Raw genomic sequence first — 135,887 nt, forward strand, 5'->3', positions numbered from 1 at the left:
AGGCATGTTCAGAACCTTCAACTGAAGCCTTTTTATCTACCTTCAATAAATTGTCGGTCGAAGACGTTTTCCCAGCTAATTTTTTTTCAGATAATGGCACCAACTTAATAGGGTCCAGTAAATCACTAGCTCAAGAATACCAAAGATTTTTCCAAATTGTAGAGATATCTGTTTGTGAGAAGTATAGCTTGCAGTGATTTTCCCGGCCTTTAGACCTCATCATGATCCACATATGGGCGGACTGTGCGAGCCAGCAGTAAAGAGCATGAAGACTACTCTACGCAAAGTTGCTTTCAAACAAAATTTTCAGTTGGGGAGTTTTCGACAACTCTTGAGTGCACCTTTCTTTTAAGACGTCTTGCCGACGCGGCTTGTTGGATAAGGTCGCTAAGGGTTTTCAGGGGGAAGATTCAAATGTGCGCGTAGCTGGGATACATGTTGATGTCGCTGCAGAGAAACAAACCCATCCTAGATCCGAACGTTCCCGAGCATTCAACAAGAAAAGAGATTCCATTCAAAAGCTTCCACCCCGCCAGCCCTCTAAAAACCTATGTAAATGACAAACTGAGGCGCCGCTCAACAGCCCACATTTTTCTCTAACTCTAGCGCGTGCCCTCATGCTCAAGTTTCCTGAGAAGACAAGGATTCCTCTAAATTCATGTTTTGCCCAAATCGTCATCATGAAAGACCTTGTAGATTGCTTATTTCTTCGGACCGCAATGATTGAAGGCAAGGAGCATTACACGATTAATCTTCAGCCCTACCCTTCAGCGAAGATTCAGATCAAATGTTGTAAGAAGCAAATTGGGATAGTTAGTGGTCAGAATCGTATCACCATCGGCTCTCGTATTCAGTAATCCCTCAATTGTCCGCATATTATACGATCTATGTGGCTTCTGGTGAAAGGGAAATGGAGGATTTGAGAAGGAGAAACAGTGCTACTTCATCTTAAAAATGTCCCCATATCCTTTTACGGGTCTTGTGTTTGAAATTTCATAAAAAAGTTGGTCAAAGCTTGATCTTTATAAACAATTTTATCAAAATATAATTTTCATAGGAAATTTTTTTCAATTTTGACTTTTAAATTTAATTCTAATTTAATTTTCATATAATAAGATATCGCAATTGGAACTTCAAAGAAAAATTTTTCGATACATATTTTTCTTCATATTACCTGTTGCTGGCGGCGTCAAAATTGTTTCATTGGCTTTGAAATGTATTTGCCTAAAAATTCATTTGGTGATGGTATTTTCTTCCGTGGTCTATATTTTTAATTGGATGATTTGCATTAGTGCCATGTCATCTAGGAATTTAATAATGTAGTAAATTTAGAGCTTATATGTACATCAGCAGAAAAACGTTAAAATACACTTAATTTTCATGTAAAAGTATTGAAAATTGTTTTATGGGTGCCAACCGTAAACATTGTTGTTGTTGCATTTTGAACTTGCACTTGAAATGCTATGCTATTGTTTGCTTTGGCCAGATGCAAGGGCATTTACCAAATCACAACAACAAGAACATCTGGCGTTTGTTTTTGTGGAGACAACAACAAAAAAAAACAGTAGCAGCAGCAGAGGTGTGAGAACGATAAATGCTTAAGAGCATAACAATGGGGGCATGAAAGAGTCTGCAAAACCAAACACAACAAAGACCACCGACACTAAAGTGCCTCAAAATCAATACTTTTTGAGGTCTAAGCAACCTCAGAGGCAAAAAAGCAAGAAACCAAACGTGTTTGTTCTAGTTTTTGGGATGTTTATGGATTGTTCATAATTTATGCAACAATGCAAGGCTGCTTGTTGCACACTTTGTGGCAGGGCTGAATTAGTTGTTAAGCTGAATTAGTTGTGTACCACAAAACCAGTTACCGAACACCAACACAACACCAATACATGCATGTCTCTCACTCACTCTCTGCATGTGCTGAGAAGGTTTAGCTTTTAAGCTTTTTTTGCAAAAGTGATTTTGGCGCGAACTTGTTGATTGTTGGGATTTTTTTAGGTTAAAAAGGATTTGAGAGTAAAAAAAACTAACATTGAGGTTAATTGTTTTTATGTTTGAAGGTTGAATTTCAAATCATGGCTCTCCAATGACATTGGAAATATGGTAACCAAGGTAATATGACATGAATGGGGCTAGGGTAACAGAAAATGTTTGTGGATTTAAAAATCCTATTCAGCGAGGCTGAATAAAAGATTTTCTATAGAAAATCCTATTAAGCGAGGCAAAATAAAAGATTTTCTATAGAAAATCCTATTCAGCGAGGCTAAATAAAAGATTTTCTATAGAAAATCCTATTCGGCGAGGCTGAATAAAAGATTTTCTATAGAAAATCCTATTTAGCGAGGCTGAATAAAAGATTTTCTATAGCAAATCCTATTCGGCGAGGCTGAATAAAAGATTTTCTATAGCAAATCCTATTCGGCGAGGCTGAATAAAAGATTTTCTATAGAAAATCCTATTCAGCGAGGCTGAATAAAAGATTTTCTATAGAAAATCCTATTCAACGAGGCTGAATAAAAGATTTTCTATAGAAAATCCTATTCAGCGAGGCTGAATAAAAGATTTTCTATAGAAAATCCTATTCAGCGAGGCTGAATAAAAGATTTTCTATAGAAAATCCTATTCAGCGAGGCTGAATAAAAGATTTTCTATAGAAAATCCTATTCAGCGAGGCTGAATAAAAGATTTTCTATAGAAAATCCTATTCAGCGAGGCTGAATAAAAGATTTTCTATAGAAAATCCTATTCAGCGAGGCTGAATAAAAGATTTTCTATAGAAAATCCTATTCAGCGAGGCTGAATAAAAGATTTTCTATAGAAAATCCTATTCAGCGAGGCTGAATAAAAGATTTTCTATAGAAAATCCTATTCAGCGAGGCTGAATAAAAGATTTTCTATAGAAAATCCTATTCAGCGAGGCTGAATAAAAGATTTTCTATAGAAAATCCTATTCAGCGAGGCTGAATAAAAGATTTTCTATAGAAAATCCTATTCAGCGAGGCTGAATAAAAGATTTTCTATAGAAAATCCTATTCAGCGAGGCTGAATAAAAGATTTTCTATAGAAAATCCTATTCAGCGAGGCTGAATAAAAGATTTTCTATAGAAAATCCTATTCAGCGAGGCTGAATAAAAGATTTTCTATAGAAAATCCTATTCAGCGAGGCTGAATAAAAGATTTTCTATAGAAAATCCTATTCAGCGAGGCTGAATAAAAGATTTTCTATAGAAAATCCTATTAAGCGAGGCTGAATAAAAGATTTTCTATAGAAAATCCTATTCAGCGAGGCTGAATAAAAGATTTTCTATAGAAAATCCTATTCAGCGAGGCTGAATAAAAGATTTTCTATAGAAAATCCGATTCAGCGAGGCTGAATAAAAGATTTTCTATAGAAAATCCTATTCAGCGAAGCTGAATAAAAGATTTTCTATAGAAAATCCTATTCAGCGAGGCTGAATAAAAGATTTTCTATAGAAAATCCTATTCAGCGAGGCTGAATAAAAGATTTTCTATAGAAAATCCTATTCAGCGAGGCTGAATAAAAGATTTTCTATAGAAAATCCTATTCAGCGAGGCTGAATAAAAGATTTTCTATAGAAAATCCTATTCAGCGAGGCTGAATAAAAGATTTTCTATAGAAAATCCTATTCAGCGAGGCTGAATAAAAGATTTTCTATAGAAAATCCTATTCAGCGAGGCTGAATAAAAGATTTTCTATAGAAAATCCTATTCAGCGAGGCTGAATAAAAGATTTTCTATAGAAAATCCTATTCAGCGAGGCTGAATAAAAGATTTTCTATAGAAAATCCTATTCAGCGAGGCTGAATAAAAGATTTTCTATAGAAAATCCTATTCAGCGAGGCTGAATAAAAGATTTTCTATAGAAAATCCTATTCAGCGAGGCTGAATAAAAGATTTTCTATAGAAAATCCTATTCAGCGAGGCTGAATAAAAGATTCTTATTCAGCGAGGCTGAATAAAAGATTTTCTATAGAAAATCCTATTCAGCGAGGCTGAATAAAAGATTTTCTATAGAAAATCCTATTCAGCGAGGCTGAATAAAAGATTTTCTATAGAAAATCCTATTCAGCGAGGCTGAATAAAAGATTTTCTATAGAAAATCCTATTCAGCGAGGCTGAATAAAAGATTTTCTATAGAAAATCCTATTCAGCGAGGCTGAATAAAAGATTTTCTATAGAAAATCCTATTCAGCGAGGCTGAATAAAAGATTTTCTATAGAAAATCCTATTCAGCGAGGCTGAATAAAAGATTTTCTATAGAAAATCCTATTCAGCTAGGCTGAATAAAAGATTTTCTATAGAAAATCCTATTCAGCGAGGCTGAATAAAAGATTCTTATTCAGCGAGGCTGAATAAAAGATTTTCTATAGAAAATCCTATTCAGCGAGGCTGAATAAAAGATTTTCTATAGAAAATCCTATTCAGCGAGGCTGAATAAAAGATTTTCTATAGAAAATCCTATTCAGCGAGGCTGAATAAAAGATTTTCTATAGAAAATCCTATTCAGCGAGGCTGAATAAAAGATTTTCTATAGAAAATCCTATTCAGCGAGGCTGAATAAAAGATTTTCTATAGAAAATCCTATTCAGCGAGGCTGAATAAAAGATTTTCTATAGAAAATCCTATTCAGCGAGTCTGAATAAAAGATTTTCTATAGAAAATCCTATTCAGCGAGGCTGAATAAAAGATTTTCTATAGAAAATCCTATCCATCGAGGCTGAATAAAAGATTTTCTATAGAAAATCCTATTCGGCAAGGCTGAATAAAAGATTTTTTATAGAAAGTCCTATTTAGCGAGGCTGAATCAAAGATTTTCTATAGAAAATCCTATTGAATAAAACTTTTTTTAAAGAAGTTCTCATTTAGTGGGAAGACATTTTTTCTGTTTTTATTCGGTTGCTCATGGAAATTTGTGAAGTGTTTTGCTACTCATGCAGGGATCCATATTGGCCAAGTTGCTCCCCTCTTATGCTTCATGAAATAGCCCTAATACCCGCTTCACAATTATTTGTACAAGATATTTACCCTAAGGACGATTTTTTTCTGTTCCATATCGTTTTAAGACTATTCAGACTAGTTGTTAACATCCTTTCCCCTTTCTTCATTTGTACCCATGTGTCCATGTAAGCTATTGCTCTGAAGTAAAAATCACATCCCCATTTTTATGTGTACAGTCCCCCTTTAAATGAAATGCCTTTGGCTTGATTAGAATAACCCATCGTTTTATTAATTCTTGATTTTTATGAATTGCTGTTGCCATGCAAGGATTTTTTCTTCCAAGGAATTCTATTGCCATCTTTGATGAAATATTGTGAAGGGGACCCTTTTTACTTTATTCTACAAGGACTCTTTGCTAGTCCTTGTATGGAATATTTATATTTTAGCACGTGTTCCGCAGCATTACCAGCAACAGTACTGCCACCACCATCAATTACTCTGCAAACAGGATCTTCTTCGAAGGACTTTGAATGGCGGTGAGTATACGACTGGCACCACTAAGACATTGAGTTTGACATCAATTCGAGCACCATGCTAAACAGCGGGCTTCACGCAAAAAGAATTGGAAATGGTGTGCATGTAAAAAGGCAACAGTGAATCATTTCTTTTTGTTGCTGTTTCCCTTTGTAAGAACAACAAACAGGGGACTATGATAGAAAGGAAAATCCCCTGTTATGCGCTTAGCATCGCCAAACATCATCACCATTATTGTGTTTTCGTTCAGTGTCACCCAGAAGTAATGGAACTCCATGACAGAATTGAAAAAGAAAACTAACAAGAACCCCTTTCAAGTGATGGAAGGCAGAGATGTAAATGGATGGATTCATTAACCAAGGGAAATCTTTAAGTCAACCTAGCTGAATAGCAATGTTTTGCGAAAATCATCAATTCTGCTTAGCTGAATAACATTGCTTAGCTGAATAACATTGAAAATCTTCAATCCAGCCCAGCTGAATAGCATTTTACTTGGAAAATCTTCAACTCATCCTAGCTGAATTGCAATCTTCAACTTATCCTAGCTGAATTGCAATCTTCAACTCAGCTTAGCTGAAAAGCATTTTCTTTAGAATATCTTAAACTCATCATAGCTGAATAGCTTTTTGCTTAAAAAAACCTTCACTTCAGCCTGGCTGAACAGCATTTTGATTGAAACTTCTTCAATTTTGCTTAGCTGAATAGCATTTTCCTTGACAAATCTTCAAATCATCCTGGCTGAGCAGCATTTTCCTTGAAAAATCTTCAATTCTGTTCAGCGGAATAGCATTTGCATTGACAAATCTTTAACTCTCTTTACCTTAATAGAATTTTCCTTGAAAAATCTTCAATTCAGCCTAGCTGAATAGCAATTTTTTGGGAAAATCTTCAATTCTGCTTAGCTGAATAGCATTTTCCTTTGAAAATTTTCAATTTACCCTAGCTGAATAGCATTTTCTTTAGAAAATCTTAAACTCAGCATATCTGAATAGCTTTTTGCTTAATAAAACCTTCACTTCAGCCTGGCTGAATAGCATTTTGATTGAAAATTCTTTAATTCTGCATAGTTGAATAGCATTTTCCTCCACAAATCCACTTCAGCCTGGCTGAATAGCATTTTCCTTGAAAAATCTTCAATTAAGCCTAGCTGAATAGCAATTTTTTGGAAAAATCATCAATTCAGCTTAGCGGAATAACATTTTCCTTGGAAAATCTTCAACTCATCCGAGCTGAATGTCTGAATATCTTCAACTCAGCTAAGCTGAATAGCATTTTCCTTAAAGAACCTTCACTTCAGCCTTGCTGAATAGCTGGAAAACTTCATCTCAGCTTAGTTGAATAGCATTTTTGTTAGGAAATCTTCAACTCAGCCTAGCTTATTCGTTGGAAAATCTTAAATTCAGCAGAGCTGAGTAGCTTTTTGCTTAAAAAAACCTTCACTTCATCCAGGCTGAATAGAATTTTTCTTCAAAAATCTTCGATTATGCATAGCTGAATTGCATTTTCCTTGAAAAATCTTCAAATCTGACTTGCTGAATAGCATTTTTCTTAAAAAATCTTCAATTCAGCCTTGCTGAATAGTATATTCCTTGGAAAATATTAAACTCTGTACTTCAGCCTGGCTGAATAGCATTTTTCTTGAAAAATCTTCGATTGTGCATGGCTGAATTGCATTTTCCTTGAAAAATCTTCAACTCTGTCTTGCTGAATCGCATTTTTCTTGAAAAATCTTCAAGTCAGCTTAGCTGAATGGCATTTTCCTTGGAATAACTGGAAATCTTCAACTCCGCTTAGCTGAATAGCATTTTCCTTGGAAACTCTTGAACTTAGCCTAGCTGAATAGCATTTTCTTAGAAAATCTTAAACAACCTTCAATTTAGCCTGGCTGAATAACATTTTCCTTGAATAATCTTCAATTCTGTTTAGCTAAATAGCATTTTCTTAAAAAAATCTTCAATTCAGCCCAGCTGAATAGCATTTTTCTTGAAAAAAAACTCCAATTCAGCCTAGCTGAATATCATTTTTCTTGGAAAATCTTCAATTTAGCCTAGCTGAATAGCTTTTTGGTTCGAAAATCTTCAACTCAATCTAGCTGAATATCTTCTTTTCTGGAAATTGTTTTATTCAGCTTGGCTCATTGGAATTTTCAATAAAAAATGTTTGGAAATGAATTCATTCTTTGTCATATCTTCGTACTTTATAACAAAAATACCCTACACCTCTAATATTCTTCTTATTCTATTAAAAGACAATCCTTGGAACCAACCCATCAAAAAAAAGCCATGTCAATGTAAGAGGAGCATTTCCACTAACATTCAAGCCAGCTCGTCAAGGGAGCAAATTTTTCCTCTCAACTCCAACACAAGTTGTGCTTCTCTTGTTCTTGAGAATATGATTCCCTTGTTGTCGTAGTTGGTTGCTTTATTTTCTTACAAGGGTGAAAAAATGTCAGTGCTTTATGTAGTTGTGTTAAACTCCTAGAGGGTTGATATTCTGGCCTTTGTGCAAGCGTTCTTCTTTAATTCCCTTCAATGACATAACTTGGAAATTTTTGCTCTGCCTTTGTTTCAACTATTGAAAGAAAAAAAGGAAAAACCCACATTCTGGGCACATCCCATGTATGAAAATTCCTTTGCTATACTTCATCCTGGTTGCTGTTGCTATTGTTCTCCAGGCAGAGCTACTATGCAGAATGAGTTGCTTTGGTTGGCTTTCAATTGTGAAACTCCTGTGAAATAACTTTACAACGAGTTCCCCTGGCCTAGATGAGTCATGTGTGAGAGAGTGAGTGTGTGAGTGTGTTTTCATGTAAATAAATCCCTCTATTGTTCTGATCTTCAGTACAGCATTGATATTTAAATAATTCTCTTTGTAGTAGTAGCGGTTGTTGTTGTTGTTGTTTGTTCTTAGGCTTCATCTGTGTTGTGTTTACAAATGCTAGGCTTTTTTTCTCTTTGTTTGCTTTCTTGCTTCTAGGTGATTATGTTCAAGCTGAAAAAATATCTAACAAAAGTATCTTTGAGCATTTAAGTTACTTCAGAGGAAAAACAGCTTTTTTCTAAAGTTGATTTGAAGGGTATTTTTTTGAGACATTTTAGGTGAATTGGGATGGAATTTGTTCATTACCTCCGACTAGAGAAAGTTTAGACATTTTTTCCTTGGTAAAAATTTCATAGAAACTTTTTCTTTGAAAAAAATCTGATAAAAATTTTGTATTTGAAGAACATTTCAAAAAGTTGTTGTCTTTGGAGAAAATTTTAGAATATTTTTTCTTTAGAAAAATTTTAGGTAAATTTGACTTTAAAGAAAATTCCACGGAAAAGGCAACTCACAAAAAAGACAACCAGATAAAACTCAGGGATTTTTTCCCCATTTTTGTCTATGAAAATGTTGAGGGAAATTTTGTCTTGAGAGAAAATTTGAGGGAAATTTTTTTTTTTTTGGGGAAAAAATTTCCAAAAAATTTCGTCTTTGGAGAAAATTTAAAAAAAATTGTCTAGAGAAAATTTTAGGGAATTTTTGTTTTTAAAGAATATTTCAGGCAAATTTTATCGTTAGAGAATATTTCAAGGAAATTTTGTACTTGGGATATTTTGACTTTGGAGAAAATTTCAGGGAAATTTGGTCATTGGAGAATATTTGGGGGAAATTTTGTCTTGAGAGAAAATTTGAGGAAAATTTGTCTTATGAGAAAATTTGAGGAAAATTTTATCTTTAGAGGAAATTTTGTCGTTTGAGAAAATTTCAGGGAAATTTTGTCTTGAGAGAAAATTTTAGGGAAATTTGTCTTTAAGCTAAATTTTATCTTTAGAGGAAGTTTAAGTAGATTTTTTCTTAAGAGAATAATTCAGGATAATTCTGTTTTTAGAGGAAATTTTTAAGAAAATTTTGTCAAAGGAGAAAATTTTAGGGATATTTTGTCTTTGGAGAAAATTTCAGGAACATTTTGTCTTTTGAGAAATTTAAGGAGAATTTGATCTTTGAAGGAAATCTGAGGGAAACTTTGTATTAAGAGAAAATTTGAGTGAGATTTTATACGGAGAGGAAATTTTGTCGTTGGAGAAATTTCAGGAAAATTTTGGGGAAATTTGTCTTTAAGGAAAATTTTCTCGAATTTTTATCTTTAAAGGAAGTTTAGGTAGATTTTGTCTTAAGAGAGAGAAAATTCAGTGAAATTCTGCCTTTAGAGAAAAGTTTTAAGAAAATTTTGTCAAAGGAGAAAATTGTAGGGATATTTTGTCTTTGGAGAAAAGTTCATGGAAATTTTGTCTTATGAGAAAATTTTAAGGAAATTTTATCTTATGAGAAAATTTAAGGGAAATTTAATATTTGGGGGAAATATGAGGGAAACTTTGTATTAAGGGAACATATGAGGGAGATTTTATCTTTAAAGAAAATTTTAAGAAAATTTCGTCTTTGGAGAAAATAAAAAAAATGTTTAGAGCAAATTTTGTCTTTGGAGAAAATTTGAGGAAATATTTGCCTTAAGAAAAAATTTTAGGAAAACTTTGTCTTTAGAGAAAATTTGAGAAAAATTTTGTCTTTAGAGAAAATTTTAGGGAAATTTTATCTTAGAGGAAAATTAGGGGAAATTTCGTCTTTGGAGAAAATTAAAAAAGAAGTCTTTACAGAAAATTTTAGAGAAATTTTGTCTTTAGAGAATAATTCACGGGAATTCTGTTTTTAGAGGAAATTTTTTCATTGGAGAAAATTTTAGGGATATTTTGTCTTTGGAGGGATATTTTGTTTTTAGAAAAAAAAAATTCATTTTAATTTTATGTATTAAGAATATTTCTGTGTAATTTCGTTTTTGGAGAAAATTTCATAGAAATTTTGCTTTAGAGACATTTTCAAGTAAATTTGGTCTTTGGAGAGAATTTCTGGGCAATTTTGTTTTAAAGGAGAACATTTCTGGGAAATTTTATTTTAAAGGAGAAAAAATGAAAGATATTTTGTATTTGGAAATTTTAGGGAATTTAGCGAATTTTTCTTAAGAGAAAGTTTTAGGGAAATTTTGTTTTTTCAGAGAATATTTTAGGGATATTTTGTTTTTAGAGGAAATTTCAGGGAAATTTGGAGAATAGAGAGCATTTCAAGAAAATTTTACGTATAGCAAAACTGTTTTGTTATAGTTTATTGCAGAGAAGGTATCAGGAGGCCACGGTAGCGCAGAGGTTAGCATGTCCGCTTATGACGCTGAACGCCTGGGTTCGAATCCTGGCGAGACCATTAGAAAAAATTTTCAGCGGTGGTTATCCTCTCCTAATGATGGCAATATTTGTGAGGTACTGTGCCATGTAAAAGTTCTCTCCAAAGAGGTGTCGCACTGCAACACGCCGTTTGGACTCGTCTATAAAAAGGAGGCCCCTTATCATTGAGCTTAAACTTGAATCGGACTGCACTCATCGATATGTGAGAAGTTTGCCCCTGTTCCTTAATGGATTGTTCATGGGCAAATTTTGCATTCGCATATTTCAGGGAAATTTTATCTTTAGTGAAAATTTCAGGTAAATTTTGTCTTTAGAGAAAATTCCTAGGAAATGTAGTTTTACGAGAAAATTTAAGCGAAATTTTTTTTTTAAGGAAAATTGGGCAATTTTCCATTTCTCTGTATGGAAAATTTCGGGGGAAATTTTCAGGGGAATTTCGTCTTTAGAAAAATTTTTATCTTAAGAGAAAACTTCAGAGAAATTTTGTCTTAAGAAAAAATTTCAAGGAAATTTTGTCTCTAGAAAATTTTTCAAGGAAATTTTGCATTTAGAAACATTTTAAGGAAATTTTTGTCTTTAGTGAAAATTTTTTCGTTAGAAAATATTTGTTAGAAAATATTTCAGGGAAATTTTTTCTTTTAAGAAAATTGAAAGGAAATTTAGTTTTTTTGAGAAATTTTTCCTCCAGAAAAATTTGGGAAATTTTCAGGAAAATTTTATCTTGAAGAAAATTTATAAAAACTTTTGTTTTGTTGCAAAATTGCAGGGAATTTTTTTCTTTGAAGAGCATAAGGGGAAATACATTTTTAATTAAATTAAACTATAAATTGAGTAACATTCGCTGTGGATGAAGATACTGGATTTTTATCATATGCAGTAAAATTTCGTTCATTATTTATCGAGCCCCATGTTGGGCGCCACTTTTTAAACTGCTATCAACTGGACAAGTTATGATATCAAAAATCAAAGGGAAAAAAATTTAGCAGATATGTTTTGTATATGATGACGGGCCTTTATTAGGTGAAGGTTTTAGCTGCGGTACTCAAACGAAATTCTGATAATTTTTGGTGAGCCACTCGTTGGGCGCCATATTTTATAAATAAGTCTTTACAGAAAATTTTAAAGATAATTTCACAAAAGTTTTGCCTTAAGGGAAAATTTCAGTGAATTTTTTTCGTTATAGCGAATTTCCTGGTAATTTTTCATTACGCCCATGGCGAACGTCTGCAATTTCAAACCCAACCCTAAGGTCATTAATGAATTTCAAAATTTTTTCTGCAGAAAAAACTCCTTAAAATTTCTATGGAAAGTAGATGAAAAGAAAATGCTTCTTCCCCCAAAAGCCAAGTTCTTTTGCTTTGTTATGCAATTGGAAAATGTAACCCTTGTTAGATTGCAATGCAATGCTAAGAAGGGAAACTAGTTTTGTAGCCCAGAAAGAAAACTTGTTTGAACTTTTATATCCTTACACGTGTGCGTTTACTGAACACAAAATGCAGGGGAATTTCTTAAGGCATTACTACCTCAGATTACGATAGAGGACTCTATGATGACCAGTGTATTGTGTTATTGAAGTGAGTGAGTGGCAAGACATGTTTGGCGTACAGCTTACAGTTTCGCCTGCAGAAGGAAGAAGAAGATTCTTTGTTTATGCCAAAGGACGAAACGAGTTTTTTTTTTACTTAGGATGAGGATAGGAATGAGGATGTTGTTGATGGTAGTGGTGGTGTTGATTATTTTTTTTTGCTTTTTCCTTCCCGTGTTTAGCTCTACATGATGCTCCTGCCCTACTGCCAATTACCACTAATTTAAGAATCGTTTTTCATTTTAATAATGTCAATTTTTTTTCTTCTTTGTACTTTGGCAAAGATTCTTTCCTTGGCTTGTCGTTTATGACATTTCATCATAAAGATGTGTAATGTCTTATGCCACATATTTTCCCATTAATCACTGGCAATTGGCCTTTGTTGTGATTTTTGCCCCAGGGGGTGGGGCAACATATTCGATTCGAGTCTTTTGTTTTGCTACTCCAGCAAATGCCTTGGCTATTGGATTTTCTATGAGTTCAAGTTCTGGTTTTTAAAGATGCTTGAGATGTTTTGCCTTGCCTTTTCATTGTAACAAGGTTATGATCTATGAGATCTGTACTTTGCAAATGTCAAATGTTGGAAAATATTTCAATTATACGGTTTTCTGGGTTCCAAATATTAGCCATTTTTTGCTTTGTCATTGAAGTTTTCCACAACAACTATTAAAGGCGATTTAAGTGGGAAATACAGGGAGGTAATTTTATAGAAAAATTTCTTTAAATTTAGAACTTTGATTAAAAAAAAATTTTTAAATTGTGTTTTCTGCTATCCGCACCTGACATTGTGGGATATGCTGAGGATATTTTAATTTCAAGATAGGACAGGAATCGGGAGAAAAGGGGGAGATGGACATATATTTCACAGAAAGAAGAAAAAATGGAAAGATGTGAGTGTGAGGGAATCAAGATGTTCAGGAGCCAGCATGAAGTCTGGAATTTATACCAAAATTTGAAACCGATGGCTTTGATACAGGCACAACCTCCAGCAAGACAACGAAGGGAATCTGGCAATATTGGGTTGCCCAAAAAGTAATTGCGGATTTTTCATATAGTCGGCGTTGACAAATTTTTTCACAGCTTGTGACTCTGTAATTGCATTCTTTCTTCTGTCAGTTATCAGCTGCTACTTTTAGCTTGCTTTAGAAAAAAAGTGTAAAAAAAGTATATTTGATTAAAGTTCATTCTAAGCTCTATTAAAAATGCATTTACTTTCTTTTAAAAAATCCGCAATTACTTTTTGGGCAACCCAATAGATACAGATAGTGTGCTTAGGATATGGAAAGGACATTTTCCCCAGCTGTTCGTATCCGAGGGGGCGACGCGGCGATCGCCTAGTCAGAGGTCTAGGAGGTCTACGTAGAAATATCCCGTATGAAGAACAACAAGGCAGCAGGAACCGATGGATGAACCAGCTGAACCATTTAAGAGCGTAGGCGATCATGCTGATGTGCCATCAGCTTACTATACAAGAAAGTAGACAAGACAGTATGTGCCCACTACAGAGACATAAGTTTTCTTCCCATGGCATACCATATACAAATAATTTTGCAAGGAAATTTTGACTTTAGAAAATTTTTCAAAGAAAATTTTGTCTTTAGAAAAATATTTGTCCCTGGAGAATATTAAGCGGAAATTTTGCTTTAGAGCAAATTTCAGGGAAACTTTGTCTTTAGAAAACAAAAAATTCCGGGAAAATTTTTTCTTTAGAGAATATAAAGGTAAATTTTTTTTCTACGGAGAAAATTTCAGGGAAATTTTGTCTTTTAAGAAAATTGAAAGGAAATTTTGTTTTTTTTTTTTGAGAAAATCTCAGGGAAATGGGTATTTGGGAAAACTACCATAATATGAAACCCATGAAAGTTTTTTGGCAACACAATACAACTCCTGCAACCAAATTTGACTTGGATTAGTCTCTCAAACACTCCAAGTACTACCTCATCTACAAAACTATTGTAAATTTTCTAGTTTTCAGAGAAAATTTCTGAAAAATTTTGTCTTTGGAGTGTTTGAGAGACTAATCCAAGTCAAATTTGGTTGCATGAGTTGTATTCTATTTCCAAAAAACTTTCATTGGTGTCATATTATGGCCTGCTCGGTGTCCTATTAGAAGGTTTTTTATGGTAGGTCGGTTTCTCAATATGTGTGTTCGTAATCTACTCTTAAAGATCCTTTATTTGAGTCTCATATTGGCCCGAACGACTACAAGTCCCTTTGCGGGGGTTTTTGGGGGTAGAATGCTCTCCAGATATTTAGGGTTTTTTTTTCCAAAATTTATTTTTATGGAAAACTATCCAAACGGGGCCCGCTGCGCCACGCCGTCTTAAACACTCTTATATCTTTTCAGACGCTTCGCCCTGAATATGGATATTGAATTCGTGCCACTATAGCCCAGGTCCGACTATGACACAGAACGGCTGCGTTCGAATCATGGCCAGAACATCTGACAAAATTTAAAGCGGTGGTTATCCCTTTTTAATACTGGCTACATTTGTCCATTTATCCCAAAAATCAATCAATTTCCGACCCCAATAATGGGTCAAATAACCTATTTGACGCAAATTTTAATGCCATATTCGTAATCTACTTCCAAGTAGCTTTCGTTTGGGTCCCATATAGCCCATAGTCAGCTAATATGCCCATTTTGGGGGTATTTGGGGACGGGGCGACCTCCCATTACTTGGACCTAATTTAGAGGAGTTTGGTTTCGGCCCGCTGGGTACTTGGACCCAAAGGGGAGGGTCCGCCCCCATCCGATATCTAAAAATGGTATAGCCTATGTTTTCTTCCAGACAAACCAACGCAACCTGCGAACATTTTAAGAAAATCAGTTCTGTCGTTTTTGATTCTACGGAACAAACAAAAAAAAAAAAACGAGTCCCATATAGTCATGATGCCCATTATGGGCCCATTTGGGGCTTTTTTTGAGGGATGGTGTGACTCCCTATACGATTTGCAATCTACTCTTGAATACCTTTCATTTAAGCCCCCTATTGACATTAACGACCAATATGTCTGTTTGGGGGAGTTTTGGGGTTGGGGCGGCCTGATGGGTACTTAGACTCAAATTTTAATACCATATTCGTATTCAACTTTTTTAATACCTTTCATTTGATACCCATATTGTCCGGTTCATTCCACTTCTGATTTTGGGTGGTGTTTTTGACATAAGGGGGAGTGTTTGATACCGGAGGGTGGGGGGGGGGGGGGGGGGGAGGAGCGGACACTCCACCCTGTATCATTTAATCGTGCTACAGTCTTCCAAAATTCTGATATTGAGCTAAAGTTAGGCACAGATTCGTATTTTGTTTATACGCAGAGAGTTGCACTAGGCCTTTCATTGTCCGAACTGAACATGGTCGAGATCGAACCAAATTTGGATATAGCTGCCATATAGACCGATCTCTCGATTTAAAGTCTTGACCCCATTAAAATGCACATTTATAATCCGATATCCCTGAAATTTAACAGTGACTTATGTTAGACTCTTCGATATCCGTGTCATATATGATTCAGATCGGTATATATTTCGATATGGCTATCAAAGCGACCAAAATTTTCTTCTACAAAATTGAAGGATGACTTGTATTTATTATACCTCTCAATATCCGTGTCGAATATGGTCGAAATCGGACCATATTTCGTTGAAGCTGCTATGGGGGCATAAATTATGCATTTTTTACCGGTTTATGACATAAGGTGGTTTACATATACACCCGAGGTGATGGGTATCCAAAGTTCGGCCCGGCCGAACTTAACGCCTTTGGTTGCCCAAAAAGTAATTGCGGATTTTTCATATAGTCGGCGTTGACAAATTTTTTCACAGCTTGTGACTCTGTAATTGCATTCTTTCTTCTGTCAGTTATCAGCTGCTACTTTTAGCTTGCTTTAGAAAAAAAGTGTAAAAAAAGTATATTTGATTAAAGTTCATTCTAAGCTCTATTAAAAATGCATTTACTTTCTTTTAAAAAATCCGCAATTACTTTTTGGGCAACCCAATAGATACAGCTTAGGATATGGAAAGGACATTTTCCCCAGCTGTTCGTATCCGAGGGGGCGACGCGGCGATCGCCTAGTCAGAGGTCTAGGAGGTCTACGTAGAAATATCCCGTATGAAGAACAACAAGGCAGCAGGAACCGATGGATGAACCAGCTGAACCATTTAAGAGCGTAGGCGATCATGCTGATGTGCCATCAGCTTACTATACAAGAAAGTAGACAAGACAGTATGTGCCCACTACAGAGACATAAGTTTTCTTCCCATGGCATACCATATACAAATAATTTTGCAAGGAAATTTTGACTTTAGAAAATTTTTCAAAGAAAATTTTGTCTTTAGAAAAATATTTGTCCCTGGAGAATATTAAGCGGAAATTTTGCTTTGAGCGAATTTCAGGGAAACTCTGTCTTTAGAAAAAAATTCCAGAAAATTTTTTCTTTAGGGAATATAAAGGTGAATTTTTTTTTTCTACGGAGAAAATTTCAGGGAAATTTTTGTCTTTTAAGAAAATTGAAAGGAAATTTTGTTGTTTTGACAATATCTCAGGGAAATTTTGTCTTGAGACAAATATGGGTATTTGGGAAAACTACCATAATGTGAAACCCATGAAAGTTTTTTGGCAATACAATACAACTCCTGCAACCAAATGTGACTTGGATTAGTCTCTCAAACACTCCAAGTACTGCCTCATCTACAAAACTATTGTAAATTTTCTAATTTTGAGAGACTAATCCACTAATCCTAGTCAAATTTGGTTGCATGAGTTGTATTCTATTTCCAAAAAACTTTCATTGGTGCCATATTATGGCCTGCTCGGTGTCCTATTAGAAGGTTTTTTATGGTAGGTCGGTTTCTCAATATGTGTGTTCGTAATCTACTCTTAAAGATCCTTTATTTGAGTCTCATATAGGCCCGAACGACTACAAGTCCCTTTGCGGGGGTTTTTGGGGGTAGAATGCTCTCCAGATATTTAGGGTTTTTTTTTCCAAAATTTATTTTTATGGAAAACTATCCAAACGGGGCCCGCTGCGCCACGCCGTCTTAAACACTCTTATATCTTTCCAGACGCTTCGCCCTGAATATGGATATTGAATTCGTGCCACTATAGCCCAGGTCCGCCTATGACACAGAACGGCTGCGTTCGAATCATGGCCAGAACATCTGACAAAATTTAAAGCGGTGGTTATCCCTTTTTAATACTGGCTACATTTGTCCATTTATCCCAAAAATCAATCAATTTCCGACCCCAATAATGGGTCAAATAACCTATTTGACGCAAATTTTAATGCCATATTCGTAATCTACTTCCAAGTAGCTTTCGTTTGAGTCCCATATAGCCATAGTCAGCTAATATGCCCATTTTGGGGGTATTTGGGGACGGGGCGACCTCCCATTACTTGGACCTAATTTAGAGGAGTTTGGTTTCGGCCCGCTGGGTACTTGGACCCAAAGGGGAGGGTCCGCCCCCATCCGATATCTAAAAATGGTATAGCCTATGTTTTCTTCCAGACAAACCTACGCAACCTGCGAACATTTTAAGAAAATCAGTTCTGTCGTTTTTGATTCTACGGAACAAACAAAAAAAAAAAAACGAGTCCCATATAGTCATGATGCCCATTATGGGCCCATTTGGGGCTTTTTTTGAGGGATGGTGTGACTCCCTATACGATTTGCAATCTACTCTTGAATACCTTTCATTTAAGCCCCCTATTGACATTAACGACCAATATGTCTGTTTGGGGGAGTTTTGGGGTTGGGGCGGCCTGATGGGTACTTAGACTCAAATTTTAATACCATATTCGTATTCAACTTTTTTAATACCTTTCATTTGATACCCATATTGTCCGGTTCATTCCACTTCTGATTTTGGGTGGTGTTTTTGACATAAGGGGGAGTGTTTGATACCGGAGGGTGGGGGGGGGGGGAGGAGCGGACACTCCACCCTGTATCATTTAATCGTGCTACAGTCTTCCAAAATTCTGATATTGAGCTAAAGTTAGGCACAGATTCGTATTTTGTTTATACGCAGAGAGTTGCACTAGGCCTTTCATTGTCCGAACTGAACATGGTCGAGATCGAACCAAATTTGGATATAGCTGCCATATAGACCGATCTCTCGATTTAAAGTCTTGGCCCCATTAAAATGCACATTTATAATCCGATATCCCTGAAATTTAACAGTGACTTATGTTAGACTCTTCGATATCCGTGTCATATATGATTCAGATCGGTATATATTTCGATATGGCTATCAAAGCGACCAAAATTTTCTTCTACAAAATTGAACGATGACTTGTACTTATTAGACCTCTCAATATCCGTGTCGAATATGGTCGAAATCGGACCATATTTCGTTGAAGCTGCTATGGGGGCATAAATTATGCATTTTTTACCGGTTTATGACATAAGGTGGTTTACATATACACCCGAGGTGATGGGTATCCAAAGTTCGGCCCGGCCGAACTTAACGCCTTTGGTTGCCCAAAAAGTAATTGCGGATTTTTCATATAGTCGGTGTTGACAAATTTTTTCAAATTTTTTTTTCTTCTGTCAGTTATCAGCTGTTATTTTTAGCTTGCTTTAGAAAAAAAGTGTAAAAAAAAGTATATTTGATTTAAGTTCATTCTAAGTTTTATTAAAAATGCATTTACTTTCTTTTACAAAAATCCGCAATTACTTTTTGGGCAACCCAATACTTGTTCATTGCTCGATATGTAATAAATGAAACCCTCAAAGGTCGATAAACTACTGCTGCTTAGTCCTTGATATATTCAAGCTTTGCGAAGAGACATTCATACAGGCATGTTGCCTACCCCTTACTTAAAGGAACTCTTCTTCAAAGGCAATTCCATTCCTACTAAAACCATAAATCAAAAAAACTATAAAAACACACACATTAATCAACGCGAATTGTTAGTGGAATTTAATTCAATAGCAAAATGAACTCCTCAGCACATTTCTTAGACAAGGGCCTAAAACCAAATGGCTGCCAAGCAAAAACGATTCTCATTGTTCATGCCAAAGAAGAAGCCGATAAATGAATTGTAATAATCATAGGAATAAGAACATAAAAGGCCTATAATCCCAGACATAAAATCCATATCGAATCTATGCCAATGAAACAATAGAGCCATGCTGTTCACAAGATTTGGCAGTGGGGGAACCCCTCCACAACAACATTCTCGTGGTAGTGTAGGCAATACTCGAAACTAGCACAAGGACATTGGCAGAGTAGCATCAAAGGATAACAGGACGGGTATATATGAGTGGATGATGAAGCCGGTGTTGTAAGCATTTTAAAGTTTTATTACACATAGCCTGCAAAAAAAAGGATATCCCCTTTGAAGAAAAGAGTCCTTCATATACGAGGTCACATTAAACTTTAACGCTTTACCTTATACGAGGCATGCAGTCTTTATGGGACTTCTTCTTTAAACGGAGTAACAGCATTGAGGAAAAAATAATTAAAATCTACATTTCATTTGTAAAAAATAATATACGCATATAACAACTTTGGCATTTGGCAGATTGCTTAAGGATTTATGACAACTTTAGACAATAAAGCCTTTCCAGAACCAAGCTACTCCACTGGTTGCACTACAAAAGCATTGAAGATTTGTAAAGGTTAGAGGGGGGGGAAATCAAAAGAAAAAACCATTCAAAACTATTACAAAGAAATTTTTCATGCTTTTACATATTGAAGACAATCACATTCTCCCTTAAGTTACCTCTTGTAAGGGAGAGCGGATCAAGGATGACAAGAACAGGGTTGCCAATGGCATAGAAATTTAGAATTTTTTATTGAATACCAATAGATTTTTCTTTTTACTCTCACCCCAATCTCCTTAAATTTATTAAAATTTCTTAAAATGGCAACTCTGCTGGTGCAACTTAAAGAAAAGGCTTCTTTTATACGAAAGAGTGAAAACTACTCTTCTGCCACCCATAATCATAAAAATTTATGCATTTTTAATTTTTATGAATTGTTTCACACACACACACACACACACACACACGCACACAAAGCCAATGGAAAATCAAACAAAATCATCACCATTCACCCATTGAGGGTAACAAAAATTCTTTGGTTTACATCCCAAGGGGGTTAGCAGCAGCAGCATAAAAGATGACTCTTTCAAAACGGATTTCCCCTTCAAAGGAATTGTTACGCCTAGAAAAACTATCAAGACGCTAGCAGCTAACCTATTGCGAAAGCAATTCATATCAATAGAAATGCAAATCAGTGTGTAAATAACAAATTAAAATTTTAATTTGCACTCCAGCAGCGCCCAACGATTTGCATCTGAAGGCGTGGTTTTCAGTGATTTCTGATAATAATTTACAACCCACTGTGTTTGTGTTTTCCCAGCACACAGTTCGTTTGCAGCAAATCGTTTCGGGTGGAGAACCACAATACCTTCAAAAATATTTGCATCCCATTGATTTGTAACTTCTTATTCAGTTCTGCATGAGAAGTCATGAGGACCTAAGTTAAGTGTTTTCCAATAAATTGCTTTTGGAAACCGGAAAGGGGGTTGCTAAGCAAGAAGGTATGAAATAGTGAGGAATTTCCATAACTAACAGCAGAAGAGAAAAACAAGTAAAAAGCGGGCTAAGTTCGACTGGGCCGAATCTTGGGAACCCACCACCATGGATTCTGCTAGAATATGGGGGCTACATCTGGTTATAGGCCAATTTGAAACGTAATTTCAGCCAAATCGGATGAAAATTGCTGCTTCTAGGGGCTCAACAAGTCAAATCGGGAGGTCGGTTTATATGGGCGCTATATCAGGTTCTTGATTGATTTGGACGGTACTTGGCACAGTTGTTAAAAGTCATAACGGAACAATATGTGCAAAATTACAGCTAAATCGGATGAAAATTATGGCTTCCAGGGGCTCAAGAAGTCAAATCGGGAGATCGGTTTATGTGGGAGCTATGTCAGGTTATTAACCGATTTGGACCATACTAGCCAGAGTTGTTGGAAGTCTTAACAGAACACTAACTGCAAAATTTCAGCCAAATCGGATGAAAATTGTGGCCTCCAGAGGCTCAAGAAGTCAAATCGGGATATCGGTTTATATGAAGAACCTATATCAGGTTCTTCACCGATTTGGACGGTACTTGGCACAGTTATTGGAAGTCATAACAGAACACTATTTGCAAAATTTCAACCAAATCGGATGAAAATTGAGGCTTCCAGCGGCTCAAGAAGTCAAATCGGGAGATCGGTTTATATGGGCGCTATATCAGGTTCTTGACCGATTTGGACGGTACTTGACACAGTTACTGGGAGTCATAGCAGAGCACTATGTGCAAAATTTCAGCCAAATCGGATAAAAGTAAAGGCTTCCAGGGGCTCAAGAAGTCAAATCGGAAGATCGGTTTATATGGGAGCTATATAAGGTTATAGACCGATTTGGACTGTATTTGGCACAGTTGTTGGAAGTCGTAACAGAACACCGCATGCAAAATTTCAGACAAATCGGATAAAAGTAGAGGCTTCCAGGGTCTCAAGAAGTAAAATCGGGAGATCGGTTTATATGGGAGCTATATCAGGTTATAGACCGATTTGGCCCACACTAGCCACAGTGGTTGGAAGTCATAACAGAACACTACATACAAAATTTCCGCCAAATCGGTCAATAATTGCAGCTTGTAAGGGTTCAAAGAGTCAAATCGGGAGATCGGTTTATATGAGGGCTATATCAGGTTATAGACCGATTTGAACTGTACTAGGCTGAGTTGTTGGAAGTCATCACAGAACACCGCATGCAAAATTTCAGCCAAATCGGACAAAAATTGCGACTTGTTAGGGCTCGAGAAGTAAAATCGGGAGATCGGTTTATATGGGAGCTATATCAGGTTATAGACCGATTTGGACCGTACTAGGCAGAGTTGTTGAAAGTCATAACAGAACACCACGTGCAAACTTGCAGTCAAATCGGATAAAAATTTAGGCTTCCAAGGGCTCAAGAAGTCAAATCGGGAGATCGGTTTATATGGGAGCTATATCAGGTTATAAACCGATTTGGACCGTACCTGGCACAGTTGTCAGAAACAGTAAGAGAACACTACATGGTCAATTTCAGCCAAATCGGACTTAAATTACTGCTCGTAAGGGCTCAAGAAGTCTTATTAGGAGATCGGTTTATATGGGAGCTATATCAGGTTCTTGACCGATTTGAACCGTACTTGGTACAGTTGTTGGAAATCATAACAGAATACTACGTGTAAAATTTTAGCCAAATCGGGCAAAAATTGTGGCTTCCAGGGGTTCAAGAACCGATCAAATGGTGAGATCGGTTTAAATGGGAGCCATATCAGGTTATAACCCGATTTGGACCGTACTTGGCACAATTATTGAAAGTCAAAAAAGAACACTACATGCAAAATTTCAGCCAAATCGAGCAAAAATTGCGACTTGTAACGGCTCAAAAAGTCAAATCGGGAGATCGGTTTATATATATATATATATATATATATATATATATATATATATATATATATATATATATATATATATATATATATATATATATATATATACATATATATATATATATATATATATATATATATATATATATATATATATATATATAAACCGATCTCCCGCTATATCACGTTATACACCGATTTGGACCGTACTTGGCTCAGTTGTTGAAAGTCATAAAAGGACGGATGAAAATTTTGGCTTCCATGGGCTCAAAAAGTCAAATCGGGAGATCGGTCTATATGGGAGCTATATCCAAATCTGAACCGCTATGGCCCATTTGCAATCCCCAACGGCCTGCATCAATATTAAGTATCTGTGCAAAATTTGAAGCGGCTAGCTTTACGTGTTCGACCGCTATCGTGATTTAGACTGACGGTCAGACGGACATGGCTAGATCAACTCAGAGCGTCGGGACGATCAAGAATATATATATACTTTAAGGGGTGTTAGACGAATATTTCGAGGTGTTACTAACGGAATGACTAGATTAGAATACCCCCATCCCATGGTGGTGGGTATAAAAAACCAATGGTATGACAACTTTTTATAACCACCACCGAACGATGGGGGTATATTCATTATGTCATTCCGTATGCAACATATCGAAATATCCATAACCGATGCTTATTGTCGTAAAAACCTAAGACGATCTAGCCATGTCTGTCTGTCTGTCTGTTGAAATCACGCTACAGTCTTTAAAAGTAGAGATATCGAGATACCCGAGAGACACCTAGACAGACAGACCCGAGAGACACAAATGTTAATGTCATACTGGCAATCTACTCCCAAATACCTTTAATTTGAATCCCACATAGCCATGATCGACTAATATGACCATTTGGAGGGTAGGGCAACCTCCAATTACTTGGACATCATTTTTTATGTCTTCTTCGTAATCTACTCCCGTAAACCTTTCAATTCAGTCCCATATTGATAAGAACGTTCAATATGTCTGTTTGGGCGAGTTTTGGGGTCGGGTTGGCCTAGTAACTTGGACCCAATTTTTAGTACCATATTCGTATTCTACTCTTCAATACCTTTCATTTGATACCCATATTGCCCCGGTCGCTCAACTTTTGATTTTGGGTGGTGTTTTTGGGGCAACGGCGTAGGGTCCGCCCCCTTCCGATATCATCAAATTATATATCCTATTGCTCCTTCTAGAACATATTCGTTATCTGCTCCCGAAAAGCTTTCATTTGAATCCCATATTGTGATAATCGTCCAATATGCCTATTTGAAGGGGTTTTGGGGCCGGGGCGGCACCCTAGGTACTTGGACCCAACTTTTGATATCTTGATTAGAATTCGTATTCTACTTCCAAATACCTTTCATTTGAGTCCCATATTTTCCCGATAGGTCTACTTTTTTTTGAGTGGTTCTTTTTGAGTAAGGGGAGGGTCCGCACCCTTTAGATATTTACAAATTTAGATATCTAAAAGGGGCGGACCATATTCGTAATCTACTTTCGAATACTTTTCATTTGAGTCCCACTTTGTACCGATTGGTCCACTTTTGATTTTGAGGTCGGACGATTTAAGCGAAATTTTGTTTGCACACTTACAGTAACCTAAAAACAAAAATTTGGTATCAAAATCTGGGGTTGGGTGCTTAAGAGGGCCGCCCGCCCACATAACCCGCTTAACGGATAGACCAATCACTACAATATGGGTATCAAATTAAAGGTAATTGGGAGTAGAAAACGAATCTGATATTTCACTTTTGGGAAATTAGACTTTTTACTGACCATTGCAATGTGGGGTTTAATAAGAGGTAGTTGAGAGTAGAAAAGTCCATAGGATAATTGGAGTAAATTTTTAGCTGAAATTAGCCCGGGGGCCAGGCTCAGCAAGTGGTATATATTTATTTTTATACCCACCACCGAAGGATGGGGGTATATTCATTTTGTCATTCCGTTTGTAACACATCGAAATATCCATTTCCGACCCTATAAAGTATATATATTCTTGATCAGCGTAAAAATCTAAGACGATCTAGACATGTCCGTCCGTCTGTCTGTTGAAATCACGCTACAGCCTTCAAAAATAGAGATATTGAGCTGAAACTTTGCACAGATTCTTTTTTTGTTCATAGGAAGGTTAAGTTCGAAGATGGGCTATATCGGACTATATCTTGATATAGCCCCCATATAGACCGATCCTCCGATTTAGGGTCTTAGGCCCATAAATGCCACATTTATGTTCCGATTCTGCTCAAAAATATAGAACAGTGAGTTGTGTTAGGCCCCTCGACATCCTCCGTTAATTTGGTCCAGATCGGTCCAGATTTAGATATAGCTGCCACATAGACCGATCCTCCGATTTAGGGTCTTAGGCGCATAAAAGGCGCATTTATTGTCCGATGTCGCCGAAATCTGGGACAGTGAGTTGCGTTTGGTCCCTCAACATCCTTCGCCAATTTGGCCCAGATCGGTACAGATTTGGATATAGCTGTCATATAGACCGATCCTCCGATTTAGGGTCTTAAGCGCATAAAAGGCACATTTATTGTCCGCTGTCGCCGAAATCTGGGACAGTGAGTTATGTTAAGCCCCTTGACATACTTCTGCATTATGGCTCAGATCGGTCCAGATTTGGATATAGCTGCCATAAAGACCGATCCCTCGGTTTTAGGTTTTGAGGCCATACAAATCGCATTTATTACCCGATTTTGCTGAAATTTAAGACAGTGAGTTGTGTTAGGCCCTTCGACATCCTTCTTTAATTTCACTCAGATCGGTCCAGATTTAGATATAATTCCCATATAGACCGATCTCTCGATTTAATGTTTTGGTCTAGATCGATCAAGATTTTTGTTTCAATATTTCGCTAATCACCGATTATCGTTATCAGAGAATGAATTTATTTTCGCGAGACAATTTACGTGTTTTCTACGAAGTTATTATTAAAACTCTAGCTCCATAGAGAACACGTCAAACTGTTTCGGGAAAATAATTCACTCCCTGATTGGAAAAAAACAAAAGAAATAATTAAAAAACAAGTTCAACTATACCCCAACAGCAAAATTTTGTTATGATAGAAAATTTGGTTAGTAGTTGGGAACTTATTTAAACTGAAAAACATATTAAATATGAAATATTGTAAGGAGAAAAAACTTGTAATGTCAAAAAGAGTTTGTTTAAGAAGATTTTGTTAGTAGGTGGGGACAGTATCAAGGAATCAAGTCTTGTATGGTCATCACGTTTTATGAAGCCTCAGGTTAGGTTTAAGTGACAGTCTAAGCACACTCCTTTAGATCATTTTCGTCTATTGTGATACCACAGTAGCGATAGGCCAGAATCGATTCCATGATCCCCTCACTGGTAATAAGAGTAAGTTACCCACTTGACTACCAGGACTACCAAGTCAGGGAATAATCCCTGATTTTTTTGTCAAAATTTTATTTCTATAGAAAATTTTGTCAAAATTTTATTTCTAAAATTTTGTCAAAATTTTATTTCCATAAAAAATTTTGTCAAAATTTTATTTCCATAAAAAATTTTGTCAAAATTTTATTTCCATAGAAAATTTCGTAAAAATTTCATTTTCATAGAAAATTTTGTCAAAATTTTTTTTCTATAGAAAATTTTGTCAAAAATTTATTTCTATAGAAAATTTTGTCAAATTTTTTTTCCATAGAAAATTTTGTCAACATTTTTTTTTCCATAGAAAATTTTGTCAAAATTTTATTTCTATAGAAAATTTAGTCATTTTATTTCCATAGAAAATTTTGTCAAAATTTTTTTTCTATAGAAAATTTTGTCGAAATTTTATTTCTATGGAAAATTTAGAAATTTTTTTCCAAAAAAAAAATTTTGTCAAAATTTATTTCTATAGAAAATTTTGCCAAAATTTTATTTCTATAGAAAATTTTGTCAAAATTTTATTTCTATAGAAAATTTTGTCAAAATTTTATTTCTATAGAAAATTTTGTCAAAATTTTATTTCTATAGAAAATTTTGTCAACATTTTTCTATGGAATTTTTTTTTAATTTTATTTCTCTTAAAAATTGTGTCAAAATTTTATTTTTTTTTAAGATTTTATTTCAAAATTATTTAAAAAAAAAAATTAGTAGTTGGGGACAGTAGGAATCCTGTCGTATATATTCTGTAAAGACTTAGAAAATTATATCAGTTTCGCATGTATTTTTAAAATTTCTTTTTTAATTACCCACTTCCCTCCTTCTGTAATTTTGTTTATGTTTTTCATTTTGTCTCCTAATTTCTCTTGTTTTTATGCTATTTTTAATTCTGAGCCTCTTAGGGTTTTTTTTGTTTAATTTCAATGTTTTTAATTTCATGCAAATAAATAGCAGCTCTTTCCCATAGCCTTACTTAGATCTCATGTTCATATATTCCAAACATTCCACCCCCTTTAGCAGGACAACGACATTTTTAATGTATTTCGATTTTAATAAAAATCCCGCAGGATGATGTTAATAGAAATGAAACTCAACGTTTTTGTGTGGGAAGCTGTACGCCATCAGTTTGCATTTTTGTCCAACCTTTTGGGTTTGGAGTCAAGGCTGGCTTGTTAGGTTGGTTGCTTCATAACAACCCACGGGTTTAACTCATTGTTATCCTGTTGCTGCTGTACTTTTGCCTCTCATCATATATTGCGGCAAATGTGTAGGCTTAGTCATTTTGGGGTTTTTTCAGTTTTTTTCTTTTGCATAAGGAGCAACAATCTCAAACATAATAGCCAAGCAAAAAATAAATAACTTTAGCCAAGAAGTTACTCTAACCATGCCAAAATGTTAAGGGATGAAATCTTGACATGTTTGTTCTTCTCCAATTAAGAATCAACGGGGAGAGCAAGGCAGAGAGAGAGAGAGGGTGGGAGAAATCCATAGGAGAGCCATAAACCATAAACCATCTATCCCAAGTAAATTATTTTCCTTATACGGGAATTTGTAATGCCAAAAAAGGGGTTCGTTTTATTAGCACGTTCTCAGAGCGCGTTCGAGTGATACAAGCTCTCCGGGAGTTTTTATGTCCTGCTTTATGAAAAAGGAAAAACAGATAGAAAAGAAACTTCTTGTCATACATTGGGGATCAGTTTAAAGGAAACCTGTGCTCTACCACACTCTAACATTCTGGTGGTTGATTGTGTAGTCAGTGTTGCCGTTGTGCAAAAATCAGTTTTTTCTTTATATGGCACAATCAACATAAAAACTAAAATTTTCTATGAAAACCACATTTTGACAAAATTTTCTATAAAAACCAAATTTTGACGAAATTTTCCATGAAAATCAAATTTTGACAAAATTTTCTATAAAAACAAAATGTTGACAAATTTTTCTATAAAAACCAAATTTTGATAAAATTTGCTATAAAAACAAAATTTTCTATAAAAACTGAATTTTTAACAAAATTTTCTATAAAAACTAAATTTTAACAAAATTTTCTATAAAAATAAAATTTTTATAAAATTTTCTATGAAAACAAAAATTTCACAAAATTTTCTAAAAAAAGCAAAATTTGACAAAATTTTCTAAAAAAAGCAAAATTTTGACAAAATTTTCTAAAAAAAGCAAAATTTTGACAAAATTTTCTAAAAAAAACAAAATTTTCACAAAATTTTCTATAAAAATAAAATTTTGTCAAAATTCTATAGAAACCAAGTTTTGATAAAAATTTTCTATAAAAACAAATTTTGACAAAATTTTCTATAAAAATAAAATTTTCTATAGAAATAAAATTTTGACAAAATTTTGACAAAATTTTCTATAAAAATAAAATTTTAAAAAAAATTTTCTATAAAAATAAAATTTTAAATAAATTTTCTATAAAAATAAAATTTTGACAAAATTTTCTATAAAAACAAAATTTTGACAAAATTTTCTATAAAAACAAAATTTTGACAAAATCTTATATAAAAATTAAATTTTGATAAAATTTTCTATAAAAACAAAGTTTTGACAAAATTTTTTATAAAAACAAATTTTTCAATAAAAACAAAATTTTGAAAAAATTTTGTATGAAAATAAAATTTTGACAAAATTTTCTATAAAAATAAAATTTTGACAAAATTTTCTATAACAATAAAATTTTTAAAGAAAATTTTGTATAAAAATAAAATTTTAACAAAATTTTCTATAAAAACAAAATTTTGACAAAATTTTCCATAAAAATAAAATTTTGATAAAATTTTCTATAAAAATAAAATTGTGACAAAATTTTCTATAAAAATAAAATTTTGACAAAATTTTCTACAGAAATAAAATTTTGACAAAATTTTCTATAAAAATAAAATTTTGATAAAATTTTCTATAAAAATAAAATTTTGATAAGATTTTCTATAGAAATTAAATTTTAACAAAATTTTTTATAAAGACAAAATTTCGACCAAATTTTCTATAAAAATAAAATTTTGACAAAAATTTCTATAACAATAAAATTTTGGCAAAATTTTCTATAAAAATTAAATTTTGACAAAATTTTCTATAAAAATGAAATTTTGACAAAATTTTCTATAAAAATAAAATTTTGACAAAATTTTCTATAAAAACAAAATTTTGACAAAATTTTCTATAAAAACCAAATTCTGATAAAATTTGCTATAAAAAAAAAATTTACAAAAATTTCTATAAAAAAAATTTTTACAATATTCTTTTGTTTCTCTTTCGAGAGGACCAAGTTAATAAGCAGGGTTGTCGAGCTTGGTTAATGTGGCAATTGCATCAAAGATGCGTTTTCGCTATTAATACGATTCAAATACAACATACCAACGCATGGCCCTTGAAGCCATCACACCTAATATGTTTGAAAAGTCTTCTAACCAAAGACGAAAAAAAAAAAAAAAAAAAATTTTATGAAAAAATAAAATTTGGACAAACATTTCTTTAAGAAAATTTGGTCAGAATTTAATTTTTGTCAAAATAATATATAAAAATTTTCTGTACAAATACAATATTGAAAAAATTTTCTATAAAAATAAAATTCTAACAAAGTTTTTTTTTTTTTTTAAACTAAAGTACGATTCAACAATTTTTTAAAAAAAAAAATTTAAAAAATTTTGGGAAAGAATAAAATTTTTAAAAATTTTGAGGAAAATAATTTTTTAAAAAAAATTCGGAAAAAAAAAAATTTTTTAAAATTTCGGGGAAAATAAATTTTTTAAAAAAATTTCGAAAAAAATAAAATTTTTAAAAAAAATTCGATAAAAATGTAATTTTGACAAAATGTGCTTCAAAATTTAAAATTGGCAAAATTTTCCATAAAAATCTCTTTTGAATAATTAATTTTTAATTGTTTTTTTCTTTTACCAAATCTCCTATTCCTTTCGTTCATGTGGCAACCCTATCAATGTTTACTCTCGCCCTCTTGGTGGTGCTGTGTTGTGTGGTGGTTTTTATTTTGCTGCCACTGCTAGCTGTCCTTATCCCCATTATCCTGTGCAACACACAACATTGAGCTTCTTCCTGTTTTCTTTGTATTCCTGTGGCTGTTACTGCTGCTGCAGCTCTGCCACAGTGAATAGCTGTTCCTCGGTATCCCTGTGTATACTTGGCATTCCCGTTTTTTTTCCCCCTTTTGTTCTTGTTCCATTCGCTCACTTTATTATGTACATGAAAGCGACTCTTTGACACAGTTTTACGGTGCAATTCAGGGAAGTCGGTCGTCTTGGTACCTTTTTGTAAAAATCGCGCGCGTAACTCGCCTTTGTTCTGTTCTATTCTCGTTTCTTGTTTTTGTTAAATGGTGTTGTTTGGCCATAGTTGTTTGTCATCTTAGTCGACGGCGTGTTTTGCAACGAAATTTGTTTGGTTCGCATTTCGTTGATTGATTTTCTACACCGGGCAAACCTATTACCAAGGATCTTTGGCCGCTTTTGTACTGTATGGATAGACTCCTTAGCACGTTTTGGATTTTTGTTGTTGTTAATTAATAGCTTCATATTGAATGGGAATGTGTGATTGCTTTTAAAGGCAAACAAATTGTCTAATTTATTTTGTTCTTAAGCAAATGCAGGTAAAGTTAAAAATAATTTTTTAAAACGATTTATTATGTGTGTCGAATTTATGATAGATTTGTCAATTTCGAAAGACAATAATCTCTTTCAGATTTCAAAAAAAAAAGTACAAAATTTATGTTCCCAATATTTTACTTTAGGTAAAATAAAATGTGGACATTGAGTAATGGAACTTGGATAGATGTTAATTTAATGATTTAATATCTACCAAAAAATTATTGCTTAAGCAAAAGTCGAACTAAAAAAAACTCAATTTTGATGGTTAAAATTTTTTCCACAAAAAATAATTATTCAAAGTGATGGCCAATACGCCATTGGGGACTGTTTGTAAGTGGCAAGCGGCTTTTTTATGTCTTATAAACTCACAAAAAAATTTACGTTGTGTTATTTTAAGAAATTTTTTTTCAAAAAAAAAAATATTTTATAAGGTTCCTACTGTCCCTATCTACTACATGTTTTGAAATCATGCATTTGTTATGAAATTGTGGCTAAACCTAGTTTTAATACACTACTTTTCTTTACCTATGCTGCTTTAACATCTATTTTGTCTTTCATGGTTTTTATTTACTAGTAGTTGGGGACAGTAGGAATCCATGCACTAAATTCATCCACTAAAATCCATGAAAACAAAAAAAATCAATGCATGCTGTCCGATTAAATTTTAAGCTCAATGATAGGGGATATCCTTTTTATAGCCAAGTCCGAACGGCGTGCCGCAGAGCGACAGCTCTTTGGGGAGAAGTTTTTATGTGCGCCACACAATTATCGCCAGCATTAGAAGGGGACAACCACCGCTGAAATATTTTTCTGATGTACCTGCCAGGATTCGAACCCAGCCGTTCAGCGTCATAGGCGGACATGCTTACCTCTGCGCTACGCTGGTCACATAATACTAACTACCATTTTTTTAATTTAGATGTTTTTATTGATTTAAATTAATTTTTTTTTTTGATTTTCATGGCCTAGTAGGTGGGGACAGTAGGAATTTAGTTGGAAAATTTCTTAATTCGTTAGAAAAAAAATTATATGCAGTTATACATTTTCGCATTTACTGCCAATTTTGAACATTCCTTAAACTAATTAAAAAAAAATATTTGGTGTACAAATTCCTACTGTTCCTTTCTATGGCCTATTTGGAATACTTTTTTTGGAGAAGCGCCGTTGTATGGCCACTTATAGCTGAATTTAATGACTCTTCTTTACTATTTGTTTCTTATGATTAAAATTTGTCTTTTGTGCTTTTCATGCTCCAGTAGATGGGTACAGTAGGAACTTGAAGAAAAGGAAAATTTATATAAAATATATATAGACCGAGAGACTAGCTCTGAGACTCTCCGCTCTATACATCTGATTTTCGCGACTGCCGATGCAGCTACTCCGTATGGAGCATTCCACTATCCGCAACCTGTGGACGCTTGATGGTGAACCCTACCAAAGAGAAGAATGGTAGTGCAGCAGGTGTAGGGACGTTGGACGGCCCTATGACTACTGATTCGTCGGTGCTTTGTGCTGGACGGGAGTAAGGAGGTGACGGTGGCGGTGGCGTGGTGTCATAGAAGGTGCTGTCCAGTAGCTGTGCTGGAGAAGATGGCAAAAGCTGAAGTAGTGGTCGCCAGTTGGTGCCTTGCCATCTGACAGTAAGGCGGCTTTGGAATTTACAGCTGTTAGGAAGAAGGCAGTTGATGCGAAGTCAGCTGTTGGGAAGATAGCTGGTAGTAGATAAGGCAGTTGATCAGGCGCTGCTCGGGCGCCAGTGATTGCCGCTGGATACAGTGGTCGATGGTGCAGTGGGTGGCGCTGTCGTGTATGAAGCGATCGTTGGTGCGACTGTGTGAAGTAAAGTGATCCAGTTCGCTCATGCGTCTACTGCTGGGGCACATGGGGTTGAGAGGTAGAATTTGAGCGATGGCTGCTCGCGTCGCGCTAATGGGTGTTGGCGTCACAGTCGATGATTGCCTGTCTTGCAGTGGCGGATGGTGCATTGGGTGGCGCTGCTGCTGATGTTGTGGGTAATGGGCCTCCGATTCTCAAAAGGGTTAGAGAAAGGTAGAGTAGAGTAGAGAAATCTTAGAAAAGGGGAATAATAGAAGTGTCATTGTCGTTGAGATGAAGAATGAGGCTAATGGTGGTGCGACTGTGTCAAGTAAAGTGATTCAATTTGTTGGGATGTATGAGGAGCTTCTCATTCGTTTCATGCTGATTGGGATTGAGAGGTACAATAGGCGCTTCTGAGGCAATGGGTGCTCGTGACGCACTGGTGGGTGTTGAAGGTATGGTCGGTTATTGCCTGTCGGGCAGTGATGGATGGTGCATTAGGTGGCGCTGCTGCTGCGGTGTTGGGTGATGGACCTCCGACTCTTCAAAGGAGAAGGGAAAGGGAGAGTAGGGCTCGCAGGCTTGTGTTCGTACACTTAGGAAAGGGGAATGATGAAATGTCATGGTGAGAGAGAGAAGGATATGGCGAACGGCCTTGAGGATGCCATATATGGGGCGAATGTTGGTGCGACTGTGCCATGTAAAGTGATCCAGTTCGCTGGTATATTTGAGGAGCTCCTTATGCGTCTCCTGCTGGAGAACAAGGGGTTGAGAGTAGCGATGGCTGTCCACGGCGTACTGGTGGGTGCTAGAAGCATGGGTGGACGTCCGGCTGTTGCTCAATCAATGCGAAGTCTATGGAGACGTGTACTGTCATTGATTAAGGGGAATGCGGTGTCGACTTCCGTGGAAAAAGGTGGTTGAGGAGGTGGGCCTCACACTTGGTGTGAGGTTTCAAGGGGTCCGTCCGACTCGCATTGGTGTCGTTGCGGTGATTTGCACTCCCTTAGTTGCTGTGAGGCCAAGCAATATTAAAGCAAACGAGAAGCTTGTGGAGATTGGTTTGAAGGTTGAGGACCGCGATAAGTTGGGGGACTAAGATGGCGGGATACACGCTGTCATAGCTCGCGGTGAGTTTATGACAGACTTGTAAGCCCTGAATTTGATGAGAGCGATAAATATGGAGGTATTCCGGTAGTCCGTCCGTTCACGCCTTAGAAGCCTGAGGGCGGTGCAGTAACGACACCCTAAATTGGGCGAGGACCGAGCCTACATCAAGTGGTTCCGATTAACGGCGAGCATGCAGAATGCGGTATTTGCATGCCATTGGTGCATGTGATTCGACCATAGAGTGCGGGATTGCCGCATTAGGGGTGATGTCTATCGTCGGTGCGGATTGAGTGGACACGTGGCTTCGGACTGTCTCAACTCCGTTCGCTGTAGGAATTGCGAATTCAAGGGGTTGCCGTCGGATCATATGATGAATCTGCGAGGCCTGTCCGATTTATGCTGGTTCTGCAGCTAGGGCGAATGCTGGGTATTCAATGAACTGATCATGGATGTTAAATTTTACCAATTTAACTGACATCGGAGAAAAAAAGCACTGTGGATGCCTGGATCAATGTGAAAAAGTGTGTGAGCGAGCCGAATGTCAAATATGTGCTTTACATATTTGTCGATTTCAAATGAGAGTTTGATTACTTTTCATGACATAGTGTACTCACGAGATTGGGCAAAATAGCTTGTCGAGAACTTTCTCTACGACGTAGTAACTTCTGTGATCGGGGATGCCCTGGGGAGTGGGGGTGCACAGGCTTTGGGCATTGTGCGCAAATGAAGCGATCGTGTCGGTGTTGACATTGCGGAGGACAATACTGTGACAATGTTGCTCAAGGGCTCGGAATCGGCACCCCATGATTCGATCTGGCAGAGCTGGCATCAGAAACGTAGCGCTCGTAAAATATCTGGGATTGACTGTTTCACAGAGAATGAGTTTCCTGATCCATTTGGGTCGAGTGAAGGAAAAAATCACTGGAGTAGCCGGGGAGAAGTGATTGGGGTATTCTGAGAAGTGATTGTGGTCTTAGTCGTTGTGCACTATAGGCACCTGTGTAGCATAGAATTACTGTGTCTGTCTTTGGACGGAAGAAGATCCTTCCTTTTCAGTGGGTTGCTATACTGTCCTGCTTGCCTGTGTGTGTGGAACTGTTTCGACAGATGCCCTACAGGTTTTGCTTGGTGACTCCCTGCTTGATTTGCTCGTAACTTACATGGCTGTTCTGTACAGAGTGAGAAAGGGATTTCCATTAGTGCACGGAAATTGGCTCACTGCTTCTAAGCTTGCAGATGGGAATATGGCGGCTCAAGGTGCTTTTGGAGCGTCTTGATGATAGGTGGCAAACACGATGCATGAGCAGTGACTATGGTCGGGTGACTTACGTATTTATTTGTCATGCGACGTTCGCACGGTATCGCCCAGATTTTGTTTTCGGTCTTAGTCTTGGTTTCATGCTGATGGGATGTGGCTCCTTTAATGACTTTCTGCATCACAGGAACTTGTCCTCAACTGATTTGTGCGAGTGTGGGAGACCTAAGGAACGGAGGCATGTACTATGCAGACATTAGACATCTAGGCGCGATGGGGTTTAGCGAGACGATTTCGAATTTTAGTAAGACTCTTGAGGACGAGCGTCGTAATGGAGGCATGAATTCACGCTAGGTAACCACTCAACTGGTGCGACCAAGTGATTTTGGGCTGCACATGACATGGCCTGACACCTGCTTTGCTCATTTTAATGCTGCGTCGTTTGCATCCGTTGTCTTTGGGGTTGTGTGCGGTCATCCATGAGGGTGGCCGCGTTTATTGTTGAGTCCCTGTTGGAGCATATTAGTGTCACGTTTTCCATGAGGGCTGCCGTGTCCATTTTGTGTATATCATCCGGGTGTATGTTGTTTTTGGTCATACCCTGGCTGTTAGAACGTTTTGGGCGATTTTTCTTTTTCCCAGGTGACCAGACTTCTGTTATGACTTCTGCTGTGAAACTGTTTGGGACTCAACTGGTAGTAGTCTTTGAGGGTTACAAGGCCTCACCGGACAATTTAATCTGGCACCACGGTTGTCAGGAGCCCCTAGAATTTCGGATCCAGCCTGACAATGGTGAGGCCACAGTGAGGAGTATCGTGGTTTGCACCCAAGTCACAGGTAGAGCGCAAGTTCGGCGTTGAGTGGCGTTTTCAACCATTTTCCTGATTGTCCATAGATTGCAAGCAGTTTTAAGTAGTGCTCCGCTTTTAATCAAGTGGGGCGAACTCATCATAATACATGGGATCAAATTGGTACTCAGGTGTGTAGGTTACTACATGTGGGGGGACGATGGCAGACGCAATATATTCACCCTAGGGCATCGCAGGTTTGGGCCGTATCTGCGTAAAACACGACATTCGTTTTCATATCTATATCATATTTGCGGCTGCTACGGTCTCAAGTAGTCATAAAGGGGAATCGGTAATTAAGGGGCCTATATCGGTTAGCATGCCCGCCTATGCCGCTGAAAGCCTGAACACAAATCCTGGCGAGAACATCAGATAAAAATTATCAGCGTTGGTTCTCCTCTCCTAATGCTGGCGAAATTTTTGATGCATTTTGCCATTTAGTATGGCTGCCATGTAAAAACTTCTCCCAAAAGAGGTGTCAAATCCGGGAATCGGTTCGTATGAGGACTATATTATTTTATAACCGATTCCGTTTATGCTCGACACTTATATTGGAAGTCAGAACCCAAGTTTTTGTGCCAAATTTCAGCCAAATTGGAGGAAATTTGAGGCCTCTAGGAGCTCAAATTCGAAAATCGGTTTATATGGGGGTTATATCACCATATAGGCCGATTCGGATCATACTTGGCATGGATATTGGAAGTCATAGTAGAAGTCTTTGTGCCAAGTTTTAGCCACATTGGATGAAAATTGAGGCTTCTAGGGTCTCAAGAGGTCAAATCCGGGAATCGGTTTATATGGGCGGTATACCAGATTATAGTTTTGCACAAATACTTCTTATTAGTGTAGGTGGGTTGGTATTATAAAAGGGCCATATCGGTCCATGTTTTGATATAGCTGCCATATAAACCGATCTTGGTCTTGACTTCTTGAGCCTCTAGAGTGCGCAATTCTTATCCGATTGGAATGAAATTTTCCACGACGTGTTTTGATATGACATCCAACAACTGTGCCAAGTATGGTTCAAATCGGTTCATAACCTGATATAGCTGCCATATAAACCGATCTTGGGTCTTGACTTCTTGACCCTCTAGAGTGCGCAATTCTTGTTGGTTTGGAATGAAATTTTGCACGACGTGTTTTATTATGATATCCAACAACTGTGCCAAGTATGGTTCAAATCGGTGCATAACCTGATATAGCTGTCATATAAACCGATCTTGGGTCTTGACTTCTTCAACCTCTAGAGGGCGCAGTTCTTATCCGATTTAACTGAAATTTTGCAAGACGTATTTTATTCTTACTTTCAACAACTGTGTCAAATAAGGTTCAAATCGGTTCATAACCTGATATAGCTGTCATATAAACCGAGCTTGTGTCTTGACTTCTTGAGCCTCTAGAGGGCGCAGTTCTTATCCGATTGAAATGAAATTTTGCAAGACGTATTTTATTCTTACTTTCAACAACTGTGTCAAATAAGGTTCAAATCGGTTCATAACCTGATATAGCTGCCATATAAACCGATCTGCGATCTTGACTTCTTGAGCCTCTAGAGGGCGCAGTTCTTATCCGATTTGTCTGAAATTTTGCATGACGTATTTTATTCTTACTTTCAACAACTGTGTCAAATAAGGTTCAAATCGGTTCATAACCTGATATAGCTGCCATATAAGCCGATCTGCGATCTTGACTTCTTGAGCCTCTAGAGATTGCAATTATTATCCGATTTGCCTGAAATTTTGTACGACGGATACTCTCATGACCATCAACATACGTGTTTATTATGGTCTGAATTGGTCTATAGCGCGATACAGCTCCCATATAAATCGATCTCTCTATTTTACTTCTTGAGCCCCCAAAGGGCGCAATTTTCATTCGATTTGGCTGACATTTTACACAGGTCTCCAATATATAATTTAATTGTGGTCCAAACCGGACCATATCTTAATATCGCTCCAATAGCAGAGCAAATCTTTTCTTATATCCTTTTTTTTTTGCCTAAGAAGAAATGCCGGGAAAAGAACTCGACAAATGCGATCCATGGTGGAGGGTATATAAGATTCGGCCCGGCCGAACTTAGCACGCTTTTACTTGTTAATTTTTCACATTTCATTGATTAGTAGTTGGGGACAGTAGGATTTCATTTTTTTAACAAACAACAAAAATTTCAAAAAACATTTTTTTCTTCAAAAAAAAAAAAAAAACAAAAATGCGCATCTTTAAAATGCTGTCTTCTTGGCGCATTTAATATTCGGTCATAGTTAATAACCCATTAAGGGCCGACTCTTAATTTCCTTGGCCGATTTGGGCCAAATTTCATACTGTCATCCTTTAGAATACTTTTTTTTAGCAAAAACTAATTTTAATTTTATATTTTTTTGCTTAGGCAGCTCTACCTTTAGATATTTTGTTTACCCATACGGCGCTAAAGGGTTAATAGCTACCGGAAAATTGGTAAACAAAAATACAACGCCTTAATTTTTTGTTTTTTTTTTTTAAATATCACGCGATATATTTTATTTTTGTTTTTTAAAATTTTTTGTTGTTGTATTTTAACACTAAAAAAATCTTGCGTTTCAAAAGATTTATTCCACTGGCTATGTTAAATGTAAATGACAAATCGCTTCTAAATTTTTGTTTTGCGTGTTTTGCCTTAGAAAGATTTTTTGCAAAACCACATTCAATTCAATTTAATAATAAACATAAAGCACTTTTTTTGTATATAACTAAAATTTACCTTAGTATCTTATTTACGCTATATTTCCTTATAAACATGTGAAACATAAAAATAATAAACTCCCACCTTCAATCTTTCGCATGTAATAACGCCTTACGGTCATTAAAGGAGAAAGACTGCTAAATATCGCCTGAAAGAAAATCCTAATCATAAAAATAAAAATAATTATTAATTATTTTATATGAGATTGTCTGCCATCAGGTTGTTGAAATTTTCTTTGACTTTCATGAACGCACATTGAACACCTATCACCAACGTGATGGTGTCGAGCAGCAGATCACCAGCATTCCATTCAATGTCGTTACCCAGTCAACCAACACCATCCGCAACGTCAACAGCTAACGTCGTTTGACTTTGGCGCCGTGACACGTGACTGGGTTTGGATTGATGGCTTGCTTTAGCAAATATCGTCTCCTCGTATATGTTTGCAGAGTCACTTGATGGTAGTTTTTTTTTTGTGTTTTTTTCACTTTCTGCCTTTGAGCACGTTTTTTGTCTGGATGAGAATTTTCTTTGTCTTTCAATTCGATTCTGCAAAACAAAAAAGTACGCAAATGATGGCAGACATAGAATGACTATGCCATGATGAGGAAAACAAAAGTGAGGAGGAGGAAGGTGCAGCGTACTGACTCTGGTGTTTTCCATTGCTGGCTGCCATACATGAAAACGTGAAAGTCCATTTGTTTATGTTATCTATTAGTCGAGGGATGATGCAGCAGTTTTTCTTGGGCTGTTCCCAGGGGGGGGGGTGGGACGTTCATTAGGGAAGAAGGACTAAATAAACTGTTTTAAAAATTCAAAGATGAAAAAAATCTTAAAAAAATTTTATTTGGATTTTCACCAAAAATCTCGATTTTTGCAATATTCTTAGTAAATTTGTTTATAGTGAAATTTGAAAAAAAAAATCTTTCATTAAAATTTTAAGGAAATTTTTGATTTTCAGAACATTTTGAATTTCAAAAAAATTTTTGAATTTCGGAAAAATTTTGATTTTCGAAAAATTTTGATTTTCGAAAAATTTTAAATTTTCGGAAAAATTTTGATTTTCGAAAAATTTTTGATTTTCGAAAATTTTTTGATTTTCAGAAAATTTTAGATTTTTCGAAAAATTTTGATTTTCACAAAATTTTTGAATTTCTGAAAATTTTTGATTTTCGGAAAATTTTTGATTTTCGGAAAATTTTTGATTTTCGGAAAATTTTTGATTTTCGGAAAATTTTTGATTTTTAGAAAATTTTTGATTTTCGGAAATTTTTAGAATTTCAGAAATTTTTTCGATATTTTGGAAAATTTTTAATTTTCGAAAAATTTCTGATTTTCAGAAAATTCTAGATTTTTAAAAATTTTAGATTTTTAAAAAATTTTTGATTTTCGGAAAAATTTAGATTTTCGAAAAATTTTGATTTTAAAAAAATTTTAGATTTTAAGAAAATTTTTGATTTTCGGAAAATTTTTGATTTTCGGAAAATTTTTGAATTTCAGAAAGTTTTTAAATTTCAGAAAATTTTTGATTTTCAAAAAATTTTTGATTTTCGGAAAATTTTAGATTTTTCAAACTATTTAGATTTTCATAAAATTTTTGATTTTCAAAACATTTTTGAATTTCAAAAAATTTTTGATTTTCGGAAAATTTTTGAATTTCAAAAAATTTTTGATTTTCGGAAAAATTTTAGATTTTCAGAAAATTTTTTTTTATCGGAAAATTTTTGATTTTCGGAACATTTTGAAATTTCAAAAAATTTTTGATTTTCGGAAAAATTTTGATTTTCGAAAAAATTTTGATTTTCAAAAAATTTTTGATTTTCAGAACATTTTTGAATTTCAAAAAGTTTTTGATTTTCGGAAAATTTTTGATTTTAAGAAAATTTTTGATTTTCGCAAAATTTTAGATTTTCGGAAAATTTTTGGTTTTTGGAAAATTTTTGATTTTTGGAAAATTTTTTGATTTTCATAAAATTTTGATTTATGAATTTCAGAAAATTTTTGACTTTCGAAAAATTTTTGATTTTCAGAAAATTTCAGATGTTTTAAAAATTTTTGATTTTCGGAAAATATTTGATTTTAAGAAAATTTTTGATTTTCGGAAAATTTTTGAATTTCAGAAAATTTTTGAATTTCAGAAAATGTTTGATTTTCGAAAAATTTTTGATTTTCAGAAAATTTTAGATTTTTCAAACTATTTAGATTTTCACAAAATTTTTGATTTTCAGAACATTTTGAAATTTCAAAAAATTTTTGATTTTCGGAAAAATTTTGATTTTTGAAAAAATTTTGATTTTCAAAAAATTTTTGATTTTCAGAACATTTTTGAATTTCAAAAAATTTTTGATTTTCGGAAAAATTTTAGATTTTCAGAAAATTTTCGATTTTCAGAAAATTTTTGATTTTCGAAAAATTTTTGATTTCGGAAAATTTTTGATTTTCAGAAAATTTTTGATTTCGGAAAATTTTTGATTTTCATAAAATTTTTGATTTTTAAAAAATTTTTTAATTTCAGAACATTTTTGAATTTCAGAAAATTTTTGGTTTTCGAAAAATTTTTGATTTTCGAAAAATTTTTGATTTTCGGAAAATTTTTGGTTTTTGGAAAATTTTTGATTTTCGGAAAATTTTTTGATTTTTATAAAATTTTAGATTTTCAAAAAATTTTTGAATTTTATAAAAAAATCTCAAATATTTTTTAAAATTTCTTAAAAATTTAGTTTTTAGTGAATTTTGTAAAAAAAATATTTTTTCATCAAGAGTTTTTTTCCATTTTAATAGGAAATTTTGTAAAAAAATATTTTTTCAAGAGTTTTTTTCCATTTTAATAGGAAATTTTTAAAAAATTTGATTTTTACAATTTTTATACCCTCCACCATAGGAAGGGGGTTTACTAATTTCGTCATTCTGTATGTAACACCTCGAAAAATGCGTCTAAGACTCTATAAAGTATAAATATTCTTGATCGTCGTGACATTTTAAATCGAACTAGCCATGTCCGTCCGTCTGTCTGTCGAAAGCAAGCGAACTTTTGAAGGAGTAGAGCTAGCACACATACTTCATATTGGTGTAGGTCGGTTGGGATTGTAAATGGGCCAAATCGGTCCATGTTTTGATATGGCTGCCACACAAGCCGATCTTGGGTCTTTACTTCTTGAGCCTCTAGAGGGCGCAATTCTCGTCCGATTTGCACATAATGTTTTGATATAACTTTCAACAACTGTGCGAAGTATGGTTCAAATCGGTCCATGTTTTGATATAGCTGCCATATAAACCGATCTTGGGTCTTGACTTCTTAAGCCTCTAGAGGGCGCAATTCTCATCCGATTTGACTGCAATTTTGCACATAATGTTTTGATATCACTTCCAACAACTGTGCCAAGTATGGTTCAAATCGGTCCATAACCTGATATAGCTGCCATATAAACCGATCTTGGGTCTTGACTTCTTGAGCTTTTAGAAGGCGCAATTCCTATACGATTTGGCTATATATTTGCACGTGGTGTTTTGGTATAACATCCAACATACATGCGAAGTATGGTTCAAATCGGTCCATACCCTGATATAGCTGCCGTATAAACCGATCTGGGATCTTGAGTTCTAGAGCCTCTAGAGGGCGCAATTCTCATTCGATTAGGCACAGATTTTTTATAACGGTTTCTCCCATGGCCTTCAACATACGTGTGCAATTTGATCTAAATCGATCTATAGCTTGACACAGCTCCCATATAAACCGATCTCCCGATTTAGCTTCTTGAGCCCCGAATCAGACTATAACTTGATATAGCTCCACCTCCTCCTCCGTCCATATTCATTATTCTTTGTTTGCCTAAACAGAGATACTGCGCAAAGAAATCGACAGATGCGATCCATGGTGAAGGGTATATAAGATTCGGCCGGGCCGAATTTAGCACGCTTTTACTTGTTTTTTTTTTTTTTTTGTTTTACTTGGGCAGTAGATGGGGACTGTAGGAATTTGGTAAGTCAATTTTATTAACTTTTTATTTGGAATTTCTATAAACCATTTTTAAAAACATAGTTTTTAAAATCAACATCTTTTTTGTTTTAAAAAACAAATACATCTTTTCATATTTTCTTAACTTTAATAATTTTTCAAAAAAAAAAAAAAATATAAAAGAATTTTAAAATAAATTTAATTTATTTGGAGTTGTATTGATCTGTTTAAGTTAAGGCGTTAGTTTTTGCTTATGGACGACCATAGCCTCAAGACAAAACTAAAAAAATTAAATTTGATGTTGAAATTCCTACTGTTCCCACCTACCTATGAGCAACTTCGAAAATACAGGATTTTTTTAAAAACGTATGGTCAAAACTAGATAATTCATTCCTATTTCTTATGAAAGCCCTTGTTAATTTGAATTGTGCTGTCTTAGAATGGAAACAATAGATGGGTGCAGTAGGAATTCATACACTTTATGTTTCACATTCGAAATGTTTATTTTGATCATTTTTGTATTTATTATGTGGTTCTGAGTTGTACAAATATATTGGTTTCTTTTCTTTTTTGGATTGTTTAATTTTTGTGCTCATTCACATGTTCTTTGATAGCTTTTTGGCACATGGTCTGGCATTGTCTGCAGGAGAACAAAGAGTTTAGTATTTTTTTCTTTTTTGGTACATTGCAATTTTTTTTACCATATATTATGTGTGGTTCAGAGAAATATTTGTAACTATTTTTTGTTAATTATAATGTCTTCATATAAATGTTACAATTGTGTATTGTTAAGAAATTTTTTATTTATTTGCAGATTTCTTTAATTTGATCAAGGGAAATTTAAGGGGTTATTGCATCGAAACATCAAAAACTAGTAGAGGTAAGTGTTATAATTGTACAAATTATGTGAAAAATACATGTTTTAATTAAAATGTGTTTTTTATTTAAATTCTTGAAAAAATATAACATTAAATATTAAAAAAAAAAACAATTTTTTAAGAATAATCAAAATAATAAAAATATAAAAACTAAACATAAAAGAAATATAAAACTTAAAAAAAAAAAAATAAATTAAAAATAAAAAATTCGAAAAATCTTCATATACTCAGAATTTGAACAAAGTCCCTGTAGTAAACCACAATTTGTATGAACCCAAAGTATGCCCCTGAAGCATGTCCCTAAATAATGTCTCCAAAGTATTTTATATCCTAAACATATGCTCCCAAAGTACAATCTCAAACTATGTCCCCAAAGAATGTATCATTGATATGTCCCCAAAGTATGTTCTCAAACTATGCCTCAGTATATGTCCCCAAAGTATGTCCTCAAAGCATGTCCCCAAAGTATGCTCCTAAAGTATGTTCTCAAAATATTTCTTTATTCGATATGTGGTCTTCCACCGAAAGACACCATTAAAAAGCATATTAAAAAAATCATTTTCAAAGTACGTCCTCAGTATATGTCCCCAAAGTATGTCCTCAAAGCATGTCCCCAAAGTATGCTCCTAAAGTATGTCTTCAAAATATTTCTTTATTCGATATTTGGTCTTCCGCCGGAAGACAACATTAAAAAAATATTAAAAAAAGTCATTTCCAAAAAATAAAAAAATATATAAAAAAAAATAAAAATTATAAAAAAATTAAAAAAAAAAATTTTTTACTTTTTTGCAAAATTGGTAATCTATTAAAAAATAAAAAGCTTTATTTAAATATTTATAAAAAATATTAAAAAAAAATAAAATAAAACAATTTTAAAAAGAAAATAATAAATATAATACTAACAAGTAAGAGTGTGCTAAGTTCGGCAGGGCCGAATCTTATAAACCCTCCGCCATGGATCGCATTTGCCGCGTTTTTTGCGCTCTTATTAGGCAAACAAAGAATATTGTATAAGAACTGTTATGCTATTGGAGCTATATCATGTCATAGTCCGATTCGGACCATAAATGAATTGAATGCTGAACATTGTAGAAGTCATTGTGTAATACTTCAGTTCATTCGAATAATAATTGCGCTTTCTAGGGGCTCATGAAGCAAAATCGGGAGATAGGTTTATATGGGAGTTGTAACAAGCTATTGATCGATTCAAACCATATTAGACACGAATGTTGAAGGTCATGAGAGAAGCCGTTGAACAAAATTTCTGTCAAGTCGGATGAGTATTGCGCCCTCTAGCGGCTCAAGAAGTCAAGATCCCAGATTGGTTATATGGCAGCTATATCAGGTTATGTACCGATGTAGCGCCATACTTGGCACATTTATTGGAAGTCATAACAAAACACCTCATGCAAAATTTCAGCCATATCGGATGAGAATTGCGTGCTCTATTGGCTCAAGCAATCAAGATCTAAGATTGGTTTATATGACGGCTATACCAGATTGTGAACCGATTTGAATCATACTTAACACAGTTATTGGAAGTGATACCAAAACACCACGTGCAAAAATTTTGTTATTAAAACAAATAATTTATAATAAATGTAAAATACTAAAAATTAAAAAAATAAAATTAAAAAAAAAATTTTAAAAATGCAAAAAAAAATAAAAATAATTAATAAAAAAATTTAAAAAAAAATAAAAAAAGTCATAAATAAAAGTCAAAAAAGTCAATAAAAATTAAAAAAATTTTTGTCTTTTATAATATTTTGTTTAATAATAAATAATTTTTTTGAAAAAAAAAAATTATGAGACATATTGGGTTGCCCAAAAAGTAGTTGCGGATTTTTCATATAATCGGCGTTGACAATTTTTTCACAGCTTGTGACTCTGTAATTGCATTCTGTCTTCTGTCAGTTATCAGCTGCTACTTTTAGCTTGCTTTAGAAAAAATTGTAAAAAAAGTATATTTGATTAAAGTTCATTCTAAGTTTTATTAAAAATGCATTTACTTTCTTTTAAAAAATACGCAATTACTTTTTGGGCAACCCAATATATTAAAAGTTATATAGAAACGAAAACAAAATTAAAAAAACGTTTAAATTAAGCATTTTAAAAATGTTTAAATTATAAAACAATATAAAAAGATTAAAAAAAATTAAAATGTTAAAAAATATATGAAAATAAAAATTATTAAAAAATTAAAAGATATTTATTTAATATTATAATAAATAATGTATTCAAAAAAATTAAAAATTAACAAAAACAATAAAAAACAAATGTAAAATACTAAAAAAAACTTAAATTAAAAAAATTTAAATTAAAAATAAAAAATTAGTTAAAAAATAATTTTTAATTAAAAAAAAAACATAAAAAACGAATTCTAAAAAATTAAGCATTTCGAACAAAGATTTGAGTTTTGTTTTTAAAATAAATAAAAAAGATTAACAAAAATTTAAAACTTAAAAAAAATGCAAAAAAAAAATTAAAAGTTAAAAAAAAAAATTAAAAATTTTGTATTAAAAAAATTTGAAACAATAAGAAAATTAAATTGTGCCTTTTGTATTCATCACTCTTACCCAAAATTAGTATTCTTTCAAAAATAAAATAGTTTTTTTTTAAAGAAAAAATATACATTAAAAAAAAAACTGATTTTTTAAGAAACAAATATTAAATAAAAAAAGGAAAAAAAACCAAAAACTAAATAAAAAACTGTAAAAACAAATTAAAAAGATGAAACCAAATGTAAATAAAATTAAAAACATAAAGAAAATTAAAAAAAAAAAAATAGAAAATAAAGTAAAAATATGAGTAAACGTAAGTAAAAAACTAAAATGAAAAAAAAAATTTAAAAAATTCAAAATATTAAAATATTATTCCTTTTTTAATTTTTTACATTTAAAAACAATTAAAAAAATAAAATAAAGAGAAAGTTAAAAAAAAAATAATTTTATTTTTCTTTTATAATGATTTTCCCACTTAAGTATTATGACTTCTTTAACACACGCATATATGTTTCATAGAAATTTTTTTCGGAATTAAGTTTGATCTTAAATTTATTTGAAATTTAATTTTTGTTTATTACAAATTTCATCAAAATTTCATATAATGGAGACTTTTTGTTTTAAAATATTCTAAGAAGCCCAATATCATTTTCTAGCCTTCTGCCTTATGGCCAATACAATTTCTCATTTTTATCCTCAACATTCCAAGCTTTGTGAAATCCTTTTTCGATGTCATTGTCGACGCTCGTGCTATGCCTAAATCAATTGCTCTTCTCGCTTGTGTTGTGTTTTATTAAAAACAAATTTTATTGAAAAATCCTTGAACACGTACTGAGAAGGATTACTCGAATGCAAATACGAGTATGGTATGCTCCTCTTAAAACCCCTTTGAATTTTAATATAATCACAATGTTAGGCGTTTCAAGTTTCTTTTCTGAAATTCTCTTGGGGCTATTTCAAATGTTTGTTGTTGAAAATTTCCGTTTTCATAACAAAATAAAAAAAATTTTGGTAAGTCGAGGGGGAGAGAGAGGTATTTCTGCAATTTCTTGGCAGGATATAAGTAAAAGATTTTTTTTTTGGGAATAATATCATTTTCAAATTAGGTCGGTTTTAAACACAAACAACCAAGTGGCAAACCTGGAAAATTTAAATACTAATTAAGCTGTTGGGGCACCAAAACAATCACCCACACACACACATCAACAAGTGGTTTTCGTTGGGTGCTGCTCCTACTTCTACTCGGCATTTGTCCTTGCTCATGTCATGCGTTTTGCCTTGACATTTAAATATGAAATGCAGGGGACCACAAGTGTATATCAAAATGGATGCTTACTTTGTATGCTCCCTGATTTTTCTTATTTTTCCTTTTTAGGATACTTGAAATAAGGCGCAAAAATATTTCCAATGTCTTGCAAATGTTTACTTACTTTAGGCGATTAAGAAGATTTGTTTTTCAAATTTTCTGTGTATGCAGCATAAGTTTTCACACCAACTCTATCTCTGCTTTGGGACACAATCACAAAAATGGGAATTTTCAAGGTCTTCACCCACCAGAGAAATTTTCCTTCATCAAAGGCCTTGAATTTGTTTTGTTTTTCTTTTACGTTTCATTGAGTTAAGAATGCAGAGAAGAAAAAAAAAACAATTGAATCTACAGCTTCAGGAAGTAAAGATTTGCTTTTATTGCAATCGTTAGTTGTGTGTCCATGTAATGGAGCCGGAAATGAAATGTAAACAATTTCCTTTGGCTTACTTTAACCCAAGATCGAGGGCCCCTTTATTCACTCACCCACTCACACAGATGGGAGGCAATGTCTGTGTGTGAGTATATGCAGCAGTGTATGCGTCAATGAAATCTTTGTGACACTCTGCATGAATGCCAACATTGACATTTTATTACCATGACATAAAAATCAAAGCAAATGGCATTGTGGTAGGTAGGGATATATGATAATTTTGGGAAAAAAAAAACTTAAAGCAGAAATTAAAAAACAAAAAAAAAAATAGAAAGAAAGTCCCCAAAGTAAATCACAATCTGTATGAACCCAAACTATGTCTTCAGAATGACCCATAATATATCCTCCAAGTACATATGTCCCAAAATTTTGACCACAAACTTCGTACCCTAGGCATGTCCCCAAAATTTGTTCTCAAAGTGTGTCCTGAATATATGTTCCCAAACTATGTCCTCAAAGTATGTTAAAGTATATTTTTTAAAATATAAACCAAAATATGTCCCATATGTATGTTCGCTAAATATGCTCCCAAAGTATGTCTCCAAAATATGTCCCCAAAAATATTTCCCATTAGTATTTGCTCAAAAGTATGCCTCTAAAATATGTCTCATGGTATGCCACTAAAGTATTTGCTCAATGTATGTCCCCAAAGTATGTTTTCAATGCATGTCCCCAAAATATGTGCACAGAGTATGCCCCAAAGTATGCCCCTAAAATATGTTTTCTAAATACGTCTTAAAATTATGACCCAAGATATGTTCATTAGGAGGATATCCCATAGGTATATCCTCTGAATATATCCCCAAAGTGTGTTCTCATTGAATACTCCTAAACTATGTCCCCAAAGTATTTCCCATAGGAATGTCCACAAAGTTTACCATTAAAGTATTTGCTCAAAGTATGTTCTCAAAATATATGTCCCCAAAATATGTTCTCAAAGTTTGTTCCCAATAGATATCCCCAAAGTATTTAAACAATGTATTTCCCCAAAATATGTCATTACGCCCTCAAACTATGTCCCAAAAGTATGGCCCAAAGTATGTCACCAAAATATATCCCCAAAGTACGTTCCGAAAGTTTGTTCGCAATAGATTTTCCCAAAGTATGTATTCAAAACATGTCCACAATGTATGCCCTTATATGTGTTCAAAATATGTCCTCAAAATATGATCCAATATATGTCCCAAAGTATGTTCCATAACATAGTTATACCCTCAAAATATGTCCCTAAAGTATTTCTCATAAGTATATCCCCTGCGTATGTCCCCAAAGTATTTGCTCAAACTGTTTTCAAAGAATGTCCCCAAAATGTGCATCGAAAGTATTTGCCCAAAGTATATTTTCAAAGTATGGCCTCAAAGAATGTCCCCAAAGTATATCCCCAAAGCATGTCCCCAAAGTATATACCCAAAATATGTTCTCAATGTATGTCCCCAAAGTATATCCTCAAATTATGTCCCCAAAGTATGCATCCAAAATATATTCACAAAGTATGTCCCTAATATTTTTCCCCAATGTATGTCCTCAAAGTATGCCTCTAAAATATGTCCCCGAAAATGTCCTGAAAATATATCCTCAAATTATGCCCTAAAGAATATTCCCAAAATATATCCCCAAAGTATTTACTCAAAGTATGTCCCCAAAGTATGTTCTCAGTGTACATATGTCCCCAAAGTATATCCGATAGGTATGTCCCGAAAAAAAAATCCTGAAAATATGCCCCTAAAATCCTCTAGCCTTCATGGACAAATAATCCGCTTCCTACGACTCGGCATTCGAAGGAATCGAGTGACAAAAAGAAAAAATATAGTGGTTCAGGATGTTAGTGTGAGGCGGCCACTGCGGCTATAAGGTTTAAGGTGATGGGAGAATGTTTATCGTGGCGACGATAAGTAGCCTGGAAGGAATGGAAGTTATTTTGGATCGGATACTTGAGACGAGGTATTTTTCTATTTTTTTCAATTTATGCACAACCTCATGCAATCTCCACCAACCTTCCCTTGATATAGACATGGGGTTTGCTCTGCTGTTTGCTCTTTATCATGGTATCCACAATACTTTCCGTAATTATGAGTAGAAATGACGTACGGCTTTAAGGTCTGTAGGCCTTTGGTGTACCATAACTTGCCTTCCTAGGCTTGCTTCCTACCAGGCTTTCACAAGTTCAGGCACACTTCTCTAGTACCGCCGGAAATATTCCATCAGCTCCGGGTGACTTAAATGGTTAGAAGTTCCACAAGGTAAAGGAATTTACTATAAATTCTGACATGATAAGCCTTCGATCATTCTCATTACTCTAAGACTCTGGTGTCTCCGTGATTACTGTCGTATCCTGTGGAAAATGCCTTTTCATAAAACGCCTTAAAATGTCCTCCGTTATCTCTGAATATCCCCAAAGTTATATATACCGCAATACCACTGCTGAAATTTTTTAAAAAATGTGACAAAAACAAATCAGAGTTAACAACCGCTGATATATGATATTTAAATTTCTCATAGAAACCTCGGCGTTTGCGTTCATAGGCGAAATAACACTTCTCAACCATAAGTTATTTCATCATAAGTTAGAAAATGTCCTCAAAGTTATCCTCAATTTCTCATCAATTCCTTCAATTGTTTACTATTGTACAATTTTGCATAATGTCCCCAAACTTATTATGCGACTAACTAACGCACATAGTGGAAAAACTCCCACATTTAATACTTGCGTCTTATGTACTACAACAAAGCTTGTTTATAGCTGTGTGTATGTATGTATGCCTATACAAGTAGCACATACACTTGTATAGTGACCAGACAGAAAAGCCGGCGTATTCAAAACAATAACAACAACAAAAAAAAAATAAAACACAATATACACAGTCAATAAGAACCCCAAGAATCAAACAGCAAAGAGTCGCAGGGCAAAGAGAGTGTGAGAGAGAGAGAGAAGAAGTTGTGGAAATATGAGTAGACAGAGAAAAAGGAAAGTGAAGCTTTGTTAAGTGCTTGTGGGGGTGGGTGTTATAGATATTCAACATTAAGTTAATATGGCGCCAAGGCCATATTAATGTAAAAATACTACCACCATTAACTCTCACATGCCACGGCTTGCTATAGGTGTAGGTGTTGTCCTTCTAGTTCATTATTGTTTGCCTACTTTCTTACTCTCTCTCCCTTTGTGTTTTTCTCCTACACAATCCCTAAGCTTTGAATATACTTTGGCATTTGTTGTGAAATTGTAGAACATAAACAAAATCCTTATAAAAACAAAGTCGGCAAAAAAAGGTGATGAGAACTTTTAAAGAGAAAAGTCCTGTAGGAGTAATTACACTGGAATACTATGAAATACAAATGTCATCAAGGCCATTTCTGGCTGTAGGAGTAGTAGGAGGTTATGTGTCAAGCTCATGCCATGTCAACCTTACTAGCCTTCCCCCCTTCTTTCTCTTTCCCTCATTCGGTCTTTCTCATCGAAGCATGGCATAAAATATTGTTCTTGGCATTGAATTCGAAATAGAAATTAAAAAACCTTCACACACATACACTCACATAGACCAGCTTAAATGAACTCAAGGGCCTTAATATCAGAATTTAAGATGGGAAAATATGGGGGAAAATGCTTGCAACAATGTGGGTGTTTTGGGGATTATATGGAAAACCAAACATACCAAAGCGAACCGACCGCCACCAGAAACTCTCCAGATAAAAGATGCGCTTTTCCTCTTCAATTGACGTTTATGTTTTTGCGTCGTAATTTTCGTTTTTCCTCATTCTGGGAAACGGGTTTTGTTTTCTATCCCCCATTAGGTGTGGAAATCTTTGTATTTTTAATACTATGTGGGAGTTTGTTTTTTTTTTCTTCCGTAGTTCTCTTAACAGGTGTTAGAGACTGCATATTTAAACGTTTAATTTTTTTTTTCTATTTCATACTCTGGAAAAGAATCCTAAATCAGTGTAATAGAATCCGATTTAGTAAACATGGTTTACTTTATTTTGTCCCAGGTCGAATGTTTTCATTAACTGAATATTTAAAACAGTTGAAAAATACTCAAAAAAAAAAAAATTAAATAAAATAAAGTAAAACAGACTGAAATAAAATAAAATAAATTAGGGCAAAATAAAATTAAATAATATGAAATTAATGAAAATGAAACGAAATGGAATAAAAAGGAAAGAAATGGAAGGAAATGGAATGAAATGAAATGAATTGAAATGAAATGGAAGCGAATAGAATGGAATGAAATGAAATCTAATTCAATGGAATGAAATGAAATGGAATGAAAAGAAATGAAATTAAATGAATTGAAATGGAATGGAATGGAATAGAATGGAATGGAATGAAATGATATGATATGAAATGGAACGAAACGAAATGAGATGAAATGGAATGGAATGAAATGAAATGGAATGATATGATATGAATGAAATGGAACGAAACGAAATGAAATGGAATGGAATGGAATAAAATGAAATGGAATGAAATTAAGTAAAATTTAATGGAATGGAATGAAATGGAGTGGAATGAAATGGAGTGGAATGAAATGGAGTGGAATGAAATGGAGTGGAATGAAATGGAGTGGAATGAAATGGAGTGGAATGAAATGAAATAGAATAAAATTAAATGAAATGAAATGGAATAAAATGCAATGAAATGGAATAAAATGAAATGAAATGGAATAAAATGTAATGAAATGGAATGAAATGAAATGATATGAAATGAAATGGAATGAAATGAAATGGAATGAAATGAAATGGAATGAAATGAAATGAAATGGAATTAAATGAAATTAAATTAAATAAAATGGAATGAAATGAAATGAAATGGAGTGGATTGAAATGAAATAGAATAAAATGAAATGGAATGGAATGAAGTGGAATGAAATGAAATAGAATAAAATTAAATGGAATAAAATTAAATGAAATGGAATGGAATAAAATGAAATGAAATGGAATAAAATGTAATGAAATGAAATAGAATGGAATGAAATGAAATGAAATGAAATGGAATGAAATGAAATGGAATGAAATGGAATGAAATGAAATGAAATGAAATGGAATGAAATGGAATGAAATGGAATGAAATGGAATGAAATGGAATGAAATGGAATGAAATGGAATGAAATGGAATGAAATGGAATGAAATGGAATGAAATGGAATGAAATGAAATGAAATGAAATGGAATGAAATGAAATGGAATGAAATGAAATGGAATGAAATTAAATAAAATGAAATGAAATGGAGTGGAATGAAATGAAATGAAATAGAATAAAATGAAATGGAATGGAATGAAATGAAAAAGAATAAAATGAAATGGAATGGAATGGAATGGAATGAAATTAAATGAAATGGAATGGAATAAAATGTAAAGAAATGGAATAAAATGAAATGGAATGGAATAAAATTAAATGGAATGGAATAAAATTAAATGGAATGCAATAAAATAAATTCATGTAAAAATAAAAAAAAACATTAACGCCCAATACATTTTTTAAAATGTTTGAAAAAAAAACATCATTATTTCCTGAGCCACTCTATTTTTACAATGAAAAAAACATTTTCTTAATACTTAATGACCATTTAGCGAAGAAATCACTTTGACATAAAATCACACTTGCTGTCAAATGTAGTATTTTTATAGCCATAAATTTATTTGTTTAATATGGTTAGGTTAGTGGCAGTCTGCCATCAGACTCACTTAGACGTTTTCGCCCTTTGTAATACCACAGGAACACAAGAAGGAAGATTCCTTCTAGTTCCTACCGTTGAACCATCCAGATCGCTTTTAAAAGCCCATAAATTGCCAATGTTCACATCCGCTAAATCAGACAGGTTCTCATAGAAATGAGGGACGCACACACAGAAGATGTTCTATAGTCTCTTCTTCTTCGATGTCCTCACAGCTTCTGCAAAAGTCGTTGCTGGCTACCTTCAATCTTTCATAATGTTTTCCGATTAGACAGTGACCTGTCATGACGAACACAATGACTGAGACGTCTAGTCTAGTCAATGGCAGCAAAGCAGTAGACCTCTTAAAGTCTAGATTAGATCACATAGTTTTGGAATGCTATGAGCTGATCATCTATCATTCGTTGTCCTTCGGGCCTGGTCCTGTTTAATATAGAAATCATCAAATTCAACAAGACACTACAACGGTTTCCCAAACTCTCACTTCTAAGAATTTTAAGAAAATTTTTTATTTGTTTTTATTTTTTTTAATATTTATATGAGAGTTGTACTATTACTGCTACAAAGACCTTTCATTTGAATCCCATATTGCCCCAATTGCCCTACATGTCAATTTAAGGGGTTTTTTTTAGGGGTGGGGTGGCCTCTGACTTTTAGAGTCCAATTTTTGTAACAGATTTGTATTCTACTTTCATTTGATAGCCACATACACCCAATGGGACATCATGCCCGTTTTAAGGAATTTTGGGATAGGGCGTTCCCCCTATTTGCTTCACCTTGTTAAATGCGTGTTTTTGGATGACCATAAGATTGCTAACAAATGTTTCCAATAATCGGCGTATCCCTCAAATTCATCCCCATTTTTGGGAGTTTTGGGATAGACCTTTCCCCCTATTTGCTTGACCCCAAAGATGTTTATTTGTGTTTTTTGGATGACCATAAGATTGCTTAAAAAATTTTTCCATTTAACGACGTATCCCTCACTCTCATCCCGAAAAAAATTGGTCTATTGCTGTATCCATCTCCCCAACCGAAAAATAGTTGCTTATTGCTGTAAAAGAGTCAGTTTTTACTGTAAGTGATGCTCCTGATTGTCACATTAGCCTTAATTTATTGTAGGCGTAGCCACCAAATTAAACAATCACGCTCTTTTCTGAGTTTACAGCTAGCGCGAGAGATTTGAGTAGCAAATTTCATATCTTTTGGTGGAGACACAACATTTTTCATTGGTGCTGTAAATGAATCAACATTTACTGTAAATCGCATATTTTTTTCAAATGTTTTCTAATACCAAAAAATATTACCCTTTTTGAAGTATGCATCCAAGCCAAGTTTGTTACTTTTCTTTTCTTCCATCTATTGAGTTTACAAAACAAAAATTAACGTAACATCATAAATAGTGGACAACGTAACGTATAAACATATTTGTTCATCTTTTCATTGACCCAAAAACAGCATTGTTTTAAAGTTTATTTTTTTTAAATAAATCATTTTCAAATGCACCACAATTCATGTCAGACGTGTCAGACCTTTTGTGTGACAAACCTATGGTCACCTTGAATTGCTGCTGTAATCGTTTTAATATTTTGCCATATTTCTTCTGTGGTAATGAAAAAACCAATAAATTGTTGTTACATGCTGTTTGTTTTTGTTGTACTATGTTTTTCATTGTTTAGAGTCTATTAATTTCAAATTACCCAACATAAATAAGGTATTAAAAATATTTCTAACAGTCCGGCTGGCTGGTAGCCTGACTGACTCTCTCTGTGTGGTAACGGAGACACCTCAACAATATTTTCATTGCTGCCTTGGTGATGCTATGGCTGCTACTGCGGCTGTGGCTGTGACCATTGAAAATGTCATAAAAACAAAAAACTAAAATGTACTGCATTCCGCCGCAGACGATCTTAGGGGAATATCGTTTGCCATTTGTTATTGTAATAAAATGTATTTTGTTACAACGTTTTAATAATTGAACATGATGTTGTTGTGTTTGGTTCCGTGTCAATAAATTATTTTCGAGTTGTAGTGACTATTTATTTTTATTTATTTTGATGTTAGTTATGGGTGGGTGGAAAGATTGGTAAACAGAAAATTTCAATGAAAACCTAGTTTTCGAATGCTGACAAAATGTCAAAAAAATAAAAATTTATTTAAAATTCCTAGGAATGGAAGAAATATTTTGAAAAAATGTTTATAAGTATACCATTAAAAAAAAATAATAATGAATGAATAATAAATTAAAAATATTAAACTTTGAAAAAATTTGAGTAAAATTATTATTTTGAACAAATTTTTAGAAAATAAAATTTTTCCTTAATTGTTTGAAATTTTATTTATTAATCCAAATGAAATTTTAATGACTTTCCATGAAACCAGTAAGGAATGGTAAAATGGTCGGGCGGAGCATACTATATAATACCCTACACCTACTCTAGCATTAGAAATTAAGCCAATTGATATATGTATTTTAGAGCTATATCTAAATCTGGACCGACTTTTTTCGAACAGATCGGTTGAAAATTTTTGTTACTATGGCCATTTAAGTGCAAATCGGGCAATACATATATATGGGAGCTACATCAAAATCTAAACCGATTTTGATGAAATCTTGCTGATAGGTTAAGATCAGTAACAAAACAATCCATGTCAAATTCTGTGCAGATCGGTTAAAAATTGTTGGTACTACAGCCATTAAAGTGCAAATCGGGCGATACATATATATGAGAGCTATATCTAAATCTGAAACGATTTTTACCTAGATCCTTGAGCCAAAAAAGTGACCTGGCAAAATTTCGTGACGATTGAACAAATACAACCTGTACTTTGATTACAAAAATACATGAACGGACATGGCCATTTAAGTGCAAATCGGGCGATACATATATTTGAGAGCTATATCCAAATCTGAACCGATTTTAATGAAATCTTTCAGATAGGTTAAGATCGGTAACAAAACAATCCGCGCCAAATTTTGTGCAGACTGGTTGAAAATTGTAGTTGCTACGGCCATTTAAGTGCAAATCGGACGAAAAATATATATGGGAGCTATATCTGAATCTGAACCGATTTTGATGAAATCTTGCAGATATGTTAAGATTAGTAAAATAACAATCCATGCCAAATTTTGCGTAGATCGGTTGGAAATTGTAGGGACTACAGCCATTAATGTGCAAATCGGGCGATACATATATATGGGAGCTATATCTAAAAATGAACCGATTTTGATGAAATCTTGCAGATATGTTAAGTTCAGTAGTAGAACAATCCATACCAAATTTTGTGCAGATCGGTAGTTGATACGGCCATTTAAGTGCAAATCGAGCGATACATATATATGAGAGCTACATCAAAATCTAAACCGATTTTGATGAAATCTTGCTGATAGGTTAAGATCAGTAACAAAACAATCCGTGTCAAATTCGGTGCAGATCGGTTAAAAATTGTTGGTACTACGGCCATTTAAGTGCAAATCGGGCGATACATATATATGAGAGCTATATCTAAATCTGAACCGATTTTTACCTAGTTCCTTGAGCCAAAAAAGTGACTTATGCAAAATTTCGTGACGGTTGAACAAATACAACCTGTACCTTGATTACAAAAATACATGAACGGACATGGCGCTAAATCGAATCAGAAAGTGATTCTGATACTTATCAATGGGTCTAGCTCTTCTCCTTCTTAGCGTTGCAAACAAATGCACAAACTTATAATACCCTGTACCACATTGGTGGTGTGAGGTATAAAAATTATTTTTTTTTATACCCACAATCAACGGAATTTGTTAAAAGGTTTGCTGTTTTAGCAAACATTTCCGTCTGGTGTTTTAACTAACAAGATCTGATGTTTCAACTAATCTGCTAAAGTATTGAACACATTATTTTATTTTATTTAAATTTTTTAGTTTATTTTGTTTTATTTTATTTTAGTTTATTCTGTTTATTTTATTTTAGTTTATTTTATTTTATTTTATTTTATTTTATTTCATTTTATTTTATTTTATTTTATTTTATTTTACTTTATTTTTTTATTTTATTTTATTTTTCAAATTTTTAAATCCCACTCTATTTATTTAATAAATTTAATATTTGTTCAAGGTTCCTACTGTTTCAAACTATTTGAACAAATGTTCGAAAAATTTTATGCAGATTCCCCACCTACTTGAACTAATGCTTTGTTATTTTGATCCAGATTCCTACTATCCCAATCTATTTAAACTAATAGTTCATAAATGTTAACAATATTTCACTGTCTCCACCTACTTCAACTAATGTTTTGAAAATTTAATCAATATTTCTTCTGTCCCAACCTATTTGTACGATTTTTTTTAGGCTAAGTTGAATCTACGGTCCCATAAATTTTGTATTTATAAGTTTAAAAGAATTTTTTCGCAAAATTTTTGGCTTGTTTCAATATGTGTTAAGATTCCTATTGTCCCAAACTACTTGTAATAATGTTGAAAAAAATTGGATATGATTCCTACTGTCCCAGGCTACTTGTTGTAATGTTTGCAAGATTTGAGTAAGATTCATACTGTCCCATACTATTTGATCGAATGTTTTCAGACTTTCATTTAAATTCCTACTGTCCCATACTATATTTGTCAAGATTCCAACAGTCCCCACCTACATACATTGTTTTCTAAACAAGGATAAGTGACATCAATTAAGCAAAATTACCTCAAATTCCTACTGTTCCAAACTACCAATATCATCATAAGTATTAAAAGGCAGTTTTTTCAAAGATTGTTTTAATTAAAAAAATGCTAGACACACAACACACACCTACTAGTGCGTACAACGCCTTATGTTCCAAGTTTATATTTTCCCATTGTTATAGATTTTCATAAAGATTTTTAATTTTTAACTAAGTTATGTACATGTAAACATCCATTTACATATGTATGTGTGTGTGTGTGCGTACGCGTGAGTGTTTGAGTTTTTTGGGCCTGCCAAAATTGCTTTTGAAAACATCATCGTAATGAAAACATCACCAACTCAACTGTACTACACCCACTCCACCACCCCTACAATACAAAAGGAAAACTTTTCCTCTTTCAACAATAATAGCAACAACAACAATAGCGACGACAATGTCGAGACTTGGGAACGACCGGCCGACTTAAAGATTGTTTTTTTTTCTGTTCTTTCTTGCTTGTTTTTGTTTTGTCTTTTTTTCTACCAATTTCCACCCTCAACGACCAACTGACTGACAGATTTTATGGGACATACAAACAACAACCACAACAAAAAGCCAAGAGCAAATTCTGCTTTGTTTACATTTCCACAGTTGAGGATTTTGGGGAGTTTTTGACGCCCACCATAGGCAAGCAAGCACAGATGATGATGATGCACACTCATACTTGCACACACTACTCACGCAAAATTTGCCTTAAATTTTACCATTCTCTTTGTGTGTCTTATGTATGTATGTTTCTATGTACACACACACACAGGCATATACACAAGACGCCAGACCATATGTGTATGCCAAAACGATACAACAAAGAATGTTGTCAATTTATTTTATTTTATTTCTTTTACTGTGGGTGTGTGTATAAGAGTATGTGAGTGTTTTGAAGTATTTTTTATGTATTCCTAATGGTGGGTGCTGCTGCTGATGATGACGACATGGAAAAATAGGAAGAAAATCAAAACAGAGCAGTAAAACAACAATAGAACATCGAAAACAAAAACCAAAAAAAACATGTGTTGAATATTGGAATATTTTCTGTTGGTGGTTAGCTACATTCTCTGTGTTTACACAGAATTGAGTTAACAAAACAAAATAGTAAAAATTTTAGGCAAACTCATAAAGCAGAGAGTACTATGTGTGAGAGAGAGAGAGGGAGAACAAGATACTAAGGCAATGCGCATGTACCAAAACAGCTGAGCTTTGCTTTTTGTGAGGGATAAATAAACAAAACAACATTTGTTCAACTTTATGAATATGGGAAGAATAAAAGAAACTTGAATAACAAATAAAAAATAAACAGAGAGTACACACACACACACACGCACATATATTATCTACTATAGCACCACACCACCATGTGTTGTTCATAAATATCAGGCTGAACAAAGAATCAAAATGGAATGAAAATGGAAATAAAAGCTTTTCGCAGAACATTGAGCAACAGAGAGGGTGAGAGAGTGCCAGAGAGCCATACAGAGTGGGAGCTTCTTTTCACTTGAATTGAATTCTTTCAAAGCAACGCTCTGCAGTCATTGCCTAATGGTACGTATGATTATTGTAAAAGTTTTTATCAAACGGTCAAGAACGTCCAAAAAACACACGGAAAGCTTTAAAGCAAAACAAGAAGCAGTAGTAGTTAAAAAAAAATTAATATACTATAGCAAAAGAAATCAGCACATCATTCGAAGCCATACTGAATACAAAATAAACACAAAAACGGAAGAATAAATAATAATAATTAAAACTAAATGAGAAAAAACATCATTTAGGAATATTTTTCACAAACAAAGACAACAAAGTTTAAAAAGCAACCAAGAAAAAAAAAGAATAAAACCAACGACCGTTTCTAATAAAAAGTTTACAAACAAAAAGGAAAACCAATTAATTTCATAATAAAATAAAACAAAAAAGTAAGCAAATATAATAAATCAAAGGCAAAAGAAAAAATAGAAAAAAAATCATGACAAGCATATGTTGGACATCAAGCAGTGGAAATAATTTGTATAAATTTTTAAAGCAATGCAAAAATTCTAAATTATTAAAATTTTAGCAAAAATTTTCAAATTGTGTTAAAAAAAAAAATCAAAAACCACGTTTTCCATCAAAATTATAATTTGAAAAATTAAGTTTATAATAAAAAATCTAACTCACTTCAACTCAATAAAAATTGTTATAAAAATTTCAGGTTTTTTCTATTTTCTAAACATTCGAGTTTTGTGTTAATAAATGAACCAGTTTAGTTCACACATATTCATATAAAAAAATAAAAAAAAAAACAAAATACCTATAATAACAGATAGACAAACAAGAGCGACAGCAAGCCGCTGACGTAGTCTGCTGCTGGCAGCAGCAGTAGCAGAACAGACAGACATATGCACTCAGTGTAGTAGTTAAGTAACAAAAAAAGAATAACAAAAACAAAAGCTAAAATAGAAAATAAAAACAAGAAAGAAAAGTTCAAAAATCCCCCTTTTTTCCTCAACTTTGTATTCAAGCAAAAACTATGGCAATTATCATTTATTCGTGGCTATAATTTGAATGAAATAAACCAAAGAGTGTAAGAGTATGATAGAGAGAGAGGGAGAAGTTAAGAGGGGGTATAAATAAGCAGACATTATTCACATTCACAATAACCCATGTATCCCCCCCACACCCTACACACTCTCCTTTGCCCTTATAGAAAAAAACCACAGATAGCTATGATGAAAAAAAAAACCATAACGTCTGTCTTAAACGACAACAAAAACACAAAACTAAATTTACATAATTAATTTACATATATCGAGAATTCAAATTAACAAGCTACAACAATAACAAACTTAGCAATAGCTACAAAAACAAAAAACACACTAATATTTAGCCGTGAATAAGTGTCAAGAGTGTTGGTGTTTTGATGTGGAGTATGGTGTGCTGAGTGGTGCACTCATCAGCAATCTAACTACCTACCTACTCTCCACTTAACATTATAGAAAACCCACCTCCCCAATGAAAAAACTAAAAATACCTACGCCTTTCATTTACTCTCTCTCTCTCTCTCTTTATCTCTCTCTCTCTCCCACTGAATGTCTCTGCCTGTCATCTGTAACCAAACAACTTAACGGTTGCTTGCATACTTTTACAAAACAAAAATTACAGCTGCTCATAACCGATACAACAAAACCCCCTCCCCATTCCCTGCACTCTAAAGCATTATCAAGGGATTTGCATTCATATGCATATAAAAAAAAGATGCGTGTGTGTTTTTTTTTTTGCCGCCCGCTTGCATTCTTCATGTTGTGTTATTGTTTACATCGTTTAGTGTCATATTATAAAGCTTACATTGAAGAAAAAAAATACTCACACACACCTACCAATCTATTTGACAAAGAGATGTATTGTCAGTTGTTTCTTTAAGTCAAGCGTCAAGACATTTACGAGAGATTAGTTTGAGCAGATTATGGTATATTATTGGGATTTTTATGACGTTTGTTTGTTTGTTTTTTAGGAATTTAGGATTTTTAAGCTTTAGAAAAAAGGGGAAAACATCAAATAAAAAATCGAAAGCAATAAATTTGGAGAAAAGAAAACATAGACAACAAAATTAGTAATTCATTTAACGTTTTCTTGTGAGAAATAGGAGGTATGGAAAATTGGCTTGCCTCCATTAGTGAAATAAAAAAATAAAATAAAAATATTTTCATGAAAAATATGAATATTAGTTAAAAATGAGGTAGGAATAGTAAGCAATACATCAGATTTCCAAAGGCCAAATTTTTAATTATACCCTACACAGCACTGTGGTACAGTGTATTATAACTTTGTGCATTTGTTTGCAACGCTAAGGAAGAGAAGATCTAGATCTATGTACACCGATCGGCTTCGAAACACTCCTTAATTCGATTTAGCTATGTCCATCTGTCTGTCCATATATTCTTGTAATTCGCATTTGTTTTCCGATTGCCATAAAATTTTGAACAAGTCACTTTTTGATTCAAGGACTAAAGCTATGGATTTTGAACAAAATCGGATAAGATTTTTATGTAGCTCCCAACAAGGCGCAATTCTTATCTGAATGGACTGAAATTTTACACAATGACTTATACAATGTTCAGAATTCAATTTATTTATGGTCCGAATCGGACTATAACTTGATATAGCTCCAATGGCATAACAGTTCTTATTCATTATTCTTTGTTTGCCTAAAAAGAGATACCGCGCATTGAACTCGATGGTGGAGGGTATTTAAGATTCGGCCTGGCCGAACTTAGAAAGCTCTTACTTGTTGGTATTATTATGGAACACATAGGACTACACAGGAGTAGACTTAAGCAGAATAAAGATAAGGCAAAGAATTCCTGTTAATGCCTTTGAAGGTTAATGGTTTAGGTATACAAATTTGCCCATGGAGCAAACTTCTCACATATCAATGATAACTGTCCGATTCAAATTTAACCAGCTCAATGTTAAGGGGCCTCCTTTCTATAGCCGAGTTCGAACGCTGTGCCTCACTACGACAAATAATGGAATTTTTAAGCCAGAAGGACCGTTACTTGGCATATCCTTCTATAAATTTTAACTGCAACTGCTTGTGTCTGGTCTAAGGCTGCACATTAGGATGGGTTGATTTTTTTTTAGTTTGGCCAGAATTTTACTATTCAAGGGGTTTTAGCCCTCAGAAAGCTATGCTGGGATGAGGCCTATAACAAAATCTGAATCAATATGACCCATTTGCAATTTCCAATGCCCTTATCAATAAGAAGTCGTAGTGCAAAATTTCAAGCGGATATCTTCATTCGTTCAAACACTTTCGTGATTTCGACAGACGGAAAGGCGTACGAATGTGGCTAGATCGCCTTAAAATGTCAAGACGATCAATAAAATATACAGTTTTTTAGGTCGCTGAACAATATTTCGTGGTGTTACTAACAAAATGGCTAGTTTAGTACAGCCCCCATCCTATGTTGGTGGATATAAAATAGTCCCAAATGCAACTTGTCAATTTCAAATTTTCTTATTGTAAACTCTTCTAGCATAACACAAATTTCACCAGCATTGGTGAGGGGTGGCAACTACCTACCCCTCAAAATGTTCTTCATGGCATTGAGCTTGCTAACCTCTGGCTAATGACACTCTTCAAAAAACCGCAAAAAAACCAACACATGTGTTAAGCTTTACTATGCAAATACACTTCGCGTTACGTTTAACTAATCGCCGTCAATGATTGGCTGGCTAAGCAACATTAGTGACAAAGAAGAAAACGAATGAACAAGCGAATGAGCGGCTTTAAAAATTAAGAGAATTTGCATACTTAATTAACATTAGTTGGTAAAATTTAAGCAAGCTACTTAAAATAAAACATCAATAACAACAACAACAACAACAACAACAACAACAACAACTACTACTACTGCAAAAAGCTTCTTAAACTATCAAAATTTCTTGTTTAGCTAGCACTGATATCGTTTAAAACAGACTTGCTGGGGGGCAAAAGCAAATGATGGGGGCAACGGCGTCGATGGCGGTGTATGCTTTGTTGAGCTCAACTTAAAATATTTGAGTTTCTTTAATGGCATTTAAATACTTAATATACACAAACATACATACATACATATAAGCATGCTTATGCATAAGCTTGAGAGTATGGTTTAGGTGGTGTGTTGGTTTTTATGCCTTTGCTATCGTTTGTTTCTTCATTTTTTTTTGTCTTTTCAACACATTCTTGCTAGTCTGCTAAAATAATAGCAAACTGAGTTCTGTATTTGCCACTTTCAATGAATGTGTATGTATGCATGTATGAGTAGGCTATGCCTCTTCTCTGTCGGTCCGTGAGTTTTAGTTTAAGTATGCTAGTGTGAGACTTGTTATGATTATTTATTTTATTTTTTTTTTTTTTTTGGGTTTGTAAATCGTTTTGACACGCAAGAAATTCGTGATACCTGAGTGTGTTGTGTTATATGGTGATTGAATGATGAAGAGAGCTACAAAAAAACTAAAAATACATGCGATACCTTTCAACTACATATTTTTATTTGCGTACTCACCACTCTCGCTTTGCTTTACCACAGAGCCACCACACTCTTTGAGGAGAGTTTTTTTTTTGGGGCGGGGGCTGGGGGATTTTTGTTTACTTTTGTTTTCGTTATTTTTGTTTTGAAGAATTGTTGCATAAAATATGCAAAATAGAATTTGGCAAATAACAAATTTTATGGTTAATTTCATTAATAAAAAAAACACAAAAATAAAAACGACTTAGGTATCTAACTAAAAAATGACTTTGTGTTAATAAATTGGAAGAAGATAAAAACAAAAAAAGCTGATGTAAAACAAACAAAAACTTGAGTGTGAACTTTGTGATAAAGAAAAAACCCAACAAACATTAGTTAAAAAAAAGTGTTCTCTAAGAAAATTTTTTATGAAATTACCTATTTTTTAATTTTTATAGTTTTCAAAAACACTATCCAAAAGAATATCAATTAAAGAAAACTCACAAAAGAAATCGCAAGATATAATTTTGTGGCAATGTAAAATAACAAAGAGCGTAGATATTTAAAAACTAAAAACAAAACTTTACAACTTTATTAAATTTTATTGCCTTACAACTGTACCACTAAAATCGAACCTCATAAGAGCAGCAGCAGCAGGAAATTTACTGCGGTCCAGCACCTTTACCTTGGAATTATTTTCTACCCTATTTATTTTTATTGGATTTAAAGGTTAGTGTTCTTTTTTGTTAAAACAAAAAATTTTATTTTAAATTAATGACTTCGTTTATCAGTGAAGTATTTATTTTTTAATGTTAATGTTCACATGTTCTTTATCAATGCTAAAATTTAACCACAAAAATTGTTCTTTTTTCATTCATTGGCAAATTATTTGTTTTTTTTTTACTATAATTCTCATTGTACGCAGACAAATTCACTTAAAGCATTTGTTTGTGTAAGCAAAAAAAAAAAAAAATAATAATAATAACCTCATCAAAGAAGCCAGCTGCCTGTATAGTAGGAGAGTACTTTTATATTTAAGACTAAAAACTGTGAACTTAAAAAAAAAAAAATAAAAAAAAAATTAAATTTTTTTAAAAACAAATAAAAACCAAAGAAAACTAAAAATAAATTTAAAATAGCAATTAAAAAAACTAATTAAATCAAATTTAAAAAATAAACATAAAAAACCTACCCAAAACTTACCAAATATATATATAGACCAATCATGATAATATGGGACTCAAATTAGAGGTTTTTAAGAGTAGAAAACGTTTCTGATATCCAAGTGTCAGACTAAGACTTTGGCTTACAAAACATTAGAAAAATATGACAAAATAAATATGTTTTTTTAATTAAACACAAAATCATAAAAACTAAATAAAAGTTTAAAAAATTAAAAATATATAAAAAAATAAATAAAAAATGAAAAGCTTACAAAAAATTTGAATGAATTTTTTTTTAACTGAACAAAAAAAATTATATAAAAAAATTTTAAATAACTACAAAAATTTAAAATAGCAAATAAAAAATCAGTAAATCTAATTAAAAAAAACATAAAAAAATACCAAAAAAAAGAAAAAGATGACAATATAAACATTTTTTTTTTAAATTAAAAACAAAAAGTAAGCTAAAATAAAAACTAAAGAAAAGTAAAAAAAAATTATAAATCTAAATAAAAAAAATATATAAAAGATGTAAAGCTTCTAAAAATTTTAATTATATTTTTTCTGAACTAAAAAAAAAAAACAGAAATGACAAAAAATAAAAACTAATGGAAAATTAAAAAAAAAATCTAAATAAAAATTAAAAAATAAATAAATCTAAATTAAAAAACAAAAAAAAAATTAAAAGTTTACAAAAATTTTGAAAAATATGACAAAAAATTTCTTTTTTCGAAAATAAAAACAAACCATAAACCAAAAAAATATAAAAACTAAAGAAAAGTTAAAAACAAATTTTAAAAAAGCCATCAAGAAAAAAATAGATAAATCTAAAAAAAAAATAATAGAAAATAAAAAGCTTCCAAAAATTTAAATAATTTTTTTTTCCCAAAACTAAAAAAAAATTAGAAATAACAAAAAAAAAAAAACTAAAGAATAATAAAAAAAGATTAAATTAGCAATTAAATGAAAAAAAAATTGCGCCCTCTAGAGGCTCAAAAGTAAAAAAACGGGAGATCAGTTTATATGGGAATTGTATCAGGTTATGAACCAAATTGAATCATATGTAGCACAATTAGCGGAAGTTATGACACATTTGTTAGAAATCATAGCAAAATGCCACATGCAAAATTTCAACCAAATCAAATGGGAACTACGCCCTCTAGCGGCTCAAAAAGTCAAATAGTAACTACGCCCTCTAGCGGAGATTGATTTTTATGCGAGCTATATCAAGACAGAGACCAATTTGAACCATGCTTGGAAGGGATAAACAGCGCCGCATGCAAATTTTCAGTCGAATTCAGCAAAATTTCAACCAAATCAAATAGTAATTACGCCCTCTAGCGGCTCAAGAAGTCACATCGAGAGATCGTTTTAAATGGGAGCTATATCAAGACAGAGACCGATATGAACCATGCTTGGAAGGGATAAAAAAAACGCCACTTGCAAATTTTCAGTCGAATCGGTTAATGACGCCATCTAGAGGCACAAGAAGTCAAGTCGGGAGATCGGTTTATATGGCACGGTGTGGATATTAATACACCCCATGCCACTATGGACATACACCTAAGCCAATAATTGACTTATTTAGAACGTACAACAAGCCGATTACTGGCTTAGGTGTACTTTCATGCAGGCATGGGGCGGAATTATATCCGCGCCCTCTATGGACTTATTCAGGCCATTTACAAGTTACAATCCTTTACTCTTTCGAAAGTTTGCGTGATTTGCGATAGACGGACGGAAGGACAGTTGGACCAATAAGATATGATACATATGCACTTTATGGGGTCTCAGACTAACATTTCGAGCCTTTTATAAATTTTAATAATATTGGGTTGCCCAAAAAGTAATTGCGGATTTTTCATATAGTCGGCGTTGACAAATTTTTCACAGCTTGTGACTCTGTAATTGCATTCTTTCTTCTGTCAGTTATCAGCTGTTACTTTTAGCATGCTTTAGAAAAAAAGTGTAAAAAAAGTATATTTGATTAAAGTTCATTCTAAGTTTTGTTAAAAATGCATTTACTTTCTTTTACAAAAATCCGCAATTACTTTTTGGGCAACCCAATATTTTTGTACCCAATTTTCGATAGTTTATGGTTTTGGTAGTATCCAATCAAGGATTCTTTTTTCCTTGTCCTTCATTACAAGTAAATGAAACAAAAATATTTTACCAAAAAAGTTAAATTAATTTCCCCTTTCAAAAAACAAGAACAAAATTCATTGAAATCAATTGTTGAGAATCAATTTTTTATTAATTTTAATCGGTCATTGGCTGTTACTGGCCTTGAGGGACTAGAAAGAAAATTGTTTTTGAATTGTGTTGTGTGTGATTGTGACTTGCTCGATGATTTTTGTATTGAGTTTAATGGACGCTATGGAAGTCCATGAGTTTGTATTTTAAATTCAAACAAACAATTGCAGAGATGGCATCGAGAAACCAGATGTTTGGATGGCGCTCAGAGTATGGATACATTTGCCAAATGAAAAGAATAGTATGTTTTTTAGAAGAAAAAAAATACCACAATGCCAAAAAATATATAATATTGTATATTGTGCCAAGATAAGTAAATGATCGAAGCAAGTCATTGAACAAAAAAGTATTAGGGTTCAAAAAAAAAAGGAAAACAAATTTATAAATAAACGTTTAATTTAAAAAGGAAATAAAGAAAAATAAAAAAGTCTGCAAGATCGATTATACCAAAAAAATAGGCCAAAACCCAATAGAGGAGTACTGAAAAGTTGGTGGAAAATCATTTCGCCTTTAGGCAAACTAAAAATTCTTTAATATTTTATAAGATTTTTTTTTAATAGATTGCACACATGGAAAAGACTTTCAGATTCAGAAAACCTACATGTATTCAGGCTTCTCGGAATTTAAAGATTTTAAAAATCAATTATTTTGCCTAAACTATGCGACTTTTAATGTAAATGGCTAGCTATTAATAACACTCATACGCAATGAAGCACCCATACACCAAACATTATTGAATTATACAATTTTTTTTTAAATTAAATTTAAAGTTTACTGCCTTATTTACAAAACTTAATGTCGTTTTGAAATAGGTTTATTTGATAGATTTACTTTATAGAACTATTATATAAACCTATTTCAAATCTACTTTAAGTTCTGTGATTAAGGCTGTTAATTTTTTGTAGCATTGTTAACATTTTTTACTGCACACATAAGAAAGACCTTTAGATTTTTAAAATTTACACAAAAACAAGCTTAGGAGTTGCCTTGGATTTTTAAAAGCAATTTCTTAAAATTCAAATGCTTTAATATTGGGTTTGCCCAAAAAGTAATTGCGGATTTTTTTAAAAGAAAGTAAATGCATTTTTAATAAAACTTAGAATGAACTTTAATCAAATATACTTTTTTTACACTTTACACGCTGATAACTGACAGAAGAAAGAATACAATTACAGAGTCACAAGCTGTGAAAAAATTTGTCAACGCCGACTATATGAAAAATTCGCAATTACTTTTTGGGCAACCCAATATTTAAATTTTTTTTTTTTTTGCGAATTACTCAAGTTTTCGCCTGCACACATAGGAAAGCCTTTTGTTTCTTAAAGCCTACATAAATACAAATTTCAGATAGCCACCAGCTTTGAAAAATCAATTTTCTTGTTAAAGTTGTAATAACTTTAATATCAATTGGTGGTTTTTAATAATAATCATACCCATGGGGGCAAAAATATACAAAGTCTAAGGCTTAGCATCATCTCACTTATTACTGGCCTAACTTCATAAGATGACCCATATTTGGCATAAGATTCGATTAGCTGACTCATTTTTCCCATTGAATAGATTATAACACTCCCTATATGGCTGCAAAGATATGAACCAAATTATAAATGTAATCATTTATATTATTAAACACATGCTCTACCCAATGCCAATGCCTCTTGGAGCTTAAAGAAAAACCCGAACACCAAATAAAAGGGTTATTGACATAAGATATTGGCTATCAACAACAGTGCTAATGTTCTATCAAAAAACAAAAAGAAACAATCTATGACACCTAAAACCAAATGTTAAGGTTGTTATATATTTTTTAAACTCACGCTTATAGTCTTACTTCTTTTTTTATGTATTTTATTGCATTGGTAGACAAATATTTGTTAAAACCCCAGAAAAACCAAAGCCAACGAAACCCCAACCCACAAGTAAAGGGAGTTATATAAACAATAACAAGCAATAAAACACCTAATGAGCGAAAAAAAAACCCAAAAGGCAAATATTGCTCACCGAGAGCTCACAATAATAAACCACAAAGTAGAAATTTTCCAAAACTGCTGATTCTATAGAAATCAGGAAATAGTTGTATATACCTTTTTTTTTTCTGTGAGTTTGTAATGGTGATAAGATGAGCGCGAAATTTTATTGGTGGCATTTTGTTTTCATTGTCATTATCAGTGGGGCGGCTTTGGTTAAGAGTTAAGTGCTTTGCCACGAGAGCGACCTATGTAAGTTTGCCACTTTATGGCCCACATGTGTATTCAACAAAAGCAAAAATAAATAAATAAAAAAAAAATATTTTGTATACACATTCATACTATTTATGTATACAAATCAAATAAAACAAAAGCGCTGACAATGAGATTACACTTAGTTTTCTTGGTATGCAAGAAATTCCTTTTGTTTGTGTGTGTTGCTGTCTAGACACTGGCAAATACCGGCCAACATAACATAATGTCTGGTTTTCAAAAAAAAAAATTGTAACAAATTAAAATGTTTTATTAAAGCAATAGAATCAAAAAGTCAAAATAAATGAGAAAAAATAATAAAAATAAACCATAATGCCCGGAATTTGTCATTTATACTCTTTAAATAAACAAACCAAAATTTTTTTTAGTCAACAACATTTTGTGGTGTTGTAGACAATTTTGAGTGCACACATAAGAAAGCCTTTAGATTCGCAAAGCCTAGATGATGAACAGTTGTTGAGATTTAAAAGATTTGAAAAATCAATTAGTTTCTTCAAATTATAATAGTTTTTGTATTGATGGCTAGCAATTAATAACAATCATACGACTATGTGTACCAATTGTAGAAAATCAACCAAAAATATAAAGAAAAAAAAAATATAAAGAAAAAATATAAAAAAAGAAAGATGCTCAGTATGCTTTGACATTTCATTATGAATAGACTTACTAACGAGCAACGCTTGCAAATCATTGAATTTTATTACCAAAATCAGTGTTCGGTTCGAAATGTGTTCATTCACCGTAACGTTGCGTCCAACAGCATCTTTGAAAAAATACGGTCCAATGATTCCACCAGCGTACAAACCACACCAAACAGTGCATTTTTCGGGATGCATGGGCAGTTCTTGAACGGCTTCTGGTTGCTCTTCACTCCAAATGCGGCAATTTTGCTTATTTACGTAGCCATTCAACCAGAAATGAGCCTCATCGCTGAACAAAATTTGTCGATAAAAAAGCGGATTTTCTGCCAACTTTTCTAGGGCCCATTCACTGAAAATGATTTGCAAGCGTTGCTCGTTAGTAAGTCTATTCATGATGAAATGTCAAAGCATACTGAGCATCTTTCTCTTTGACACCATGTCTGAAATCCCACGTGATCTGTCAAATACTAATGCATGAAAATCCTAACCTCAAAAAAATCACCCTTTATAAGCCAAAATTAGAAAAATTCTAGCTCGAGTTAGGTAAGCGGTATTACAAATTGGGTTTCATTGACATAAAGTAGACAATTAAGAGAAAAAATGAAAAAGAAATTGTTGACAGAAATAGACCCATTAAATATCACCATTTTTACATAGACTCAAAAATAAAGATAAAATTGTTCCTAAAAATTTTAGGAAAATGATTTTTGGAAACCTTGCTTTTGATGTTCTTTTTATACCCTCCACCATGAAATGGTGGGTATACAAATTTCATCATTCCGTTTGTAACAAATGGAACTATTGATCGAAGACCCAACAGTGTATACATATTCTTGATCGTCGTAAAATTCAAAGTCAATTGTACGTCTATCGAAAGCCCGCAAACTTTCGAAGGATACATCAAGGCGCTTGAAATGTTCAAAAATACTTTCCTTAAGGGATCGGATCGATGGGAGTTGTTAATGGTCCATATCGGTTCATGGTCCATATCGGTTCATATTTATATATTGGGTTGCCCAAAAAGTAATTACGGATTTTTCATATAGTCGGCGTTGACAAATTTTTTCACAGCTTATGACTCTGTAATTGCATTCTTTCTTCTGTTAGTTATCAGCTGTTAATTTTAGCTTGCTTTAGAAAAGAAGTGTAAAAAAAGTATATTTGATTAAAGCTCATTCTAAGTTTTATTAAAAATGTATTTACTTTCTTTTAAAAAATCCGCAATTACTTTTTGGGCAACTCAATAGATGCCTGAGAAACTGATCACGGAAGTTGATTTCTTGAACCTCTAGATGTCGCAATTTTTATTAGATTTGTCTAACATTTTGCATGAGGTGTTTTGTTTGGACCTCCAACAACAGTGCCAAGTATGGTCTTAGTCGGTTCATAACCTGATATAGCCGCCATATAGCTCGATTAAACATCTTAAGCCTCTAGATGGCGCAATTATAACCGATTTGACTGAAATTTTACATGAAGTGGTTTGTTATGACTTCCAACAACTGTACTAAACATGATCCATATCGGTTCATAATGATTGAACTTCTTAAGCCTCTAGAGCAATTATTATCCGATTTGATTGAAATTTTGCATAGAGTGGTTTTTTATGACTTTTAACAACTGTACTAAGCATGATACATATCAGCTGTCATATAAACCAATCTCTCGATTAAACTTCTTTATCCGCTAGAGGGCGCAATTATTATCCGATTTGACTGAAATTTTGTATGAAGTGGTTTGTTATGTCTTCCAACAACTATACTTAGTAAGATCCATATCAGTTCATAATCTGATATAGCTGTCATATAAACCGATCTACCGATTTAACATCTTGAGCCTGTAGAGGGCGCTTTTGTTATCCGATTTGACTGACATTCAGCATGAAGTGCTTGGTTGTGACTTCCAACAACTGTACATAGCATCATCGATTTCAGTTCATAATGTGATATAGCTGCCATACAAGCCAATCTCCTGATTGAACTTCTATAGCCTCTAGATGGCGCAATTATTATTCGATTTGACTGAAATTTTGCATGAAGTGGTTTGTTATAACTTCCAACAACTGTACTAAGCATGATTCGTATCAGACCATAATCTGATATAGCTTCCATATAAACCAATCTCCCGATTAAACTTCTTTATCCGCTAGAGGGCGCAATTATTATCCAATTTTGCATGAAGTTGTTTGTTATGACTTCCAACAACTGTACAAAGCATGATACATATCAGTTCATAATCTGATATAGCTGCCATATAAGCCAAACTTCTGATTGAACTTCTTTAGCCTCTAGATGGCGCAATTATTATCCGATTTGCGGGTAATTTTGCATGAAGTGGTTTTTTATGACTTCCAACAACTGTACTAAGCATGATCCATATCATTTTTTAATTTGACTTAGCTATCAATTAAACCAATCTCCCGATTAAACTTCTTTAGCCTCTAGATGGCGCAATTATTATCCGATTTGACTGAAATTTTGCAAGAAGTGGTTTGTTATGACTTTCAACAACTGTACTAAGCATGGTCCATATCTGTTCATAATTTGATATAGCTGTCATATAAGCCAATCTTCTGATTCAACTTCTTTAGACTCTAGGGGGCGCAATTTTTATCCGATTTGCGGAAAATTTAGCATGAAGTGGTTTGTTATGACTTCCAACAACTGTACTAAGCATGATCCATACACCACCACTGTGGTACAGGTTATCACAAATTTGTCGATTTGTTTGAAGAAGGAGAAGAGCTAGACCCATTGATAAGTATGCCGATCGACTCAGAGTCACTTCCTGATTCGATTGACCTATGTCCGTCTATCTGTCCATATATTTTTTTTAATCAAGGTACATTGGTTGCATTTGTTGTCCAATTGTCACAAAATTTTGCACAAGTCACTTTTTTGGTCCAAGGACGAACGCTATTGATTATGAAGAAAATCGGTTCAGATTTAGGTATAGGTCCCATATATATCTTTCAGCCGATATGGCTTTTTTAGGCTGTCGTAGCTCCAATTTTGATCCGAATTTTGCAAAATTTTGTGCGAGGACTTTCATTTGCCATCCCTACATGTGTGCACAGTTTTATCAAAATGGATTCAGATTTAGACATAGCTCCCATTTATATATTTCATCCGATATGGGCTTTTAAGGCTGTAGTAGCCACAATTTAGGGGCGATCTTTACAAAATTGAGCAAGAGGTGTTTTATTTGATGCCTTAATAGATGTAGAAAATTTCATTAAAATCGGATTAAATCTAGATATAGCTCCCATATATATCTTTCATCCGATGTGGACATTTAAGGCTGTAGTAGCCACAATTTTGTTCAGACCTTTAAAAAATTGTCCATGAGATGTTTTATTCGATGTCGTAATACGTGTGCAAAATTTCATTAAAATCGGTTCAGATTGAGACGTAGCGCCCTTTTATATCTTTCATCCGATGTGGACATTTAAGGCTGTAGTAGCCACAATTTTGTTCCGACCTTTACAAAATTGTCCATGAGATGTTTTATTCGATGTCCTAATACGTGTGCAAATTTTCATAAAAATCGATGCAGATTTAGGTATAGCTCCCATATATATCTTTACTCCGATATGGCCTTCTAAGGCTAACAAACAAAATTAAAAAAAAAAATCAATTTTATAATTTAATAATAAATAAGTAAATTAATAAATAAGTGAGTAATAATGTGATCATATTACAGGAATTTTAGAGTTATACCAACAAACAATCACCCGAAACTCCACTATTGCGTATAAGTCATTATAATACTAATATATAATACGCCCCAATGTACTTGAATTAAAATTAATCATACAACACCTTGGATCATCGGCCTTATATGGCGAATATTACCTTTATTTGTGATTTGATCTTAGAGCTGTATTGCAAGTTAAACGGAAACCCATATCAATCACATTACGGCGCGTTTCACCCTTGATAGGGATTCTTCGGGCAAATGAGGTGTCAAGGCAGTTTACACGTAGTGTTCTGTTCGACTTCTATCACTTATGCAGAGTATGGTTCAAATCGGTATAAAGGATGATTTTTTAAGAGCTAGAGGAAAGTTTTCCAAAAAAAAAACACATAAAATTTAGAAAAATGCATGAAATCTTCCTTTGAAACGATAGTCCATATAATTTAATGTTTGAAAATTATTTCCTGCAAACGTTGACCTTGACTGCGCCTCAAATGTTCCATTCGCTTAGTCCAATTTTGGCATACTCTTTCCGACATTTCGGCCGGTATCTCAAGAATTAATGCTTAAATATTATCTTCCAATGCATCAATTGAAACGGGCTTGTTTGTAGACATGACCTTTCACATAGCCCCACAACATGACTTTTCACATAGACATGACCTTTCACATAGCCCCACAACAAATAGCCTAAAGTCGTAAACTCGCACGATCTAGGCGGTCAATTGACCGGTACCGAACGTGAAATCAAATGTTCACCGAACTCGCCTCTCAATAAGTCCATTATTACGCGTGCTGCGTGACATGTGGCACCGTCTTGTTGAAACCACATGTCAGGCCAGTCAAGCTCTTGCATTTTGGACAGAAACAAAGTTGAATATCATCTCACGATAGCGCTCACCATTTACAGTTACGTTATGATTCACATTATCTTTGAAGAAGTACGGTCCAATGATGCCACCAGCCCATAAACCTCATCAAACTGTGGCTTTTTCTGGATGCATTGGTAGCTCTTGCAATGCTTCTGGCTGACCTTCACTGCAAGCAAGTCAAGCTCTTGCATTTTGGACAAAAGCAATGTTGGATATCATCTCACGATAACGCTCACCATTTACAGTTACGTTACGATTCGCATCATCTTTGAAGAAGTACGTCCCTATGATACCGCCAGCCCATAAACCTCATCAAACTGTTGCTTTTTCTGGATTCATTGGTAGCTCTTGCAATGCTTCTGGCTGACCTTCACTCCAAGCAAGTCAAGCTCTTGCATTTTGGACAAGAACAATGTTGCGTTACGATTCACATCATCTTTGAAGAAGTACGGTCCAATGATGCCGTCAGCCCATAAACCTCATCAAACTGTGTCATTTTCTGGATGCATTGGTAGCTCTTGCAATGCTTCTGGCTGACCTTCACTCCAAGTAAGTCAAGCTCTTGCATTTTGGACAAAAACAATATTGGATATCATCTCACGATAACGCTCACCATTTACAGTTACGTTACGATTCGCATTATCTTTGAAGAAGTACGGTCCAATGATGCCACCAGCCCATAAACCTTACCAAACTGTGACATTTTCTGGATGCATTGATAGCTCTTGCAATGCTTCTGGTTGACCTTCATTCCAAAATCGACAAATCTGCTTTTTTACGTACCCATTGAGCCAAAAAAAGAGCTTCTTCGCTGATCACAAGAAGCGCGCGACGAACTTTCAAGCATTTTAATAATAAAATTCAATAATTTGCAAGCGTTGTTCGTTTGTAAAGACGATTCATGGTTAAACTATAGACCAAACTGAAGATGTGTGACAGTAAAACAAAACACTAAACGTGCGTGAGCTGTTTAAACTAGTGTTGCAAAAAAGATAATAGCCAAAAAAGCACCCTTTATAACCTGATATAACTACCATATAAACCGATCTCCCGATTTGACATCTTAAGCCCCTCGCCGCCGTAATTTTTGTCCGATTTGGCTAAAATTTTGCGTCTAGGGTTATGTTAAGACTTCCAACTACCGTCTAAAGTGCCTATCGGTCTTTAGCCTGATATGGCTCCCACAATATACCGATCTCGCGATTTCTCGTCTTGAACGCCTTAAAGCCGCTATTTTTGTCCGAATTTTGTTACGTTACCACTGTTACGATTTCCAACAACTGTGCCAAGTACGGTCCAAATCGGTCTTTAATCTGATCTAGCTCCCATATAAATCGATCTCTTGTTAATCTTTGTTCGGCTACTAGGAGTTTTAATTTTGGCCTGGTTTGGCAGAAATTCGGTAGGTAGAGCAAAATTTTGCCATTCAACTAAATTTTTTTTTTTTGTAAATTTTTAGCAAACTCTAGCAGTCCATATTCTAGACACATATACTGTTGTGCACCTAGTTACAGCTGTATAAATATTAATTTTAATTTTTTTTATTAATTTTTTTAATTTTAAAAATAATTTTTCCAAATTTAACAAAAAAAATTTCCACCTAGGATTTTTTTTTGATTCCTAGAACTTTTTTCTAATTTCTATCTTCCACTACTGCAGTAGCCATTGCAATTTTGTTATTATACCATCATTATGGTTTAAGCTTTTTACGTTATAATAAAAATTTATTTTTTATTTGCCACTTATTGCTATTGAAGAAAGAAGATAGCAATATCAAGTTTAGACCAGTTTAAACTGGTATACATATGTAGGTTTTATTAGTGCTTTCATTTAATTCACCAATCATAAATAAAATGTAATTTAGATTTGTCCTTATCTTAGAAATGTTACAATAGATAATTTAAGTAGAAAAACAAAATTTTCGAAAAACAAATAAACTAAACACCTATTATTCATAACAAATAACACTTGCACAAAATTTCGAAAAACAAACAAACCAAACACCTACCCACCTATTCAACCATGCACAACAAATAACACTTGCACACAAGTACAATGCTTAATTTCTCTAATAGTATGATTAATTTTAAAGGCATTATGGTATCCCACTACTTCGAATCAATTCATTTGCGAATTTAAATCGTTATCTTTAAACTACTTATAAAATTATCAGGGATGGGGGGTTGTATGAGTGATTTTAATACAAGTCGTATGAGTTATTGTAATTATGTATACGTATACGCATAAAGGTAAATCATGGTGGGTGCTCTTCTATCGCTTTGTTTTGGAAACATTTGAAGGGATTAGAAATAACAACAAATAATTTTTGCAATGCTTTGTGTTTCTAGCAGTATGACTAATAGTAAAGTTATTATGAGGACACTTGAGCTATTGGAAATATTGAGGGGATTAAAGATAACATTTTGTAAGTTCTACGAGTTATTTGGTGAATTTTGTTTTAAAGCTGTCAAAATATCGGCATTCGGTTGAAATCAAAAAAATGTTTTAAAATTCTGTAAGTCATGTGGTCCATCAATTAATTTCTTTTAGTTAGTTAAAATATAACATAAATTGACCTTTTTACAACAAAACAAAAAAAATGAAAAAATCCTTTGAATCCTTTGGCATATGAGTGATTCAATGCCGAAACGAATGTTTGTTACTCAAACCTAGTGTTGACCTTTAATAACATTTTTCATAAAGAATGATCCCCCTCTTTTTTTCAATTTTTTTTTTTTAATTTCCATGCTAAATTAGGATTTAAAGCCGGCTGCTTCTGCTATCCTCAATTCCCGAAGTAGCATAGACACTAGCATTATTTGAATGAACAAGGCAAACAAACACATTCAATGCGATTCAAGTTCCAAGTGTCTTCCAAACATCCTTTTAATCTCACCCCAACCTATTGAAACATAGAAATTCTAGAAAACTACAAGTCTTGGCTTTTAAAAAAGCTTAACCACCCGAAAAAAAAAACAGAAATGTGTCTTTCTTTATCTATAAACCGGCAAAATGCTGAAAAAAAAAATTACTCAAGCACTGAAGTATAGAAACAAAAACCACAAAATAAACAAAACAGGTTCTCTCAAACAACACATTAAAATTCAAATTTTTTTTTTATTTAGTCAAAAGAAATATGGCCAAAAAATATAATAAGCGCAACATGTTTTTGTCTTTTTGATTCTCTGGTTGATCATCTACCGGCACTATAATTCTCGAAACTTTTGTTTAATGACAAACAATTGAAGAAAAAAAAACAGCAACGACAACGCTTGTTATTTTTAGAAAATTGTTTAAGGAATCGAGACAAACACAAAACAAAAAGAAATCATTTTTAACCCCAACCCATACAAGCATTAAACAAAAAATTACTTAATAACTCATAAACTGTTTTCCTTTTATCTCTTTATGTGACGAGCAAAAAAAAACGAAAACTACACGACATGGTAAAAAAATAATACAAAGCTAGAGAAGAGTAAAACCAAATACCAGGTAGAATGGAAAACGAAATATGAACTCTATAAGAAAGAAGTGTAAGGGGGAGTAAAGATAAGCTCGCTCAAACTGTGTAACATTGTTGTACTGGCTTATGTTAGTATGGTTTCTGGCTTAAAACAAGGAAATATATTAAGTTTTAGTGATTTTTGAATTTTCAACTACAGTATAACACTTTGAACAAGTGTTATACTGGAGCAAGGCAGTATGTATTCTGGCTTTAAAATGGTGAAATATGGTAATTTAGATTTATTTTCTAAGATAAAGCCAAAAAATTTAATCATATTTGAAATTTCAATAACTTTGCTCAAAGTGTTATACTGTTATACTCGAATAAGGTAGTATATTTTCTGGCTTAAATATGAAAAAATCTTATTTTAGGTAATTATTTGTGGTAGAACCGTTTGTTTGTAATCATTTTGGAATTATCAAAAATTTTGATCAAAGTGTTATACTGTTATACTGGAACAAGGCAGTATCTTTTCTGGCCTTATAATGGTGAAACATGGTTCTATAGATTCATTTCGTAATATAGAGGCACAAATGTAGTCATTTTTGAAATTTCAATAACCTTGCTTAAAGTGTTATACTGTTATACTCGAAAAAGTTAGCATATTTTCCGGCTTATAGATGAACACAAAGCTTATTTAAAATAACGTTTTAAGGTACCACCTCTTGCTAATAATCATATTTGAAATATCAAAAAGTTTGATCAAAGTGTTATACTGTTATACTGGAACAAGGCAGTATATTTTCTGACTTAATACTCTTGAAACGTGGTTATATAGATTCATTTTGTAAGAAAGATCCACAAATTTAGTAATTTTTTAAATATCAATAACCTTAATCATACTGTTATACTATAATTCTCATGTAAGCAAGCATATATTCTGGCTTAACAACGAAAAATAAATCTTATTTATTGTATTATTTTAAGGTAGAATCTCTTGTTAATAATCATTTTTGAAATATCAAAAATTTTGATCAATTCTGGCTTAAAAAATGGTGAATCGTGGTTATTTAAATTCATTTTGTAAGATAGAGTCACAAAGCTAGTTATTTTTTAAATTTCAATTACTTTACTCAAAGTGTTATACTGTTATACCCGATAAAGGTAGCATATTTTCTGGCTTAAAAATAAAAAAAAATCTTATTTATAGTATTATTTTAAGGTAGAAGCTCTTGTTAATAATCATTTTTGAAATATCAACAATTATGATCAAAGTGTTATACTGGAACAAATCAGTAAGTTTTCCGGCTTAAATTGTGAAACATGGTTATTTAGATTCATTTTGTAAGATAGAGCTAACAAATTTTGTAATTTTTTAAATTTCAATTACTTTACTCAAAGTGTTATACTGTTATACTCGAAAAAGGTAGCATATTTTCTGTCTTAAAAATGAAAAACACATCTTATTTGAAATATTGTTTACGGAAGAAATTCTTGTTTGTGAGAATTTTTTATATATAAGCTATTTTGCCCAAAGTGTTATACTGTTATACTGGACTAAGGAAACATAATTTCTGACTTTAAATGAGGAAATATCTATAATTATGGTAATTTTTTAAGATAGATTCACTTGTTTAAAATAGTTTCTTAATGTTTTGCCACCTTCTTCAAAGTGTTATACTGTTATAAGGGCATGAGTTTTTTGGAATAATCTAAAACGTTTTATTGAAATAATCTAAAAAAATTTCCATGTATTTATATATGTAGTTACCATATAAACCGATCTTGGATCTTGATTTCTTGAACCTCTAGTCGACGCAATTCTTATCCGATTTTGTTGAAATTTTGTATGAGGTGTTTTTTATGACTTCCAATAACTGTACTAAGTACGCTGCAAATCGGTTCATAACCTGATATAGCTGCCATATCAACCCATCTCATGATTTTACTTCTTGAAAGAAAGTACACTGCCATACAGGAATTGTAGAAAATTTACCTAACTCCAGTACCACTTTTCCAACCATTTTTTAAGGTTTAATTAATTTTAAATTTCAAAAAAAAGTTGTTTAAAGTGTTATACTGTTACGATGGAATAAATTCCATGTTTCTGGCTTAAAAAGTATGAATCACTAATTAATAGTCATTTTAAATTAAATTTATTATCATTTAAAAAAAATTCTACAAAACTTGCTGAAAGTGTTATACTGTTATATTCGAATATAGTAGCATGGTTTATTGCTTAAACTTGGAAACATAGTTTTTTATAGCCATTTTGAATAAAGAGTCACATAAATTTTATAATTTTTAAAATTTAACAAACTTGTTCAAACTGTTATACTGTCCTACTGCAATCAAGGCTTTAGTGTTTCTTTTCACTTTAAAAGGGTGATATACTGAATTATGGTATTTTAGAACGAAGTGGTACATATTTTGAATCTTTTTGAAATGTTTAACAACCTTGCTTAAAGTATTATACTGTTATACTGCAATAAGTTAGTATGTTTTCTGGCTCTATTTTTTCACAAAAATTCTTTATTTTTTCCTCAGTTTTTGCTTTTTTCCACAACTCCCTAGTGAAATTTGATACCAATGTGTCTCATAATTTAATATGAATTTTATTTGTGCACTTAAAGTATTTGTTTTTTTATTCTCTAATATGCAAATATTAGAATGTTGATTGAAAAAATTAAATTCATACTGATATTGTTATATTGGCTACCATTTCATTTCCTTGTATAGACGTAACTGCTATGCCATAACAGTTTACACTATCAAACAAAACTAAATGTACTTATTTGAAAAAAACACGGAACATTCAAAAGGAATAAGGCTGCACACAGAACATAGCTATACACAATTTAAAAGAACAAATAAAGGAAATATATAAACAGGTTACATATTGAAGGGATCAATCACTTTTCTTGGTGTGGAGAAGATATAATTTATGAAATAAGTTGCACACAGAAACTCTTTATACACAGTTTGAAAGAGTGATTAAACACGTTTCGAAATCTGTTTAAAGATCCGTTGTATCAATTATATTATTTAGAAAACATGCCACAACTTGGGAAAAAACCTGAACACAGAAAAATTTTAAATACTACTTATAAGAGAGAATAAACAAAAAGCCAAATTTGTTTACATATCTGTTGAATAAATTATTTTAATTAAAAAATTGGTTACAATTTGGAAGATAAGCTGCACACAGAAAATTGTCACAATCAGTTTTAAAGAGTGAATAAGCAAGGTCCCACATCTGTTTACAAATTTGTTGTGCCTATTATTTTACTCCAAAAAAGACTACATGCAATTTGGTAAATAACGCACACACTAAAGTAACTAAAACTAAACTATGAAAGAATGTTTAGTGAATAAGTATAACTGAATAGTTTACCAAAAACAATTCGTTGAACTTAAATAGTATAAAAACCAAAAAAAATATTTTTTGAAAGGTGACGTATGAGTAATAATATTTTTTTTAATGTAATTATATTACTCATGCAACCCCTTATAGTTCATGTGCAACCTCATATAAATCTATTTTTCGAAATTTATTTGTTTTTCTAGACGTATGAGTAATATTTTTTGTTTTGTAAATTTCTGTTACTCATACAACCCCTAAGTCTACATTGTATAAATCTATTGTTCTAACATTTTCCGATATATATTTTTTTTAGCTTTACCTTGCAATATTTGTGTGTATAAATTTTGCCCACCACTGTTGTTGTCAAATTGATTTATGTACCCATTCATATTTATTTATTGATAGTTGTTGTATCAAGCAATTATGACTCTGATGAACATTGTGATGTGTACTTCGAGTGTGTGTGTATGGGTCTGTGCTGGGCGAATGATGTTCATGCTATTACTACTCCCCTCTTACAGTCACGTGTTCATCTTAAAGCAGGGCTTATCGTGAATACAAAACTATATATAAAATGAACGGACTGCTGTAAAAACGGGAAGACGCTTTCGCAGCACCATTATTGCAATAAACTTTTAGTTAAAAAAAATGTGGGAAAATCTAGCGTCTGGCTATTGTAACATAAGCTTGTGTAAACAAAACTTTTTTTTCAATGATTCGTGACTGCTAACGTGATGTGATTGTAGAATAAAAACAAATAGAAGAAAAGTAAATAAAAAAATCATATAAGGTATGCTTATAAGGGAATATTGAAAAAGCAAAGAAATGATATTTAAGTTATAGAGATTGAAAATATGATTGTTATGATTGATTTTCACAGAAATAATGTGAATTGTATTGGTACGGAAAGTAGTATGAAATAAAAAATATTTTTAATTATACAAACAAACACAAAATTCAAAAGTATTCCATTTTCTCTGAAGATATATTTCATTAATTTGCCTCATATATTTTAAATTGGACTTTGTACATTGTGACCTATAAGTAATATTAATTATTTAGTACACCTTAGAGTATGGGTTATATGAATTTATGTTGATCATACTCACATGTCCAAGCTAAGAAATTGCATGTTTTTATAAATGTATGCTGCCAATTGAAATCTTCATACCAATTAAAAACTAAGCGAAACTCCTTCTGTTTGTCAATTTACAGCTAAAACAAAGAACAACTTTTCTAGTACGAAACAAAGTTTGTTTTTACTTGAAAAACTTGTTAACTTGATTTAAAGATGACAAATTTTGCAACTTCTAAAGAAACTTTTTTCTGTCTGTTTGCACTTTCTTTTCTTGGATCATAAAATCTACTTGGAATTCCATGTACATGATATTTAGAAATTTATATGAGATAGAAGTACAATATATCCTAAAAAACCTTACTTGCCATACTCGAGAAAGATAAAATTTGCATAAATATGGTATTTTTTGAAAAAAGAGTCACTTATTTCTAGTAATTTTTTTCCTTTTTCCAATTTTGCTCAAAATATTATACTGTTATACTGGAATAAGGCAATAAGGTTATTTGGTTTAAAAAGGAAATGTTCTTTATTTTAGTCATTTTGAAATAAGAGCCATTTATTTCCAAGGCGTTTTTGGCAGTTCAACCAACCCACGCAAAGTGTTATACTGTTATACTGGTTTCAGGTAGCACGTTTTCTGTCTCAAAAAATTTAAAGATACTTTTTTAGCATCGTTTTTTAAGATACAGCCTCTAATTTAAAGTCTTTTTTGAACTTACAACAAACTTGCTCAAAGTGTTATACTGTTATACTGGAATAAGAAATTAAGGTTTTTGAGCTTAAATAGGGAATATAATTAATCATAGCCATTTTTGAAGAAAGAGCCACATAATTCTCGTCATTTTTTGGAAGTTCAACAACCTTGCTGAAAGTGTTATACCGGACTAAATTGGCTTTTTTAGGCTTAAAAATTGAAATTTATTTATTCATAAGCGATTTTTGAATTACACTCTCTAATTTATAGTAATTTCTGAACTTTCAACAACCTTACTTATACTGTTATACTGAGGTAAGCCGGCATATTTACTGACTTAAAAATCTAAAGAAACTTTTTAAGCGTCGGCTTTTAAGATACATCCTCTTATTTAAAGTCTTTGCTGAACTTCCAACAATCTAGCTCAAAAAATTATACTGTTATACTGGAAAAAGAAATTAAGGTTCTTTGTTGGCTTAAATAGGGAAATATGATTGATTAAAGCAATTTTTGACGAAAAAGCCATTTATTTCTTGTAATTTTATGGAAGTTCAAAAACCTTGCTGAAAGTGTTATACTGTTATACCGGACAAAGTTAGCATTTTTTCAGACTTAAAAAACTTAAATATACTATCCATAGCCGTTTTTTAGTTACAACCTTTTATTTATAGTAATTTTTGAATTTTCAAAAACTTTGCATAAAGTGTTATACAGTTATACTGGACTAAGGTTGCATGTTTTCTGGCTTAAAATGTTAATAAACTTTTCTATGCGTCCTTTTTTAAGAAACTGCCTCTTTTTTGAAGTCTTTTTTGAACTTTCAACAAACTTGCTCAATGTGTTATACTGTTATACTGAAACAAGAAATAAAAGTTTTTTTTGGCTTAAATAGGGAAACAATTAACGCAATTTTTGACGAAAGAGACATTTATTTCTCGTAATTTTTAGGAAGTTCAACAACATTGCTGAATGTGTTATACTGTTATACCGGACTAAATAAGCATTGTTCAGGCTTAACATTTGAAATATATTTATTCATAGTCGTTTTTTTAATATCAGCCTGTTATTTATAGTAATTCTTGAACTTTCAACAACTTTACATAAAGTGTTATACTGTTATACTGGACTAAGGTAGCATGTTTTTTGGCTTAAAATTTTAAAGGTACTTTTTTAGCGTCGTTTTTTGAGATACAGCCTCTTACCTAGTCTAGTCTTTTTTGAACTTACAACAAAATTGCTCAAAGTGTTATACTGTTATACTGGAATAAGAAATTAATGTTTTTTGGCTTAAACAGCGAAACATAATTAAATAAAGCCATGTTTGAAAAAAGAGCCATTTATTTCCCCTTCCTTTTTTGGGAAGTTCAACAACCATACTGAAAGTGTTATACTGTTGCACCGGACAATATTAAAATTTTTACAGGCTTAAAAATTTAAATATACTTAATAATAGTCGTTTTTTAATTACACCCTTTTATTTATAGAAATTTTTGAACTTTAAACAACCTTAATTAAAGTGTTATACTGTTATGCTACCGTAGGGAAGTGTGTTTTCTGGCTTAAAATTTGAAATTCACTTATTTATAGCCATTTTATTAAGAAATAACCTCCTATTTATAATCATTTTGAACTTTCCATAACCTTACTAAAAGTGTTATACTGTCATACTGGACTAAGTTAGATTTTTTTTCTTGCTTTAGAACTGGATGATACTAATTTTTAATTGTTTTTAAGATATAACCACTTGTTGGTAGTAATTTTTGAACTTTCAACAAAACGACTTAAAGTGTTATACTATTAAACTGCCGTAAGAAGTATATTTTCTGGCTTTAAATTTTAAATATATTTGTTCAGAATCGTTTTTTAAGGATGTAGCCTCTTATTTATAGTATTTTTTGAACTTTCAACAACCTTACCTAAAGTGTTATACTATTATGCTGGCATTGAAGTCTTGCTTCGTTGACCTTCATCTTTAGACCAATGAAAAATCTCTAATTTTTCGAACACTTTTTTGAACTTTTTGTTATATAACAGATTTAACTCAAACAGACTAGACTAGTAAACCGTGTTGTATAAGTTATTTAAATTAAATGGTACACCGGGTCGTATAATTACTAATATTTTGGCTATATGTTTAGGATTTCTTCAATAAAAAAAGTCAAATCAATTGATCTGACAAAACTAATTACCATAAATGACTTCTGAGGAATAAGTGGTTTGGAGAAATAATAATTTATTCTTGTGTGCAGCTAAAAGTACTTAAAATCCGATCTCTTAAAAACTCACAACACTCTAAATTCCTTAATTAAATTTTATAATATTACATTAAATAGAGGAAAAATTAATTCAGGGCTATTTTTCATTGTTTCGAACGCTCAAAAGGTCTATAACAGGCTCAGGTGTGTTCCCATAATTGCATGGGAAACGATTTAAATCCGCCCTTCTTGTCAACAATCAATATAAGCTTTTGAGATTTGTCACCAAATGTATCTTTGAACTCAAATTTTAAGATAATAACTTGAGGCGTATAAGCAATTTTATTTATTGCACACCTTGTTGTGTTCCCTAAACTTTTATTAAAATGTTTATAACCACCACCCTATTTCTCTAACGTCAATAGTATTTCTCTGTTTATTTCTTTAACTTACAATGGGCGTCAATTGCCAGTTGATACTTTATCATTATATTACAATTAAAGTTCATTTTGTTGTAAGCAAACATATGGCTACAATTGTCGTTTCTTTGTGATCTTTGAAACTGCCCATTCATAAATACCACCAACGAGATAAGTCGTCTGTCCGTCATGTTGTTTTGTTTGGTTCCCTTTGCACTCAAACGCAAAAGTGCCCAAGCGCAAAACAAATAATCTGGAATAGTGTTGACGCAAATGTTCAAATATGACGTTTTTCATTCACCAATGATACTTGATTTGCCAGTAGTAGTTGTAGTAGTAAGAAGTCCTCTTGTTATTCTTTTTTATTATAAATATGCGAAATGTGTATAATAAATACGAAATTGATTATAATTCATTTGTTTTCTGTTTTATTGTTATACACAGTTTCATTCTTTCTTTCTCTCTAACTGTCTGTCTGTCTGTCTATCTATCTCGATTTTGCACTTGTCACAGCTGTATAGTTGGCTTGAGCTTTGTCTACACTGAGTCCAAGAGGTGGGAGAGAGCGGGAAAAAAGATGATCATCAATGAAGATGCTATTGCATCATTAAATTTGTGGGTCAATAAAAGACGCGCACACCACACCACAGCATACCATCAAAATCATGCAAACTTTAAAGAAATTATAATCATCCAAAAGATAAGCCATGTTTCTTAGAAAAAATTTGAATAAAGAAATTTCCATAGTTTATGACTGCAAATTTGCATTAATAGATGTTTCCAAAACTGTACAAAGTCCAATGGAGGCGGTATTTGAATTATGGAAAGATTTTTTATTTTAAAGGATGGGTTTACCAAAACTCGTTAGTACTTCTAACCCCTTGTTGCATGAGTAATTTAGGTTTTATTGTAATGGTACACCGGGTGGTATGATTACTAATAATTTTGCTATGCCTATAATTTTTCTTTAATTAGTAAGTCAAATGAACTGATATAGCCAAAGTTAGGGACACAAAAGCTCTGAAAGCCATCCACATTTCCTAAGAAGTTCATCTATTTCTTGTGTGCAGCATTAAAAAGTAGTTTTCTACTTTTTTCCCAATTTTTTCTTTTTCCAAAAAAAAAAAACTTTTTTCTAGTAACATAAAAGACAAAAATTCAAAACCTTTATGACTTATGAAAAAAAATTAAACCATTGGTTTTTTTAGATATTATTAATGATGAATAAATCTAAAATTAAACATTATTTTAAATTGATTTGAAATTAAATGAATGGTTTTGTCTCTTCGACCAAAAGCTTGATGAACTTTTGCTAGTTATTGTTATAATAAAAATATTATACCAATAACTAGCAAAAATTCATCAAGCTTAATTACACATAAAGACCACGAGCTTCATGAATTTTTGCTAATTTTTTTAAATTATTAAGATTTTTATTTTCGTTAAAAAATTAACGTTGATTTTCACATTTTGATAATCCCATGTTGTATGAGTATTTTTAAATCCCTAAAAAAAGTACACCGGGTGGTATGATTATTAATAATTTCCCTATTCCTCTAAACATTCTTTAATATTTAAGCCAAATGAATTGATATAGCAAAAGTAATAATCACAAATGCACTGATGGGACTTAAAATTTCTAAAAAAGACGATCCTAATCTTGTGTGCAGCAAAAAAGTAGACCTTTTTACATTTTTCCACGTTTTAGTATACAAAAAAAAAACTTTTTTCAAATACAAGCCCCAATAACATTCAACAAAAAGGCAAAATCAATGACTTGCGGAAAAATATAAACTCTTGGTTTTTTAAAATAATAATAATGAATGAAAAAATCAACAACTTAACATTATTTTAAATAAATTTGTCTTTTCGACAAATAAATTAATATAGCATAAGTAATAATCACAAATGCACTGATGGGAATTAAAATTTCCTAAAAATTTCCTTTAGCAGCAGAAAAAACTGGAAAGAAATATAAATATAATTAAAAACGCCAACAAAAACCTAAAAAAATAAAAATATTAAATTCTTGAAATCTTTTTTGAATATTATTAGATTCTAATAACCTCATGTTCAATAAACAATTTAAGTCCCTTAAAATGGTACACTGGGTGGTATGCAAATGCAAAATTTTGCCCATGAACATTCCACTAAGGAAGAGGAGCAAACTTCCGACACATCAATGGGGCCAGTCCGATTCAAGTTTAAGCTCAATGATAGGGGTCCTCCTTTGTATAGCCGAGTCCGAACGGCGTGCCGTAGTGCGATACCTCTTTGGAGAGAAGTTTTACATACAAATAGTACCTCACAATTGTTGCCAGCAATAGGAGGGGAAAACCACCGCTGAAAATTTTGTCTGATGGTCTCACCAGGATTCGAACCCAGGCGTTCAGAGTCATAGGCGGACATGCTAATCTCTGCGCTATGGTAGCTTCCGGGTGGTACGATTATTAATAATTAGACAATTCTTATAAAAGTACACCGGGTGGTATAATTATTAATAATTAAACAATTCTTTTGAATTTTCCCTAATAATTAAGTCTTACGAACTGATTTATCAAAAGTATTAATCGCAAAAGCTCTTCTGCGAATCATTCAATCATAAACAGCTTGTCATCTTCTTGTGTGCAGCAGAAAAACTAAAATTTATTTTTAATTTTGTTCTACATATCCTAATTTCAAAGAATTTAATACAAATACTGACCACAATAACAAAATCAAAATCAAAACACCAATGACTTGCAGAAACGAATTAAAATTCTTGAGATCTCTTTTAGATATTATTAACACATTTTGCACATCTCCGGCCCATTAGATGGCGACAGCTAACATGGGATAGTATTTCTTTTTATATATTGTACAATTACTCATATAAAATGCAAAGTTGTTGATATATTGCACAAAGATAATAAGAAAGCCCAAATTGTCGGAAATAGCTAGAGAGAAACACAAACACACACACACACACACACATCTATACACATGAAATAACATACAAATGTATGAATCTATGTGAGGTGTTCTGCAGTTGATGTACGTATGGCATGATGACGAATGGCGCCAATCTCTACTCTCAACAATACATTGCAGTCAATTATTTATAATTAACACAATAACAATAAAATCAAGTGCAAAACAACATTCTCACACACACACACAGGGTAAAAAATAGCAAAAAAAAAATTAAAATAAGAACACCCTGTGGCGCTCTAAACATTATATAAACACAATTGAAATAATAATAACAACAGTAAACAATCACCACTACACCGCCACCAACAGCAAGCAATAAAATTTAATCTTTTTTTTTTTAAAGCACATCAACACATCTTCGCTATTACCTGCTGACCCACTGCCAAGTAGAAATGCAATTGAGATGAAAGAAGAAAGTATTAAGAAAATAGCGTTACGCCACCACTAACTAGGCATGACATAGGCAAAGTATTTATGCTTATATTACATTAAACCGCTTTGAATACTAGAAAGAAAGAAAAAACAAACAACCCAAAAAAGAAAAATGGGGACAAAAACAAAGAAGACCATCACATTGCAGCCATGTCAAGAGCAATGTCTCCATGGTGGCCAAGACATACATAAAGAGACCATTTACCAACACCATGGTAATTTACAAACAAAGAAAATTTGCCTATAACAGGGTTGTCAGTGAATCCGTTGGGGCAGTGTTTGGGGCAGGGCTTCTGGGGTTGTCGTTTTAACAAAGAAGTGTCAAGAAAGTGGCCGAAAAACGCCGAACATGTTTTGTATGTAAATGTAGTGTGATGCGATACAAAGAGGCGGCAGCAAAAAAAAATATGCATACGTTGTTTACTTTTTCTTTTCTCTTTTCCCATACTCTCATAACAGATTTTTTTCAGATGCCGACAGCGTGAGAGCCAGAGAACATTTTGAATAGAACGTGTATTTCAATACATTTAAATAGAGGGCCTGGATTTTTCCTTGCATTTTGTATATCAAAATATTGTGAAATTACTTTGGTTTGGTGTCGTTAGACGTAGTCAATAATGGAAAGATTGTACAAAATTGCGTCAGTAAATATACCCTATATACGAGACTGCTGTAAAAACAACGTGTTTAAAAGTCTGATAAGGCTCCCCACCACGCCACATTGTATGGCATTTGTATGTCACCAGTTTGTGTAGATTTTCTAGATTACAGAAATTTCACTTAGTCATCCTTACTAGAAAAATGTAAAATCTTATAGGATGAGCCTATAATAGACTCAAGTAACGAAAGACTAATCAGATTTAATTTTTAAATAATTTATGAAAATTATTAAAATGGAGCTGTAGAAAAGTGAGGAGCAAAAAGATAATTTTTTAGAGTTATTAGACTGACTGTGTTTTATTTTCGATCAATTAAGTACAAGTGAGATGTATTGGATTTATATTCATTGCTAAGTTATTGACATCAAGTGATAACACGTAATTGTTCACTGTTTAGTACTAAAATAAATCACGTGGCATCTACACATTATGATAAGAAAAATGTTTATGAGAACTTGAACTTGATTTTACAAGTTCAGCTACCTGTTTAAAATTACAACGTTGGAAATTTAATAAGAAAAGTTGACTAGTTGTTCTTAAATATCGTCCACTGATCCCCCCATGCATGGGTTATTTTGATTTCCTTCATATGATACTCTGGGTTGTATGTACATAATTAATTCTTTGATAATTAAGTCAGAGGAATTGATCTTGCAAAAGTGATTATCAGAAAAGATTTCTCTATCGTCAGTTCTTTATAGGAAGTTAAAATTCTCCATGTGTGCAACCAATTAATGGTATTTTTTAATGATTTTTCAAATATCTCAAAATAGTACTCTGGGTTGTATGATTAATAATAATTTTTGCACATTTATTTTCTTCCTTTAATAATTATTCCAAAATAATTGATCTTGCAAAAGTAACAAGTGCAAAAGATATCTCTGACATCAGTGCTTCTTAGAAAATTAAACTTGTTCTTATGCGCAACAGAAAAACATGAAACTTCAACAATTTTCCAAAGAATACAAAATTTTAATTTTCAATAATCTCGTTAATTCGTTTGTAAAACCTGAAATATTATTGTTAGATTCTATATCCATAAGCATTATATTAGCAAGTCGATCTGACAATGTCTCGCATATGACATAGAAAACTAAAAAGCTATTACAAGGGCAGAATCAAGAAATTTTTGAACTGAAGATAGGGCATATGTCACAAATAGAATCTCAACCCTCCATCAGTGTTTCTTAAAATTATCATGGTTTACTAGTTGTTTCTATTTACTTACCTTATTGTTTTGGGCTTACAATTGATCCAGTTAAACTGTGTATACAAAACGCTTTTAATTTAACCCGTTTCCCGTAAAGATGCCATCCTGCGCTTATGTGCACTATAATATAGGCACAGAACAATTTTTAAATTTTGTACTGTTTTTTTTAACTATTAATAATTTGGTTGGTGTTTACATTTTTCCCTTATAAATCGGTCAAACGAATTGAGCCAGCAAAACTGAGTATAGAAAATGTTTTTATATCAATTCTCATTTTATAATTTATCCCATCTGGCCATGTGTGCAAAGTAAAAGCTTCTAATTATATCCCTAGATCCTTTTTTGATACATAAATTAGCAAGAATTTGGAAGGAGTACTATTATTTTTTATATAATTTATAATATTGACCCATCAATTGATCTACCTTTACTGAGCACAATAAATAGTTTAAATTTAACCCTGTTCATGAATTTATCTCATGCCATTCTTGTGTGCAAATAAAAAATTATGTCTAAAGCACTTTTTTATATGTCGGACTATGGGTTGTATGGGTATTATTAATTTTTTTAGTATTTTTAGTTTTTTTCTTATCATTTCCTCCAATGAATTGATCCATCACAATTAAGCAAAGAGAATGTTTCTACATCAATTTTGCCTTTGTTATTTATCTTGACTTATCATGTGTGCAAAGGAAAAATCCAAAATTTCCAATGAGATCCTAGAAAAATGGAAAACCCCCAACATTGAAGAATTTTTCTACAGACTGTACATTGATTTCGCCAACTTTATAGTAAGAAGGATGCGATTTAAGATTTGTGTTTAGAATGTTTTCTTCTTCTTTTGTTTTGAATTTGTTGTTTTTTTTAAATATTTGTTTATTTCCTAGCTTTTTATGCCGAAGGCCATTTTCATTTTCCATGCACAAAATAATACATACACCCAAACACTTTAAAATGTTATATTTATTTCTTTTTTTTTGTTATTCTAAGGTCAGTTTCAATCAATGACTATATACTATAGACTTTCAAATGTTTCTTTTTAATGCAGCGGGCAGACAGGCAGCAGCAGGACCCCCCAAAAAAACAATTAAAGTATATGAATTCTTTCTTCCATAAGGTGGTATGGGGTGGGAGCACATATCAATGATTTTACTCATATCAGAGAAAATAAAAAAATAGTTTATTTTTGGCACAATTCCATCATGCATCGTCGCCGGCACCACCGCTCGACCGCCAGCCACTCAATATGGTAAACAAGCTGGCTGCAAACTGCAAAACGTACAAACGTGTTATTTCAATAAATTATCAATCTTTGTATGTTGTTGCTCAAAGTGATTTTTTAGTGCAAATGTACTTTTCTTTTATCAATAACAATAACAACTATAACAAAAGCAACAACATCAACATTGTTCTGTTAACAAATAACAATAAATTGAAGAGTGTTCAAAAAACCAAAAAAAAAAAAAAAGAAAACAGGATAAAATGCAAAACAAGAAAATTCTATGAAAATTATTTTAATAAATTTTTGCGACTTAAACAAATAAAAATAAATTGTGGACGCGTAAACAATCATACACACACACACAGATATATATTAGGGTAATAAGATTAGATGAATTAACAATATCAAAAAGAAAATATTTTCGAATAATCATTTGTTTATGTTTACCAATATTTTTTTTTAATTTGGAATTCAGATTAGTCACTTTCATTGCAAACTATCATATGACGAAGAAAATACCCCTTGAGGTATGAGTAATTTTATTTGTAGGCAGTAGAGTACACCTGGTGGTATGAGTGTTGGTAATTTTTGGGTATTTAAAATGTTTCCTTTTTTAATTTTGTCTAATCAATTGATCTCGGCAAACTATGAAAGGGAAATGTTTGCAAAAGAATCTCTCTATTGTATTAACTTTAGCTCACTTTTGTGTGCATGAATAGTGAAAGGCATCTACCCAATAAATTTTTACCAATAAATATCCAATGTATGGGAATTTATTGGGTACCTATTTAAAATAGGTTTGAAAAGACAAGAGCGTAGCACAAAACTTGAAACAGATTAATTAGCAGATTGCCTTTATAGAACTGCCAAATAAATCTATTTTAAGGCTTTATTTAGTTATATGAGAAAGGCCGTACAATTTTTACTGTTCTTTACCTTTTTTATTTTCTTTTTTTTATTACAATATATTTTTATTTGCAATTAGTTTAGTCCAGTTTTGTGTGCCTTTGTTTTTTCTTTTAAAATGTTCTATAACAAACATTCAACTCTTGGCTAAAGCCACCAACCATTTGAAGGTACCCTTTACAAACAGCAATATGTCTGGATAAATTCGTCGTCTTCTGTACTCAGTCCAACTACTATCAGTCGATTGACGTTCAACAAAAACAATCAAACAATCAACAACCTCCCTCACGTTTTTACCCGAAATTCCCTAAAGCACTCATGTACATACAGAGGTCCGTCTGTACATCTGTATACGTAGGAGAATGAAAAAGAATGTAAACAAAAATTCGAAAACAAAAACATCTCACACCACTCTCTCAAACCCCCGCTCCCCTAGCACACAACCATTTAGGGGCAGAGAGAGTAAAGCTATAAAGAGATAGAAGGCGAAGATTTAAAACCAAAACAAGAAAAAATTCAAATCGAAGAAGAAAAATGAGTTGCTAAAATACTAAAGCTTTTGTATTTTTTTTTTTGCAAATACATAGAAGCTTTTGCCCAATGGCGGCGGCTTCTCACCCTTCTTTTCTTTTCCTCCTTCTTTGGCGAAAAAAACGCCAAACAAAAACAAAACTCTGCCACATACACACACACACACATTGAAAAATTATTGCTGAATTGGACCCCGACCTTGCACCTCACCACTACTCTGCATTTATTTTGAACAAAGCACTCACGAAGATACCGCGAAAAAAAAAAACAAAACAATAACAGTCATGCCGTTGTGGTGATCATTCTCAATTAAGCTGTTGAGGTATTTGTGTGAGAGCTTGGGGGTTTATTAAATGGTCACAGCTCATAAGTTATTTGTTGTAGTTTTTTTGGTTTGTTATTTGTTTTGTTTATAAATTGTTTATGAACATCAGAATTACACCCGCAAAAGAATAATTCTTATCTGCTTTGTTTTTCACTTTGTTTATCTGATTTTTTTAACTAACCATTGTTTTTTTGTGGATTTAATAAAAAAAGAACGTTCTAAATATTTTGCAAAGCGGAAAACATTTTTGTGTTATCGTATGTAGACATACACATACATAGACACTTGGGTGGTGAGACTGGAGAAACTTACACTGATATGTGCCTGTTGTGTGTGCAAAGATTTCATTCAACTCTCTTGGATGACAAAGTGAAGGGCAACAGAAATAAAAAAAAATAAATTAAATGTTTCTTTACTTCTATAAAATGAAATAGTTAAAAATATTTTAAAAATAAGAACTAAAGTTAAAAAAATAACAAAAAAAATTAAAATTATTTTTAAAATAAAAAAAAAAAAAAATGCTTCAATGGTAAATAAAAAATTATTAAAGAATTTTTGGAGAAATAAATTAAAATATATTTTGAAAAGATTTAAAAGTCAAAATATTTGTTAAAATTTTTAAATTGACTGGTGAAAAAAATTTAAATAAAAAAATAATAAAAAATTTCGAATAATTTTAATAAAAATTAAGTTTTTTTAATTTATATTTTTTTTTTTAAATTTAAAATTAACAAAACATTGCCTAAAAAATTTTTTAAATTAAAAAATTCTTTTTCATTTTCAAGTTCTTTGCCCTGGCTTCGAACGCTAGACAACAATTAAATAAATAAGATATATCATAGAAAAGCTAAACATTTTTATTGTTTTAGTTAATTTTTTTTTAATTTTAATTTTTTTTTTAAATTTCATTTTGTTGAAATTAGTTTGTTTGTAATTTACATTCGACATAAAAACTAATGTGTTTCTCTTTTTCTTCTCTTTTTAGGTAACCTTATAACAATTGAATAGACATTTATTACAAAATTGAAACGAACACGTTAAGCACTTACCGTGAAGATAGGTAATTGTTATGAAGAAAACCCCCAGATACGGTAAATAATTAAAATTTCGGAAAAAAAGGATACAGTTTTACTGAATCCAATAGACAATAAATAGTAATTGTTTGACACTTTTTACTTTTTTCGCATTAGTTTTTACTTTTGTTCTTTTATTTGGTTTTATTTTTAAATTGTTTTATTATTTTTTATACCCACCACCATAAAATGGGGGTATACTTATTTAGTCATTCGGTTTGATATACCTTGAAATATTCGTCTAAGACCCCATAGAATATATATTTTTGATCGTCTCGGCGTTCTGAGTTGATCTAGCCATGTCCGTCCGTCTGTCGAAATCCCGATAGCTTCATATAAAGCGATCTAGGATCTTGACTTCTTGAGCCTCTAGAGGGCACAATTAAGATACGATTTGGCTGAAATTTTATGAAAAATATTTTGTTTTGTCTCGCAACAACTATGCCAAGTATGGTCTAAATCGGTTCATAAACTGATATAACTCCAATATAAACCGAATTCCTGATTTTACTTCTTGATACCCTAAAGGGCTCAATATTACACAATAAATTCTAATATGGTCTCCAGCATTCAATTCAATTATGGTCCGAATCGGGTCAAAACTTCATATAGCTCCAATAGCATAGCAATTATTATCCATTACCTTTTGTTTGCTTAAGTGGCAAAGAACTCGACAAATGCGATCCATAGTAGAGGGTACATAAGATTCGATCCGGCCGAAATTAGCAAGCTGTTACTTGTTTTTGTTATTTGCTTTATGATATTTCAAGCCACATAATACCTTATTTAAGAAAATTACAATGAACAGCTCTTTAAAAATTTATCTTAGCTTTATAAAATGTAAAATTAATTCATTTTAATAATTTCAATAGGTCATAGAATACATACCGGCATCTTAAAAACAAACACACCACAGTGGAACTTAAATTGCTTTCCTCTCTCTTCATACCCTTGCAAGCGACATAACAACTGTATCTTGTCAAATCATACAAAGAGCACAGCTAGGTTATGATGAAATTCAATTTCAAAACAAACTTGCTTGTTCTCTCTCACTCTCTCTCTCTCTCTCTTGCTCTCTCAAAAAATATAAACAGTTTTGACCTTGACTATGGTTAATAACTGTGTAGTATGTACGAATTTGACGATTTGTTTTTCTTTTGTATACAATGTCTATAGCGATATTTTGTTGTTTTGTTGCTGTAGTTGTTCTTGTTGTTCATCATCTTCCTTTGACTTCTCCACACAATTGTTTTATTTTTCTTGTCCACTTTTTTTTGTTTTGTTGTGTTTGAACTCTCGAATGCCGTGAATAACAATATTAGCTTATGGTGTGGGGAAGGGAGGGGGAGGTAACTGAAGTTGTCATGGTGTTTGTGGTGGTCGTGAAGGTAGAACAAAAGGAGAGGGAGTCATACAATCGAGTACTTTTTTAGAACATGTGAATAAAGAAGCAGAATTTGGTTAATAAACACCATGTCTCTCATGGAATTTTCTTAAAAAAAGTTTTCAGAATTTAGAAAAATTTAAATTTTTACATAGTCGAACACATAAAGAAAAATATGAGCAAATAAAAAACAAAACAATTTGTATAATAAATTTTATAAACACAATAGAAAAATATGGACAATTAAAAAAAAAAACAAAAAATCCCGGCGAAGTTTGATTTTTATAGAAGACTTCGTCAAAAAATAGATGTTTGGGACAATTTGATCAAATTATGTTATCCACAAGATATTTAAAAATATTATTTTCAAAGAAAATTTACCGAAATCATGATTTTGTTTTCTAAGTTTACATTCTTCTTCCAAATATTCGCTTCTTCTTCAAACAGTGCGTAGATGTACCTTTGTGTACCAAAAAGTACCATTTGAAGAATTTTTTATCATCCCCTACTTGTCATGCCAACTACTCGGCTCTTCGTATGTGTTTGTTTTTATTTTCACTTGATTGTTTTCGTTTTTGTTTGTATGTGTTGGTATCGCGCCGATTCTGTTTCGGGAATTTTCTTCTTCTCCCACCGCAGTTGCTTCTTCTTCGTTTACTCCCTACCTTCTGCCTCCTCCTCGGCCACCTCTCTGGCAGTTTGTGTGAGTGATGGCGGGTACTTGTTGTTTTGTTTTTCTTGTCATTTCTCATTTATTCTAGCGCACCGGCAGAACAACGTGATTTTGCGAGAAGGGCAAGGTGGTGCTGGCATTATTTTTTAATGGTTTTTATATTGCTTTCATGTAGAATAATTATTAAGAAAATGTATTCATATGCATTACTTCTTACTATGTATTTTGTTTTATTATTTATTTACATATTCATATAAAAAGATTGACATAAGAATGCATGTATGTATGTAGGTAAAGAGCATATGAATTGGTAACTGTCAGCTTATGAGCATTTGTGGTTTTGCTGTTTTATATAACCATCTTACCTCTCTGAAAGTAATACCAAGTTTATGGTATGTACTAGTATGTACATAAAGAATACATTAAATGTTTTTTCTATTAAAATTGTTATGGTTAAAACAGCCGCCGGCGTCGTTGGCATCGCCGTCGTCGCCATTTATGTGGTTTTTGCAAACGCCAGACATAGACTTGTGAGACACTTCACTCCAAATATTGACATTTTGTTGATGGGTATCACTTGTTAAATCATTCTTTGAATAAAAGTGGGTGTGTGTGTGTGTGAGTGTTATTTTTGTCTGGGCTCATTGCCATATCTTTAGGAAATAGGTATATGCTAGCCTTTGTATATGATAAGCTTAGATAGGTATGTATGAAATAAAAAGCAATCAATAATTTCTTAAATGATACTAGAATTTGCTAGGCATTTGTCCTGCTTAACACTACACCCAAGAGAAGAAATTGATACCAAACGTGCTCATTTCAGTACTACACGGTATTAGGGGTAAAGCAACGCCGTATGGTAAAAAAGATGAAACATAGAATGATTGTTTTAATAACAAACTCTTATTAATTTTAGTACTAAACCTTATTGGTTTTAGAATCGAACCTTTATTGGTTTAGTACCAAACCTTCCCCAAAGTAAAGGGTACTAAATATACACTTTTCCAAAGGAAGGAGTACTAAAACTAACTTTTCCCAAAAGAAAGGTTACTAAAACTACTCTTTCCCAAGGGATAGGGTACTAAAACTACCGTTTCCCAAAGGAAAGGTTACTAAAATTACCCTTTCCCAAACGAAAGGGTACAAAACTACCCTTTCCCAAAGCAAAAAGTATGGTAAGAAAGATGAAACATAAATTGATTAGTACAGTTTTGTACTAGCCTTATTACCATAATGGTATTGGTTTCAGTACCAAACCTTTCCCAAAGGAAAGTCTACTAAAATTACCGTTTTCTAAAGAAATGCGTGCTATAATTACCTTTTTCTGAAGAAATTAATACCCTTTCCTTTAGAAAAGGGTAATTTTAGTACCAACAGCCAAATACAACCCTTCTCCAGAGGAAAGGGTATTAAAACTACCCTTTCACAAAGGAACGAGTTTTAAAACTACTCTTTCCCAAGGGAAACAATCTTTCCCAAAGGAAGGGTATTCAAATTACCTTTTCCCACAGAAAAAGGTATTTCAACTACCCTTTCCCAAAGAAAAGGGTAATAAAACTACCCTTTCCCATAGGAAAATCTATTTCCCAAAGGAGATGGTATTAAAACTACCCTTTCACAAAGGAAAGGGTAATAAAACTACCTCTTCCCAAATGAATGGGTATTAAATCTAGGCATTCCCAAAGGAAGCCCTATTAAAACTACACTTTCCCAAAGAAAGGGGTTATAAAAGTACCCTTTCTAAAGGAATGGGTATTAAAACTACTCTTTCCCAACGTAAAGGGTACTAAACTATAATTTTCATATAAGAAATGGTTTTAAAAGTACCCTTCCCCAAGGGAAAGGGTATTAAATCAAACCTTTTTGCAAGGAAAGGGTATTAGAACTACCCTTTCTCAAAGGATAGGGTGCTTAAACTACCCTTTCCCAAAGAAAAGGATATTAAAACTAATCTTTCCCAAAGAAAATGGTATTAAAACTATCCTTTCCCAAGGAAATGGTATTAAAACTGCCCATTTCCAACAGAAAGGGAGTTAAAAGTACCACTTCTCAAAGAAAAGGCATTAAAACTACCCTTTCCTTTGGGAAAGGGTATTAAAACTACCCCTTCCTTTGGGAAAGGGTGTTAAAACTACCCTTTTCCAAAGAAAAGTGTATTAAAATTACCTTTTCTCACAGGAAAGTGAATTAAATGTTCCCTTTCCCAAAGGATAGGGTATTAAAACTACACTTTTCTTTGGGAAAGGTATTAAAACAACCCTTTCCCAAAGGAAAGGGTATTAAAACTACCCTTTTCCAAAGGAAAGGGTTTCAAAACTACCCTTCCCTAAGAAAAGGGTATTAAAACTACCTTTTCCCAAAAAGAAAGGGTATTAAAACTACCCTTTCCCAAAGGAAAGGGTATAAAAACTAACCTTTACCAAAGGAAGGTGTATTGAAAATATTTCCCAAATGTCAGGGTATTAAAATTTTCCCAACGGAAAGGGTATTAAAGCAATCCTTTTCCATAATAAAGGATATTTAAGCCCTTTCCTTTGGGAAAGGGTGTTAAAACTTCCCAAAGAAAAAGTTACTTTGGGAAGGCTAGTCCTGTCTAGAACCTGTCTTGATGGATATGAAAACCTGAATAATCTATAATACTTCGCCAAACAGACAACAAAATTCCATTTCAATCAGAATCGCCCATTTATTTGCCTAAGAGTTTTGAATTGGAAATTAGTTTGGGAGCCTAAAAACACAAATTACCTTTACAACTTTGTTGTTGTTAATTAACAGACGGATGAAGATTTTCTAATTTATTCACAGAAAGAGCCTTTCCAAGAACTGGGGCAATTTTTCATTGTCTTTATCTCTATGTGATGATTGACATGGAAACAATTCCCTTACTTACCTTGAAACACCACTTCATTTCAAATATTTGTCCTCAATTTGAAAGCAGCAATAAAATAATCTTGTGTTCTTTTTTTGTATTTAGCTATTTGCGAAATTCTTTGTCTCTTGGGTTTCCCATTCTGATAATTTTTTCTATGTAGAAATTTATGACTTCTCGACTTAGAGCAAAAAAAGTGTATACAGGAAAAAAAACAAATGTTAGAATTCTTAAATAACTTATCATAGAATACACCTCCCTATCAACGCCAGCCACAAATTTAAATCGCCACCCACCGTATAAAAAAATGGTAAAATAAGCAAACCTCTCAAAAAATTGTATTTTCAGATGACCCAAATAATTCGTTTGCAAAAAAAGTTTAATTGTTGAAATAAATAAAAAAAAAACACAAAATACAAAAAAGCGATTGTGCTGATACTGGCGTATATGCATATAGGTAGGTGTTAATAACCTGCGAATAGCTTTTTTATACGTAAGAGCGTGTATGGTTTTTTCTCATATCCATCATTAATAATGTTGGTCTAGTTTTTGGATAATTTAACTTATTTAATATTGATGCATAAGCTGATAAAAAATTTTAAACATATATTAGAAAATTTTCATATAAATTTTCCAATATAGAATTTAATATTTCTTATGCAAATATTTTTTTGCTATTATTCGTAACATTTTATATATTGAGAAAGTTTTTTGTCATGACATAACTGATTTCATTTTTTATAATACAAATTGAATTACTAAACTCTTCCATGAATTTAATGGGAAAGGTTCTTCCCCAATAAAAGACTATTGAAGTGATAAGAAGAGAGTGTGTTGTTATAATTAGTTCTATGGAATCTATTTTTAAATGAAATATCTAATCAATTAGGGGCTTTTTTGCAGCTGAATGGGATTTTCTTTAGAAAATCTTCAATTCAGCCTGGCTGAATGGGATTTTCTTTAGAAAATCTTCAATTCAGCCTGGCTGAATGGGATTTTCTTTAGAAAATCTTCAATTCAGCCTGGCTGAATGGGATTTTCTTTAGAAAATCTTCAATTCAGCCTGGCTGAATGGGATTTTCTTTAGAAAATCTTCAATTCAGCCTGGCTGAATGGGATTTTCTTTAGAAAATCTTCAATTCAGCCTGGCTGAATGGGATTTTCTTTAGAAAATCTTCAATTCAGCCTGGCTGAATGGGATTTTCTTTAGAAAATCTTCAATTCAGCCTGGCTGAATGGGATTTTCTTTAGAAAATCTTCAATTCAGCCTGGCTGAATGGGATTTTCTTTAGAAAATCTTCAATTCAGCCTGGCTGAATGGGATTTTCTTTAGAAAATCTTCAATTCAGCCTGGCTGAATGGGATTTTCTTTAGAAAATCTTCAATTCAGCCTGGCTGAATGGGATTTTCTTTAGAAAATCTTCAATTCAGCCTGGCTGAATGGGATTTTCTTTAGAAAATCTTCAATTCAGCCTGGCTGAATGGGATTTTCTTTAGAAAATCTTCAATTCAGCCTGGCTGAATGGGATTTTCTTTAGAAAATCTTCAATTCAGCCTGGCTGAATGGGATTTTCTTTAGAAAATCTTCAACTCAGCCTGGCTGAATGGGATTTTCTTTAGAAAATCTTCAATTCAGCCTGGCTGAATGGGATTTTCTTTAGAAAATCTTCAATTCAGCCTGGCTGAATGGGATTTGCTTTAGAAAATCTTCAATTCAGCCTGGCTGAATGGGATTTGCTTTAGAAAATCTTCAATTCAGCCTGGCTGAATGGGATTTTCTTTAGAAAATCTTCAATTCAGCCTGGCTGAATGGGATTTTCTTAAGAAAATCTTCAATTCAGCCTGGCTGAATGGGATTTTCTTTAGAAAATCTTCAATTCAGCCTGGCTGAATGGGATTTTCTTTAGAAAATCTTCAATTCAGCCTGGCTGAATGGGATTTTCTTTAGAAAATCTTCAATTCAGCCTGGCTGAATGGGATTTTCTTTAGAAAATCTTCAATTCAGCCTGGCTGAATGGGATTTTCTTTAGAAAATCTTCAATTCAGCCTGGCTGAATGGGATTTTCTTTAGAAAATCTTCAATTCAGCCTGGCTGAATGGGATTTTCTTTAGAAAATCTTCAATTCAGCCTGGCTGAATGGGATTTTCTTTAGAAAATCTTCAATTCAGCCTGGCTGAATGGGATTTTCTTTAGAAAATCTTCAATTCAGCCTGGCTGAATGGGATTTTCTTTAGAAAATCTTCAATTTAGCCTGGCTGAATGGGATTTTCTTTAGAAAATCTTCAATTCAGCCTGGCTGAATGGGATTTTCTTTAGAAAATCTTCAATTCAGCCTGGATGAATGGGATTTTCTTTAGAAAATCTTCAATTCAGCCTGGCTGAATGGGATTTTCTTTAGAAAATCTTCAATTTAGCCTGGCTGAATGGGATTTTCTTTAGAAAATCTTCAATTTAGCCTGGCTGAATGGGATTTTCTTTAGAAAATCTTCAATTCAGCCTGGCTGAATGGGATTTTCTTTAGAAAATCATCAATTCAGCCTGGCTGAATGGGTTTTTCTTTAGAAAATCATCAATTCAGCCTGGCTGAATGGGTTTTTCTTTAGAAAATCTTGAATTCAGCCTGGCTAAACTAGTTCTGTTTTTCTCTTAGAATAAAGTTCACACAAATATGTGCTGTTTTCTTTTTGGTCCATTTTAATGCCTTTCATATTTTTACTTATATGGTTATGGATATGGTATGTCAATATTATCTTTAGATTCTTGTCTAATTATGGTAATTTTCCCGGTGGCAATATAGGCCACACCTTACTGCCACGTATGTTTCTATCCAAACACCTATTGCAGCTGCTGCAAATATGTATGATGGACCAAGACATTTGAAAAGATACTCTAGACAAGCATTTGGCATTAATCAGTTGCAAGATATAACAAAAACGCCAAGGAAAACCACTTTCAGACATGTTATTCTGTTCAAAACAAAACAATTATTATTGATTGCGGTGTATGTATGTGTGTGCATGTTTAATTACAGAAAGTAACGGTAGATTTGTATGATTTAAAGAAAATGTTTTCTTAGAACCTAGACCATTTGTTCTTAAACATATTGACTTGAAATACCAATGAATTGTTTCATTTGATAAACAAAATTAACATAAATGCAAAAGAGAAAAAAAACAACAATAACAATCATTATTTATAATTAATCTATGGTTGGCAAGACAATTGAGGGACACAACAATAGTTGGCGATTGATTGGACTTTGAAATGCTGCATTTGGAGGTGGAAAACAGAAAATCCGGAACCGGTGGGTTGCATTTATTTACATGTATGAAGGAATGGAATTTGGATTCTTAGAGAGTTTGTAGTTATGGAGAAAAACAGTTTCTAGAAAATTTATTGCACAGCCAAAATGTTAGAATTTCTATTTTCCTATAAAATTTGAGCAAAATTTTATTTTCATACAAAGTTGTCTTCATAATTTGATTTTCATAAAAAATCTCTTTGAAATTAATTTTTGGGGAAAAATTATTGGAAATACATATAATATTGGCTAAATATATCAAAATACCGTTTTTATGGAAAATTTCTTTTAATGTTTTAACTTTCTACAAAATTTCCTTCAATTCATTTTCCTGTTGCTCCCTACTCAGTTAATATCAGAAACTTGGTGGCAATATCTGTCTACCATTTACATTCTCAGCTGGCACTGGACTCTGAAATGACGTTTTAAACTAAACTATTAGCATAGTTTCAATAAAAATATGCAGACATTAGAAATAATCTTACAAAGGAACATAAAGTAGCAGTTTATGGAACACAACAAAATCATAGCCAGACTATGTTCCCATTTCCTATTTTCTAGTTTTTCTTTGCATCCAGACAAGGGCATATGCACTCAAACTGGAAATGAGTGGCGCTTTGGTCTATTGAGGTTAGATTAGGAAAATGGTTTGCCAACTATGGCCAGCTTAACAGTCCATAAACAAACAAACTGAACTTTAACGATTTTGTTTTGAATTTCACAATTGTTATTGTTTATAGAATTTATTTTCCGCAAACAAAAAATCCCCGTCAACATCAAGAAGAAGAAGAAAAAAACAACAGACAACAATAATAACAGCTATTAATAATAATTAAACTCACTGTCATATAAATTATTTTGCTTGGCTAAAAAACAAAACAAGAATAACACCAACAATGCAAAAAAAAAACAAAACAAAATAAAAAACAGGAGTGAATACGTAGGTAGGTAGGTAGAGACGTAAGTATCTACGTATTTCTCATAGGTATAGATACGTAAAAGTGTGCCACTTGTTGTTATTTTCATCAAAAAATATTCAAAACAAAAACACTTGAAATAAAAAGGGAACATAAACAAAATACGAGTATAAAAAAATACAAAACAAAACAAAATGCATATGTCAAAGGAAATAACTAAGAAATACTAGAAACAAATATCTATAGCAGCAAAATTGTCATAGGTAGTCATGCGTCAGTGAGAGTGAAGAAAGCAGCATTTTAAACCAAAGTTAATAGAGTGCAAGCTTAGCCTTTAACCTGTAAACAAAACAAAGTGTAAAGCTATTATACAACACCCATCCTTACTCGTTCTCTCCCTCTCTCTTTCTTTCACACTCTAACTCACCCCTTTCATGACGTAACTGTTTTAGGTACGTACATTAAAATACAAATCAATTGATGTGACTGACGTCTAGCAGACGACTACAACAAGAACAACAACACCAATGACAACGACGTGTACACGTGTTAATGAATAGTCATGGAATGGTGAAAACGCGCGAAAAAAAATTGCTTGATATTGATGTTATATATGCACACGTGGTTGCCATTAAATACTTAATATTACAATTGAAAAAATAATAGCCTGTAGAGGCATAGGTAAACACTTGCAGTGGGAGAGGTGAGAAATTAAGTTTTGGGTTTAAAATATTGTGATGATTGTTCAAAGCTCATAACTGGAAAAGTCTATAATGTAATGCCATGGTCTGGCCAAGTACTTTTGTGATATCAGGTGTATAGGTCTTAAAGGTGGGTATTAAGTTCATTCACCAGTGGAATTTTTCACAAAACGCTGTTTCCCTAATCGCAGAAGTTCAGTGAAGCCTACTCTCATATCGGACTTGGATATAAAAAAAGCGCTATTTACAAGGAAAATACTGTTTGGCAACTCTATCATATGTTACACCAGCAACATTTAGGAGTTGGTACTATATTCGTCTTTTTACGTGAACAACTGTCAAACTGCATATAAAAAACTGTAAATGAAAAATGAGTGAAAAATTAAAATGCTAATGGCTAATGATATAAAAGTAGCAATTAGTTACAATTAATCCTAGTGTAATATGATTTGTTATTCAACATTGCCAAATGTTCAAGTGCACAACAAAAAGAGTTTGGCAAGTTAGTGTGTTTTTTGTTCTTAAACCTAGTACTGACTTCGACTTTTCACACGAACAACTGTCAAAACGCACTATAAAAAAAATAGTGACGAAGATAATGCGAACAAATTCCGTACAAGTGGTACTGAGTTATATGAGCAAAATAGTAGCGACATGAATTTCGCTCAATTTTAATTGCAAACGTAATTAAATGCTAACGAAATGCGCCGAATCAACTCTGCTTCAGCACTTTTGTCTTTGTTGTGTGTTGTTGTTCGACTTTTGTTTGTGATCTGACAAAGACAAGAGTCCGTTGGATTTCACAATAATTTAATAGACATTTTCGCTGTACTAGGCTTTGGCATTGATAATTAGATTGTATCGGAATAGGGGGAGATAAGGCTTCCTTCTCTCTTAAGTTGAGTATTCCGTTCAGCTTTTCAAGCGAAATTCTGTCAAACTCCATATAAAAAACGTCGGCAAAACGTTAGCTAGAAATAGGAGGCAACGTAGTACTCTGCTTATAGTGAGGAAAATGACTAAAAAAACCAAAGTGGCAACACTTAAAACCATTGCCGGCATTATGTTTTATATGTTTTATTGGTTTCAATGGTCCGTTTTTCTTCAATTATTTGCGAAAAAAAAAAAATTAAATGGAGAAACATTTGAGTGCAGATGAAAAAAAAAACGTGTTTTGATATGGAAACAAAAACATTTGACTGCTGTCAAATTCCACTCGCGAAATGAAAGCAGTATAGAATACCAATCTTTACTGCGCTAAGGAATGTTAGAGGAATTATTGAGAATTATTGAAACAAAAGCATGCTCTACACCGTACTCAATCAATTTGACAAAGGCGTTGATGAAGATAAATGTCGTATCAGAAATCGCCATCCACCAGTTAAAGTGTTTTGAAAACAGCACAACATTTCCAAATTTTTATGAGTTCTTTGCTATGTTATTCTCTGAATTGAAAGCCTCCAATATGATCTCCAGCTGGAGTATATTCGAAAAAGCGCGAAAAGAAATTTTATTTTCATTAAGAAAATCTGAATTTTAATTTCTTTCAAAAGTAAACAAAAAAATCGAAAAAATATATATATTTCAATACATTTATTTTTAATTATTTTTTTCGAAAATGTTTATAAAATTTTTTGTATAATTCAAAATTTTTTTTAATTTCATAGAAATTTGATTTTTATATATAATTATTTTATTCAAGATTAAGTTCTTTCGTAATATCTGTCAAAATTTGAGGTTCAGAAAATATTTCATAAAAAACTCCAAATTTTTAGTAGAAAATTTCATAAAAATTGGTTTTTGTAGAAAATTTTTATCAAAGCTAGAAATTCATTGAAAAAATGTGTCAAAAATTTTTTTTAATATTTTTTATTATTAGTTTTTTTTTAACAAGTAAAAGCGTGATAAGTTCGGGGGGAATTCCGCTAAAAACTGTACCCTTAAACGGTTAGCTTAGGTTGAAAACAGGGTGCGCATATTAATATGGATGTACACCTAAGCCAGTAATCGGCTTGTTGTGCGCTCTAAATACTAAAAAAGTTATCTCGAAAAGAAAATCAAGGTTACCTTTATTAACTTATGTCATATGGGGATATCGGTACTTAAGGGGCCTATGTCATGATATTGACTCCTTCAAATATACCTTGGCACTGATGTTGTTAGTCATAAGATAGGATTTTGGGCCAAATCAGGTGAAAATTTTGGCTTTTAAGGGCTGAAGAAGTCAAATCCAGGAATCGGTTTATACGAGGACTATATCTGTTTACAGGTATATGAATACATATAAAATTATAATTTATTTCCGAAAATATCTAAGTTTCGCATATATTTTATATACATATGCATATATCTTTGTTTGCAATAAGATATCTTAAGTAAATATTATACTACTCCTAACAGTATGCAAGAAAATATATCATGATCCCTGCAATTGGTATCATTTATCACATGTTTCACCTTTTAAACAATTTGCACTGTTTTCGTCAATATTTTTCATAAAAAAATGTTCTGACATTTTTAAATTTTTTTTTTCATAATTGTTATAAGTTTACAACACTTTTCTAATTGTCACATAAAAAAAATGTTTCCCAAAAATTTCTATTAATTTTTATCATTTTCTTTATTATTTCGTATTAATTTTTACTATTTGCTAATTTTTATTTATACACTATTAAACTTTCAATGCATTTCCAAAAATATTTTAGCTTCGCGTATTAGATACATTTCATTATATGTTTATAAAAGTAAATATCATTCTGCTCCTAAAAGTATGCTACAAAATGTTTCATGATCTTTACAATTGTCTCATTCATCACATGTTTCACCTTTTACACAATGTGTGCAGTTTTCTTACATTATTTAAAACAATAAAGTAAATGCAAATTTATTTACATACATTCTTAAGATTACGTGGATAAGCTCAAAGTTTTCCAACAAAATTTAAGAAAAAATAAATTAATATCAAAAAAAATTCAAAGTTTACTTCTTATGTCATTAATTTTAGTGCTAATGAGCATTCAGAAAACCATTTCAAATGGGCACTCTTAGCATTTTTTTTGTATTTAATTATATGCAAATATTTGTTTTTGTTTTTTTAAACAAAAAATAAAAAAAAAAATTGCTAGTCATTATTTTCTACATGTGTTGAATGGAACAAAATTATACAATAGCTAACGGCGGGAAACGTTAGATTGATGATATAGTATATACAGATTTTTTTTCTTCAAAAATGCGGGGAGTTTTTTCTTTTCAATTAGAAATGTCCATAATGCTTGTTGGTGTTCAAGTGTTTGCACAAAATGTTTCAATTATATTTTTGGAATACAATATTACAAAATTGCAATTCATGATCATTGCGCAACTTTTTATTGTATTCATCGAGTATTATTTACTGATTCTATTAAGGCTACTATTTATATTTGCTTCTGTCCGTCTGAATTGTTAGGTGGCTAAAAAAACAGACTACAATGTTGTTAAGTAAATGTAATAGATATAGACATTATAATGTATGGATACATTGTAGAAATGTGTGTGGATATTTTCTACCAATATTTGTTCTTAAGGGTCAGTAACAATTATTTAGGGCAGTGAGGTTTAATTATTACCTTAATTTAAGTAGAAGTAGATTTATTATTTCATTTAGTAAATTTTAGTTAAAATTCTAGCATTTAAGGAAAGTTGATGTTTTATCTCGGAAAATGTTTATATAAACAGAAGTCGAAAACAAAAGTTGCAAGTCAATGTAGTGAAACCTTAAATACCTGAAATAGTATATAAAGAGTACATTGTACGAAACGAAAAACTATAGCTGAAAACCATTGATCATATTGATCATAAATCAATAAGTAAAAAATCGATCAAAACAAAAATCGATGAATCAAGAATCGATAAATCACAACTGAATTAATCATAAATCGATTATTAAAGTCGATAACTCCAAAATAAATAATGGTTAATAATATATAAGAAATCTGTAGACAAAAAATTTTAACAATTAAAAATCCGTTATTCAGTATGAGATGTAAATAATATATATAATAATAAATTATCAAACATTTTTTTGTGTCGGCATAAATGTAAACTCGAAGTCATAACCAATCTAGTTTTATAATATTTGGGAGCTTTTCAAACACCTTATTAACGCTGTTACAATAGAGAATTTAGTCCAAAAAAATCTATTTTCAACATGTACCGCTAAATAGGACGTTTTAGCGATATATACATTTTTGATACATGTAGAAAATTGTTTTTTTTGTACTAAATTCTCTATCGTTCTCTAACGTTTGATTTTTTAGCGATAAATAAATTTTCGAGAAATATAGAAAATCGTTTTTTGAGGAGAAAAAAGTTGCCAAATATAACAAAAAAAAAATAGGAACTATTTACCTTTTGAAGTAATGTGTTTTGTTAGAATTGATAAAATTTATACAAAACGTTTAATCTGTTTGTGCTGTAAAGAAAAAGTCGATTGTTTTGTTTCAAAATTTCAAACCCTGATAAAGATCACCGACTGTGGTCGAAATATTGGTAAAAAATACAAATAAAACAATTAAATAGAACACCAACATTTTGTAAATTGTTCGATGATCTCGAGCCAAACCAAGAAGATAAATTTATAAAATTCGTTTAACATTAGAAAATCGATTGAAATTGTCGAAAATCGATAATAACCCATAATCAAATCTATCTGCTTAACATAAATCTCATCGTCATTAAGTTCGACTCCGCACTTTGGAGAAAAAACAATTATCGTCTCGAAAAAAAAAACAAACAACAGTTGTGAAATTTAATGAACTTCGCCCTAACAGGCAAAAAACTTGAAAAAGTAAAGTTTAATAGTTTAGCTTAAAATCGGCATCCTCTTTACTGTTCATTCCAAATATTGGTCCTGTTTTAGTTTAGTACTACACAGCGTAAAAAAAAGTTTTATAGGCTTTTATCGTATGATATCGATAACTACACAGTTCAAAATTTTTAATGTTTTTTTACAGCTTTCAAAATAATATCTTCTTAATTTCAAGTTTATTATAATCCAAAATTATCGATAATCCATTTAATGTATCGAAAATCGATTACCATAATCGAATATCGATTCATTTGCAAAATCATTTAACATAACATTAACAAAAATCGTCGCTAATATTTATTCCAAATATTTCGGCTAACTTATTTTTGTACCACACAGTGCAAATAACATTTTATCAGCTGTTATCGGAAGATATCGATAAATATTAAGTTAAAAAAAAATTATATATATATATATATATATATATATATATTTTTTTTTATACTATACAGCTTCGAAATATGTAATATGCTTAAATTTCAAAGAAGAATCAATTTCATTTATCAAATATCGATTATTTTAAACTGATCCAAAATCGATATAATTTTCGATTTTTGATTATTTGCCAAGGCTAATAAAGTCAGTTTGAAGTCGTGAGAGAAATCATTGTACAAAATGTTTGCCTAATCGAATAACAATTGCGCCCTCTATAGGCGCTATGTGTCTTAAAGGATACATTCAGTGTCGGATTGCTTATTTTTGTTTAGTTTTGCAACAAATTTAACTTTTGCAATTGGAATCATCGGAAAAATAACAATCGATAATCAGTCGAAAAATTAAATATCGATAGTGCCATCGATATTTTGCCAGCTCTAGTCATATGACGTGTTATCGAACATTATCGAAAGTTCAAGTTAAAGTTTTATGTTTTTTAAAACAATTTCCTATATTTGCTATTCATTCTGGATAAGAAACCTGATTTATTTTGGTACTACAAAGTCCAAATGACATGTTATAGGCTGTTAACGCATGATATCGATAACAACAATATCGATAAAAACAAAATTGAATAAGATTTTTTTTTTTAATTATCCTTCCTGACTAATTTTTTTTCTATTTTTTGTTTCATTTCAATTTAGCCAAAACACAGCCAACAAAAAGGAACACAACCCAAACGGTAAGACCTCCATTGAGGTCCTGCCCTCTACTAAGGGCCAAGACTTTTTCCACAGAGAGGGCGTAGAGGAATTTATTTCCATTCGCCTCCCCTCACGCTATCCAAAGCAAAAGCAACAATTCATACCCCCTAAAGATTCACACATACAATGACAGAAAATCAAATATTTTCCATGTCGACTGAATTATTCGACTCCTCTTCCAATAGCAGCAATCCATTGAAATACGATTTGTATTCTTTGGGTACGACAGCATTGTTTGCCACTTTTGCCAATAACAGCAGCAGCGGTAGCAATAATCCGAACAATAACAGCAGCAGCGGCAACAACATCATTTCAAATCTCAGTAATACGGGCTTTGGATCAACATCGACATCCAATACCTCCTCGTCCCTGACATTGCCATTTTTCTCAACTATAGGCGCTGGCAGTCAACACAATAGCCACAGCAATAGTAGCAGCAACAACGGTGGTGTTGTTAGCGCTGGAGGCAGCGGCAGCGCAGGTGGTGTTGGTGGTGGAAGTAGCAATGTTATGCTGACAAATGCCATATCGATTCCAAGGAGTAATAATCCCAATCAATTGCATAACCCCTACTCGGATGAGATCTTGCATCATCCATCGTCGAGTCCTTTTTTAAGTCACATCTTGCAGTATCAACAACAATTGAATCTTGGTCAACAGGCCTCACCCCAGCAGCAGCAGCAGCAACAGCAACAACATTCATTGAACGGCACAACCACCACCACCAACATGATGTCCTCACAGCAACAACAACAGCAGCAGCAGCAACAACAACATTCTGCACAAAATACCCCACAAAACGGTGGAGGGGGTGGCCTTCTCACCGTCTCCATGGCCGATTACTCCGATTATGCCTTGGATGCTTTAGATGCTGCCTCTCTCTCGCCCACCCTTTTGCAGGATGTCAATCTAAGTGCTGCAGCAACTCAGAGTCTTACGCCCGGTCATAATTCAGCCACCTCGGTGACATCACCCTTCTATAATCACGATCCCTCCTCGCCCATGAGCATAAACAATAGCGGTGGTGGGGCCAATGTCAATGGCTTGAGCAGTTCCGGTGGGGCTGGATCTCTTAACGTTTCTTCGGCCAGCACTGACATTAATGGCGTAGTGACCTTTTTGTCCTCCTCCGCTACGGCTGACGATATTAGTCCCTCACTAATAATGTATGATGCTGTAGCCGCTACTGGTAATACCATGTGGAGCGATATAGGAAATGCCATAGGGGCCACCAAGAATGAGCCTTTCACCTTGGAAGATGACTATATATTTCCCATAGATAAGGCCGATATGAACTCTGCCGGTTTCGGAGATCTAGAGGGGGATACTTTCCTCGAGGAAATAGACCAATTTCTTCCTTCTGGAGGTCACGATGGTACAAATGGTTTTCTGTTTTCGCCTTCTTTACACTCAGCGGCGACACAACATGCCCATACCCCTTCGCCGGGAATGGGACCACCCATGGAACTGATGCAACAGCATCAGGGTCAACAACAACAACAGCAGCAACAACAACAACAACAACATTTGCAACAATTCACTCAATTGCATACGATGCAGGCATCGTCCTCAGTCGATAGTGGCAATGGCTCAGGTTCGTCCGGCTCGGGCTCTATGCTTCAGCAACAGCAGCAACAACAAAATCTTCAAAGTTCCTCCTCTAGTCCATATGAAATTTTTCACAGTACACCAAATAAACATCAAATGCACAATGCGAATACCTTTTCGCCCGGAAGTCAAGTAAGTGGAAATTTTACCCCGAGAAGGGATTTTTTTCTATTTCCTTTTTTAATTTTTTACTTTTTTCCTTAGCCTTCCCATTCACCTTTACAAATCAATTCCAATACACCGCCTCCACCACATGCCAATCGTCCACAGTTTCAGACCAAGCCCCGGAAAATGCAGGATATGATGAAAAATGACTTCTCCATATCGCCCGATCGTAATAACTCTTCAATTGGCCTCTTGGGACACTCGGTGCCCGCCGGCCATGGTCTGCTGATGACCCAAAATGCTGTCAGTCCCGGCAGCAGCGGATATGGCAGCGGCAGTGGTGGCAATGGTAACGGTGGTTCATCCTCCGGTGGAGCTGTGATAAGTAGAAATAGTGCTCGCAAACAATTCTATCAGAATATGGCTGCCAATGATATGTCAACGATATCAAGGCTCTCCTCATCGGCGCCCACGCATTTGGGTCTGGAGCACATATGGACTCGCCGCGAACCGAGACAGCATTTACTTTCGACCGGCTCTTTGGCAGAGGCAGAATCCTTTTCCTCTTTGAGCACCGCCAGTGTACTGTCGCCCGATGGCCATGATTATTCCCAGGAGGATGATGATGATGACAATTCTACCGACTACAACAGTGATAACTATGATGATCTATCAAGTGACAATGGTTCAGATAATGATGATGATACCACAACGATACGGGCTCGTTCCAATTCGAATAGCAGCAGCCAAATGTCTTCGTCCAAGGGTAAGGAACGTTTCTTCTGGCAGTATAATGTTCAAGCCAAGGGACCCAAGGGTAAACGTTTGGTGTTTCAATCGAAACTAGAGGATCCCCATGTTTTGAATGAGGTCACAGATCCGGTATTTAGTCCAAATTGTTCTGTAAGAGGCATAAAGGTGTACAAGGTAATTGATGATCGTACTAAAAATCTTTGCAAGTTTTAAGAATTTGTTTTTAATTTTTTCCATTTCTCTGTCGTTCTCTCCCCCAACAGCATAGTGGCAAGGCTCGCAAAGGTGATGGCAATGATCTTACCCCCAATCCCCGAAAATTGAATAACATAGGCAAGGAATTGGATCGTTTAAGTCGCACTATCAACGATATGACCCCAGTCTCAGAACTGCCCTTCAATTCTAGACCCAAGTCACGCAAAGAGAAAAACAAATTGGCTTCACGTGCTTGTCGTTTGAAGAAAAAGGCCCAGCATGAGGCTAACAAAATTAAGTTGTATGGCTTGGAAATTGAACACAGTAAGTCTAGGTTGGCGTTTTGCTTGAAAATGGTATGATGTTAATATTTTTTGGTTTTTTTTTCAGAACGTCTATTGAATGCTATTAGTGATATCAAACAGAATTTAGCTATTAAATATAGTAAACAAAATGCGGGTGAAAATACCGAAGAAATGGATCATCAAATTGAGAGAATCTATAAACATGCCATAGGTAAGTCAATTGTGTGTTAATACTGTGCCGTCCACCTTACGCACTTTGTAAATTGCCCATTCATTCGTGTAGCATGACCGACAATCCTTGATTGTGCGGATGGCAAAATTGTCATCATAACCGAAGCCTCCTCCGTTTTAGTTAGTTCTTTATCGTTGTCCGTTTTTTCCACTGTGGTATAACCTGTTCTTCTTTTCTATCCACTTTCCTATCGCCTTAAGTCTCATACTCATAGCGCCAGTGGCGTTTAATACCCAACCTATAGAAATTTTCGATATTTAGGTCGCTCTTAAATATGGCACTTTCAAATCGATTTCATAGACGTTATCGAATATCGATCAGTTGCCCAGTCGTAGCCCAGTAGCTCAAACCCCATGGTATGTGCACTAAACATAGCTCAAACACCATGATATGTGTACAAAACATAGCGAAAATTTTATAATTCATACGGGCTATTGTGAATGCAACCATGTTCAGTGTAAGCTGGACAACCATGTTTGGCGCATTGTTGTACATGATATTTTGGTCGTTTTATGAACCAGTCTAGCGGATTCGCTAACCTGTGGGTATGTAAAACGCTCTTCCCGCTAAATGCTTTGAACTTTGTACAACAAAACAAACGAATTAAGTCATTTTAATTTGAAATAAATGTTTCTCGGGGTTCATTAATGTGATATTATTAAAACACTTAACAATTTTTGCATTTCACAACGTTAAATCATTGAATAAATATGTTGCGTTGTTCCTCTTTTAGTTTTGTCATTCACTTTGAATGATGACACTAATAGGGGATAACATTTTTCTCCATACAAACTAAACGAGAAAATTCGCGTAATGGGTAAATGAAACACGACAATTATTTCTTGCATTGTAACTGTATACATGGTCACCCCGGTAACCGATTCCCACCAGAGGTTTGGTTTATCGCTACTGTGGTAGCAAAAAGGACTAAAACAATTTTAAATGAGTCTGTTTAGAAAATATACTCTTTCATATATATCTTTCATCCGATATGGACTTTAAAGGCTGTACAAGCCACAATTTTCGCCCCATCTTTACAAATTTTGGCATGAGGTGCTTTATGTGGTGTCTCCGTATGTGTGCAAAATTTCATAAAAATCGGTTCAGATTTAGATATACCTCCCATAAATATCTTTCATCCGATTTGGACTTTAAAGGCTGTAGTAGGCACATTTTTGGCCCGATTTCTACAAAATTTAGCGTGAATTGTTTTATTTAAAGTCCCAATGCGAGTGCAAAGTTTCATATAAATTAGTCTAGAATAAGACATAGCTTCCATTTAAATCTTTTGTTCGATATGTTCTTTTAAAGCTGTGAAAGCCACTATTTTAGTTCGATCTTAACAAGCTATTGTATGAGGTTTTTTATTTGGCGTCTTAATACGTGTGCAAAATTTCATAAAATTTGGTTTAGATTTGAATATAGGTCCCCGATATATCTTTCATGTGAAATAGACTTTAGCCTGTAGAAACCACAATTTTCATATGATTTTGCATGAGACGTTTTATTTGACGTTTGACGTTCGTGCGCAGAATTTTCGTTAAATTAGCTCTAATGTATATATTTCTTCCGATATGGACTTTTAAGGCAGTAAAAACCACAATTTTAGTCACATCTTTACAATATAGTGCGTAAGATGTTCTATTTGACGTTCCAGTATGTGTCATCAAAATTGGCACAGGTTTCGATATAACTCCCATATAATCTTTTATCCGATATGGCCTTTAAAGGATGTGGAAATCCAAATTTGTTGTCCTATAGTAGGAAAATCTTACAAGGTTCTAATTGATATTTCAATAGGTATCCAAATTAAAGTCTGACTAGATGTCGAGATAAGTTTATAAAAAGTACTACGTACACCAGGCGGCGTAGGGTATTATATTGTCGGCTTCGCCCGACTTTTGCCTTTCCTAACTGGTTATGTTTTCATTTGCTGTGAATGTTTATAAACACTATACGCTTACAAAACATTGCTTTCTTGCTATCTATCTGTTAAAGCTATGTTGCATATTCACTATTGTGAATGATTCATACAGATGATTATGTTCAAACAAAACTTAATTTTTTTTTATTAATTTTAATTTACCTCCTGCCATTTTTCTGTGTTTATTCATATTTATGTATTAACTATATGTTGCTAAACTATACTTATTGCTTTCGCTTTTCTTACAGGTGGTTTGGCTATAGCTGGCGGTACCACAGACTTTGTGAATAAGGTTTTGGTAAATGTTAAAAATGGCCAACCAAGCGGTGGCTTGGAAGAGCTTAGAAATACCTAAAAAATTAAAGAAGAGAAAATCAACCATCATCTATCGCCAACTTATTTAAAACCTTAAGACATTTCACAAACTCCACAAAAAACCTAAATTCTCCTCCCTCAACCCACTACTACCTACTAAACATGAAATTCTCAAAACAAAGGAAATTCTGCGCCGTCGCCAGCACCCCCGCTTGCTCCATTACTCCGTTGCAACATGATATAAGAGGCATATAATAATAAACAAATTGGTTACTCTACAAGTAAGGAATAGATCCACATTTTATTTTGTAAAATGCTACCAGTTTTACCTGTTTTTTTTTTTGCTCTAAACAAAAAATAGTTTTTGTGTTATTACTATTTTTATTATTATTTTATTTTCTTAAGTTTAGGCATTTGTTTTTTTAAGTTTGCAAAGTTAAGTTTACAACTGTACCATATATACATATAAAATAATTGTTTTTGAACTTTTCAACTAAATGTTTAAATTACAATATTCTATTATTTTATATAATTACATATATATGTAAAAAACTGTTGTAGAGCAAAACCTTTTTACATATAAACAAAATAAAAGAAATGTAATATGTTTTGTTAAAGTTTTCTCATAACGCCCTATATTTTTCTTGTTTGCTATGTTTTAAAACAATTTTTTTTTCTCTAGACTACTTGTGAAAGTTGAAAACAAACAAACAGAATTGTGAGCAAAAGTTAAAACTTGAAAAACATCTTTTATTTAGAATATAAGTTGATAAAATGTTAAGAAGGAAGGAAGAACAAGAAAACAAAAAACAACACACTGAGAGCAGAAAAAAGTTATAAATTTAAGAAAAGAAAAAGAAGAGAAACTAATGAAGTAATGAAGAAATAATGCTAAAAAATTACGCACTAAATGTTATATATACTATATATACATATACTTTACATATATTTACATACACATAACAAAAAAAAAACATAAAATACATACTATATATATATATTTATAAACAAATGAAAAAAAAAAATCAATTATAAAACAACAAACGAATGAAAGCATGTATATATACATACAACATATGTAAAGAAATACCAGAAAAAATACTTATATGAATTTCTATATACATACTTATATTTCTATATATAAGGGTGAAAAACAAAAACAACACACAACAACATCTTGTTTAAAATACCCTATGGTTTATACAAATTATCTATGTAAATGTTTATAAAGTTACCACCCCAAGGACCTTCCCCTACTATCCCCCCTCCACTCTACAACAAGTTGTTAGTAACTGTAAGCCGAAGAAGTAGAAGAAAAAAATCTATAAAATACATACATAATATTTTTTTACAAGGTGATATATTTTTAATTATTTTTATTATTATGTTTATTATTAATTATTATTACTATGTGTATATATTGTCTACCAATGTGGCAATGTTAATATACTTTCTCTTTTTTCATTTACTTGATTACTCTTCTTTGTAATACGAAAACAAAAACCTATATTAAATTTATTCTATGCTCTAGAGTTTCTGTTTTTTTTTTTTTTTTTTTTTTTGCTAAGGAAATTATTTTGTCTGTAGAATTTTCTTATTTTTAATTCTCTTTTCTTTTGAAATACACCATACACACACAAACAAAACAACAACCACCATTTATTTTTCTAAATAATAAACAACAAACAAAAAGAAAAAAACCATAAAACCAATTTTAGTTGTTTTTATTTTGTTTGAATTTTCATTTCGTACTGAATTGAAATTAATTTTGTCTTCATTTTTTATTTATAGAGTTTGAAGGTTTGACCCCGTTCTAATAAGCAAGCCCATTATTTAATTAAGCAACCCTGTTTTTTCCATTTACGAAATTCATTCACAGAGCAGCAATAAGGCAATAAGATTTATGGCGTTCTCATTTATTGGCATGGTTGCCAATACAGTTATGTCCAAACATTAACTAAAAGAAGTAGCTTTGTTAAATGCCAACGAACCCACGCAAAGTGGCTAGGTGTACGTATGCGCGGCTGGTTGTTTTTCCCATACCCGCGTGCATAGATTTGGTATTTTCAACTACCGCCATGCCCGTTTCAAGGCAATAATTGCCGTGTTTTATTTTAGTACTATATTCTGCAAATCGCGATTAATCGTTTCTTATTATCTGTTATGGCATGTTACCAATAATTTACCAGTACAACTTTACACTGATATAGTATCCAGAATCTCTGACTTGCACCGGATACTGACTCTGACTAAAATAAAACACAGCAAATAATGTTTTAAAAACTGAATACATTTATTGCAAACATCTGGGTGGTATCTACAATAATTATCTGTATTATTCATTCACAATAGTTTATGTATATGCAACAAAGCTTTGGCAGATGGGGTGAGAGCAATGTTTTGTAAGCATATAGTAGGTATAAACAGTCCGGTATATGCAGATTAACGTGATGAGCTTCGCCAAATCAACTCTGGCCATAGACAGTGGAAAAGAGTAGATGATCCGCCGACGCAAGGCTGCCAGTTGCAACGAATAGAAATAAACGAGAAAATTCGAGCAATAGAATAGTTGTGAATGGACAAAGAAGGTGTTGTGAATGGACGAAAAAGATGATTTAGCCACAATTAAACCAAATTTTTATTTTTGTTTTTTATTTGAATTACAAATTATATTTACAAAACATACTTATGCTTTGCTGTTTGCTTTTTTTTTGGTAATTTACAACATGTTCTTGTGTTTTTTCATTTCCTTCTTCTCTCTTCTCAAAAAGCAAAAGAAAACGTCAGATTTCTATTCGTTGCAATTCATAGTAATTTTTTGCTGATAATTTTTTCTACTGTTTGTCTGCAGTCACAATTAGCATAAATTAACTTCACCAAGAGATTAGACAGTTAGTCAATGTACACAGGCCAAAAAATTGGTTAGAGCATATTGGAAGCTTCAATACAAGCATAACTACCAAATAAACTGTGGTCGAAAATTAAATCTTTGAACAACCCGCCGAGATAACATACTAGGAAAGATGAGCTGCCCATTTTGGTACACTATTTGTTAAGCACCCATTGAGTGACAAGGCGAAATATAGCATTCCGAAAGACAGGAAACTCTCAAGTCGGCGCTGAACCATGACTGTTCAAAGCAGAAGTTATATGCTGGGCCAAGCCATTAAAGGACTGATGGAATATATATGCTAATACTAGGAGAATTAGGTGTCAAATACTTCATAGATGCCCTCAATCTAGCTATCTCTAGCCTCTAATGGAAAATGGGTCGGATGGCCCCTGTTCTCAAACCAGGAAAACATAAGGTGTAAGGAGAACCATACAAACTTATCTCTATCCCATCCCCGGAAGCAAAGACACTTCGTTCCTACTACCTACTATCACCATCGTCGATTCAGGAAGATGCACGACACACACATATCAAACACGGTTTTAACATAACAAAGGTCCTGCGAACGAACAGTTTTCTTGACAGACTTTAATGGCATCATCAAGTCTGATATCTCGTACTGGACGAAAAGGTGGATTGCAAACTACTTGTGCGGACGTTAGTCATATTTAGACTATGTATAAGCCCCGAAGAGTTAAACAGGGAGTTCCTCTAGGAAATATTCTCTCACCGATTCTGTTCAACGTCTACCTTCTCTATTGGGGTAGAGATATTACATATGCGGTTGACTGTGAATGGGAATAATATCGATGAACAGTGGAACCGTAACAAACATTTATCTACAACTTCAAAATATCGTCCGCTACACCATATACTAGCTGGTCGAAAGAGGTCTCAATATGTCTTAAATAAATCCCCCCAAGATCCGAAGAGTGACCCTGAACAACCTCTTTTTGTCATCAAACCATGCTACTGCACTAAGCGATAAGGCAAGACAAATTCAACACTTGTGGGTGTGGTGACTGATAAGACAGAAGAAAAGTGAAGAAGAATCGATGTGTATACTTGAAACGTGTGGCTACAAAAACAACAGCGCTTGTGGCATGGACAAAGGCCCAGTAATGAATTATGCAGCGTAATCGTGGACCGCAAGAGTGAAATACGCTGTAGAGAAATTAACAGACCCGTCAAAACGCAGCCCTAAGAACCATCACGAGTTGTATAAAGATGAGAAACATCGACTATTTACACAAAGAGTACAAAATTCCAAAAGTTAAAGATCATAGTGAATTTCACTCGTAACAATATCTTTTGAGCTGATTTCCCGAATTTCCAACTCACTAAGCTAGAATCCCATTTAAAATCTGTCAGAAGGTGTAGCTGGGTGTGGAGAGACACGATCCAACAACACATTATCGATCCATCTAACAACCTACTCCTACTGAACGGACCAATCCCATGGCAGCCTGCGGTTCGTATAACAGGAGTCCTTCTTCGGTAAGGTTTGCCGTTTCAGTGTTCAAAACCCTGCTATAACAATAACTGAATGGACTGCAAGAGTTAGATTTGAAGACGGTAGCCGGGGCCATCGATTCTTGATAGAAAAATGTCTCATCCGACTCTTTGCAAAGCTGCCAATTGCAGCGAAAAAAAATGAACGAGAAAATTTGAGCGAGCCACATCACAATTGTGAATGGACAATTATGTTGTGAATGAAGAAAAAGATGTTGAAGCCACAATTACACAACCTAACCTAATTTACTTGTGTTTTTCAACGTTTTTGTGTTCTCTCATTTCTCTGCAGAAACAAACAAAAAATACGTCAGATTTCTATTCGTTGCTACTCACAGCAATTTTTTTTTGACTACGGCGAGCTATCTATTCGTTACAATATGGCGCGTTGCAAGGGGCCGGATGAGACATCTATTCTATCATGAGTCTCAGCTACATCTTGCGGATGTAGCTTTGGATTTAGCTTGTGCGAATATGAACGAATAACTTGTTTTTTTAATACCTTTTTTTTAGCAGATTAATCTTGTCCAAAGGCTGCAAATACAGTCCGCGTTGATCGACTCATGATATCGATGTTGATAGGCGAGCATCATGCGTTATTTGATGAATAGTGAGAGAGTTCTATTCACAATTGCAATATAGGCCCGACAGCTGTGAGATTTAAGCACATAACTATTGTGATTAGCTCTTTTGCAGGCACGAAAATAACTCACGAGTACGTGAACGAGTAAGGCCGTTCGAAAAAATAGAGAGTATTTACTTTAATTAAGGAACAAATGGAGTTTTTGTGGAAAATGCAGTGCAATTCCTTAATTAACTTCCACATACGTATCATTTTACATACTTTTTTTTATAATTGACAAATATTTTTTTATGGTTTGAAAATAATTAACTAAATTTTTTTCCTTAATTTTTCTTTTGCGCTTAATTTTTTAATTTTTATTAGAACATTAAATTTTGGGTTTCCTTGTAAAAGGCACAACAGAAATATTTCAACGCAAAAGGTTTCAAATAATATTTTCTATAAACAACTTAAACAAAGAAATTTTTACAAATTAAGCTAAAAATTAACCAAAAATTTATATATAAAAATTCGTAAAAATCCATCAAAAAATTATTCTTAAGATTAGATAAGGAAATGAAATAATAGCTTAAGGAACAAACATATATTTTGTAAATTTATAAACAAAAAAAATTGTTTATGACCACCCTTGTTTTAAATTTTAAATTTTTTCAATGTTTTTTATTTTATTTTTTTTTTCATTTCTATATTATCTTAGGTATTAACTTGTGCAACGGATTGTGTTCATTTTTTTCTTAAAAACTAAAATTCTTATTTAATAAAAATTTATGTTGCCCTTGTAGTTTTGGCTTCTTTAGTCCATTTAGTTCAAAAACAAAGTTTCCTATTTCTAAGTTTTAACCAGACGGGAACTTGGTAAAATATAAGATTTGAGTTATTTTTAAAGCTAAGAATTAAAAATGAAATATAAGCAACTTTTAAGTATGATGTGATGTTTGGCAAAGTTTGAAACTTGTAAAGAAGGAAAGTAAAATTCATGGAAACTTGATATTGATAACATAAATGTGATGGCGTGTGTTTGAAAAACAACAGATTTTTCAAATCAAATCTTTAAATAAAAACCAAGAAATGTGCAATAAAAAAATTAAAAGAAAGAAATATAACAACAAAAATACATTTCTTCATAACGTATTAATTAAGTTTTTTTTGTAGGTTAGGTTTTGCATAACAAATTGTATCAGCACCATAAATAAAGAAGATGGAAAAGAAGAAAGAAAATTAATAAAAAAACAAACGAGAAATGAAAAGATAAAAGTATAAAATGGCTACGAAAAAAGTCAAACAAAGAAGATGGAGCAAAAGAAATACAAGAAAAGAATAAAACTAAATGTGCAACAAAAAAATAAGGAAAATTAAAATAAATTACAACAAAATGAAAAATAACGGTTAAAAATTTTATAAATATATTTTTATTTTAATTATTTAATTAATTATTTTAATTATTTTAATTTAATACTTTTATTTAAAAATTTTAGATTTCTAAAAAAAAAATCTTTTGGTGTTAATGTGAAATGTTATTTTTTCACAAGAAATGTTTTTAGTTTTTTTATGCATTAAAGTAATCTAATTCGGTCCATAACCTGATATAATTCTCATATAAACCAATTTCCCGATTGCAAAGGAATATAGGGTTACGCCGAAATTTTTCACAATTACTTTTATTATGTTCTCCATCATCCAAGATTCGACCAGGTTCGATTCGTTCAATAAAGAGCTACATAATTAACAATAGAGAGATTTGGAACGATTTTACTCGTTCACGTATGCGGTAATTCGGCTCATGCTCTTTCACTAAAAAAATACCTAATTCACAATTGAGATATTTCGAACGGTTTTACACATTCACGTATGCGGTAATTCGGCCGCATATAGTGCTGACAACAGATATTCTACATAAACGTGGTGCCGAATTACTGCATACGTAAACGAGTAAAATCATTCGAAATATCTCTATTGTGAATTATGTATTTCTCCATTGAACGTGAATTTTTGAAATGTAAGAACGCGAATGTTGAAATCGATCTTAATTTAAAAACAAACGATATATTACAATGGCTCTACAAGTGTTATAACGTCCATTATAATCGAGATGATATTTCATTTGATACGAAAGGGCACTCGATCACGCATGCGGTAATTCGGCCCCATCATTGATAATTTATCCAGAACTTCGTTGAAGATTCGACCAGGTTCAATTCGTTCAATAAAGAGAAACATAATTAACAATAGAGAGATTTAGAACGATTTTACTCGTTCACGTATGCGGTAATTCGGCTCATGTTCTTTCACTAAAAAAATACATAATTCACAATTAAGATATTTCGAACGGTTTCACACAATCACGTATGCGGTAATTCGGTCGTATATAGTGCTGACAACAGATATTCTACATAAACGTGGGGCCAAATTACTGCATACGTAAACGAGTAAAATCATTCGAAATCTCTCTATTGTGAATTATGTATTTCTCCATTGAACGTGAATTTTTGAAATGTAAGAACGCGAATGTTTACATCGATCTTAATTTATAACAAATGCTATGTTACAATGGCTCTACAAGTTTTATAACGTCCATTAAAATCGAGATGATATTTCATTTAATACAAAATGGCACTCGATCAAGCATGCGGTAATTCGGCCCCAGCATCGATAATTTATCCAGAACTTCGTTGTCCTGGATAGATGACATTTTCATACAAATTTCATTGCACTGCACTATATAGTACTAAAATAAAATGCAACTACTATCAATAAATCATTTTTAAAAATATTTGTTTCGAGGAATATTGTTGTTACTTTCGAGCCACTTGGTTTGCTGGGATATTGGGAGATTTACACTAAATTTATTTTTATTTTATTAATTTATATTAATAATTTTTTTTTAATAATTTTTTGTTAGTTTTTCTTATTATTTTGAATCAAAAGTCCCTTTTAAAAAACGAATAAGAATCATAAATAAATATAGCACGCAAGTTCCTGGACGAAATTAAATGTACAATGAATATTTAGAAAGTAAATTTATTCAAAAAAACATAAATTTGGTGTGATGGAAATAAAATTTGAACAAAAATAAAGTAAAAATTATTTAAGAAATGTATTTATAGGAAACTAAAAATAAGAATAAGAGAAAGTTAATCTATATGCATATAAGGCAATTTGGATGGAGAACTACTTGTGTATATTTCTGCAGTAAATGTCATTGGTGTGGGATCATCATATTTATAAACACAAGACAATGTCATGTTGATGGATATGTCATGTAACCATGTTATCATTGGTGTGGAAGAAGAATACACTTAATATATGTATTCTCATCATATACATACGTATTATGATTATTATTATCTAAATAAATATTGACCAAAAGTTATTTAAATAATTTAAGAAAAAATGTCAAAATAAGAAAAACTACAATAAGTCAAAATAAAAGCTGAATGACCTGAGGACACAATTTAAATTTATCAAAAATATAAGAAGAAAAAACATAATGAATTATGCAAAGTGTAAAAAACCATTGTAAAAAATTTAATATTTTTTATAAATGTGTTTCAATGTGCTTTATAAGAATGTGCTTCAAAATATAAAACAAAGATTATATACAAAATATTAACAAATAACACATTTCGTACCTACATACGCTCATATTTTGCATCATCTGTCAAACATTTAGGTTGATTTCGAAAATGAGAAACACTGAGCAACAGCCATGACATAATTACCAGGTAGTATACCGTCAAAAGGTGAGTGGAAATGGAAAGTGCGCTATCTGTCAACGAGTTTTGGTTGTGTGCATGTGTGTATTATGGTTAAGAACCATAACACAAACAACGAAAAATTGCACGAACTAGTAAAATACACAAAATCAGAGTTTTTTACTGATTTTTACAGATATTGCACTCACTATTTTTTTGTTGGGCAACTGCCACTACCTGCAAATGAATATATATTGGCAATAGCCATCAATAATCAGAAAGACATTCTAGATTTTCTGGATTTCTCCAAAGGAAAAAAGGATAACAAAAATGTTTTAATTCATTTTCGTTCCTTTATAATTTGAAAATTTCTCTTAAGAACCTTTCAAACAATTTTGTATAGTCTTATTCCAAATTATTTACGATAAGCATTTGAAATTTATAATTTTTTCTGGCTTTAGATTTGGATTAAGTACAAAAAGACTAACTTAATATTAAAAAAAAAAAATAGAAATCGAAGAAAATACAAAGAACAAACAATTTGGAAATAATACTACCTCAAAACAAGGATAACAACAAAAACAGAAAATTATATTAAAAATTTTAAATACAAAAAAAAGACAAATAACCCCCATCCAGCATTCACAATAAATTATAAAACAATAAAGGGAAATAAAATAATTATTGTTTTATGAATATACATACACACACATATATATATATTTTTAAATGTGATAATTTTGTTAATTTTTTCAAAAAAGAAACAAACCAAAACCTTTCATACAAATAGCAACAGAAACCACAAATAAGGAAATGAAAATCAAAAACTTCAAAATCGCGCGCTAAACACAACAAAAATAATAAATATTACCAAAAAAAATTAATTAATCTTTTATAAAAATAAAAAAATAAACAAAAACATTCAATAGAAACTACAAAAAAACACAAAAACGAAATCAATATTAAACTGTGTTGCAAAATTTTAAATTTAAATATTTTTAAGCAAAAACAAATTCATATATAAACTACATTCATAAGCAAATAAATTTATCATATATCATATAGAAATCATATACACTCACACATACATACGTACATGCATACAAATATTATTCACTCAAAATTATTTTTTAAGCAGAAAAATCACAAATTTAATGAAAGTTCAAATAAACGCCGTTGATTAACGCCGTCATTTGTAAGAAAGTCCATAAACAATTTTTATGATATGAAAAACCCATTAATAAAAAAGGCTAACAACTGGTATACGAAGTTTTAGTTTGAAATTTTCTTTAAAAATGGTACAAAAATGAAGTAGAGCAAGGGTAAGTAGACAAAAACATGTAAAAGGGGCGAATCTTATATACTCTCCACTATGGATCGCATTTGTCAAGCCCATTTCTCTTTATCGGCAAACCAGGATTAACTAATAGAAGGTTAGGTCACTTGCGAAAACATAAAGTGTTAGGCCTATCATTGAGGATGTCAAATATACCGATTGAAAATGTCATAAAATAGGAGAAAACGGAAACAAAGAATGAATGCAAGGCGGATTTATAAAGGTGGTCTCGGGCGAACAGCTGTTAACATCCGGCCAAGTTTGACAGTATTAAGATGTCTGATTTTTGTTTGCATTCTCTTTCTTGTCGTCTTCTTTCTCGCATATTCTCTGCTAACGTACGCACATGTAAACATTTGTGTGCGTGTACAAATTTCTTTGAGTGTGTTGGCAGAACGTCGATCAGCTTGATGTCAAGATGGCAGATTGCACCATTTGATTTGTGGCTGTGCGAGCGAGACCGCCTTCTTAAATACATCTTGACATAGGCCAAGACATATTAACACAGGTAGTGTACAGCAGATAGCTGAGTACAATTTTTTCTCACAAAGTGCACACTCTGACAACGAGTTTTGGTTGAGTCTGTACATTATAAGCAGTGTTTTATTTTAGTACTATTAAGTGCAGTGCAATGAAATTTGTAAGAAAATGACATCTATCTAGGACAACGAAGTTCTGGATAAATTACCAGTGCAGGCTAAACTTGGGTCTTCTGTTCAAATTTTCAAGCGGAATGTTGTCAAACTCCATATAAAAAAAGCATTGGCTTAAAATAGGCGGAAAAGTAGTACTCCGCTTTGGGTGAGGGATATGGCAAAAAACTATTATAGTGGTAACACTTAAAACTATTGCCGGGATCATTTATGTTTGTTTTATTGGTTTCAGTGGTTCTTTTTTCTTTATTTATTTGAGAAAATACATATTGTAAAATAGAGAAAACAAAAAGTGCATATAAGGAAGTGTGTTTCCATATGGAAACAAAAACACTTGACTGCTGTCAAATTTCGGTCGTGAAACAAAAATTTCAGCTGCTAATCCGAAAGCAGAATATAATACAAATCATGACATAATTACCAGGTAGTGTACCGTAAGCAGCTGAGTGCACTTTTTTTTCGCGAAGTGCACTATCTGTCTGCACCATTAAGCCAAAAATAAATAATTTTGCGAATTTAGTATACAGTATTGATGATTATGGCAAAAAATTTGGTTGATTGCAAGTTCAAAAAAACAGCTCAAAATCGCATAATTGATTTTCTATCATTGCTGTACAATGATAGAAAAATAACGGTACTTTGCCAATACCGCCTGGTATTATTTTGTTTGCGTCATTGACAAAGATTTTTAATACCATTCGGTATTAATTCAATACCAGGCAAAGGAGGCTATTAAGAATTGTTGGCATCACATTTGTATTTTTGTCATCGAGCCATTATAAAATATTTGTTAAACAAAGAAAGAAAATGTTTTAATACAATTTGAGTGCATAAAAACCTGTTCAAATACTAGATAGCGGTGAAAATGGAAATAGTTCAAATTCTAAGGATATTCTACATCAGAAACATGATAGTCCATTGTGTGAAAAACGTTTCTGTATTGGTGTATTCATATGAAAATCACTTCTAGCAATCAAAGGATATGGTGGAATCAATTGCTAAATATAAAGAATTGAGTTTGGTCGCGGTGTAACATTACTTATTGTAATTAATAACATAAATAATCGAAATAAAATTAGATTAATATTATTTTCAATAGTTTTTTTTTGGTTCATTAGGGGGTGGAAAAATCAATAACGATTTGGCACTAAAACCAATAATGGTCTGATGCTAAAACCAATAACAGATTGGTGTTAAAACCAATACCAGTTGGGTAATAAGGCTAGTACCAAATGGTACTAATTATTTCATGTTTCATCCATATCATCCGGTATTGTTTTTGTACCATACGGTGTTGTTTTACTATCAATACCGCATGGTATTGAAATGAGCACATTTGGTATCACCTTTTCTCTGGGTGTAACTTCCTTAGTTTAGCCTATTTTTAAATTTTTCAAACACCTTTGGATTCGTAAAGATAATCTCTTGCCGTAGTGCTGCTGGATAAGGTAATACTGTAACTAAAAAACATCGCAAAAACTGTTTTTTTGGACGCAAAAAATTTAAAATCGATTTCAGGGTCTAAAACGATGTAGCACCTTAATTTTTTCGAATTTCGAAAATTTTTAGGCATTCCGCAGTTCGAAATTCGAAGACGATTCGTAAAGTGAACAGAATTACTTGGAATTTCACATTTTATTTTTTTTGCATTTTTTTAGGAAAATTTTCAATTTTTGATGCGAAAAAATTTTCGAGTTGAGTATACAGTATTGGAGATAATGGCAAAAAATTCGGTTTAGTGCAACTCCTTTATTTTTCCTTCAAGAAACAAGCTCAAAATCGCATAATCAATATCCGAAAAATGCAAAAAAATCAACGTGAGTTTGAAATTGCTGTTACATCCTTAGTTTTGCGAACTTCAAAATTCTGAGCACACCTTTGGATTCGTGAAGAAAATATCTTTCTGTAATGGTGCTGGATGAAGCAATACTCTCTTCTATTTCCTTGAAAACTTTACGAGTATTGCTTCAAAATCGCATAATTGATATCCAAAAATTCAAAAAAACCAACGTGAGTATGCAACTGCTGCAACTTCCCCAGTTTTGCGAACCTGACAATTTTTCAGGCACCGGTGGATTCGTGACAAAAATCCCTTTCCGTAGAGGTGCTACATGAAGCGATACTGTTAAGGTTGCTATGGAAAACATAGCAAAAACCAATTTATTTTGGGCGTAAAAATTCAAAGTTGATTTCAAGGCCCACAACGCTGTAACTCCTTCATTTTTCCGAATTTCGAAAAGTTTTAAGCATTCCGCTGTTCGAAATTCGAAGACGATTCGTAAAGTGAACAGAATTACTTGGAATTTCACATTTTATTTTTTTTGCATTTTTTTAGGAAAGGCTAACCCCTTATGAAAATTTTCAATTTTTGATGCGAAAAAATTTTTCGAGTTGAGTATACAGTATTGGAGATAATGGCAAAAAATTCGGTTTAGTGCAACTCCTTTATTTTTCCTTCAAGAAACAAGCTCAAAATCGCATAATCAATATCCGAAAAATGCAAAAAAATCAACGTGAGTTTGAAATTGCTGTTACATCCTTAGTTTTGCGAACTTCAAAATTCTGAGCACACCTTTGGATTCGTGAAGAAAATATCTTTCTGTAATGGTGCTGGATGAAGCAATACTCTCTTCTATTTCCTTGAAAACTTTACGAGTATTGCTTCAAAATCGCATAATTGATATCCAAAAATTCAAAAAAGCCAAAGTGAGTTTGCAACTGCTGTAACTTCCCCAGTTTTGCGAACCTGACAATTTTTCAGGCACCGGTGGATTCGTAACAAAAATCCCTTTCCGTAGAGGTGCTACATGAAGCGATACTGTTAAGGTTGCTATGGAAAACATAGCAAAAACCAATTTATTTTGGGCGTAAAAATTCAAAGTCGTTTTCAAGGCCAACAACGCTGTAACTCCTTCATTTTTTCGAATTTCGAAAATTTTTAGGCATTCCGCAGTTCGAAATTCGCAGACGATTCGAATAGTGAACAGAATTACTTGGATTTTCACATTTTATTTTTTTGCATTTTTTTAGGAAAGGCTAACCCCTTATGAAAATTTTCAATTTTTGATGCGAAAAAATTTTTCGAGTTGAGTATACAGTATTGAAGATAATCGCAAAAAAATCGCTTTAGTGCAACTCCCATGTTTTTCCTTCAAAAAACGAGCTCAAAATCGCATAATCAATATCCGAAAAATGCAAAAAAAATCAACGTGAGTTTGAAATTGCTGTAACATCCTTAGTTTTGCGAACTTCAAAATTCTGAGCACACCGTTGGATTCGTGAAGAAAATCTCTTTCCGTAATGGTGCTGGATGAAGCAATACTCTCTTCTATTTCCTTGAAAACTTTACGAGTATTGCTTCAAAATCGCATAATTGATATCGAAAAATTCAAAAAAAAACCAACGTGAGTTTGCAACTGCTGTAACTTCCCCAATTTTGCGAACCTGACAATTTTTCAGGCACCGTTGGATTTGTGACAAAAATCCCTTTCCGTAGAGGTGCTACAGGAAGCGATACTGTTAAGGTTGCTATGGAAAACATAGCAAAAACCAATTTATTTTGGGCGTAAAAATTCAAAGTCGTTTTCAAGGCCAACAACGCTGTAACTCCTTCATTTTTTCGAATTTCGAAAATTTTTAGGCATTCCGCAGTTTGAAATTCGAAGAAGATTCGTAAATTAAACAAAATTACTAAAAATCTGACATTTTATTTTTTTGCATTTTTTTAGCAAATGAAAATTTTTAATTTTTGATGCGAAAAAAATTTTTCGAGTTGAGTATAGAGTATTGAAGATAATGGCAAAAAATTGGGTTTAGTGCAACTCCTTTGTTTTTCCTTCAAGAAACAAGCTCAAAATCGCATAATCAATATCCAAAAAATGCAAAAAAATCAACGTGAGTTTGAAATTGCTGTAACATCCTTAGTTTTGCGAACATCAAAATTCTGAGCACACCGTTGGATTCGTGAAGAAAATCTCTTTCCGTAATGGTGCTGGATGAAGCAATACTCTCTTCTAAATCGCTTCTAATCTGCTTCAAAATCGCATAATTGATATCCAAAAATTCAAAAAATCCAACGTGAGTATGCAACTGCTGCAACTTCCCCAGTTTTGCGAACCTGACAATTTTTCAGGCACCGGTGGATTCGTGACAAAAATCCCTTTCCGTAGAGGTGCTACATGAAGCGATAATGTTAAGGTTGCTATGGAAAACATAGCAAAAACCAATTTATTTTGGGCGTAAAAATTCAAAGTTGATTTCAAGGCCCACAACGCTGTAACTCCTTAATTTTTTCGAATTTCGAAAATTTTTAGGCATTCCGCAGTTCGAAATTCGAAGACGATTCGTAAAGTGAACAGAATTACTTGGAATTTCACATTTTATTTTTTTGCATTTTTTTTAGCAAATGAAAATTTTTAATTTTTGATGCGAAAAAAATTTTTCGAGTTGAGTATACAGTATTGAAAATTATGGCAAAAAATTAGGTTTAGTGCAACTCCTAAGTTTTTCCTTCAAGAGACAAGCTCAAAATCGCATAATTGACATCCGAAAAATGCAAAAAAATCTAGCTGAGTTTGCAATGGCTGTAACTTCCTTAGTTTTGCGAAAATCATTTATTTTTAAATCTCAAAAAATCCTATTATTGCTATTAATGTTTATTTTTGTACAGCTGATTGCCAAGCATTAAAAAGGGTTAAATGGACAAGAAAAGGTAAGTAACTTTCATTTAAAAGTAATATTGGATTAAAAGTAATATTTTAGAGCAGCAAAGCAAAAAGAAAGCGTTGATGGACCCATAGTCAGGACCTCTTATTTTCGCTTTGGGAAGAACACATTGAGGAGCTGCGCATATATTCAAGTGTGTTCTAATATACGGGTACAGCAACAACACCAGGGGGCGCTACAACACAACCCATCTCAGCAACAACCAATTCTGCAGAATGTACTGCATCAGCAGATCCAAGTACAAAATAGTCAGATATCGAAGCACCCATTCAACAGAATTCTGGTTGTTGTTGTAGCAGTGTTACACACTGTGACGGCAACCCTTGCCGATGAAGGACTCCATCGGGTCAATCCGGTACGTACAACCGGCTGCCATGATATAGACTGACAATGACGTCATCATCACACACAGAGAAAAATTTATACCAAACGTGCTCATTTCAGTACCATACGGTATTGATAGTAAAGCAACACCGTATGGTACAAAAACAATTCCGAATGGTATGGATGAACCATAAAATGATTAGTACCATTTGGTACTAGCCTTTTTACCCAACTGGTATTGATTTCAATGCTAATCTTTAATTGGTTTTAGCACCAGACCCTTATTGGTTCTAGTACCAAACCCTTTTTGATTATTCCACCCCCTAATAAACCAAAAACACCATTAAAAATCATTGTAATTTCATTTTATTTGGATTATTTATGTTATTAATTACAAAAGGTAATGTGATAACGTGACCAATATCATTATTTTTGTATTCAGCAATTGCCATATCCATATCCATTAGAAGTGGTTTTCATACGAATACACCAACAAAGCATCGTTTTCCACACAATGGACTTTCATGTTTTTTGATGCAGAATGCCCTTAGGATGTGTATACTTTCGATTTTCACCGCTTTCGAGTATTTCGAAGTTCAAAAATAATGCCTGGCGAGGTAAAATTAAGCTCTTGCGGCAACTCAGATAAATTGCTTGGTCTCCAAAAATACTTTTTGGTTGGATTTGGGGACTAACCGTTGTATAAATTTGGCTCAAATGGCCGAGATTTGTGTGATGAAAATAATGACACAGTTGTGGTACTCTTGGTTGTAGCAAAATGACCATACTAAAAAAAACAAAAAGTGAAAAATCAAACTCATTTGTAATAAACAAATTATATCAGGGAAAACTTACGCTAGAGCTTCCTTTGTTTGAAGATTCATCATCCTCTTCATCGCTGCAAAGTGTTAAAATTACGAGTTCAACTTTTGTTGCTCGGCGCGAACGACTTCCCCGATCTCTACCATCCTGAGAGCCACCACGTCCTCTAGTCAGAAGGCCATTAGGATTGTAGGCAACTGACGATTTGCCCAAATTTTCAGACACCGTTAGATTCGTGACAAAGATCCCTTTCCGTAGAGGTGCTACATGAAGCGATACTGTAAAGGTTGCTATGGAAAACATAGCAAAAACCAATTTATTTTGGGCGTAAAAATTCAAAATCGTTTTCAAGGCCCACAACGCTGTAACTCCTTAATTTTTTCGAATTTCGAAAAATTTTAAACATTCCGCAGTTCGAAATTCGAAGACGATTCGTAAAGTAAACAGAATTACTCGAAATTTAAAATTTTATTTTTTTGCATTTTTTTTAGCAAAGGCTAACCCCTTAGGAAAATTTTGAATTTTTGATGCAAAAAAATTTTTCGAGTTGAGTATACAGTATTGAAGATTATGACAAAAAATTAGGTTAAGTGCAACTCCTATGTTTTTTCTTCAAGAAACAAGCTCAAAATCGTATAATCAATATCCGAAAAATGCAAAAAATCAACGTGACTTTGAAATTGCGGTTACATCCTTAGTTTCGCGAACTTCAAAATTCCGAGCACACCTTTGGATTCGTGAAGAAAATCTCTTTCCGTAAAGGTGCTGGATGAATCAATACTTTTTTCTAGTTTCTTGAAAACTTTGCGAGTATTGCTTCAGAATCGCATAATTGATATGCAAAAAATCAAAAAACCAATGTGAGTTTGAAATTGCTGTAACAACCTTAGTTTTGCGAACTTCACAATTTTTCATACAATGTTGGATTCGTGACGAAAATTCCTTTCCGTAGAGGTGCTGTATAAAGCGATACTGTAAAGGTTGCTATGAAAAACATAGCAAAAACCAATTTATTTTGGGCGTAAAAATTCAAAGTCCTTTTCAAGGCCAACAACGCTGTAACTCCTTCATTTTTTCGAATTCCGAAAAATGTTAAGCATTCCGCAGTTTGAAATTCGAAGAAGATTCGTAAATTAAACAAAATTACTAAAAATCTCACATTTTATTTTTTTGCATTTTTTTAGCAAAGGCTAACGACAAAAAATTAGGTTAAGTGCAACTCCTATGTTTTTTCTTCAAGAAACAAGCTCAAAATCGTATAATCAATATCCGAAAAATGCAAAAAATCAACGTGAGTTTGAAATTGCGGTTACATCCTTAGTTTCGCGAACTTCAAAATTCTGAGCACACCTTTGGATTCGTGAAGAAAATCTCTTTCCGTAAAGGTGCTGGATGAATGAATACTTTTTTCTAGTTTCTTGAAAACTTTGCGAGTATTGCTTCGGAATCGCATAATTGATATGCAAAAAATCAAAAAACCAATGTGAGTTTGAAATTGCTGTAACAACCTTAGTTTTGCGAACTTCACAATTTTTCATACAATGTTGGATTCGTGACGAAAATCCCTTTACGTAGATGTGCTGCCTAAAGCGTTACTGTAAAGGTTGATATGAAAAACATACCAAAAACCAATTTATTTTGGGCGTAAAAATTCAAAGTTATTTTCAAGGCCCACAACGCTGTAACTCCTTAATTTTTTCGAATTCCGAAAAATTTTAAGCATTCCGCAGTTTGAAATTCAAAGAAGATTCGTAAAGTAAACAGAATTACTTGAAATTACACATTTTATTTTTTTTGCATTTTTTTAGCCAAATTAGGAAAATTTTCAATTTTTGATGGGAAAAAATTTTTCGAGTTGAGTATACCGTATTAAAGATTTTGGCAAAAAATTAGGTTAAGTGCAACTCCTATGTTTTTTCTTCAAAAAATAAGCTCAAAAACTTTTGGATTCGTGAAGAAATTCTCTTGCCGTTGTGGTGCTAGTACTGTAAAGTTTTCTTTGAAAAACATGGCAAAAATCAATTTTTTGGGTGCAGAAATTCAAAATCGATTTCATAAACTAAAACGTTGTTGCTTCTTTATTTTGTCGAATTTCGAAAAATTTTAAGCACTCCGTAGTTTGAAGTTGAATAATATTCGTAAAATAAACAGAATTACTTATAGTCTCACATTTAATTTTTTTGCATTTTTTTTTAGCAAAGTCTACCCTCTTAATCAACCTTTGCATATCCATGAGATAATTACCTGATAGTGTACCGTAAACAGCAGTACATTTTTTATTGCAAAGTGCACTATCTGATTTTTGTTTTGGTTGGATTTTGATTTGCTTGCTTAGGACAGCCATGCAAGTAAAAGTACGCAAACGACTTCCAGTGAAATTTTGCAGAACAACAGCTGATTTTTGTTTTGGTTCGATTTGAATTTGTTTGCTTAGGAAAGCAATTGTTTTAAAATAAAAAATACTGGCCATACATGTGAGGTATTTTACTTAGATAAACGTCAATTTATTGATCTTCGTTCCGCTGGACAGCCATCACAATTTACCGTGCACGAAGCTACGTATGTCATCCGTGGTTCCAAGTCGCGCAAGGCGCTGGTCCCAAACGGAATCTCGAAACTGATGCTGAATAATCTGGATATGCCTGGTGTCGAGTACCTTTCAACTGTCCTCAGCCGTCTGAACTCTATTATAGTACCCGATGTTTGGCAATCCCAAGGCAGCCGGTTGTACGTACCGGATTGACCCGATGAAGTCCTTCATCGGCAAGGGCT

The 135,887-nt window shown here is 32.8% G+C and overlaps 1 protein-coding gene and 1 long non-coding RNA gene across 2 annotated transcripts; one reads left to right on the plus strand and one right to left on the minus strand.

Moving 5' to 3' along the window:
- Positions 1-46,774: 46,774 nt before the first annotated feature.
- On the minus strand, positions 46,775-47,718 carry LOC106085886 (uncharacterized). Its single transcript, XR_009397262.1, has 3 exons — positions 47,605-47,718; positions 47,279-47,448; positions 46,775-47,215 (listed from the first exon to the last, which is right to left on the minus strand). It is a non-coding gene; the product is annotated as an uncharacterized LOC106085886 (long non-coding RNA).
- An 11,792-nt stretch (positions 47,719-59,510) lies between these two features.
- Positions 59,511-118,039, plus strand: LOC106085885 (protein CREBRF homolog). The gene is made up of 7 exons (XM_059363464.1): positions 59,511-59,863; positions 64,375-64,645; positions 111,079-112,878; positions 112,951-113,778; positions 113,868-114,123; positions 114,190-114,315; positions 116,509-118,039. The coding sequence occupies exons 3-7, from the start codon at positions 111,265-111,267 to the stop codon at positions 116,613-116,615; spliced, it is 2,931 nt and encodes a 976-aa protein (XP_059219447.1). The 5' UTR covers positions 59,511-59,863; positions 64,375-64,645; positions 111,079-111,264; the 3' UTR covers positions 116,616-118,039.
- The last annotated feature ends 17,848 nt before the right edge of the window (positions 118,040-135,887 follow it).

The sequence above is a fragment of the Stomoxys calcitrans genome, chromosome 2 (assembly GCF_963082655.1).
Source record: "Stomoxys calcitrans chromosome 2, idStoCalc2.1, whole genome shotgun sequence".
Taxonomy (NCBI): Eukaryota; Metazoa; Arthropoda; class Insecta; order Diptera; family Muscidae; genus Stomoxys; species Stomoxys calcitrans.

Bases quoted from the DNA above. Each gene is read 5' to 3' on its own strand.
- LOC106085885 (XM_059363464.1), top strand. From the start codon at position 111,265: ATGACAGAAAATCAAATATTTTCCATGTCGACTGAATTATTCGACTCC. The intron at 113,779-113,867 runs GTAATTGATGAT...CTCCCCCAACAG, and splicing joins GAGGCATAAAGGTGTACAAG to CATAGTGGCAAGGCTCGCAA. The intron at 114,124-114,189 runs GTAAGTCTAGGT...TTTTTTTTTCAG, and splicing joins TGGCTTGGAAATTGAACACA to AACGTCTATTGAATGCTATT.